Raw genomic sequence first — 121,896 nt, forward strand, 5'->3', positions numbered from 1 at the left:
ATACATCAACAGATCATCTCTTTAGAAGCGATGATTCTAAATATCAGCTTTAAAACATTTATGGGGTATACACAGAGCAAATTTTGTGCTTCGACAGATGACATTCACTATCTTTTCCTTTTGCTTCATCCTCCACATTTGCCTCCCTCAGCCATATGTACAAAAGGCACTCTTTTCCCCCAGAACAGCTAAAAAGATTGCAATGACACTGAATATGACCTGGTTTCACTAATATGGACTAGATGAAAGTGACAAAACAAAACCCCAAAACAACAGAAAAAGAGATCACAGTGTAATTAGTGCTGTAAACCAAAGGTACTTCTCTTAGTCCCAGCACAACACCACACTAGTTACTTCTGATTCCTTTTGTTAAAAAACAGTAATGTTCCTTAGCTAGAAATTTGCATTTTATTCCTGATTACATTATGTATTCTTGCTGAGAAAGTGCAGAGGAGACGAATATTTAAGTATGCAAATCAAGCAAGACTGCAACGTTGCCAATTTCTTTCAGTCTATTTCTTCATCAGTTCACCGGAGCCTCACACGTAGCTTCCTCGCCATTAATTGGAGTTATTTGCCACGTGCATCTCATGAACTCATTGTGGAAAAGCATAAGGCATTTTTGTTGGTTGTTTGTATTTACAATGTAAGAACATGCTGCTGCGCCAGTGGTTTCCGTGGATGTGGTACCACTGATGTGAGCAGAAGCTGCTGTGACAGAGGACATCCCCTCTTCTTCGTTAGACGGGGTGGCAAATCCATTTCAGACATGGCCCGTCAGGAAATGGCATGCTAATTAACAAGCACCTGATACTGGTTTTAGTAAATATTTTAGTACTCTTCTTATATATTGCCATGAAGAACTTCAAATGTGGGCTTAAAGGAATAAAAACAAAGAAGTCAGAAATACCATGTGTAGAGCAATATAGGTCCACAATTAGGACATACATCTTCCATTAGCAAACAGTAGTTATTTCTGTATCAGTTAATCAGGTAAAAATGCAGAACCATATATATGTGTCCAACACAGAGCACGTAAGAAGAGCAAGTGACTTTAGTTGACACAAAACCTGAAAAATGACAAATGCAAAGGGAAATAAAAAAAGTCTTCAGTGTGAAAATACTCATTACATCAAGTCTGCACAGAAACATCAAGATCTGGTTCCGAAACAGCCCACCTCTCACTGTCACCTTTAGTGGTTTTGAGATGAATACCTCCAGAAATGCCCCAGTGCCTACAGCCCCTCGTTCCTAGCCAAGCAGCAGCAAACAGGTGTGCTAACGCTGTGGGGTGAGCCCATGGAGACCTGTATTCTCACGTCTGCAAGAGATTGTTCTAAGCAAGGAAAAGAAATATCGTGGACATCAAGTGTCCTTGACTGTCTATCCTGAATTGCCATTACTTGCACCATTTACTGTGTTTGTATCTGTACCCTGGTGTGAAAATCTGAAGGAATGCTAAAGTCTTCAGCATAAATAACATATTAATGTGTTTTTCAGAAAGTACACATTTTTACCTGGAAAACTGATATATTTTCATCCAAGTGTATATAATAAACTTACATTTCTTTACATCCCACATTCTTCTTAAATAACCATAAAACTTTTTTTACAGAGGCCGTGCTCTAATAAGGCTGCAGATTTACATTTTGATTTAAAAACAAGCAAACAAGAATCTATACTTTCCATTGAATGAGGAAAATAAATTACTGTTTCAGCCCTCCTTTTGCCGTACTATGGGAGGAAAAAAAAGTCTTAAAAATATATCTCCAGAAAGCACAGCGAAATAACACACCATGGGGGGAGGACAGATCCCCAGCCCTGTCAACAGGAGATTACAGACCTACCTGCGAGCGCATGTGCTGCAGGGAGCAATCCTCTGTAAGGCAGGGCATGGCCCCGTTACAACAAAGGTTGCATCTGTGGTTAGGCTCTTTGGAGAAGCACAATCCAGTGGCATTAGGCTGATTTATGAGCGTGCACAGGCGTTAGCATAGACCCTGGTGTCTGCACTCTTGTGCATAGAGGTTTGGCCCAGAGCAGCCAACTCAGTGCCTGGGGAGGTGCTTCTGCAAGGCTTTTCCAGGTACCACAAGTTTTTCAATGCTGTGTTGTCTTGGGTGTTTACACAAGCAGCCTCAGCATAGCCAGCAGGGAGGGGTCTGGGGATGGCTTTTGAAGGGATGTCATTTCCATTGGCATATGCATTTGGCTTCTGTTTAAACCAATAAACATAACGAATATGTCATCATAATGCTTAAATGACTAATAATATTAAACCTAGGGAGGTTAGTAATGGTAAGCTTAATCAGAAGCATATGTTTGGAGGTCAAACGGTCCTGCTCACATCTTATCTATTCTCAGCTTTTAATCCGAAATAAGGCTGAGGTGATGGATAATTTAGACTTGAGGGAAACATATTTAAAAACCTACATGGTAATGAACAGCTTCATGAATGAATAAAAAAAAAATATGAAGAAACAGAAAAAACGGTCAAAAGTAGTGTCTTGGATCAGTCGGGGCAAGAAAATAATTTAGGTTTAAAGAAATGTAGAGCTGTGTAAGGCTGATGTGCAGAACAGGAAGCAAGCTTGGGTAGATGGTATTTATTTGGTGCAGAGCACCTTACTCAGTTATTCCACATCTGGCTTGTGGCAGACAGCTGGCGGCACCCTGATAGGATAGAGAGCAGCACAGGACTCCAGCAGAAGCCACATGTCTAAACGAGCCACTAAGATCCTGTGGAAGAATAAAGTCCTTTGGAAACCCCCAAAAGTGGAGTTCAAAAGGGTTTCCCAGTGGATTAGAGAAAAGATAGTGATAGTTTGTCTCCAGCAAGAAGCTGAATTGCTGTGCCTGGGATCCCCTCCATCGGTACCCCTCTGAGGCTTCTGGCACATCTTGCAGGGTGGGGCTTAATCACAGTTTTAACTGTTAAAAAAAAAAAATAATTGTAATCCTCTTTCTCTAGCTAGTGATCAGAATTTTAGCTTTAGGAGAAAATCCGCCACCCAACAGCCTTATTATAAAATGGGACGAAGTGCCTAGTGGGGTTTCCCTCTTGTTTTCTTCTCTCACTTCTCAGATCGTCGAGGGAGCCTAGGTGAACAGCTTGTGCAAGAGGCCTCATTTTTAGATGAAAAAGTTATTTGAAATGAATCCTGCTTTCAGCTTTTTCTTTCATTTCTGGAAACTACCACTATGTTAGATTAAGATTGACAGTTTCCCCTCCTGCAAAAGCACAGTGAAGGACTGCCTTTACTGAATCACACTTGATTTGATGTTTCTTGCGTTTCTGTGTTTGAAATAATTTCCTACATGTAATTATACACTTAAGCAATATTTATGTGCATAAAAGCTATACAGTTTTCCTGTTTTCCAAAAGAGATTGGTTTGCCCTAGGAACATTTTGCCTTACTACTGTGTTTTTGGACTAAATATTGCTACTTAGGATACAAGTGAGGGAAAGAGACTATTAATTGTGCTTTTGAATGAATTGTACAAAAATATCCCACATGAGGCCACACAGTTATGCATGACAAAAAAATGTGTACACAGAGTACAGGAGTGTAATTATATTGAACACTCACATGTAACAAAAAAATATTGGGAATTGGCACTGCTTTAATGATGTGCCAAATATATAAGCGATGCCTCTTTTATTCAGATTCACAGTAAATCTTCTGAATTTTGAACAATCTATCTACTACTGAGATGCTAGCATCTCACTCATCTGCTTCCTGACAAAAATCTGCTTCTGTCAGATTTTGAATGAATGTAACATTCCACAAAAGTTCCATGGTGGCCAAATCCTGCCGTGCTCACACAGCTCAACCCCAAAAGCAAATTGCAGGCAGAGGCTGCGTGGTAACGGTCTCCAGTCTTTGTTAAACCCTCCATCTCAGGGTTTAACAGCACAATTAATTAACAGCCCCTGGAGGCTGCAGGGAACAGTCCTACTTTAGTATGACTCATTTGATTATTTTGTCTGTGCATGTGTGTGTTTCCCACTTAATACTCAATGTGATAGAGCATACAACCCCATGACCTCCAGTGAAATTGCTAGGACGTAAATGAGAACCGGGCTTAAGCTGTAATATTTGTTGTGTAAAGGTCTTTGTGAGTTAGCCTGTAAACAGCCACAGAGTGATGCAAACTGAACAGCTTTTAGAGCCTACTTTACCATGTTATTTTAGCAGCTGAAGTAGGATTTTACTCATTACAAATTTTCAGTGGTCTCATTCCTCATGCAGCCAATGGAGGCTCATAGCACTTCCAGGCTGGAGTGCCATAATTCCTTGAAGGCAGGTCTTAAAATGTTGTCACTTTGTTTAAGCAGCAAAATGTCCTGGATCCTTAATTTTTGCATATCTGGCTCTTTGAATTGAGGCACCTGGAGGGGTGTGCATCAGGAGGCAGACATGCACCCACAAACAGCCTTTTCCTTCTGGGGTAGGACAGCGGTTGACAGCTAACCCCACAACTTGCACAGCTGGCACTAAACCTCATACAAGATACAGTGTCCCCAACCCCAAGGGGCCCCAGCACACACCCAGGAGGGAGTGCAATCCCTTTAAGAACCCAGAATTACAACTGGCCCCACCTGCTCTGGAGGGAAATGAAGTGTAGTTGCTGGGATTCAGCCCAGGGACCTTCATCAGAGCTGGCAGGTTTAAACGTGCCCCCAAAGCCAAGAAAGATGGTTTCATCCCAGCCCTGTGGGGAAGGGTGTGTTCTCCTTCTCCACAGCTAATAAACACCAAGAGGTTGCTTACAAGAGGAGGAGGCTGTTTCGTTAGAGATGTGAGGTCAATCCTATGGAGCCGAGAGGGGGCAACAGCTGCTTTTTGCTGTGAATTAAAAGGAAATTTCTCTTTTGTTTGCTAGCCTAGGGATAAAAAGTGCTCTATACTAGAGCGGTGGTGCTGTGGGCAGTCATCCTGGTGGGCTGGAAGCAAAACCTCCTGGCATGTGGTCTATTCAAGGTGAGACCCGTGCTGCTTGCTTGGGGCCTGGTGCTCTGTGCAGGTGCCCAGTATTTGGTCTTTGTGCATGCAGGAGATGAGAAGAGTTCCCCCCTGCTGACATGTGGTGGCATACAAAAGAGCCATGTGTAGAAAGCCCTAGATGTTTGTGGCCAAGGTAAGTGAAAGTAGAGGTGCTAATTTAATCACGCTGCTGCGTTTCTGATCAAAGGAGCTCAGAATCATGAGAAAATCCCTTTTACAACTTAATGTGGTTGACAAGATGTCAGGTCTTTCAAATAAGCAATTTTGTATTTAAAACACCTTCTTACCAGGCTATGCAAAGATTTACAGGAAAACTGAGCATCTCTCTGTGAGCCTGCAAGGTCCTTCAAGCAACGGAACCAAGGAGTGATGCTATCCGGTATAACTAGCTCCAGTCGCCTGGTCTTTGATTTGGAGGTGATTTTGCCAGAGCTGGCTCTAAGCCCTGTTCTGCTGGGTTTGGTCCCCTCCTCCTCCTAATTTTATCCAATGTTTAATGGAAAAGTGCATTAAAACTACTCCTGGGTGCAGTTCAGAGCACAGAGTCCCCTCCTCCATGGGGTAAGTCAGGCTCTTGCTTGAAATCTTGCTCTGGATAGTTAGTTTTGCCTTTTGCAATTGCACAGTTTCAGCTGTCAGAGATAAAGGGGCCTGCTCCCAACTTCCCTATAAACCTGTCTTCCCCTTTCTCCAGCCTTTCCCCCCTTTTCACATTGTTTTTGCTGTAATGAGTAGCACAGTCTCTTAAAAACTTGGAGCAATGGGCTTAAACTTTCCTTACACCGAAGTGGGCATCAAACCCCCATCTCTCAGTCCCTGACCAAGGGCTTCAGGCTACCAAGTGAAAGATGAGCTGCAGGTGACATAACCAGTTTGGAAGAAGAAAAGCCGCAGGTACTACTATGTTTTGTGGTGTCAGGTCTCACACTGCCAGTCAGCATTGACATTATAAATTACTGCATTTTTTTGAGACTGAAGGGGATTTTTACATAGGTCTAATACAAAGGGAGATGGATCCTATTCAGGATGAGATACAGATTTTTCTGTAGTGGATCAAGCTGCCAAGTTTGAAGGAGCAGACATTTCAAAAGGTACATGAAATGTCACAAAATGGAGTTATAGAACAGCTTTTCCAGACCCCTAGTCATTCAGCCTGGAAGTATGAGGTTTCAGGCTTCCATTCACCTACAGCATTTTGTTTGTTTACTGTTCTGAATGTATTCTGCTTCTTGCTATAAATATCTGCTCTCTGTAACATGAATGTTCACATCCTCCATGATTTCCTGCGACGCTGAATTCCACACTTTACTATGCAAAAAGGCATTTCCTTTGTGCCCAGACTCTTTCACTCAATTGAAAACATCTATAATAAATGTTTTCACCTCACATAGTATTTGTATACGTTGCTTGGTATGCGCAAAGCTTCTCAATGGGGTGGAAAACCATGGAAAATCCAATAACAAAGACACTTTGAAAGTCAAGATTGTTCGAAACTGATAGATTTCTTACCACAAATACTGTTCTGTCAGCAACCGTAGCTTTTGCCAGCTTTAATTTGTCTCAGTCTGTTGGTTGTCCTTTGCAGGATGTTCCTGCACTGCTCCTCTATGGTTACAGAAAGAGGAAGGATCGCTTCTACCTGTGGCTGCAACCCACACAACCTTGCTGAAATTAATGACATGACCTGCCATCTGAAGTCGTTAATGTGACATTACAGCTATGAAGTCTGGGCCAGCTCTGGCTTGCAGGCAGGTGTACATGCCAAAGAATTTAATTAACATCAGTTAACACTGGACCGATAGGAACAGCCTCAGCAGAAACGCTCTCCCCACAGGTGGGGCACAGGCTTGTCTTACATGTGCTCTTGTGCTTGCTTAGATAGCCAGGAGGACTTGGGTCCTCAGCCGTACTCTAGGCAGAGCTGTAGCTGCTTAGCTCTATCAGTTTTCTCACTATTTTACTAGACTCATTTACTGGACTGATCTCCCCCTCCCAACGCAGGCTTCTGCTGATGGCACATGGGGCTATCCGTTTCCCTTGGTACAGAGATATTGCACAAACCTACTCAAAACCTGCCGGCTTTCCTTTGGCTTTCTTCTGGGAAGACGATCTGTACTGGGAGCCAGAGGAAGCTATGAGTTGCAATCTGGAGCCCATCCAGGGATGGGTGTTAGGAGCTCGCTGCGTTTCAGAGCTTTTCTGAAGAAGGCTTCACACGCTCACCTTGTAAAGCAAGTATCCATTTTTTATTTCTCAGCCTGGATTGCTGAGGTGAGACTGAATAACTTCTGGCAGAGCTGGGGCTCAAATTCAGGCATATATTGCAGCAGATACAAGATTTGCACAAGCTTCAGCCATGCCTCTGAAATGGGATAATTCCTTTTGTCACAGGGGAGCCCTAAAGGTAACTTTACTGATACTTGTGAGGTGCTCTGATTTCCCAGCAACTGACGCTTCAGAAGATTGCACGAGGAAGAAGTGATTATCTCCATTTCATGCAGCATAGTGCTTAGTCAGAGTGACACAGAGCCCCTGCATGGGAGAGCTGGAAGAATAGGACTGCTGAACAGCTGCCCGTCACGGAGCATCCTATGTACCAAATGAAGCAGGAGTTAACGGGGAAAACACCGTATGTGATCATGTAATTAGCAAATGTATCATAATGCCTAGGCATAAGGGAGCTAAATTAAGCTATGGATGCATAATCTAGCCTGCACGTAATTTCTCCATAAAGACTGTAACCCTTCTATTGTTACTGGTGGATGCTCCAGGCAATAAACAATCCTGCAGTTAAATTTCCTTGCTTGTGCACATGGCTGCTAAATTCAGCATTTATTAGTGGTGCCTGAAAGAGAGACCGGTGTTACTGATGAGAGTCTGTAGAAGAAATAGTTGCAGTATCACAACTACCTCCCTGTAAAAATGGCAGGGAAAAATTTAACACTTAAAAAATGCTGTGCATGGGGAAGAATTCATAGTACTTTACATGGCACCTGAATAATTAGAAGATAGGATAGTTTTGAACAGAATAACTCCGTAGGGTGAATGAAGGCTGCTTCCCCATATTTACCTATTATGAAGCTCCGTTCAGATAGTTGTAATTGCTTGCTTGGTAATGGCATTATGAAGCTGAATTAATGGTGTGTACGACATATCTTAATGCTCAATAAAGGTGCTCCAATATTCCAGGCTCAGGGAGAATATTGAGTGCGAAAGATATATGTGAAGAGGGAAAGACTGATGCTCCCATTTTTCATTTTCATTATGGATGGACCTGATAACAGTCACCCTGTTTCACAGTCTGCCTGGGAGGAAATGATTTACATTTCTGCTTTGCAGCCTGTACCTTCCCTGGGTGAATGCCATAAAGGGTATCGTCCAGCTCACTGGTCCTTGAAGACCAGCTTCCTTGCTCTGAGCCATGACAGGTCTATGGTCCGCCAAGATAAAGCTTATTAATGTATCAAGGCACTGTGATGATAAGGGGTGCTGACAGGAGGAGGGGAACCCCCCCATGCACTGAAGGATGCTGCAATGCTGCTATACAATCAGAGCTGATTTACATTTGTATTTCTCACAGAAGTTTTAAAATGTATGCAGACTTGAGTTATCAAATAAATACGATACCTGCACCTCTATCTTTGCCGAGTCTTCATGCTATATCAGCAGTGGGGTGACAGTCCTAAGCAGGATGGTGGCCTGAGAGCCTGATCTAAATCATATTTCTCCCACCAAGGTTTCTCTTGTTAACTACAGACACACAACACTGGCTCAGTGCAGCAATATTTTGCACTACATCCTCAGAGATGAGGCTACAAGGAGCATAGGTGGGTCCAATTTTGCCATCTGTAAGTGAAAAAAGTAATTTGTTGCCTCCTGCTGTTGCTGGGAGGCTCCATTCATTGCCATTTTGTGCTTTGCATGTGGAAGGTGCTATGCAAGTGCATGTTTGATACAGATACTTGCCAGAGGCTTACAAAGCTTCCCATATGGCATCTCCACACAGTGCTCATGAACTTACATTTTCTCTGCACGGGACTGAGGCGATAAAATAATGTCTCTGTCAAACTGGAAGCCTCCAGGAACCAGCATTAATGCTTCAGAAATGTTTTAAAGGGTTTTCTTTATTTCATTTTTTTAAAAGCATCTGACAGTTTTCTGGCCTTTCAAATTCTGGTTCCAACTCTCATCCTAAACAGCCCCTGTCCCATCCCTTCAGTTTCTTTTTCTACTCAGAAAATGGGAGACAGGTTGAAATGGAAGAGCTGTGTTTTAAAAAGTGACACTTGCTGAATAACATTCCTGTTTAGAGTTGGATTTGTTACTGCATGCTGAAAGTAATGCTTTCTTTCACTTCATGTCTCAACCTTTAAAAAACCAATGCAGGCTTTTTTGCTAACTGTAGACAAGGAATGGGTTTGTCCTCTTCCTAGCTTTAGCAATTCCCTCTTTATGGAGAGCAGTGTGCAGGGGGGTGGGGGTGGTACCTAAGAAGGAGAGAATTTACCTCTTGCCACCCTGCCCCATCCCCTCTGTTGCCCTAAAACCAAAAATTGCTTGCTGATTTTTAAGAGCCATACTAAATTTGAGTCATGTTTGTTTATGACTGAGAAGGATAATTTTCAGTCAAGCTTAATGACATATTATACAGTGATACATAAGGTCCTTTTCTCACTGAGATAGGTACAAGCACTCCTCATCACACTTTCATAGCTCATTAATTAATTTTAGGACATCTCCAGAAGGCAAAATAAATGCTTGAAGCTTCAGAAGGATGTAACATATGGAGATGTAATATAATTGGTCATAGTGAGTTGGGTGACTTGACTAAACCCAGGTCTGATACCCACGGCTGACCTGAAGGTTATCTGGTACTTCAGTTTACCTCCTGCACTCACCAAAAAGGCAACTGTAATTATAGCAGAAGAGAAAGCAAACATTGTTTAAGAGAGCTGTGCATAGAGCTGTTCCTTGGTTTGCCTGTCATACTGAAAACAGGACTCGTTTGGGACAAAACATTTTACCCCAAATGAAAGCTGGAAAATAAAACCAAGCATTTTAATAAGGAGGTTTAATTCAAAACTAAGTTTTACTTCAGAAAAAACACCAAAACAAACACAAAATATTATAATTAAAGGTCACCCAATGGTTTTGTCTAAAGCCATAAAATATCTCAGTCATCTTCCCACTGCTGGTCAATCTGTGCCTTTACAACTGCTAGTTCTCAGTGCCCTGAAGTTTAAAGAATATTTGCCCCTACAACCTACCAACTTTGTGAAGCGCAGGAAGCATTTATCCCACTAACAGAAGGAATATCAAGCCAGTGGGTTGTTTAAGAGCATGAGGGCAGCATTAATTTGGGAGGAGGACAAGCTGTGAAAAAAAAGGGGAATTAAGCCCAGCTGTTCCCCTTCTTCCTCATGTGCACACCCTTCAGGGGATCAACCCCATGCATGCTGCAGAGCCTGCTGGTAGGTGGCAGGAGGCCTCTTGTTGTGGGACATCTCCAGCTTGAGGGCTGAACCCTATGTCCTCATCCCCAAGGGTGCCATGACGTGGCTGTGCCTTCCCCAAAGCCTGGTGGTGGTACTGTCAGCCCTGTTGCTGCCGCTTTGGGCCCCATCACTTACAAAATGCCAGCCAGGATTAAATTGTTTGCCCGAAGCTACAAGACAGCTCTGCAGCTGACCTGGGGTCATACTTGTGTCATGCAATGCCCAGCAAGGCATCCTCCCCTTCTTTGCATGGCTCCATTTGAGAAAGGAGCTCCATATGGTTAAATGGATGTATAACGTGGTAGAGATGTATGGATTCAGAATTTTATCCACGCTGTTGTGGTGATACAGAGTTGGGTCGGAACCAAAACTTTTGATCACACACACAGATTTGGGTGGTATTTGAAACCTTCTGAATTCTGCATCTGACTCATCTCTAGCTACAGACATGGTGGTTTATGGGTTTATTTCTATTTCTATTCCAAGGGGACATTTTCATGCATGCCTTGTAGCAGACAGAGGAGGCGGGGATCTCTATATGATTTATATTCAAGGTAATGCATACATAACTACATCTCTATTTCTCTAGCACATAGCAAGATATAAATTTAACTTTATTCATTTGCTGCACTAGGAAACAATGCAGCTCCCTTGGCAACACACCAGCCACAGACAGGAGTTAGGTAGAAGGGACATTCAAAGCCAGTCTCCTAACTGGCTTTTTGAAGTTGTAAGCCATTTGTATCTGTAGCAGTAATGGCAGTAAATAGATTGGTTTAGGGACAGTAGAGAAAAAAAAACACCCTCCAGCGTGAATCTTTATCTAAGTAAATGCTGGAACAATTCACATGCTTTCTGAAGGTGCCCAGGAAGAAGCATTTCTTGTTTTGCTTTGGTAGACTGCTTTGCTAGTGAGACTGTTGAAAGCAAATTCCCCAACTTTTGATATTTTAAAAGGTTAAGACTTCTGGGGTTTTTTTAAGCCCAGTAATTTAATCTCTGTGTAACTGAAGATTGTATTACCTCGGAAGAAAAGTCATTTATTTAGCTGGGAATAGATGACCTTGTTGAATATGATTCACTTATCTGTGGTTTAGGTGAACAGCTTCTTTTAAACTGATCAGAAGCACAAGCTGTTCAGCTGGCTCTGGAAAAAAAAAAAAAGTTATTTATTGTAAAAAGGCAATGGCTGCTTCTTTTTGTGGAAAACATGAAATCTAACAGGTGTAAGGCTGAACAAAATGAATGTGAAAGGAAGAACACATTTCCATATGCTATTTTGAGGGCTCTGGGAGGTACTGAATCAGTTACAACATGGAAAAGCAGTGGCACACACCCCCCAGTGGGATATTTCTGTTCTCCAACCCAGACACGCACCTCCCCAAGGGGCTACAGCAATACCAAACCATCCTTTGAATTCCTGGGGCAAAACACCAGGATGTAACAGGAGCTTGATGTCCGCATCATGGAGGCTGCAGTGCCAGTGTGCACAGTGACAGAGCTCCCTCTTGGCTGCTCCCTCATCTCCTTGACCTAGGAATGGTCCCTCTGCCCAGATTTGTTCTTCCTCTAGCTGCTGCTGAAGCATCCACGAGCCAGGTCAGATTTAAGGTCCTTTTGAATTGCATTCATATATTTCTCAGCTGTGCCGCAGGATTATCTACTAGCTACTAACTCTGAGACACCTAAGCAGTGGATGTAGCTTACAGAAGGACCTATGTCATATCCTGAGATGACTTTGGCAGAAAAACGTGGGAGAGCCAACCTTTAAGGACCCCAGCTCACACAGTGAAAATCACTTCTGCAGCAGAGACATACGGTTCGTTACACCATGCATGGTGAGAGCCAGGCACCCAGGAGAACAGTGCTGAGAAGTCACCATGCTGAGCAGGGAGCTGTCATATCTAGCCAGGAGGAAATAGGAGAAAAGTGGGGCTGCAAAGCTGACTAACTTTTCACACCACTCTGACAGTGATTCTCAGTGGTATATCTCCTCCTGGAGCTAAACCTTTTGGCCAGGTCAGTCACAGAGTAGTCACCAAAAGGAGACATCATCTCATGCACTTCAGATGCTTTGGTATATCCAAGAAAGGGCTGGCAAAACCCCCCAACCTGGATGTCCACATTACTCTAGAGCACTGCAAATAGCACCAGACATGTTAATTCAGGCAACTGAAGCTGACCCTTGTGCACTCCAGGAAACCAACCAAGTGTCCCTTCACCAGTCCTTCAGAAAATCCCTTGAAAGCCACAGAGCCATAGCCTCATGAGCCTCGCACACCTTTCAAGACCGCCTCAAAGGCTGGGGTGCTCCTGCTTAGCTTTGCCCTTCAACACCAAGTGAAATGCTGTTGGTCTCTGTTGATGATGGATTTCATCCCTCTGGAGACTGGGATGCACATTTTGAGCAGGTGTTACAGTAATAGCACCTTACTGCAGATAGGTTTAATTCAGGCCAACACTGAATCAAAGCAGGCTCAGAACAAACTGCAGCAATTCCCACCCTGCTCTTCTTGCACCTGCTCGTGCACAATGGTCTAAAACAGCACTGTTAGCTCGACAGGTGTGAACCTCTCATCCAAACAAGTATTACTGGACACAGAAGCTTAGGTTACTCCGTCCACACAGATGACCAAATACTGCTAGTTCCACATAATGAGAGAAACGTCACCGATGTAAGCCTGGAGCCAGAGAGTAAAATCTATCCCCTCTCCATCCAGCAATGCCCTGCACCCCAGAAATCTCTGCTGCGCAAACTGCTGGATTTACAAGGGTCAGTATGTTCCTCCAGGCCCCAAGGGTGCTGTTAACAATACAGCTAAGCAAAGACAAGAGCTAGCTGTTGCTGAAAGGCATGATCCCACTTTCACATTCTTCCTTACAGTTCCCGCTTGGCAGTAGCTCTTGACTCACTGAACTGTCTCCAGGCAGACAGGGCAGCGCCAGCTCCAGGAAAGTGGCGTGAGTGCCCGCTGAGTGCAGGGAGAGCCACGGGGATGCCACTTTCAGGGACAATTAGCTATTTAATCAAGTTATCCGCAGCATCAAATTGCACCCCCAGAAATGGCCTCGGGCCTTTTTCAGCACAACTTTCCTTTAACCAAAAGCTCTGGTGAGGTGTCTCATCTCCTTCTTTCCATCCCAGCTGCCGAACTGACAGGGGGTACTAACTTCTGCTGCCACAGGCAGAATAAACAGCAGCTTTCAAGTGTGATGTAGCTGAAGAGGGGTTGTTTGTGAAGGAGGATTCAGGTGATGTTATTTATCACAGACATTTCTCACTCTCTGCACATCTTTTTAGCTTCCTAGGCTTATTTGTGAAGGGATTTCAGAACAATCAGCAGAGAATGTAAAGCTGATAGCTTATCACCCAGGAACCATATAGACACACCATCCTGATATGTGTGAGGATAGAGGAAGGAAGTGATATAGTCTTCTGAGTGTGAGTGCTGGTGCTCTACAGCTCGCAGAAGCCAGCTCATATAAAAGACTTCCAGAGGCTGGTGAGTAATTCAGTGCTGACTTTTTCAGCTGTGTGGAAAACTACAAGCACAGCAGCTCTGCCATATTTGTGAAACGTAAAATGAAAAGATATTGATGGCTGGTATCTGCAGCTGGGTTTGTTCTGCTATTTAGGTCCTGTTTCAAATGGGAAACATTTAGAATAGTATGATAATGCTTACACTGACAGTATTCATGTGTCAAGACTTGGACTACAGGCATACAGAGCAATTCTGCCTCAATTATTGTGCTTCTGAAAATGTCTTACAGGAAAAGAGAGGTGGCAAGGCAGAATGTTCACACTGGATAGTTTATAGACACTGGGATCCATCCTGGTTTTATCAATCTAGAAAATAATAACAAAAAGTAATATCAAAGCAAAATACGGCTGTTCAGATTACCATTTTTAAGAGGATATTTGAAAAGAGATAATCTTTCTCCCTGGAGCTCCTAAATAAACATTCAGATTTCTAGGCCTTTATACTTTCATCTAATACCTCTTGTTTCTGTTTGCTCTTTTTTCCTCTCTCTCTTTAGGTTGTAGAGTTTCTTAGTGGATAAACTCAAACCGTGAACAAATATTCAGAGTGAGACCAAGTATGAAAATAATCTAGGCCCACAGCAGCCTGGAAACATCAACAAGCAATTGTACTCCTTTCCCCAAACCTTGTAATACAGCTCACATGTCAAAATAAAAATGCCTTATGCTGTGAAGGCAGAGACATAAGAGAGGGCCAAGAACCTTCATTCCTCAAATGGAATACAGTCCTCCATGCAGGGGGGCTGCCACAGGTTTCTGTTATATTTCTTCACCCAGTGCTTCCTGACTCACAACCCTATGTGCTCATACTAAGAACATCACCTCAAGGTCTTTTTTTGAAAGGTTGAGATCAGCAGTCTGGGATACAGTTCACCTTGACTTTAATTGAATTTTGTTTACATCATTTGACATGAAAACTTGACTTTAAATTTCTATTTTTTTTTACTCTGGAGACTGAAGAAGTCTGGCAAGCAAAGCATTATATTACACTGCAGACTAAAATTTGCTGTTTTCACAGCAAATGAGTATGATGAATTGATGCCTGTGACTGTGGAGCCAGCTCACAGAGACAACATGTCTTCTTGATAAAGGGTTTGCTAATACTATTTGCAAGGCAGAAGCTTGGTCATTAACCATAAGCTTGATACCTTACATAGCCTTTTAGTCTCACACCAGGATAAAAACACCAGAGGGGCTCAATTCTACCCACTAGATGGAACATTGAGACGTGCATTATAGTGATGGTCTCTTCCATCACTCTGGTCATTATAGGTAATTTTCAACACAACTACTCTGAAGTGCAATGCAACTGTTCATTAGTAATAACTAAACAAAGCTATACCTTCAAACTATGGGCAACGTGCCTTGCAGCACAACCCCAATAGCTCCCATAGGCAAAAGATGCTCTTGCCAGCTCTGGCTTGCACTCACAGGAACATTCCAGCTACCGCATTTCCTGGCCAGTGTGTGGTAACTAGCTCTATGCTATGTCATTAGGAGCACTGGACATACCAAAAGTTCCCCCACCCCCTCTTTTTTTTTTTTTTTTTTTTTTTTTTTTTTGTAAAGTGAATAGGAGATTGACTCTATGTCAGTTTTTCCTTTGCAGTTCTTCAAACTGTTTGTAATGCTGATCAAAGCAGCCGTCAGTGCAATACCTCTCTGCATGGAGGTGAGGGGCATACTGAGCATACATCAACACAACACAAGGATCCAAAATTAAATGCTAAATAAATGGTCATTCGGTGCACCAGATAGCAACTAGCAGAACTAAGTTATAAGATGAGGTATAACCAGAAACACTCGATCTAGGTTTATATTCTCCTATGGGGAATTTGAGCTGCGTTTTTAACACAATGCGCAGCTATTGCTCATTGCTCAACACAGACTGACACAGTTTAACAACCTCTGTGTAAAACTCACAGCTGAAATATTAAGAATGAAAGGGAGTGCGTAAGCCCATGAAGTACACTAGCCCTCTTTAAGGCATGTTTTTTTTTCTCTACCTTCTTAAATACACTGAATCTACCTGTCCTTTTCTCTTCTCAGAAAAGTATATCCCCTTGCCAGACTGTTGCAAAATTATCCGACTCAAGAAGACATGGAAGAAGTGGGATTTGTGAACACTCAATACTGCCAAGAAACCAGCTGAATGTAGCGCAAAATCTGTTAGGTTCCAAATATTTAATCTTCTTACAATATTATTGTGTTAGAGGCCAATACTTATTTACTGCTTCTATGATACTACAACAACAACATACACCCTACCTGAGAACCAACGCATTTTGCTTTTAATGGGGACAGCACGCTGAGAAGTGTCTGCAGGCAGACTTAAACCTCAAACCGTTGCCAGCCTAAGGGAAGATCATCACCTGCTGCTGCTGCTGCTGCCGCTGCTGCGGAGACTGCTCCTGGAGGAACTGCCTGCTGCCATCTACTGATGCGCTGAAGGAAGGCACTGGACCAGCAAGTGCCCCTGGACCAGCAAGTGCCCCCTCAGGTGCTTCAGAGAACATTGTCCTTGCTTGCGTTAGAAAACCTGTAGATCTGAGATGCGGTACTCTGAGAGGAATCCTTACTCGGTGACTTAAGAGCAGCGGAATTGTTTAACACAGCTCAAGCCAGGAGTCCGCGGCAGACAAACCTTAGCTACTCAGCCCAGCGCAGCAGAGTTGAGTGATAAACCAGACTAAAAGCAAAGAGTTCATCCTTACAGGATGGGCTAAACTCTAGAGCCATAAACACCATGAATATCCTTATTGCATCCTCTTTCCCTTCCAGTGGAATGGGAAACATTAAGATCTTGACTTTAAAGGGCCCCGCCTTATGAAGAGGTCATGGTATCTGTCCACCACTGCAGCTGCAACAAGGAATTGGATGAATTTGTGACCGTCACCTTCATCCAGCATCCCAGCACCAAGGTCACTTGGCCTGGGCAAAAGTAGGAGCCTCCTAGCCTATGCTGGCAACACACAAAGGTGAGAGCAGCAAACTCCTATGACACCTGCCCCGTGTGACACCGCTGTAGCTGCAATCCCTGCGGGGGAAAGGAAGCTTTGCTGGTAGAAGAAAGCGGCCTGCAGGTGAAGCAATCCTTCCTAAAAGGTGAATATCTTTCTGAACTGTGGTTCAGAAACAGTTTTCTTCCAGGTAAAGGAAAAATTCAGGGTCTGTTGAGCCTGGTAGTGGATGCCTCAGTCCTAAGCAGCTCACTACCCTTGAGGTGACCTACCCAGAGGCAACACCCAGTGACAGTCAGCTGTGATCCAAGCCAGTCCCCTCCTGTACCGTCCTGAGGTGTACTGGGAGAGCACAACAGGGTCACACTCAGCAACTACATGCTGCAAAAATCACTGAGGTCAGGAAAAAAAAAGAAAAAAAAAAAAAAGGAAGCAAAACCAGCCTTAAGGATGGAGGTTTAAGTATGGCTGGCACCTGGAAGGCCAGTAACCCTTGGGGTGAATGTAAATAGTGGGTACTTGTTGGAGGTAAGTGATGCATCTTTGCAAGCACAAAGCACATGAAAGAGATTTATTTGAGTTTCTTCAACGATAGGCAGCAAAGGGATGGGAAAGTTTCAGTCTGTGAACAGAGGCCAGAAAAATTATTGCAGAGCATTGTAATGAAAGAAGCAAGTTTTAAAAGAGAATCTTTACTCATGATCTGATCCTTGTTAGCCCTAGTAAGAAGAAAGATACAATGTCTATGAGTTAGTCCCTGTAGATAATGACAGGTTAGAGAGGAAGAAGACAGGCAACCGAAGATCTGTGATCCCATTGGAGTGGATATTTTATTTACTGTTGGCCTCCTGATGATTCACTGCTGCCATGATTTTCTTGAAACAAAAGAGCTCTCCTCCTTCCCTCCCCCTTTGTTCAGTTTGGTACTGCTTTTGTGTGCAGATTCAGATCCTGAAAGCAAAGAAGTATCGACCCCTGAGGTCCCCAGGGAGATAACCAGACTTGGGTGGGAGTGGAAGGAGAATGTGGACTCACACCTATTTTATTTTGTAATATTTTAGTAACCTCCTGATTTTTTATTTTTTTTTTGAAGTGGCAATTATCTCTTCCTATGGATATTGCCAGGGGATAATTTTCATGAAAGCTCTTGAATAGCTCACATAGGACAGTGGGGTATCAGCAAATGACATCCCTCTGTCCCTGTTAATCATGCTACTGTATGAAATAATCACTAGGAAATTTTCAGCCTTCTGAAACCTGGGCTTTGTCTTTTGAGGTACACATCATATATAAGGGGCAGATGAAGCAGTTGCAGCAATAATGGAACATTCATGACTCTTGACTTTTGAGCCTAGGGATAGGCTGTAAGAAAGGGACAACTGAAACTACCAAGTAACAATTATAAACCTTCACCCTCTTATTTGACAGGGAGGACTAGACTTCACGTACACGCTCTTTTTCACTTCATGCTTCACCTGTTTCTATTAGATTGCCTTTGGTATGTGACCATGGAGAAAATATGTTGGCAGTCTGGAGTCAAATAAACTTGACAGGTTACCTAAGGAGAGTCCTATACATTCTAAGCATGTGCAAGTTTAGGCTCAGTAAAAATATTTTTTTTTACAGATTAAAGGATGAATTTTGAATTGTGGAACCAACCAAGGCTTTTTTCTTGCGATTTAGGACAAAACATTCAAATACCTTATCTTATAACTTAGTTCTGCTAGTTGCTATCTGGTGCACCGAATGACCATTTATTTAGCATTTAATTTTGGATCCTTGTGTTGTGTTGATGTATGCTCAGTATGCCCCTCACCTCCATGCAGAGAGGTATTGCACTGATGGCTGCTTTGATCAGCATTACAAACAGTTTGAAGAACTGCAAAGGAAAAACCGACATAGAGTCAATCTACAGTATGTTCTACTTACCAACACTTTCAAAAGCATGACAGTGAGAAATACAGCTTTTACCTCTCCTGTTTTGTTGATTTAGGTGGTTTCAGTTTGTTGTTTGAACAGTGTATGGAAAAGTCCATCATGAATAATTTGGTAACCATTTTATTTCAAGGACAAAAGAATGGTCATGTAACTCCTAATTTGCATGGGTGCATTTAAAAACATTACAAGTACTTAGAAAAGTTAGAAGTTAAATTTCTATTCGATATTTCTTTTTTGTATGTTTTTGTGAATATTTTTGGATTCCAGTTTCATAATACAGTATTTTTCTAAGGACTTAGTGTGAAATTTTAATGGCTTATACACCAAGGCTAGTAAATCAACTTTCAGGACTCACAGCAGAAACAATTGTGGGTCCTTCAGCTCATATTTTGTCTTAACTGTCTCTTCTTGGCAAGTGCTTTCACTCACAACATTCAGAGGCAGCAACTTTTTTTTTTTTTTTTTTTTGCAGACCTGCCACAGAGACAGAGGCATAGAATAGTAAACAGCACATGATAAGGCTATTCCGGGCCCCTGGTAATCTGATCATGTTCTCTACTGCTCTGTCTATTCCCTTGTGAAGAGGTTAGGGCACATTGTGTCTGCAGGTGGATCAGCAAGGACACTTACACATAGAACAACCTTTAGCAGAGGACTACATCTCTGAATTGCTCTCCACAGTTTCCTGCAAGGACACTACATGTGCATCTATATTACAGAGTATTAGTTTGATTCACAAGGTCAAAAGGAACAAAAAGCTTATGCCAGCAGGTTTTATAAATACACCTTGTAAATGAAATTTTAATGTAAACAGAATAAGAGAGTGACTTAATTCCCCAAGATCCATCCCAGAGACCTCACTAATGTGGTTAAGAGACTTGAGCATGGTTATGTCATGCTCAAACCCAGAAAAATTAAACATGCTGTAGGTAAAGTATTGCCTGGAACAAGGAAATCTGGAAAGAAACTCTTAAAATTTCTCTAATTACAATGACATAACAGCTTCCACTAACAACTCCTTACACCTTGGGTGTATCAAAGATCCTGGGAACTACCTGTGCACTCCCACTCCCACCCAGTCACAATACCAGAGCAACACCATGATGAGACAGAAAGTAGCCAAAGCCATTTAAAAGCGATAGCTAAGATTAAATTGATTCTGAATGTTTCCACAAGAGTACCACTCGTTAAGAACTAACTATAACCGTGTCTAACAAATGTTCAGCCCATGCCCTGGCCATCTGAGTCCTGTGCATACAACAGGCACTGGTGATGTTTAGATTTAGCTTACACCCAAATAACGGTAAGGGTTTCTGGAAACCATCAGCCAAGTTTTAGACTCCATCAGGAAAACATATCTGCAACATTACGTGCACCTTGGAGACAGTGTAAGGTGGTAGACTGAACTACCTACCAGCTCAACAGCATCTGATGTTGTTTTGACTTCATTTCCCAAAAAGTGGACCTGAAACTTGCACTGGAGGGTCCATCCATTGTGCAAGAGGTAGGTCCTCACCCGCTGAAATCTCTGAACTGTAACTATTTAACTATTTTGCTGGCAACCCCCTACAGAATGGAGAACTTAACTAACTTCCATACAAGTTAAGAACAGTATGGGTGTTGATTATATTTGGGGACTATTAACAGAAAGTGGCTTATATCAGTAATCTAGAGGCTCACTAGTTCTTTAGCAATTCTCTGAACTGTTCTGTGCCTTCTCCCACAAATAACTTGCCAATGCAGAAGGCAACACCGAATGAAATACATCAGTCACAGCTGCAATGAAGGAACTTCGCCATCCTCTGGCTCGGTTGCAGTATGAAGAATAAGACAGCATAAATATACACAGCAGCTTCTGTGGTTTGATCAGAGCTGTAAGAAGGATGAAAGGCACCATGCAAGAACAAAAAAGAAAAAGGTTCTGCTATATGTGACCTTCATCATAGTCTTCCCATCACTCAAATCAACTGTAAGCACAGCATAGTTGTGTATGGGTCCTTTTTTAAAGCCAACAACACTTCTAACCACATACAGCAGGCCAGAGTCAGGAATAACACACTGATGTTGCCTCAAAATGGAAATCAGAGCATTCTCATAAATTTAAGTGAGTCAAGCCTTATGATCTGGACTTTCATCTCTAGTCTTTTTGATTGCTAATATGTGTAAGTAGTGGGAGATGACAAGGTTTGCTACAAGTAGAAAACGTGATGTCACAAGCCCCAGATCATGAAGTCCAGGGCATCAGGTAGGAACTGGCTCCTACAAGGTTAAATTTCTTCCTTCCACCCACCTCACAATAACCAAAAGAGAAGATAGAAAAAACCTTAATGTTTAAAAATATATATATTTTCCTCATGTTGTTGATCTAACCATGAGAGCAGTATTTACTTTACAGCTGTTCATTATCACAAAATACCAGGATGAACCATTCTTCAAAAAAAGAGAGAAGACAACTCAAGAGGCAACACATGACTGTTATAATGACTGTGATGAAGACTTCCAGCAGCTCTTGGGGCTCTCCTGGTTCCATTATTGAAGTAAGAAATTTTAAGGCTGTTTGTAAAAGTTTGAGTAGGAGAGGCACATTGAATATACTTTGTACAGCACTGTACTGGGTTGACCCTGGCTGGATGCCAGGTGCCCACCACAGCTGCTCCGTCACTCCCCTCCTCAGCTGGACAGGGGAGAGAAAATATAACGAAAGGCTCATGGGTCAGGATAAGGGCAGGGAGAATTGACTACTCAATTGCTGTCACAGGCAAAATAGACTCGACTTGTGGAAATTAATTTAATTTATTACCAATCAAATCAGAGTAGGACAATGAGAAAATTAAAAAAATCTTAAAACACCTTCCCCCCACCCCTCCCTTCTCCCCAGGCTCAACTTCAGTCCCCATCTCTCTCCCCGCTCCCCTCCCCGCAGCGGTGCAGAGGACGGGCAGTGGGGGCTGCGGTCGGTCCATCCCACGCTGTCTCTGCTGCTCCTTCCTCCGCAGGGGGAGGCTCCTCACACTCTGCCCCTGCCCCAGCCTGGGCTCCCTCCCACGGGGCGCAGCCCTTCAGGCACAGGCTGCTCCAGCCTGGGTCCCCCGCGGGGTCACCAGCCCGGCCAGCAAACCTGCCCCAGCCGGGGCTCCTCTGCCCACGGGGCCACAGGTCCTGCCAGGAGCCGGCTCCAGCCTGGGCTTCCCACGGGTCACAGCCCCCTCTGGGCATCCACCTGCTCCAGCGTGGGGTCCTCCGTGGGCTGCAGGTGGGGATCTGTTCTGCCATGGACCTCCGTGGGCTGCAGGTGGGGATCTGTTCTGCCACGGACCTCCATGGGCTGCAGGTGGGGATCTGCTGCACCGTGGAGCTCCATGGCTGAGGGGCACAGCCTGCCCCACCACGGGCTTCACCGTGGGCTGCAGGGGAATCTGCTCCGGCACCTGGAGCCCCTCCTGCCTCCTGCACTGACCTGGGTGTCTGCAGGGCTGTTGCTCTCACACAGTCTCACTCCTCTCTCCTGGCTGCTCTCTCACAGCAGTTTTTCCCCCTGTTCTTAAATACATATCCCAAAGGCACTACCACCTCACTGATGGGCTCAGCCTTGGCCAGCAGTGGGTCCAACTTGGAGCCAGTTAGCATTAGCTCTATCAGACATGGGGGATGCTTCTAGCAGCTTCTCACAGAAGCCACCCTTGTAGCCCCCCCCCCCCCCCCCCCAAAAAAAACCCCAAACCTTGCCACACAAACCCAATACTGGCACACAGACAAGTGCTTTATGAACAGTGTTTAAAAACATGAGTTAAAACCTGTGAATAACCAGGAGAAGCAGAGCAGCAGTAATGTGTTTATCTGTCTCTACCTGGCATAGAGACAACGTGTAAACTTGATTTAATATATCCAAACCACAGGTAACCTCCCTGTGTATATGAAAGATAATAGAAAACTGATTTTTCTTCCCAAAACAAGCACTTTTTGTAAGCGTTAGCACACACATTCTGCACAGTTTGAGCAGAATGATTATGGCACTTCTTCCACCTTGCTCATCATCAGTTTGTCCCCCTTCCTTTACAGTGAACTGCCAAAAAAAAGCAGAAAAATAAAAATAAGCAACATATTAAACCACTACAGATATTTGTCAGTCCTCTGTGTTGTAGACACATTCTCTGCTATAAACAGTGATGTTTGATTCCTTCAAGCAAATGCATTTTTTATTATATCCACAGCCCCTCTCCCCTTTTTTTTAACAACAAAAACCCCAACTTCATTCTTTTTGACAGAATCTTATTGGTTTGCCACAGACTTCATAGATAATTTCAGCCTACTTCAAGGATCAGTTTGTCCCACTTATAATCCCAGATGATGGTATGAAACCCAAGTCTTCCTACCTCAAACAATGGTAGACAACTTGATTTTGAAAAATATTGTGCTCCTTATTCTCTCCTTGCATCCCTGAACTTAAAATTGAAAGAGATGAAATAGATGAAACTAACTTTTCCATTTCTGTAAGCAAATGACCTACTGTACAGAAGAATAAATTTCGGAAAGTATTCCAGGGGAAAAAAAAAAAAATGAAATACATAGTGGGTAAACACTATCTACTTAGTATCATGGAGCTATAGCTGTGTGATTAGTAGCAAAATACTATTGTTAGGGCAAGGACCTGTTGCCTAAATGCCCTGCCATGCATGAACCTCCAGCACCTTCCACTAAAGTCATACTGTCTCCATCTCTCTGTCCTTGCCTCGTCACATATGAGGTTCAAGAAGCCCACCTCCTCTCTTACTCCAGAAGCCTGAGTCTGTTCACTCAGAGACCTTCAGGAACTTGACCTTTCCACAGGGCTTTTCAAGCACCGTCAGCCAGCTGCGGGTGAACTTCTCTGCTCACAGTTATCTCTGCTGCTAATCACACAGCTTTATTCATGATGTTAACTTTGGTAGAATAATTTCTGTTTAAAATAAAGCAGTGGCAAGCATCCCACACTGTTCCTCACTAAGTCTACTTCAAATTTCTTTGCAGACATCCATTTTGTCTTTTCTGGTTCATATATATGTATACACAGGCCCAGTTATCTGTCTGCTGAGATGATTCTGTCAAGTGCTGCTCATCCTCCTGTCTGTTTTCAAGAGCAAACAAACAAAACCTCACTTCCCCTCTCCTTCAAAAAAGATAGAATGAAAAACAATGGAATGAATAAACTGCTATATCCTAACAAAGGATTAGAGGTGTTCCATTTTTATTTTCAGAAGATAAAATGCTGTGACTTACTGGAAATTTCCTATTCTGAAGTAATTACTAAGCTAGTAATTTTTTTTCAATACTTCAGACAGGATAAAAAATAGCTCATGTAAAACATGGCAAATAGACCTTATTATACAAGGAAAGAGGAGACTTCGAATAGAATCATCTTTTGATTTAATCATTCAAAGGAGGATTAAAGCAGCCATTGCCTGCTGAAACTAACTGAATAACAAATGGCAATTAGCAAGCAATCTTTCAGTATTATTCATCAGTAAGAACTCAGTTTTGTAAGGTTCCTGGGTACCTTTTGTCTGATACTGAAAAGCTGCAATGTCAAAAAAAGCCTAGAAAATCAAAAGTTTAATCAAATTCCAATAAAAAGCTATGCCAATGACTTCAGCAGGAACTGGATTTGATCACCTGTGTGCAGAAAGCACTTGAGCCATTGTAGGACTACTGTATTATTTGTTACAGCTATCGACTGGGAAAGTAGTTGGTGCTGAGGGCAATTAACACCTTACAGAAGTGACCTATATGTGAAGAAGTATTGAAAATTGCAATAGAAACATATGGTTGGATACAAGGTTTGGTGAAGGAAAAATGCAGTGGTGATCAAGAAAAAAAAAAGTATTTAATGACATACAATTAATTGTTCAATAATCTTTTTATCAGTTTTGGAATAGCCTGTTTTATAAGGTTCTTTAAATATCTCCATTTAATGAGAGAGGATATCCATCAGCATCGTCTGAAAATATATTCTAAGATAAAATGTCTTTATATTTCTCCTCTGCTATTCACAGACTATCTCCAGTAAGAAAAAATCACTCATAACCCGTTGCTTCTTCATGATGGAGGAAGGAGCTGGCAATAAATATTGTCAGAATGAGATCATCTGTCCCTTTAAATCCAAATTTACAGCTCACTATCTGTCCGAGTGTAGGTATAACTAAAGGTAGAATAGGTGCAAATGCAGCAGCATACATGTCCAGAGGAAGAGTTTGCTAAGGGGAAAGCTGAAATGCTTATAGAGTAAATCTTTACTCAAGAGTCTTGTAGTTCATCACGGCTTCTATTTAGTCACACTGCCAATGTAACACCGCTCCTCAGAGCAGACTGGGATCTCCAGTAGCATCTGAGAAGGACATTCAGTCACCACAACACTGCCATCCTTCACGCCTCCATGAGAACTGTCAGCAAGACAGCAACTCATCTAACACAGACCAGACAGCCAGCAATTGCAGTGGCTTTATTAAAAAACCACTGGCTTTGATGGAAACTTGAGTTCTTTATTTGTTGGTCTCTAGCTCAAGTCAAGGTAAATGCTGAAGAAAACTGTGCAAACACACAAGACCCTACTGATTTGCATTTGTTAAGTCCTCCCGCCAGCCTAGATCCATAACTCTAAGACTCCTCTTCCTGCTCCCTGGAAGTAACATGTTGGCACTGATCTGGACTCTTTGCCTCTGACCCTTTCCCCCACCAGCTGCTTTTCCCTCTGGACAAACCTGGCAAAGTATTTCCTGCTTGCTTCTGGAGCTGGGGAACTTTCCTTACTGGAAAGTGGAGTGTCTGGTGCCACACTGCTGAATAACATGGCTCAGGTAAGTGCTACAGCTTCTGATAAAACTCACATCTACAGACCCTATCACTAAGAGTCCCAGTGCCTCTCCACCATCACATTCTCTTAAAGGTAATGGAAGTGTTCTGGGTTTGATTCACTTCTCTGAATGCAGGCAACTGATGTCCTAGGCTGTCCCAACCCACTTCCAGCTGTTTCTCCATTAATATGCAAGACTTCCAGATATCCTATACCACATCCTGTGGGATTTCTTTCCAGGGGTTCACCCTCTGGAACCTGCTCTCCATCATCCTCTGAGCATCTCTTACCACTCAGCTGTGCAGCACACTCTGTGAGAGGTGGGTAGGTGGGAAAGGTTCAATGCCAGTATCAGCAATAATCTGGTTTTATGAAAATGCAGCTCAGAAAGCCAGCTGCAGCTCAGCAAATATTTTCTTCCTAACAGGGCCAGTTTGGGTTTTGTTAAGTAAGGGATCCTCTTATGAGGATTGTACCAGCAGAAGCACAAGTTACATGAAGGAAGCAGATTTATCCCAGAGTCTAAATCCTGTAACAGATGGGTTGGCCATGCTTGCATTCATGGAGCTGGCTCCCCTTTCTGAGTCTGCAGGACATCATGCAGACTCAGAGAGGGGAGCCAGTTCCATGAATGCGAGCATGTTTAATACTGGATGGGTCGTTAATCCTTAAATACACTCATGACTTTTCAGGCTGACTCAGTGTCAATATAAAAATACATAAATTTGCCAGACTGAAACCCTCCCAACTCACTCAAGATTCAAGAAAGAACACGGGAATGGAAAGGATGGGATGACATGTAGGCTCTGAAGAACATTACTGGGCTGTGTTACACCCAGGTGGCAAGCATCTAGTGCCACGTACAATATTAATGTTCAGAAAATGAAAAATTAAGACTGCTGGGTTTTTCATTGTTCAGCAAGGGTACAGTCAGACTATCACAGGCAACCAAGTTAACTGCAAATGACTGAGTTACTGTGGTCTGAGAAGCTGACTCATCATCCAAAGGATTTTAACTAACCATCTGCATGCTCCTGACTCATTGCAACTGAGGAATAAAACCTACATATTTAGCTTAGCTTAATATGTCTTGCTATACTGTGGCACCAAGTTAGGAGTCTATGCACAGGCCAGGTTAAGGCAATTCAGTTTTCTGTCTGCAGATTGATTAATATTTTCAGACATTCAGCACAGCCTACTAGGAAAAGTTTATAAAATGTTTTGGTCCCTAAGCATTTTGTTTTCATTTTGTACTCTGGAAAACCCCTCTTTAAATCAAAGATATCCCCTAAGCCTCAGACTCCTAGCTGGAGCCCCAAGGAAAGCTGTTCAATTTGCAGAGAGAAGTTTGAGCTTCTACATTGTTTCCCATTGAATATTTTGTTGGCAAGATTTTGACTGCCATTTGTAAATCCTCACAAGCTTAATTAGTTTGAGTCAAGCCTCAAACTTGTCAAAGATTGCTTTGGTTCAGTAAGTGTTCTTGAATAAGCAGCAGAATCCTAGTGAACTGTGGAATTATATAGCACAGCTCTTTCTGGAAATAGATTAAAACTCCATCACTGCAGTAGGGTTACATGATACATTTTTCAAACGGCCAGATTCAGGTTTCTTGTTAAAGTTTTCTTGCTAGAAAACAACCAGATACATAGGACCTTACTACAAATTTAGATTTTCACATTTCACATTACTAAACATTCAAAGGTTAGACTCTATTTTTGTTTCCAGAACAGCTATTTTAACTGCATTCTTCCTAAAAATATGTTCAGCAATAAAATCAAAGCCAAAACACTGAAAAATACTTTGTTTCCAGGTAAAAAAGCATTTTCCTCCCAAAACAAATATGCACTCAGGCACAAAGAAAAGAAATTATTCGCTCCTCAGACAAAATGTGCAGCCTTAGGCTATTGTGCCTTTTTGTTCCATTATGTCTGCAGCAAAGCTTAAATTGACCAGTGATAAAAACATACTTTTTATTTTGTTTATGATCAAGCCAAAGTATTTGTCTACATAAGTGGATGAAAAATAGCTACCTAATGCAGTTGAAGATGTATTTGGTAGTTCTGGATTGCTTGAATATGATTGATTTTCCTGTTTTACCCTTATCTTCCCCAATAAAGTAGTAATGTGGACATATATCAGCATAATTCACGTCTGGCCATTCTCAAGGCTCTAAGGAGTTCTATAATGTTTCCCCTGAAGTCTGCGTATACTTTACCAGATCAGCCGTTTGATGTTTTTATGTATAGCTTAAGGATTCCTTTGCCCAGTAAATCCCTTGGTGCTAGCACCTATTTGATAGACTTGTGTCACTTTGGCAGGTGTCTAATTCTATTACAGAGACCAAAACCGAAGAAAGATTCCCAAACTTTACAGTGCAGGAAAAATATGGAATGGGAAAATCAGATTAAGGAGCACCTAAGTAACAAATCATGACATACCATAAAATGAAATATCTATCTTTTGAAATTTTTTAATGTATAGCTGTTGGCTGTGGATTTTTTTCTTGTGTATTAAGGAAAAGCTTAGCTTTCAGAGGCCCTCAGGAAAAACAATGACATGGAGCACAGGAAATGTATGTTTTGTGGGCAGACAGGCTTCACAGCAAGAGGGGACCGTGCGTAGTAGAACACGAGATCACCACTACCTACAAGGCAGCAGAGGACAGTCACAGCCCTGTGGCCCCCATTCTGCAAGGGATCTGATGAACAGTTTGAAATTATTGCAGGGCCTCTAATTAGCAGGCTTGGATTCAGTCTGCGCTTGAACTATTGGCTTCCTTCAGGGGTTTCCCAGAAAGAGAGCTAAATGGGAGCACCTAAGCAATTGGGAGCCCACTGTCACGGAACTCAGAGCAGAAGCGGACCATCTCGTCTGTGGATGGGTGGAGAGAAGGTCCATGTCTTAGCTGCTGTCCAAGGCCCCTTTATGTTTCACACTACTTTATATAAATGCTATGTAAAACACATTCCTCAAGTGACATGATGAACAAGCACAAATGTTTCATGGTAATTCATTCTGAGCAATAATTCCCTTAATTTGAAAGTGCTCAGCTTGCAGATCACAACCACAAGCAGGATTTGCAAAGGTCCTCTTTTCCTCAGTGGTGACAGGGGAGAAGGCCATTTTGAAGCTCCTGTGCTGAAGGCAAAGCTCAGAATGAGGAATAGATTGAAAGCCACAACACTGACATCAAAAATATATATATATCACAAGTTCTGCTTTTCCTTTGCATTTTTGCATTGGTAGTTTTAGGATTTATGGGTTTTGTTCTTTCTTTTGGAAGATGGAAGCTATCTTTAGAGATAATGAAGATAAAAGATTTCCTTGAGCACAGGCTGTCACAAAAAGTTACTCAGGACAAAGACCAAATATGATGGGACTTTATATAAAATCTGAAGGAAATGTCAAAACTCCATCACTTTCTGGAGGGCCCCTCTTGCCTGAGGGAGTCCAACAGACCAGTTGTTTGTGCTTTTGCTCCCTGACACTTCTTTTGCCAACACCTTCTTCCCAAGGACAGTGTCTTTCTGGACTTAATACACACTTGAATGGCTTCAGCCGTGCACAGTCTATGCTGAGCTGCAGATGACTGCACCAGCGTGTCAGGCAGGACCTTGAATGACCCACAGCTCCTCCTCAGTGGCTCAGCCTCCACAGACTGTTTGGGGCATCAAGCTGGAAAAGTCCTTGGGATTTTTTGTCCATACTTCAGTCTCCTGGTAGAGTCCCTGCTTAATGTTAGGAAGGAGATATTAACATTCTCTCTTTTATTTTTCAGAGCTGTCACTTCCAGTGTGGTGCCTGCAGGGGCTACTTTTCAGCATAAAATATCAGGAGGCTACAAAGTACCCTTGAAATTTTCCTCTCAGTGGCAGAAGGGACCCTGCTGGGGGAAGGCAGAGAGAGCAGGCTGCCAGGACCAGCAGGCTGTCAGCTACATAACTCCTTAAGATCCTCCAGGAAAAAAGCTTCCAATCCATGCAAACCCAGTATCTCAGCATAATCTCTTCTGCCAGATGTTAAGTAATCAGCCCAGCCAGAGCTGTACCAAGGTATTTTGGCATTTGAGATAACCCACACCCTCCTCAGTCTCTCTCCAGCTAGTGCTACAGTCTCTGTGTCCCTCTGAACAGTAGCAACAGCCAGGAACTCACAGGCAATGACTGTCCTCCCACAAACACTGGATGCTGCCCTCCTCATGCCTGTGGCTCTGAGCCCAGCTCTCTTCAGATTAAATGGTTCCTGCTACACAGCATCTATTTCCTCAGGGACCCGGTGTCTAGAAAGGGGAATACAGTAATATGATTCCTTGTGAAGAGGAAAAAGATAGTCTGGTGAACACATATGCTAGCACTGTCCCTCCAAAAGATGAGACCCATACATAGGCAAAAATGTTTTTCTGGACTTTAGAATTTGTTCAGTTAAATTATTATTATAAACACACACACACACACATGCATGCACGCACACACACACATTTCACTGTCCCTCTCCAATATGTTGCCTTTGCCTCACATTCACTACTTCCCTTCGCATGTCACATAGGTGGCCGATGGGCAGTGTGTGCTCACAGGCATATCCAGGGGTTTACAGAAGTTGCAAACAAAACCAAATATATGCATTTGCTTCCTGGTTGGACAATCAGGATCCTTACCCATACCCACCTTCCTCTACTGTAACACCTTACATGCAATTAGTAGTTTTCATAATGCTATAATATTGCGAAGATCTGTATGTGCAGAGCAAATGAAACCCACTAACTTTTGTTGTAACACAATTTTCTGTGGGTTTTAGGAATGACAAGTAACAGTAAATCTGTTTGGTTCAGGGCACCTTTTGCAATACGCCTCTAAATGGTCCACTGGAACAAAAAGATGATTATTCAGTTTACAAAGAAGAAGGTACTTTCAGGACCGTGGGTTTTATTTCTTGGAATGGTTATAACTAAAAAGAGATGAAGCACTTCTAAAAAGCTCAATAGAGAAATTAAGTTTAGCTGCTTAATTTAGCTGCTTTCCTAAAGCAGTAATCTGATAGACTTCACCCTACTTGTAGGCAGAATTTAGACTACCAGCTATGTTGTTGGGAGTCAAGCTAAAAACCAAATCTATTTAATGAGCTTGAAGAATGGCTTGTACTTGTCCAGAGAAACTTGCTCTTCTGTCTCCTTGAAGAGTTCTCAACTGCCTCAGCAGACTGATCCCTACCCCTGCTCCAGAGGAGGCTGGGTCATGTGAAATGAGCACATTTCTCCCCCATTTAACACCACTGTGCACCTGAGCAAGTGAAGCCTGATGGTGGAACTTCCTGGGCAAAGTGAACTGTGCACTGTCCTGGCAACTGCAACTGCACTGCTATTTCATTGGTTGTGTGATGCTTGCAGAGATTAAGATAGCAGCAGGTCAGCACTTTTCTGGGCTCTTCCTCAGGGATAGACCTCATTGCCTATCTCCAACTGCCACTCTTCCATATGAAAAAAAAGCACAAGTCCTTGTGAACAGGTGTGCTTTGCCTTTCAAGCGTATAACAGGACTCACTGTCCTCCTTCCATTAATCTTACTCTTTTCTTCACTTGCTCCTTTTTTATGGAACCCCCTGTTCTCCTCTCCTTTCCTCCTTAATTTTTCTCTGCCTTGTTAATTGATAATTCCTTCTTTGTCACTCCTTCCCTTCTTGCATCCTTTTTGACAGAAGGCGACATGCTGGTCATGCTGGGAGCATCTACCAGATGACTGTGAAAACAAGCTCTGGCTTGTAGACTGCTGAAGGAAATGACAGATGCCCCTTCCAAAATGACTGCCACAGAAGTGCCAAAAAATAAAGAGATGAAAATCAAGTAATTTTCAGGCAGAAAGGTATCATCTTACCAAGACCTAAACAGCTAACAGGAGCTTGTATGCAGCAGAAGTATGAGGCTTTCTGCTCAGGCTGTTCCTCTGGTCTGGTAGCTCTTCTGCAGCAGCCTTCCCAAGTGTATTTCCCCTTGACAGCCTGAAGATTTTTCTTCAAGATATCCAGATTTGACCTTCACCAGGTTGCATAAATTGGGCATTGCATAATTAAGTCCTACCGAATATCTTACTACTTTCATAAACAGATTTCTGAAATGCTTTACCAAGATCAGCATCCTCCTCCCTGCTCTGCAGAGAGAGAGACTGACACACAGCACAGTGTGGTGACCAGCTGTGTGTAGCACAACAAAGCAATGACAGAACTCATACCTCATGTGTCCTCAGCCAGGGCTCCCCAGTAATTATGATGATGATGTTTGCTTTTTAAATTTTCTCCTATAGAGGGACCCTTCAAATACTTCGTGATCTAACTAGACATCAGTTAATAGTCTAAATGGTCACCTTTCCACACAGTCACATGACAGCTACATGACACTGTCTTTCTGAAAGGGCCAAAACAAACAATTTTGCTTCAAACTGTTATTCTTTTGATGTTTAAATAACATCAGTGCTTTAGAAATACAAAGGGTCAAAGTTGAGACCTGAAATCCATTTGCTGGATATGAATTCCCATGCACCTTCCACCAGTAAGGGCTGTTTTGACACACCTGACTAGAATGACGACTAGATTGGTTTGGTTTTGAATGGCTACCTTGGGAGCCTGAATAACTGAAGGTTGATTAGAACATAAGCAGAAATTTTTAAAGCCACTAAAACTGCCAACACCTTAGTGATGATTTCAGCTTCCAAGCTTACATGCATTTTTGTTCCAGTAAGTGGTATAACATTATCTTTGTCTACAAGATATCGATATTAATATTGGATGGTTTTAATGCTGCAGTTAACTTACAACTGAAAGTTTTTGAACAACAAATAGTCAACAGGAAAACAAGACCAGTTCTGAGACCCCTTCCCCTTTTAATAAAGTTTGCTATGGTAGATAATTTGTGTATTGTAACTATAAAGGAGAATATGAAAAAAAATGAATTAATCTTTCATATACTCCAGGGGTCCTCAAACTACGGCCCATGAGCTGGATACGGCCCCCCAGGGTCCTCAATCCTGCCCCTGGTATTTACAGACCCCCCCGCCGGGGGTTGGGGGGGGAAACCAAGCAGCCGCAGATGGCTGCCTGCCACTGCATCCGCGCGCCGGCCCCCTGGTTAAAAAGTTTGAGGACCCCTGATATACTCCGAGCCCAGAAAGTACCACTCTGCTAATCTAGTTTGACCTCGTTTGTCTGAAAACAAAACAAAAATAGCAGCAAAACCCTCAGGCCATAAAATCCATCAAGATGTTGCTGAATTGAACCCGTAACTTTGACATGCTAGATAAAAAATAAATTCTGCCAAGTCTGCATTTTGCAATAGCTAAGATGTGGGGAAATGTTTTTAATAGAAATCGTCTTTAAAAGGTTTGTAATACCAATGCTCTGCCTCTTCCATTTAAGCATTCAGCCTTGTCTTTGGTCCATCACGCCGGAAAGTGTGCTGTGTTACAGCACAGCCTTACCCTCTTTTGCTACCTCAGGACTCTAACACAGAAATATCTAAAGATCCTTTTAGGCAGTTCTGTGCTTGTCTGAGCAGTACAAGAAGCTGCATGAAAAGGTCAAATCTCCTTCAGGTTTATAAAAGTTTTGCATATACCAACATAAGCTACATCAAACTAGTGAAGATACATTACATATACAGTCTGTAGTGGAGAAAAGTTGGGCTTGTATATGGTAGCAGTGCCTCTGAAGTGGTTAGGCAAGTTACAACTTCTAGACCCAACTGGTCCCTCACCCCCATGCCCCACAGGAGTCTACAGCTTCTTCAGCTGTGCCAGTTGAAGGGAGAAGGCTCTCCAAGCCAGGTCTTGCTGAAACAAAATCCTAATGCTTTTTCTCTAGGAGAAAATTTCCTAGTTTGAGCATTATTGTTTTCTCCTTTTGTTTTCTCCTTTTGCTGCAAAGCTGATTTAGAATACTTCCTCTCCTCATCCCTCCTTTCTGGACTTCAGAAATTATTTCCTTCGTCTTCTCCATTATTATGCTGAGACAACTGTTTAGTGCTCTAAACCATTATCAGTAGAATGTTCCAGATTAAAAATGGATCCTGATTAAAAACATGCCACAAATATTCATTTTTTAATGTCTGGTGTATCTTATGATCTGGCATATATGGCAGCCACAAAAAAAAGTTGTATCAGCACATTAAAAGGGTGCTGGTGAACTGCAGAATGGAGGTGGGAGGGAGAGGGAGGGCTATGGAAGGATCATCACCCCTTTGGCAGGTGGAAACAACACCCCTGGGATGCCAGCCCTATCCTTGGGCTGCCTGTGGTCCTCTGTAAGAGGTCTTCTGAAAGACCTCTGCAAGGTCGCAAGAAGTTCCTGCTTCTCTTTTCTTCCCACCTCCAGATACTTGGTCCCTCTCCACAGTGCCAAGAACCCATAGAGCTGTGCTAGAAGCTGGGACAGGCAACTGCTCAAGGTCAGAAGTAATCCTTTTGTACCCAGGGACAGGAACTCCTAAACCAGCACTTCTGCTCAAGAAAGTATGCAATTACTATAACCTGGATTTGAGAGTGTGTGTGTTTTGTCAAGCCAAATCATTCCAGAGATTTAAAGAGCAGCCAGGCAAACAGCTCAGCCAGCAGGGACCTCCAGAAAAGCAAGGAGGGAGAGAGGCCGGAATGAACAGTGAGGACAATTACTACATCTTGAGCATGGTCACATCAAGTGTTTAATAAATAATCTACCTTCCTTTCCATCTCCCTTTTCTTTTCCTGTCACTCGCTTGCCAAGCTGACAAGAAATAGCAAGTATATTTAAAGACTGAAGTCCAGGCTGAATCAAATTAGTCATATCTTTTTGCTTAATTATGGTATTGACATCCAGTTGATTAAAATCAGATGTCTGGATCTGGGCCCAAGACTAGTTATATATCGAACAACATATTGAACAGAGAAGTCCAGTTGCTCATAAAAGGCAGTTTCCGGCCACAAAAAATAACACAACACACTCCTTTCTGAGAATGTATCTTTAAGTACTCTGCAGAAACACATACTGTAATTCCATAAGAAAAGGGAATGTCTTCACTTAAAAGAGGTGTGTTGACATCATCATTCTCAATAATAACACATAGGGGGAAAAATAAATATTTCCATTATTAAAAATTTGAAAAGATGTGCTGTAGGCCTGCTACAAGTAGATTACAAGGCATTGGAAGCCCCAAGTTGGCAAGGAATTCTTGAAATGGTAAGTGTCTGGAAAAATCAGCTGGAGAACAAGACCCCATGCTGCAGTAAGGGACAAAAAATATATCGTCTTTAAACTCAAATCTGGTGACTGTACAGACCAGAGTGCATGAGCAAGATATACCAGCCAGATATAAGTGCACGCTTAAGTCCTCACAGTTCTTGTCCACAGCATGCTGAATTTATCCTCTGCCTATGTGACATACACAGTACAAGTCATAGATCTTTTTTTGTAAGAAAAGAATAGTCACAAGCTGTTTCAGGAGTCTTAAAAAGACTTAAATACAGTAGCTGAAGTCTGTCCTTCTGTCCTTCCCTCTGATTTAGAGGGCCTTTTGCACTTCAGTTTGAGTTACCTTGTTCAGTGAACAGATGGTATACCAAGGTATTTTCATTGAAATTACTTGGCAAACAGAAGGCTGCCCATTGCATTTTTTTTTGTACCACATTCTATACATCAACTGTTGTTTTCACCTCTGAACTATTAACATGCTTTTTCATTTCAGATGCAGTGTCACACCTATAAAAATGGCCAGGAAGGACAAATGAATAGCGACAGGTATACACTTAGACCTTTTATTGTGTCAAATTTGTTCCAGCAACAGTTGATTTCCAGAATCAATACTGACTGACAGCCAGTCATTCTAAACATCACCATCCTCATGAATCAAATCTTACTCCATATCACACTACATCTACACAGACAGCATAAGAAAAGCAAAACCCTGAGAGCTTCAATTAGGCACATGATGTGGCTAAGTTCACTGTACATGCACGTATACTTGCTAAATAATTTGTCCTTAGTATGCTTTCCAGTTTCCAGGGGAATGCAGAAGCTTTAGCCAATCCATCTACATATTTGCAAGACTGATAATACAAGCCTCTTTACAAGAAAAGAGGTGTTTCCTCATCTTCAGCTAGAGGACTTATCAAGCCCCAAGCAAAGGAAGGACATTTCATGCCTGTAAATGCTTTATGCTAATCTCTAGCAATGATAACAAGATTCTGACCTTGAATCACTGTCACCAGTCACCAGCCAGTGGCAGCAGACGACTTGTTCTGTGATTTGTCCAAGAAGCCATGTTTTTGTATGAGGTGAATGCTTGAGAATACCTGCTGTTCTTGGAGTAAGTGCAACCAAGATGCCCCACTGAAGGTGGCAGTGGGATGCAACCTCCTCTTCCAAATCACTCAGCATTTCCTTCCAGTGCCCTAGGAATGTAAATTCGCAACATACCCTTCTGTGCGACTCCTCCAAAGCACATAGGAGTGCCCAGAAGCAAAGTAATTGGGAAAGTTCAGCATCTGTGCCTGAACTCCAGCTGGATGTCAATTTCAGGTTGAATTTGGGAATTGCCAGGCTGTGTGTGGAATTCCTAAAGCCAAGGTCCTGCTGCAGAAAGGGCAGAATTAGGTATTCAGCACATGATGTGCTGAGCCTGGGACAAGCCTAATCCATCTGACCACAGGATGATCTGAAATCCTGCCTCTCCTCTGGGTCTGCAACCAATGTTTCAAGCATCCTTCCACGGCCCTAATCTGGTTAGAAATGCAAAACTGAAAACACCTCCTGGATATTGGATACCAAGCTGTCCTAGTGCCTGTTAATCATATTTTGCTGAAAGCCAAGGTCAGGTCTCAGGGGCAGGTTTGTCTAATCATTATTCCAGGATAACCCAATCTCCCAGGCAGGAGTGGGAGCCTCTAACTGTGGACTCCATTCAGGTGAGTTTCAAGGGCTTTAGACATCCAGGTACTTTAGTAATCTAGTAATTATTATTTGTTGTTGATGCAGCAATGAAAGGACCATCAAGCCTAATCTGGAACAAAGCCTGTTGTGAACAAGGCCACAATATATCTGCTAACATTTTTTCTTATTACTTTCTTACATATTTGTTGACTAAGAACAGGTGGTTCCTTAACCACTCTCCTGAGCACCTTTAAGTTTCTCATTTGTACCAAATATTTAAAAAAGGAAAAGAAAAAAAGAAAGTACGAACTGAAAAAAAGAGTAAAAGCAATCATTGATGTTTCTGGAAATTATTCTGATTCCTTAGTAAGGGAGAAGGGTTAAGTAAAGACGCTATATTATTAACAATTTTCACCAAGCAATGAAAGTAAGCCCCGAGCTTACATTTAGCCATCCTTGGTATTCAGCCAAAACAAGTAGCAGAAGCTTCCATTTAAGGTTTGGTGCCAACTCTTTAGGTTAGATACTGCATTCTTTCTTGATAGTGTAGGCAGTACCAGTGAAATCTGTTCTTGTTATTTCATCTAAAAAGACAGTCACTGCACTGAGCCTAATTACTTGCATTCCCAGCTACCCGGGGACATGTCAGGAGGACACTGGCTATGTTGAATAAGCAATTCATTCAATGCTTGCACTGAAAATGAGTGGCTTTTTAAAGGTATGTGATTGACTACCTGGTTTTTGCAGCTTTCCAGCCATTCAAGAGGAAAACAGTGTTGTTATCTATTTTAAGCAGTGTGTCATTTCAGACAATTGCAAACTGTTAGCAAGCTGCAGTGCAGGCATATTGAGAGGTTTCTCGTAACTACTAGAGGCCACAGAGCTTTGATAATTATTTTCACTTTTCAACTACTCAACCAGAGTAGCTTAAAGAGATTAATTTCATGCTATAACTGAATTCCCAAAGGAACCAAAAGCCTCTGATTGCACACACTGCATCTCAGGTACAGCAGCTCGTTCTAGAGGGCATTGGGGAATAAGGACAGCACTGCCACATAAATACACGGTTTACACCTGCAAGTCAACTGGTAGCATGAACACACTTGGAGATCAATACTACAGTGGGATACCACAGCAGACCTTTCACTTGTTCGTTCTTACTGTTGTAACATACAGTTTAATGTAAAGAAAACCTTTGTACTCAATCAGGCATAATGTTTCAAAGCATTTTCCATGTTGTGTAACGACAGTGTGGAACTTGTCACTCCAGAACACTCAAGGTAGCCAAAAGTGCAGATGAGTTCAAAAGGGACTTTGTGCAAGCTAAGCTCAGAGGCAGCTGCTCAGCCTGACAGTCTAGATGCAAGTGCTTTCTCAGAAAGTTCCCTAAAGTGCTGAACCTGGGAAGAATGATCAGGGAAAGGATCATTTCCTTGATATTCTGATTTTATTCTTAATAAAAGTGCTTTTTAAAAAAAATAAAATAGCTCCTTAAGTGCTGTTGCTTGTTGTGGGACACCAGCCTACTCAGGGCAGAGTTCTAACTTAATCTAACGTGGCCATTCTTATGTTCCCCTGTACTCACCGGCACTAACCATAATTACTGGGCAACATGGGTATTGTAGAGTTTTGCTCAAGGTAACCTCCCTGCATCTGGTATCCTTCCTATAACTGATAGAATGTCTGTACATAGGAGTCTTTAATAAAATGGATATCGAGTGTGTTTACCCAGTTGAATTGCAGCCAATAGGCCTGACCAGACCCAATCTAAGTGACGTCCTTCTCTGTCCTTCCTCCTGTTTCCTGCTATCATCTCCCCTATAGGGCATATGCCAGAGTTATATTTCAGACAAGGTACTGTTATCCCTGCTTCCAAGAGAAGCTTGTATGTGTTTTTCTAAAAGAATATATATATAAGTGAGTTTGAGAATCTTTCTAGTAAAGCACTGCTCATAATACACTCCAAAGGCTCTAGCTGAACATCTTATTCTCCATTTATTTCATATGAACTATATCAGGCTTAAGCACCCAGTTGTTAAGTTAAACATTTTTTAAAAAGAGTTTGCTTGGAAATTTGACTGGTTGATGACAGGATATTTTCCCCTGACTTTCCCTTTAGTATACCGAAGCAAGAAATGCAAAAAGGGAAAAACAAAGAGCAACTGTCTAGAGGTTAGGCAGCCTTTCTAGACTTGCAAATTAGATTCATAACTGATCCCTTGCACTGAGACCGACAGGTTGTTATAGTAAGTCAGGTCTTAAAATTTACCAAATTCCTAGCAGTTCCCCAGCTGATTTGTGAGGCTTGTAGGGCACGTCTTGAGCATTAGACAAATGGTACTCAGCTTTTATTTAAGAGACACTTGCAGCTCCATTCTGTATTGGCATTTGAAACCCTATTAGGCTAGTTGTTCTGGTGTTATTTTTATGGCATTGGCTGATCCCTGCCAAATCATCCACATTCATACACCAGAGAAAGAGGAAAATATTACCCTTGGCTCACAAACATCAGAGAGAGGAAAATGTATTTAGAGAAATCTTTAAGGCACTTTTTGTAATATAATATGTCCTGCAAAACTTACAGGATAACAATGTTATCCTGTTCTCTAGCCCTGACAGGATCATTACACATAGGTATTTCAGTTTATTCCACTTCCAAGAGCCTCCTTTCATATCAGGAAGGAAATTCCATTAAATCACAGCCTTCATGTGCTAACCATAAGGATCTGCTGGCTTCTATTTTCCTTGAAGAGCATTGTAAGTATAATACTAAATCCTTACAAATGCTGAGAGATTCAGGGTTTTCTCCTGGAAGGTGCTAAATGTCTTCATTTCTTTGCAGGTCAAATAAGCCTCTACCATCTATCAAATGCAATGCTGAAGCACTGCTTTCTTTTAGTGTCATTATTTTTAAAAATGCATTTGTACAGGACCAGATATATAGTCAGCTCTGCTCTGTTGCTTATTGGCAATTTATCTGGATTACAGACTAACCTCACCACAGGTGGAGACATATCATATGGCTCTGTGCAGAACCAGTTTAGTGCTATTTTATTACCCCAGGAACAGCCCTGCATGAGTGCACCTGTATTACTCCACACTACAGCCTAGAAGCAATGCTTCTGGGTGGAAGCACAACAGCTAGTAAACACTACTGTTCTGCCTGACTGCAGTTAGTCCCCTGAAGAACCATGGAGCTGCCTTTGCTCAGAACCCCAAGAAATAAAATATTGAAAAGCAGTAGAGATACCACTGCATGTAAGATGACTGATCTAGGGCAGCTCCAAGCAAACTGGATGGGGGCAAAAAGGAAGACTTGTGGCAAGGAACAAAGAAAAGTGACATAAGCAACAGTAGCTCTGACTACTACTCCACCCATGATGGAAGGAAGGAGGCTAAAAACATGACCGTAGTGACAAGCTCTTCTGCTCTCCAAAAGGGTTTATTAGCCTGGGTGCAGGGTCAGATGGCACCAGCTTGGGTTCAACATCCAGGCAACACATTTCTGAAACCAAAACCTCTAAATAATGCGACATAGTCACCAGAGATCTGTGCAACGTACACTTTCAAGTTCAAGGCTTCACCCCAAAGTTTAATTGCTTTGAAGACTGCTGTGTCAGGCTGTATCGCACAGGATAGACACTTGCAGAAACCTAGGCTTAAGGGCTCAGCCTTGTCCTCATTATCTCCTGTTGTCTGGGTGAAAAGGCCTTCCCACCAAGCGCGTGAGTTTTAGGTTTTGTTGTGGCCCCTACCTCTGCAAATGCTGAATGTGACTAGCACTGGGCTTCAGATTCCACTCTGAGGGTCAAGGACCTGTAAGTTGGCACTGACCTCTTAAATAATTTCTTAACTCTGGCTCTCACTAAATAAAGCAAATGTGTTGTGCTGTACTGGCCATGCAAATATTTTTGACAGTAGCCACAGTTGATGGTGACGGCGTAAGGTAGCCCAGCTTCAGCCTTGGGTCTAGTCTAGTATCTTACTAGGTGGCAGGAAGTGCTCAGGTGAAAACCTCAGGTCTCCTTCTTCCCCAGAAAAGCTGGCTTCTGGGGCCTGGTGGTTGATATGCAGAGGCTTTTTTGGCAACAACATTCTGCACTTAGAGGCTGAAGTTTGCCTAAGGTGCTCTTTAACTTCAAGTTTGGATTTGATCAATAGCTAAGAGCTTCTTCAGTCCTGCTGGCAGTAGAGATTTCCCCCATTTTTTCTTATTAAGAAGTGATTTTCCTTATCTGTGTTGGTAGCCCTGTCTTTAGAAGCTGGCACCAGACAGGCCAGCTTTGTTTAAGCACAGCACATGCATAAGATGAGGGACTGGTGGGAACTGCTCTCCTTTCTGCACTAGGTTGATAGGCAGTGAGTCCAGTGACAGTTTAGCTTCAAATTTACTTCTGCTGAAGGAGAATCTTTTTGCATGCAGTTTTCTAAGGGAGAATCTTTTTGCATGCAGTTTTCTAAGGCAGTGAGGATCAGCAGTGGGCAATGATTTTGCACCTGCATAAAGCATTAGTGAGACTGGTACAGTGACAACATATAAAGTCTGAATATCTGTATTTTCAAAACACGGGCAGGAAAATTGGAGAAGCTGTTAAAAAAATGGTAGTCATTTGAAAGCATCAGAATCATAGAATCATAGAATTGTTTAAGCTGGAAAAGACCTTCATGATCATCAAATCCAACCATTCACCTAGCACTGCCAGGTCTACCACTAAACCATGTCCACAAGTGCCACATCTAAATGTCTTATGAATACCTCCAGGGATGGTGATTCCAGCACTTCCCTGGGCAGCCTGTTCCAAAGCTTGACCACTCTTTCAGTGAAATTTTTTTCCCAATACCCAATCTAAACCTCCCCTGGCACAACGTTCCGTTTCCTCTTGTTCTGTCACTTGTCATCTGGGAGACCGACCCCCACCTGGCTACAACCTCCTTTCAGGCAGCTGTAGAGAGGGATAAGGTCCTAGGCCTCCTCCTCTCCAGGAGGAACAACCCCAGTTCCCTCAGCTGCTCCTCATCAGACTTGTGCTCCAGACCCCTCACCGGCCTCGCTGCCCGTCTCTGGACACGCTCCAGCACCTCGGTGTCTTTGTTGTGGTGAGGGGCCCAAACCTGAACCCAGTATTTGAGGTGCAGCCTCACTGGTGCCGAATACAGGGGGACAATCACTGCCCTTGTCCTGCTGGCCACACTGTTTCTGATACAAGCCAGGATGCTGCTGGCCTTCTTGGACACCACCCCAGCCACTGCTGGCTACATTCAGCCAGATGTCAACACCCACAGGTCCTTTCCCACTAGGCAGCTTTCCGGATGCTCTTCCCCAAGCCTGTAGCGACACACAGGGTTGTTGTAATCCAAGTGCAGGACCTGACACTTTACCTTGTTGAACCTCATACAACTGGCCTTGGCCCATTGGTCCAGCCTGTCCAGATCCCTCTGTCTTACTACCCTCAAGCAGATCAACACTCCTGCCCAACTTGGTGCCATCTACAAACATACTAAGGGTGACTCAATCCCCTCATTCAGATCTGATATAAAACAGAGCTGTCCCCAGTCCGGAGCCCTGAGGAACGCCACTTGTGACCAGCCACCAGCTGGATGTGACTCCATTCACCACCACTCTTTGGGCTCGGCCATCCAGACAGATTTTTAATCAGTGAAGAAGAGTACGCCCATCCAAGGCACGAGTAGCCAGTTTCTCCAGGAGAATGCCATGGGAAACGGTGCCAAAGGCTTTACTAAATCTAGGTAGACACATCCACAGTCTTTCCCTCATCCACTAAGTGGGTCATCTTGTCAGAGGAGATCAGGTTTGTCAGTCAGGACCTGCTTTTCATAAAGCCATGATGGCTGGGCCTGATTGCTTGGTTGTCCTGCACGTGCCACATAATGGCGCTCAAGAGGATCTGCTCCATAAACATAAAAAATAGCATTTAGTGAGAAATTAAGGCTTTTGCTCTGAGTCTGTTAAAATGAGCAAGAGGTGACTTGATTATGGTTCCAATACTGCCATGGGAAAAAGCAGTGCCTGAAAGGCCTTGCATTTCAGAGTAGAAAAGCATAACAGGAACCAATGGCTTGAAACCAAAGCCAGACAAAATCCAACTAGAAATGAGGAAAAAAAATATTAACAGGGACAATGGAATAATAGTTAAACAGATAGTAGTGGAAATGTTGGATTCGCTGTCTTTTGTTGTCTTCAGATCAATACCACATGCTTCTCTGGAACACAGGCTTTAGCCAGGCAGAGTCCTCAGAATCAATGCAAGGGTAATGAACGCAATTTAATGGCCCACAATACACAAGATGTCAGACCGAATGATCTAGTGGTCCTTCTGGATTTATAATCTAGGGACAATCATATAAGATCAAAGTGTACAGAGCAGAATAATGAAATGAGTCAGGAGTGTGTATGGCCAGAAATACTGTGCTACAAAGTTAAGAAGTATGTGACTTCCTTTTTTCTTTTGTGTCTGTCCATCTGTTGATTTTGTTCCTCTACCGGAGGATATTTTGTGGATAGTTTGCATCACTGACTGTAAATGTTCTTACAGAATTCTCTAGGTAGCACATCACTAGGGTCATATTGGGACTTCTGTTATAACATTTATCATAATTTCTAGGTAAAAGCCTGCTTTTCAAATTCATATTTTCCATGTTTGGTCTCAAGAGGATTTTTTAAATGATTGAGGGAGGCTGGTTGTCCTGGTTTTGGACTGAAATCAGGAGGAAAACCATTCATCTGTAAGAAGATACTCGGCATTCTATTTTACTGCCAATTCAAAAAGCCAAACTTTCAGGTGGCAGGTCCATAGAGGAAACTAGTGCTGCTGAACCATTCTGCACAATGAAATAGTAACAGATTATTACTAGAGAGAAGTTCTGAATATTTACAGCACAGAGTGCATCCTTTTTTGAGCTAAACTACTGACAGTTTTATGGAACAACAGATCTGTTTCTGTGAATTTTAGGCAGAAATGGTTGTGTACAGTATTTGCTTGATATTCCACAGAAGAAACAAAGAACAGAACTCTAGAATTTAACTTGAATCAATGGAGATTGCAGCTGCGTGGGAGATGTATAGTCCCATGTCTGAATAGCACCCTGTGCTGTGAGGTCCTGATTCATCTCAGGATGAGTCTAAACAAGCTAAGCAGAAGCACTTAAGCACTTTTCACAAAAAGTAACCTGACAAGACAAAAAGAGAGTGCACACTGTGTCTCTATGATATAGAAATCAGCTGAAAGATATCCATAAGCCCTTATCTTTTAGATCAAGGGCTGTCCAGGATAAAGATACTACATAGCGTGCAGGAAGACAGGGCTTCAACCAACTATCATGGTGGCCTTATGGTGTCACCATCTAATACTTTATTGTTTTAATAATTTCAAAGCTGTTTTTCACTAAACACATTGATTCTTTGTTCACTTCTTTTTACCGAAATGTTATTTACCTGAAGCCCTAGTAGAGAAGGTTTATGGTATGGGACATTTGGCAAACTATATGCAACTCAGAGAAGAGTAATGAAATTATAACCTTCTACAGAGCTGACCATTATTTTCAGTATGCGAAGAGCCATTTAATTTCAGTATGCAATAATCACTGGAGGTGTAATGCTAACTTTGTGAAGGATTTATCTTTTTGTAAAAGCAGCAGCTGGAAGTGATTTTCAGGTGCAAAGATGATTAGAGAGACTTGATTTAGTGAGCTACCTGCTTCCTCATGTGACCGTGGGCAGGTTGCTAGAGATAAGACCCATAAAAGGACTGAGGCATGGCCATGCCAATTGCTCAGTTCCCAGAAGGGATTTCTCAATCCAGCTGGCGCAGCTACCTACACTAGGCAAACAGTTGGCTGCCTCCTGTGAACCTGCAACCCTGAGCAGGGCTGCATCTGAATTAGGCAATGGGAAATACCCCAGATCTGAAGCTCTTCTACCAGCTTGTGGCCTCAGGTTAAACACCATCAGCATCATCCTTGATTTGGATCCAGGGAGATCACGTACTCTTCTACAGATAAGAGAGAGCCAAGGGACAAACCTGTGATACTGACAGAGCAGTTAAGCAACTACAGCACTCAGAAAATGGTAGACTCATTCCATGCTTTCCTCTACTGGAGTTGTTTCCAACATGTACATATTACCTGTCATTTACCTAAGCCACCCAGCTGTGGTCTACTTGTGCCCCCGCTCTGTCCCTCCTGTCAGAGCTGGGGTTCTGTGTCACAGTGAACGCAAATTCCAAAAGCACATGACCCCAAAGCACAGTGAGAGAAGGGCCTTGCTGAGTTCAGGTCCCACTCCCAGCCCTGTTTCTGTATTTTAGCCACAGCTACTGATGCCAAATGATCCATAGGATCACTTCTAACGCAACGTCCTCAGTTCTTGAATGTCGAATGGTCATGGCTACTCCCATGCCAGTGCAGAAAATGCCTAGAGCAAGGCAGCTGAGGTCATCGAAGGGTGGGAACTTCCAAGCTGCCCCATCGAGGAGATGACACCTAAACCAGGAGCAGTTTGAGTAACGATCCACAACAGAAACCAGGCATGCCAGCGCCTTCACTGGCAGAAGAGCTGGTGTCCACAGATTCCCTGATGGCTCAGCAATTGGGTTACTCAGACAGGCTTTTAAATGGAAATAGAGCCTCACAATTTGATCAGTGCAGGGGGATCTGTCTCTTCCTCACTCATAGACTCTGAGCTGAACTTTCAAATATCATCCAGACAACTTTCCATCAAAACTAAGCTCATAGGAAAAGGCAGCTGGGAAGAGGAGAGAGAAGACAGGCACTACTATGTCTTTGATCTGGCATATTTTTTGCATTACAGGAAGTCATACAGGTTTAAAGGTACTAATTTCTTAAAACCTATTTCCTATTCTATGATGGAAAGTACTGTTGGATACATTGATGTGATTTGTTTTTACCCATCTCCTCTGCCAAAGGTATTGGCTTTCTATCACAAAGTATTGGGATCTTCATCTCTACCTTGCAAGAAATACTGTATTTTCAAGTCTGGAAATAAATGGAAGGACATTAATTCTTAATAATATTCATGCTAAATAGAAAAAAAATATGTATACACTAGTCCATGTATCATTCATAGAAAAATTATGAATAATCAGACAAGTTTTTTTGGTCCTGTAACAAAATTGTATAACAAAAACATTAAAGAACAGGCACTTGTACTTAAATTCAGCAGTCAATTTGTAAATGCCTTCCTGTCAGTTGTATTAGATCACCTGTGCATATCAAGTTAGATATAAAATAATCTTGGAGCATATTACAATATATGTGTGTATGGCTGCAATAATTAATCTTAGCTGATTAATCAACAAGCTTCTTTCAGCTGCTACAGCTAGGAAAGGAATGTAGTGTCATAGTATTATTCTGATTAACTCACATGTTTACCGGTTAAGGTTTGCATTTCACCATCAGAAGAGATTTGGTTGTTGATTTCACTGAACAAAGAACTAGCTTGTTAAATGCATTACAATAATGTGTATTGATCTTATGGAAAAAATTAGCACTGATTAACAAATAAAAAATAACATATTTTTCTTATAGATGGTCCTCACATTATGTAACAACTTAAGATTAATATGTTGATTCTGAATGTTCTCACTTCCATATTACAGAAGAGTAATTACTGTATCCAGATCACTGCCAATATTTCCCACAAATGGGGCTTCTCCAGCCTAAACACACATCATTTCCTCAGACTAAACCAGCACCCAGTGTCCCTTCACACCCACTGCAGCTCCCACAGCTGCCCATCTGGTGCTATGTCTCACTTCTCCCACCTTAGTCTATATACAGCTCATACCCCTTACTGTACCCTGTGCCAGTGTAGGCTGTAGCACTCCCCTTAAGCACAGGAGGGCTGCCTCTCTCCCTCTGACACTTTTTTTTTCTTTTTCTCTGCTTCTCATCCACACCCAGTACTCCACATACACCTTCTGGGGCTGGATTTCACCTAGCAAACAGGCTGGGCTTCCAGCCTGCCAGAGACTGGACTCAGCTGTCTCATCTTCAAAAGGCAGCAGCTTGTCCAGAACACAGCCATGACATAACTTTAGCCAGGTTCCTTCAAGTAGTAAGCAAGCCAGCTGCCAAGAATACTGCACATGGAAAACACCAGCAAAATTAAATGAAGCAGTGATTCAGCAGATGTCAAACTTGATTCAAATTAATTCTCCCTTGATGACTTGTAGGGAGCACTTTTATTTCTCTTCAGAGCCACCCTTAAGCTAAAGTAAGTCACAAGACTTGAGTGTCAATTAAGGCCACAGGTCCATTCCAGCAGCAAAATAATGGCATTACAAGTCAGTAACATCTCAACTAGATATGCCTCATTCTCTGCATAGCCTGTAACTGACGTCAACGGGCAACTGGACTTAGGCCTGCTGGGTCTCATGCCAAATTACAGATACTCTGCTTAATCACTTATAAATAAAGAGATTTCTAAGGCTAGAAGCAATTGTTGTAATGATCAAATGACCTTTTGCATGCACGTTGTATTTCAGCAAGTGATTCAAATACCGAGGTCCTCACCATCAAGCTCTTAACCAGAAAGTCTCTGTGCTAGAGCTGCAAATGCAGTTAGACCTCTTAAACTTTCACGGCATGTAATACCTTATCACAGATGTTATTAGTTGGCAACGGATACTCAGTTGCCTGTGACAGATCTAAGACAAAGGTCTGAGAATCTATTTCTCCATGTCATTTTAGTTCATGTAGACAACTAAAGGGGCCAGATGGCAATTTCATGTCACTGGGGGTGCAGCACACAAGCAGGTTCTCAGCTGCTAAACTCTCTTCTCAACTTCCTTACTTTGGTCTAGAGTTCATGCCTGGGCATGTCAGTCTACGATGCAAGATTTGTGTTTAGATTTTCCATGACTCTGCATCCCTTATGATTCTCATGAGTCTGTTTTTGAGTTACTGTGAGTGGGAGAAGTAGTAACAGTTTACTCATTACAAATGACTCTATGTAACTGCTATGGATGCAAATACATACTGAGAGACATACTTTGGAATTATGGACTTTATTTTCCTCTAGACAATAAAAAGACCAAGGCTTAAAAGTGTAAAGGGCTTTTTTATAAAGGTTTGGGGTTTTTTGTGGTTTGGTTATTGTTTTTTTTAATTGAAAAGTTTCTCTTAGAGTTTATATTTCATTCTTTTCAACAAACTGTGGTGTGCTGGAACTTGCTGAAAGGAAAAAATTAGCATAGGTTGAGAGCAAATAAATTAAAGTTAGTGCAAGAGATTTAATATTTATCTATTATCTACATCCCTATAGAAAAAAAAATCACTTTTTCTGTTCTTCACAATTAACAAATGAATATTTTTATAAATTATCAGAACTGTGTATTGGAGTTTTTCTTCTGTGACAACTCATTACTAACTCATGAGCAATTTCAGAAGGAAATCTTCCTACGACGAAACAAGATGGGAATAATGGCAGTAGCATGTCCATCATTAGCATAACAAAACAAAATCTTAAGTACAAAATCAATTTTAAAAGCAAAATTAATTACACTTCTACACAGGAAATTTCTTCAGAAAGGGTCTCAAGCTTAGAGCAATCACTTTTCAAGTCTGAAGTAGTTCTGCATAGCAGAAAGTTATTACTTTGAAAACTTTTCTACCATTTTTTTGCAACATTGTGTCTCCATAGTCAATAGGACCAATTGAAAACTCATCACTGCACAGCTCACAGGCTGCCTGGACTTCAGATGTTAACTTCGGAAAAGGCTCTCTCCCTGTTCCTCCCTTATCATGGCATACTGTGAGGTGGCAAGGGAGGGAAGATCACGGAGCAGACCGGCTCAGGGCTGGTGACAAGTTTCTTGCGCCCAGGCTGCTCCCCAAAGCGAGTGCTAGCTTCGCCTCCCCGGCAGCGGGCTCGTTTCAGGGGAGGACCGTGAAGAATCACACCCTGTTCAGGATGCCCAGGGCTGCGCTGCAGACTGCCCGCACCCAGCCTGCCGAAGGGGGCTGCCGGCAGCGCAGGCCCGTACCGAGCACCCCCGGAGGGGCAGCAGCAGCAGCAGCAGCAGGAGCCGGACTCCAGCGCCCAGCCCGCCGCCTGCCCACCCCGCTGCGGGGAGCCGCGGCAGCGACCCACGGCCCGGGCAGCTGCTCTCCACCCAGCCAACCAGCGCGGCCACCCAGCCAGCCCGACGTCGCTCTCCGTGAGCCGGGGCCGAGCGACAAAGGCTGCACCCTCCCGACGCTGCCTCAGCCCTTCCTCCCCCTGCAGGGAGGTCTCAGGACTGATCCAGAAGGCACCGGGAAAGAGGGCCCCCACCCCCCCGCTTTCCCGTCAGGAACTGGCCCTCAGCGACGCGCTCGCCCCCACAGCGGCCCGGGGGGAGCCCGGCCGCCCCGGCGGGGACCTTGCGATCCCCCCGGCCTCACCTGCTGCCCCCGCCCAGCCCCCCTCGCCCTCGGGCGCCCCTTCCCGCCTGCCAACGGCTCGCCTCGCGCTGGCGGCCCGGCGGCAGGAGGGGGAGGGGAGGGCCGCCGGCGACCGCGCTAAGAAAAGGAGCGAAACGGCCCCGCGCGGGCGGGAGCTCCGTCCCGCGCGCCGCCTGCCCGCGCGCTGATTGGCCGGCCGCGCGGCCGGGGCTCCCCGGCGGGCCGCGCCTGATTGGCCGGATTGTAAAGCGATGTCTGAGGGCGCCTGGCGGGAGCGGCAGAGCCCCGCGCCCCGGGCCGCCCGCCGCCGCCGAGGTGAGGGCGCGGAGCTACCGCCGCCGCAGGGCCGGGGCGGCTGTCCCCCCTCCCCGGCAGGGTAGCCCCGCGCTGCCGCGCTCCCCTCGCGTCTCGCCGGGGATGGGAGCGGCCGCTCTTAAGGGCCGGGCTAAAAGCGCCTTCTTGTTTTGCAGATGGAGGTGAGCGTCCTGGCGCTGCGGGACCTGGCGAGCAGCCGGCCGGGGCGGCGGGGCCGCGCCGAGGCGGCCCAGAAGGTGAGCGGCGGTGGCCAAGGGTCCGGTCTGTCCCCGGCGCCGCGGCGTCCCCGCGCGCGTTACGCCGCCTCCCCCGGTGCGGAGCATCAGGCGAAGCGCCGGGGGGCGGCCGGGGCTGCGGCGGGTTGGGCCGCTCCACCGGCCGGGGCGGGTGGGGGGCGCCCCAGGCCCCTGCGTGTAGGGGCGCAGGGCCTCGACCCGGGCGGGGGCTTGGAGGCGGGTCGGGGCGGGCGAGTGGCCCTGACCGTGTCGCTCCGGCTGCCAGCGGCAGCGCTGGGGTGCTGGCCGTTGGGCCGCCGTACCTGGCCTGTCCTGGCACGTCGGTCTGTGCAGCAGCGCCTTGCCCGTCTTGGAGCATAGGGGCTTCCGACGCTACCGTTAGGATATAAAGACAATCCGGTAAGGCAACCGTGAGTCATGCCGCCGTTGTCATTCAGTGAACGAGTATGCTTTGGCTCCCAGGGAAACGGTTTTTAGCTTTTGCTTAAGTAGAACTCGCAAGGCGATCTCAAGTATCCCAGTGGCTACCCTTGGGTAAGGTGGAGGGGGCTTTTGTACAGTCTCACCGTTCAGAAGCTAACCTACACCAGGCCCGACATGAAATGGGAATAGGCTAGGCCTTCAATCTGTTATTTAGCAGCAGTTTGAGCATGCTGATGCACGTCTGATGTGCTTGCCTTCTGGTCTGTATCCATGCAGTGGTGTTCCCAGGTCAGGAGGCTAAGCAGTGCCGCTCAGCAAGGAACAAGCTCGTTGTTCCCCTCCTACCCCACCAGCCAGGAAACAGGGTATCTAGCTTCAGGCATACCTTGCTCAGTAACGTCTCTTGAGCTAGACCCAGTTAATGACTTTCTGCCTATGCTCAGTGAGTCCTCCAAAGATGCTGTAGTTCTTGTCAGACCCAGCTCCCATTATCTCAGAGATTTGTTTCAATTCCTGCTTACATACAGAATTCACTAAGCCAGACTTTCCTGTCCTCTTGTATTTGTAAGCCATGTCTGCTTGGACCAAGGTGAATTCCATACTTCTACCAATTGCCCTTGCGGTTTTGTGGAATACAGCTAGAAGCTCATAGAGCATCACAGCTACTGAAAAAGAGGGGAGAAGGGCTAAAAGCATGCCTTACCTTAGTAGGCGATTATGACATCAGGAAACGGATCTGGAAGGTTAATAACAGACATGTGCTGATCATGTAGTGCCACTACTTTTTTTCATTGTGATAGTTGCACAAACATAAATATTTGAGGTAGTGGAACAGTAGGTTGGTTCAGCAGTCCTTGATGGGAAGGTAGACTTTCTCCTAACAGATTAAGTGTTAATTCACTGCTGTATGTGAAATTACAAGAAATATACTAATTGCCAACACCGTGTGAACATGTATTCCAAGAAGTATCATGGCCTCTAAATTGACCCCTATTTATCAGTGTAGTAAGTTATAACTGGCTGTTAATTGTAACAAGAGATATGTTTATTATATCCTTTTAGGTAATTCATAGGTGAATGTATGCAGGAGCGTTCATCAGCGGTCAGAGCACGATGCTGTTGATGTGCCAAATTAGTTTCCAGTTTGAATGCTACAGAACTGTTCCTACTAAAAGCCAGCTTCAGTTGTTATTAGAACTTCTTTCTCCTTTCTAGCTAGACCATACCTAATAAGATGATATTTGGAATCACCTATTTCAAGATCTATATCAGCTTGTGATAGCTGAATTGCTCCAAATAAAATAAGCAAATTAACTTGGGAAAGTTCTTACAGCAAACCAATAGTAACTTAACATTTTCTTTCACCCTATATTCCATTTTAGAATTAGACTTCTTGCAGCACAAAAAATACATGCTAATAACATCCAGCCTTAAATTTGTCTTGTTCAATCTTTAAAACTTTTTTTGAAAAAAATGAAGTGGTGATCTTAGTCTGAGCAAGACTTGCTCAGTTTGAGACCAACACCAAAAAAGCCATAGGTAGACTGAAGAGCTAACAACTTCAAGCCTGACTTATAGTTTAAAAGCAGTTTACTGTGGTTTTAAAGGCTTCACTTCCAATTCCAGCAAGTTGTAAGCTCTGCCAGCTTTGTGATGATAACCTGACTGCTTCACTGTCTCTCTCACTTCACTCAAGGTGCATGCAGTCATTTCAAGGGACTAAATAGAGAAACCACTGAGCCATATTAGCTGGAGTTCCAAAAAAAGTGTCCTGTTTGTAACATATTAAGGAAAATTAAATGATGGCTGGACTGTCTAAAAATAGAACATTGATCTCCCTGGGCCAAAACAAACTACAGCTTTCTGCATGGGCATTTTTGGAAGTCTTGCTCTGTGCCAAATTTAGGATACCTGGACCTCATTTTTTTTTTTTTTATATCCTGCAATGAAAGCTAATATGGCAGCCTGTTTGCACTAACAGGCTACAGTGAAGTAGTGTCTCTTGTTGATCAAAAGCAGGTCTCTCAGCTCAAGGATTACTATTGATGCTTTCTTCAGCCAGTCTCTTGAAATTAGTTGATCTATAGTGATAATTCTTGCCGTAAGAAGGAGTAAAATTTGACCCAAAGGTGAAGTATGAAAAAAGTTTGATTGCAGCTAGGGACTGGAAGGAGTTGAGCTGCATTCAAAGAATGATAAAAATCAGGTGAGAAACTAGACTTTTCCTTCTAGCAATACTTAGCTGTAGTCAAGGAATAGTTACGGAGATTTTCTCCATTGTTCTGAGGAGCAGATAGTGCAAATGCAAAACTTGCTTCACTTGCACGCAGAGTTACATTCACTTCAGTTTGATGTTTTGTGACAGTCTGAGATGCAGCCCCAGCATGGCTTTTCATTAGGAACCCTTCAAGCAGAACACGTTTTCTTTTTAAGTGTAATGTGACCAACGCATTACTTCGTTTGAATCTAATTTGGTGATTTGTGTTTGTGGGAAATGCTGTCTTGTAATAACAGTCAGAGTTTAAAAGTCCGATAAGCTGTCAGTTTGACTAGTTGACCTCAGGTTCTGTAATTCAGGGCAGTATCTCATATACACTGCCTCCAGTACAGTAGCATGTAGAATATTTTACCACTTCTAACAAAGGCAGAGCTGTGCTAAATATAAGTGGGAGTGCCAAGGCATGAGTCATTACAGTTACCTTCATAAGGACAATGAAATTGATGGTTGGGACTGTTCCTTCCTGTTGTGTCTAAAGAACTTTGTTTTTAATAGGAAAACATATTTGATCGATCCAGGATGGCCCTAAGGACTCCAATTAAGAATGAACCAATTGATTTGTCAAAGCAAAAAGGCTGCACCCCGGAAAGAAATCCAATTACACCTGTTAAGCTCATTGACAGACCTCAGCCTGATCCCTGGACCCCCACTGCTAACCTGAAGATGCTTGTTAGTGCTGCTAGCCCTGACATGAGGGACAGGGAAAAGAAGAAGGAGCTTTTCAGACATGTAGAAAACAGTGAGCAGCGTGACACACCTGATCTGTTACAGGTGAGATTAAGAACACAGTTACCTTGCGTTCATTTAGGACCAGACCTTGCTTAAGGTTGTGCCTTAGTTTTCTTCCATCTGGTCCTTCGCTTTCTATGGAAAACTGCAGAATTGTAAAGCATTCCCAGCAACAGTTGCCTACGCAGCACTGACTGAGCAGGAAGGCTTTCAAAGACCAAAAGTAACTGTCTTACTAGTAACTGACCTGAGAGCCCTCGAGAGCCTGACTATTGCTTTAAAGGACAGTCAAGGAAATAGAGCTTAAACGGTCATTTTCCCCAACTTAAGTACTTCTGACACTATTTTCTGAATTGCATTAGAAAGAAAATTGCCAGATCAATTTTAAACAGGCGTTTTCAAAATAAATTAGACAATGGGAGGGCATATTTTACAACATACTTTTGAAATCCTGTACTTTGTCCATGACAGCCCCGCAGAGTGGTCACTTGAAACCTTTCTCCCCCAGCCCCTAAACTAGTAGTCAGATGGCATGCTCAAGGAAGATTTTTACTTGCCAAGACTCAGGCAATGTGGAGGCTGATCCCTGTCCTTGCTTTAGGAAGTCTGTCCATGGAGAGGATATCGGGTTGTAATAAGCATCGTTACAGTTTTCTTCCTTCATACTTATTTCTTTTGTTTCAGCCACTGCTTTCCCTCTCCTGGATTATTTATCGTAGAATATCCTTCCTTGGTGATTTCCATGAGGGGAGGTTAGTTCCAGGGTTCTCCAGCAGAGGAGAATCGTTTGATAGGTACAGATTACAAGTGTAGATTTTACTGCATCTACAGTGACAGTAGTCTGTTCCTTTATGACTACCTAAACTGGAGAATTTTTCAAACAACTCTCTAAAGATAATTCCTAATATAACTTCCAGTAATTAAAAAAGTCAGTGTTAAAAATTAGTGGTAATGATCACTCTAAGCCACCTAAGATCATATAGCATTTTTGGAGTGGCTGCTATAAAGAGTTCAAATATTTTCTAGCTAATAAAGTTACACTTAATTTTCTCAACACAGAAAGTTAACTTACAAAAGACATGAGTGGTAACCATAAGAATACTATTATTTCCATACCATATAAAACTCAAAGAATTCAATCAGAGCAACAGCCACAAGGTCACTTAATCACAACTTACAAAGGACAGTTAAGTTCTCATAAGCAAAGAAACATGGGTTTTAACAGCTGCCATCACTCTCGGCTTTCCATTGCCAGAGGGTGAGATTTATTTTTTTTTTTTGACACAAAAGCAAACCCCCAAAGTTACCAGTGCAGAAAAATCCTCCCATCATTCTCATTTTGTAATAAACATACCTCTTCATACGTTCTTGCCATCACAGTTTTGGTGGTTTGGGTTTTTTTTCCCCCCCTTCCAGGACAGAAAGACCATAGTCAGGCCATCCTACAAAGTTCACCTAAGCTAATAGCTTGACTAAGTTTAAGGTTCGGGGACTGGGTGGCACCTTTTATAGTCTCTGAACATCATACCCCCCCCACCCCCCAGCCTGGTTTCTTATAGTTGTAGAGGCATTGGAAAGAGCAGTAAAATCTCTTGAAAGTTTTGCAGGAACTCTTCAATGGCTTGTACGTCTTCTGTTTTATTAGATCCAGAGGTGCTTCAGGGAATATACATTCTCCTCTCAAAAAGAAATATTCCTTCCATGTAGGATCTTACCATCTGCTAATCTTGACTGTTTGGTCTTACTGTTTTGTTTCCTTATGCATAACCATTATTTTATAATTTTGTAGATAAGAGTTTTTCTTTAAATACCTTGTGTGATGAATTGAGAAGAGCTTGCAAGCAAAATTGTGTCACCCAAGTGCTCTGTGCTTGCAAGGAGTCCATGATCTTTTCCTTATTAGAAAGTCCAAGCTTAAATATTGCTAACATCTGAAATATGCCTCACTTGGCTATGCCTTGATTCTAAAGCTCTGCGCTAAAGGGTTAACATTTATTTTTTGACAGTATGATATGGTAGACGACAGCACAGTTGATGAATTTGAAAAGCAGAGGCCCAGCAGAAAACAGAAAAGCTTAGGACTCTTGTGCCAAAAGTTTCTAGCTCGCTATCCAAGTTATCCGTTGTCAACAGAAAAAACTACTATTTCTTTGGATGAAGTGGCTTCAATTCTTGGTATGTATACCTGCAAAAATGGGCTAACTGATCACCTGGGGTAACCCAACAGGAAGGCTCTCAAAGGATTATCCTTCTTACAGATTACATTGAAGGTCTGCCTCTCACTGGATCTGGATGCTCTTCTAATCATACTAATCAAGAGATGGCAATGCCTAATATTCCTGAGTGTCTTTACTGCTTGATAACACTACCATTTTGAAATCTGCTTTCTGACAGTACTTTTTACTAGACAGATCTATCCTCCAGCTGTTTACCAACTCTGCTTTCTTGAATTTTCTGTTTGCTGACCACTGAAGGAGTTAGGAGTTACAAACCCTCTGAAGGAGGACTTATAAACAACAGCTTTTGTCAAAATGAAATGTTTGGGGAAAGAACTGCAAACTAGTAGGTGTTAGGAAATCACCTGTGTTTACTGCCTGACTTCAGTAACGTGTAGGCGTGGTTTCTTCCAAGATCTCATGGTTCATCAGGGTTATCTTAGCTTTAAATATTGTCTTGTGAGGGGAGCTTGTCAGAAGACCTGTAAGAGTAGAATGAGAAAATGTGTTGTATTGAGGTGGCAAGAAGGTATTGAGTAGTCTATTTGCTGGGTCTGCTGTTAGGTTTGGTCTTAGTTAAAAGATTAATGAAATATCTGAGAGAAGCAATAAAACTTGGAAGAGAGAACTCAGCCAGGTCACACCAATAACAAAAAGATCTATGTCCTTGGAAAAGTTGCCTTTTAGCTAGGAAGGACTTTATAAAATCAGACTTAAACTAAATAAATACTGTATGTATGTTTAGAACTCAGGTATTTAACAGAAAGAGGTAGCAAAAATAAATGTATTTTTAGGGGAAGAAAGGGAACAGAAGAGTTATGTCCTCTGTGGCTCTTAGCAAGGACTGCTAAGAAAGTCCTTGAAATACTTATTTATTTGCCTTGGTATTTTGGTATTGGGAACTGGAAATAGGAGAGAATTTGGATGAAGTAAATAGTTAAATAAATTACTTTTAAAATGAATTGTTCTTTCAGATTTTGCAGTTACTCCTTTCTGTGTTTGCATGAGATGCCTATGCTCCAACCTTGTGTAGTGCTTTATTCTGTGTTGGGATTGGCATTACCTTGCTTTCCTAAATACTAGAAATTTTGTTTGGAAACACTGTTGGGGATTTTACCTCCCAGAAGTGAGTGTATTTGTTCTTCTCCCTTTGTTTTTCACTTCCTTCCTTGTCTGTATCCACTTGCTTCAGGGACCACAAAACTATTCACTGCTGATGTTGCTGCTTTCTCTGTAACAAATCATGGTTGTAATATAGCTTTTACTACATACGTATATTGCTTTGTTCACTGAAGATCTATGGAGAGACCACAAAGGGAGCTGTGCTGCTGGTGCCTGACGGACACCAGGATATATGTAGCACTCCTGTTTTTTTGGAGTATGTTCATTTCAAGATCTCCACACACTTGGAAATACTCATGAATTGTTTATCCTAATATCCATTTGAGGCTGGTAAGTATTATTCATATTATCCAGATGGGCAAACAGATGCCTCAAGGCCTTGCCTTCCGCAGCAATGTCTTTCAAAACATTTCCCTTTGGCTAGCTCTTGTTCTGCTCAGCTGATGTTAACTGTTCTGGGATTTCTGATGTAGCTGATGCCACCAGCGTATAGTGCACTGTGTTAACATATAACAGCCATGCTTCAAACAGTGCTGGACACAAGTATTTGGGAGCAGAGCTGCTGGCCTATTCATATTCTGTCCCCAACCTTGCTCATGTCAGTCAGGTTGAACCCAAGTTGGACTTATTTCATAGGTTTCCCATTCATGCAAATCCAGCCAGCACCAAGGGCTCATTTCTACTGCATTTGGGAACAGTGGGTCTCATTCTCCACTGCTTTGCACCTTGTGAAGCCTTTGACGCTCCTTTGCATGGTATGTGCTTAGCCATCAATTGTGCCATTGGAAATGCAAGTGGAGGACCACACTCCTACTGGTGCCTGTAGGAGCAGGCTTTTGTATCTACCCTGTGTCAGTGCCAGGCTCAGACTCTTGCCCTCAGTTACACACAGGCTTGTATACAGGTACATGTCTGAGCGCTGAAGCTCTCTGACAAAAGAAGGGCCCAAGTGCTCTGAAAAGCTCAGGGCAGTCCAGATAGGTCTGACTGAGTAGGGCTGGGCAGACTGCAATCAGTTCTTCTAAATACAGTGCTTTAAACTGAAACTATGGCTGGGCCAGTAGTTAAAAAAATAGACAAAGCATCATACCATGGGCCTAGCCATACATGTCAGTTTTTAATTGTGCAGTTATGGATGGATCTAATGTAATGTGTCCAGGTGAACAGTGAAAAATAAAGTTGTGAACACTCAGAGAACAGCCTGTTCTTTGTTTTGTTTTGCTGAAAAGCACAGCAAAAGTAGATGAGTATCTGCCTTTTTTTTTTATCTGCCCCCCTTAAAAACAGGAGTTGAGCGGAGACGAATTTATGACATAGTGAATATCCTGGAGTCATTGCAGTTGGTTAGCCGTGTGGCCAAGAACCAGTACTGTTGGCATGGCTGGCACAACCTCAGTCAAACTCTGAAAATGCTTCAGGAAGCAGGAGAGCTGCAGTATAGAGAGCTAATGACCTTCTTCCAGCATAAGGAGCAGGACTTGGACTACAGATCTGGAGTACAGAAAAAGGAAATTATTCCAGATTCTCAAGACAGACCATTACTGGACTTTTCAGAACCAGACTGCACCTCTGGTAAGAGAACTAACGTGTGTGATGTGATACACAGACACAAATCTCTTTCACCAGTTAACTATGTGACTTTAAATGAAGTAATAAAAAATTATTCTTTTTTTAAAAAGTGCTGAATTCACCATTCACATTCACACCATTCACACATAGGAGACAGAATTCTTCCTTCTATCCTGTCCCTAGCATTCTGTCCCCACCAGTACATGACAGTAAATGATTATCCAGACAGAAGTTGCCATCTTCCATCTGTCCCCTGTTTGCACATTGCCCGTATAATGCGTAGCGGTTTGAGTTACGAAGTCCATTGGAGTCACAAAATTAGAGTGGTGCAGAGGTGTGTAACATAGCATAGAATCAGCTTTGGAATCTGACTTTCTAAAAGCTATTCCTGCGTGCTTTAATTTATATTGCTTTTCAAAAGATATCTGCTTCCTGACAAGGAAATGCTTTACCCCTTTTGCGTGTGAGAAACCTACTTGCTAGTTTTCTGGCTGTGATGGATGATATATGCTAAGAGGCTTGGGTATTATTTGTAACACAGCATCTGCAAACAGCAGAAAGGACAAGTCATTGCGGATTATGAGCCAAAAGTTTGTCATGTTGCTCCTTGTCTCCAAGACCAAGATAGTAACTCTGGACATCGCAGCAAAGATACTGATAGAAGAAACCCAGGATACAGTGGACCACAGCAAATTTAAAAGTAAGCTGGCCGTTGAGAGGCAAATCAGTCTATAAGTGAGTAAAGAAAACAGGGGCATGTTTGGACTGACACCGCTAGGTAATGACAACAGCAGGTCAGGTCTTTTGCTGCAGTCTGGTTTGGGTGGTTTTTTAGTTGCAAATGCCAGTTTGTGAAAATAGGGTGGGGAAGAGTCAATTTGACAATTATGTTCAAGTTTTAGCTTCAGAATGGAGAATTTTTTTTTATTTGAATTTTTTATTGTCCTTTAACCTTGTTCCCTGTACTGTTCTGAATGACATTTCAGAACTCATGTAAATTAAATTGCATTATATTAAATAATATATTTATCTTCTTCACTGGAGAAATGTTACCTCTTCTTTTTACCCCAGAAATCTTTCACAGCTGGATGGCACAGTTTGCTTTTTAGTTAGTGGGGGTTAGTGCTTCAATCCGTTGAACAACATGGAAAATCTCAGCATTAGTAAATAATTCTTCTAAAATGCTTCTATTTTAAGTCTTTAAAGTACTTTTAAGGTAAAGTACTTGCACTTCAGTCTTAAAATTCTATCCCAAATACCAGGAGGAATGTGAGGAGTTTAGCTGGGCAACCTGTGGGTATCATACTCAGCTCAAACATGTTATTTATTGGAGTCACAGAGGTTTTTCTAAGAGTGTTACATTTTTAAGATGATAAATATGTCTTCTTATGATCAGCTCTGCACTCATGTGCCTCTTGCCCCCAAAAGCTTGTCTCTACCCGACATGGAGTTAGCTGCCTTTTTTGGGCAAGTTGGTGATGTAGTCACTCCCTAACCCATTTTCATCAAAATGAGGTAGGTGAGCTTAAATCTGAGCAACTAAGGTGGATGAGCAGCTAAGATGTGAAGAAGCAGTGACAGGCAGGTGGGAGATGGCAATGGCAGGCCTCAAAAGAGGTGGCTTAAGTCCATCCTAGTTTCATTTTACCCACCCTGTTTATGAAAGCTATGGTGATATTCTGGAATTAAGTTGCCATGTAAAATATGTACAGTGTGCATGCATTGTAAACATGACTGTCTGACATTTCTGGCCTTTCTTGTTAGCAAAGGTACGAAGACTGTATGATATCGCCAATGTTCTCACCAGCCTAGGCCTCATCAAGAAAGTTTATGTCACAGAGGAACGAGGACGCAAACCAGCCTTCAAGTGGATTGGGCCTGTAGAATTCCCTGGAAAGACTGGTAACTTGTGTACCTGCATCTCTCTTCTTTTTGGTTTGTTTTGATAATCCTTCCCAAGTGGTAAAAGGTTGTTTTCAGTGTGTAAAGAATGGCTCAGCATTCATTGTCCACCCTGTGATTATTGAGCTGGCCAGAAGCTCAATATCTGCTCGTTAGACTTTATGCTCAAGGGCTGGAACTGTAGAGGGGTGCTGAAGAATACTGTGTCTTGCTGGTATTTTTACACTAGCTTACATAATTGTGTGAATAACTGAATTGTAAAGCAATGGCAGATAACGTCTGCATGTCCAAATCTGGGTCCACAGCTTTTCTGGGTTGCCAAATCTCAACAATTCTGTCATAATTAGAGAATTCATTTATTTGTAAGGGGACTTATCAAGGTAGAGCAGGGCTGTTTCTTGCATACATCCCCTCATATAAAAGGTTTTTCTGCCAAGGAGGCCACAGTGGGCCAGAGCATTTCAGTAAGCTGCTGATTCTTGGCTAAAGCCAGAGGAAAGGGAAGCCCTTTGGTAATATATTTGGGTCATGCCAGTGCCTGGAAAAATAAAAAGTGAAGAACAGTGTTAATGCCACCCATTCTCTTCCTGGCTACACACACCAGTGTAGCTGCTGCTGCAGCTGCTGTGGAATGGAAAGGAGGGAAGCCCTTATCTTGTCTGCTGGTGCTTATTGAGCTTAGGTCTGCTTCAGGGTTATGGGGTTTGAATGGTTTAGAGTTACCTCTTCTCTCATGGCCAAGTTCAGTAACATGGCAGAAGCTTAAATGATGAGCTGTGTTCCCTAAAGGGCTGTTGTACAAAATTATGTTCCCATAGATGAGCTGAGAGGGAATAGCCCAACATCTGATCCTCTGCCAGGGACACAGAGAGAAGCCTGTGCCCTGTATCAGATGTGTGCTACTGGAAAGCAGAGGTTTACACGTCACGCTTCATTTAATGGCATGCAGCCTTGTGAAGGGAGCAGAAGGAAGGTCAAATCTGATCCCACCAGCCAGCGTCGGGAGAGGCAAGGTAACTTCTAATGAAGCATGTTCTTTTGTATCCCACTGGATCTGGCCAAATGTGGGCCTACCAATCTAAGGCACTTGATTGAGCCAATCAACCTAATTAAATATGTGAAATACCCTCGGGAGGTGCCTATGTTTCTACTGTCCATGTGATGAGACTTGTGTTGGACCCTTCAGTCAGGCAGCTAAAGTTAGGTGAGATAAACAGGCCATACTGCCTTGAATCTGCAGTTTGTTTTCTGGTAAATGTTTTTGTTCGTCGCTAACTGCAACTGTGCTATGGCTTCTTCTGTTAACATTTGGTATAGATAAAGAAAGATTTTTTTAGCCACAAAAGCTTGCTTTATTTTATGGTTCCTAATACAGTGGAATTTACTGTAACAATCTAATGGATAGCTGTTTAAAAAGATAAAGCAATTACAGGGCTTTTCACAGTTCCCTCATAGGAAATTATGATGTCGAGCACCTCTCCAGTGAGACTGAGAGTTTTGAGTGTCTTGCAGGTTCTGGCTCTAGGTGGTTAGTGGATGTTATAAAAATGTGCCAGGATAGAAAAATTATACCAATTATTTTATATGGCCAGTATCAAAATATGCTTGGTAAACCTATCTATTATTAATTGAATGCTTCTTTGTTCTTTCAGCCTGTATTGTGAATTCAGATGAATATTGCTCCAAAATGATAAATCTAGCAGCTGTCCGTAGGCAGAAAAGAGAGGAAGATGCTAGGTAGGTTGGTCTTAACTCCTGTCCAGTTTCAGCTTCATGCCTGTCAAATTTAGTTCAAGGCTAGATGCCATTGATGAGACAGAGAATGGTCAGGAAGTCTTGTTATTACTATTTTAATGCTGGTAGGTCTCAGAGTGACTTGCCTTTTTTTTTTTTTTTCCCATGATCAGTTTATTCCCACCTGTACTTGTACCACTGTTGTTGTTTAGTTTCAGTAGTTCTTCATCTCATGTGTGTTAATATAGGTCATCCCTGCCTCCTTTGACCTGTTGTTTAGGTAGGCTGAGTAAATCATAATTCCATGAAAGAGCCTCTCTGTCCTATCAATGGGTCTTCTCTACACCTATCCTAATTTGAATTTATTTGTGAATGATTGACTAGTGAAGTGCAACTGAAAGAGTTCTTTTGCCAAAAACCTGAGAAGTTTGCTTCTGTATAATTAGGAATAATAAAAAGTAACCTTCCTTGTCAACTATGTAAAAGTAGTAGGTTGCAGTGGCGGGTGGTGGTGGGATTTTTCCACATTTATGTCCCACAATGTACCTGTTTACTTTTAAGGATAAAATAGGGGTTTAATTTTGGACTAAATGTTTTTCCTTTTTTCATTACTTTTTTTTTTTAGAAATAAGGCTTGTGCCACAGAAACGATAATAAATTCAGCAGGAAACCCAAGCATCATGTCACCTCTCTCTGTTCTTCCAGTTCTTGGGGACTCTGATTTTTGTGTTAACCCTTTGCCTCAGGCAGTTTTCCCTGTGGTTCAGGCAGATGTGCCAAGCCTTTCGCTGCCAGATGGCATCAGCAGCCAAGCTCCACATCCTTCCACACAAGCAGCCTCCAAAACAGAAAATGGAAAACCTACCCTGCTCCCCCACCAATCCTTCCTGTGCTTCCCTTCTTCATCCCTTTTTATGTTGTGTGGTGGTCTTCAGGAAAATAACTTGAAGGAGACCCTGCCCACCACAGGAGACATGGGAAACAGGAGTGCAGAAGCTCAGGCTGCTATACCTCCAACTGTCTGCCAGAAACGCAGTTCCCACGAGTGCTCATCGCCCTCTGCACCTGTAGATGATGAAGAGCCAGCTGCTAAAAAGCAAACCACGGAGGAGAGTGATCTGCCCCTCTCACTTGTAGTGCCTAAGGTAAAGGAGTGAATTTCATTATCACTTAGGCTTCCTGTTAACTAGAGAAGATTTTTGCCCAAGACAGTTTTTTTAAAAGTGAAAATTCACGACACCACTCTTGTTGCAGATACAAATTCTGCTTCTCACACCTTAATAAAATTCTAAGGGGGTTGTGTCAGGAAGTGTAGGCATTAGCTGGAAGATGTTTTCACAGTACCAGAGGAAAATGGACTGTGATTGCTTTGCATATGATGCTCAGCTGTTTTGGGGAATTAGTGTCCTGATCAAACAGTCTGCCAGAGAGGAAGAAGAAATCGATGTGACTATTACTCATTTTCCCCTGTTAGCTTTGCCTTTCCCAGACAGCAGCAGTATTGCTTACTCCACTGAGCTATAGCGTATGTGATTTGTACTTCCGCCTACTCTCTAGCCTGAGTCCCCCTCTCTCTCAAGCCCAGTGTTGCCCACAAGCAGATTGGTGAGAGAAGGATGATGGTGAAGGTGAAGTGCAGCTATTTCAGGGTTCTCTTAACTACTGAAAATAGGAGTCAGGCTGAAAGTTGTATCAGTGTTTGAATATAAGCCATTGGAAACAGGTGTTTTTCCTTGTCAATAAAAAATGAATCTCCAAGTTCAGGTGTTTCTTATCTAGTATCTCCAGGTACTGAAAGTGAACTACAACACAGGGCACAGGCATCATTAATATGGCTCTTCAAACCCTCAAACAAAATCTTTAACTTGATGACTTGCTAATCAGTTTTGTGCTGCTCCTTTTTGCAGATGCACATTTTACTCTGTAGCTGAGGATGGTGCATGAGAGACATTGCACTGTTGTATTTCAGTTTGGACTCTTCATCTCCCCTTTTGTTTTTGCTTAGAAGCCTTTTGAGTCACTGAAGGCAGACTCTACCCCAGGAAGTGGCTGTACTTCTGCTGTACATCTAGAAGCTTTTCATCTTGACCTCACAAGCCCTGCTGCTCCAGAGGCTGCAAACAAGGAGTCTACTAAGCCTTTAGGTTCTGAAGAGCAAGAAGTACTGTATCAGAATAAAGACCCTGATGAACCCTCTCCAGGAAAAGAGCACATGTCTAAAGAAAATGCCAGTCAGCCTTTCCTACCACAATATCTTTATGTTCAGCCTACTGGTAAGGACAGCCATGAGATCTAGAGACACACAAATTGTGCATCTGTTCACTGAGCAAATAGGGAGACCTATGGATAGGTGAATAAGTCTGTTTGGCACAAAAGATTGCTAGCAGTTCTCTGTAGTAGTTGTATAGCTCTGCATTCTCTTGACTTCAGGTGAACTGTTGCTTCTCTGAAAATGCAGGCATTTTTCTGAGATTCCCAGACATTAACAGAGGTTAATAATGTGGGTTTTGCATGCTTGAATTACGTGCAGCAAAAAAGACGCCTATCCAGCATTTAAAACTCAGATGAGCTGAAAGTCTAGGTTTCGCAGTAAGGCAGCCAGAATAGTGCAACAGCATCCCCCTGAGTGGGTGAATTTAGTCATCTACAGACTTTGTACTGTCTTGTACATGCACCATCAGGATAACCCCACAAAATCTGAGGCACTGGGAGTGTAGCCAGGCCTGCTCATAGGACACAGTAGGGATGGAAAGGAAGCAGCTGAAAATATCACAGGAAGATTTCATGCTCACTGCTTTTTGTGCTTGTGTGGAGTGGGAGACTGCTTTGTGGGAACAGGATACATGTGGCATGTTTCCATGACTACTGCTTTAGTATTTAATTCACTTGTGGCACAGAGTGGGATCTATGGGATTTCACTTAGAGGGTGGAGATGCTCAGTTTGAAAGTGTTAATCCTGGTGGTTTAGGAGGTTGCACAAACTGGGAACCAGAGCAGCTTCGGTTTCAAAACAGTATTTCAGCTGTTCTTAGGAAAATGAGTGTCTGGGGTATATCTTTGTGGGTGTTTTCCATTTGTTGAGGGGGGGGGGGGTTGTCATTAAAAACAGTGATTACGTTTTCATATAGCAGAGGATATTATTATTGTTAGGAAAAAAAGTTTGTTTAACCACAGTGTTGCTTGAAACTGAAGTTAGAAGCAGAAAACAGGAAGGTGTGCAGTTGGTACTTAGCATGAACAAAGTAAATGGATGCACATGCAGTGAACAGGCAGTAGGGGGGGAGATGGAGGAAGGTAAGGAAACGGAGCTTGGCAGAAGAGTCATGGGTTTGTGACAGTTTTCTTCCTTTTTTTTTTTTTTCTTATTTTTGTCAGTTTACTTCCTGGGCAACCTCTTTCTTTGTTGTCGTACTTCTTCCCTGCTCTAGATGAAGTTATAATAGCTTAATTCCAATTTTTCAGCTGTATTAATGCTTTGCTTTCTCCCTTTGGTTTAGGATTAAGCAGTTTTAATTTCCTGTTCTCCGCAAACCAAGCCCCTGGTGCCATCAGCCTGACTGCAAACCAGTTGTCTTCTCTGAGCGTGCCCTGCATTGTGGTGCCATCAGCAGCCTTGACTTCCTTCCCTCTTGTCTGTTCTCCCACAATCACCAGTCCTCTTTCCCCGGTTCCTGATGGCTCCTTCTCCGCTGCTGCCTCTGTGAATTTCAGTATGCCCAGCCTGGCATCAACAACACCTGTTTTCATAGGCCCCACGGCAGTAGTCGCCCCCAAGGTCTCACCTGCACCTTTGGGGGATCTCCAGCAACCAGTTCACCCTGCTCTGCACCTGAGTCCTGTGCTTGCAAGATCTTGCAGTGGTGTTGAACTGGACTCCCCTGTGCGTATGGGGCATCCAGTGACCATTCTGAAGCTGCAGCAGGTAAGAGTGAAAGGTGGTTAAGTAACAACGAAACAGCCGCGCCAGGTCCCTGGGCCTGAAGGCAGCTTGCGCTGCAGGCTGGTGCTGGTGTGTCAGTGGTGGGTTAGCACACCGGGAGCTGGTGTCCTCCACTTTGTATGTGTGTCTGTCCGTAGTGGTGGCAGAGCTTAGGACAGTGTTAAAGATTATAGCCCAGCTTAGCACGTCTAGTCCTGAATGATGAAGTGGTGAGTTTTAAAAATCTTCCATGAATTTTAAAATTGTAAAAATCTTAATCTTGAAAAATCTTACAGGAATAGAGAAAAAGTAGGTTATGGGGTTCCCCCCCCCCCAAAAAAAAATTGAAGTCGTTATTTTTTCTCCATTTGACACTATCATTGCTTGTTATGCAGTGGCTACAGAAACACATTAGGAGGACAGGAGGATTGTTTGTCATAACTCAGGAGTCAGCTGGCTGCAACACTGCTCGGGTAGTAGTGTCCTGGGTTACCTCCTCACTCCCGTTCTGATCTCTCTTAACTAAATAATGGAAAAGTAATATCAGCATGGGGGAAAACAATGGCTCTTGTGGGTTTTGTTGATCTTTTTTTATAAAGATATTTTTTTAAATCTACCACAGAAACAGACTTTTGGAGTAAAAAAAAAATGAGAAATTCAAAGGGACTTATTTATCTGAAGTACAATGAGTGACATAAAACAATCATGTCACACTATATTACCTGGGTCTTTACAATTATTAGCAATATTAGCAGTGACGTTTTGGCCCTACTTTAGCTTACATTCTTAAGTCTGTGATTTGTTTTCCTGTTGTCTAATGTGGTGACAAATAGACTGAGCTTTTGGAAGCTTTATGAGTGTTACTTTATGTATATCTTGTTCAGATTTTAGAAAAAGGCTGTAATAGAGACTGGCAGCCAGTCTGATTACGGATACTAACATTAGAGGTTACAGTAGAGTGGCACTAAAAAGAAAAGTGGTCAGGATTTAGGAGACTAATATTATATCTGTTTTAATGCTAACAAATAACAAAATAACATCAAGGAAGGGAAAGAGCCATTTAAGCTACAGGACAAAATTGGCGTAAGAATGAATGAGTATGAACTAGGCATGAATACATTTAAGTTGGAAATGAGATAGAGGCTTTCAGCTTCCAGCAACGGTGTACTGGCAGACAGTTCCAGAACAAAAAGCAGGGGCAAAGCCCATAGCTTTTCATGTGGAGCTTTTGAAAAGATGTGTGACGTGGTTCCCTACAGTAGCAAGGCACAGGGCTTAATGTCTACGAGCTGTCTTCTGTTTGCGTGCTTGCATGTAGGCTTTGAGAGAACCCTACTGAATCACCTTGGTTTTGTTTCACAAATAGCCTTTGTCAACTCCCCTCACTCCCAAGAGCATTCGTCCTGCATGTCACGAGGCATTTTTCAAAACTCCTGGAAGTCTTGGAAACCCTGTTGCATGGAAGAAAAATGAAGGCAACCAGACCAGAATTGCCAGCTCTGTGCAGAGGAGGCTGGAAATCTCTGGTACTAGCCCTGACTAACTCCACTCGGTGCAAAGAGCGGGCAGATTGTCCTGAGACCCTGTATCAATCACAAGAGAACAAGTTCTTACCTGACATTATAATGTCATCCCTTTTGGCATGCTTCCCCACTACATTCACTCACCGGTTCTGTTAACCACCTTCACAAATCATCCCTGGTACTGAAAACGTTTTACTGAATTGTTCCTTCAGTACTGATTGGAATTCAGATGCTGTGCTTCACACGGCCTTGTAGGCATCAAATTGTATTTGTGGTTTTAATCTGGAATATTCTCCTTATTGCTATGAGGAGATGTAAACAGATTTACCCCAGGGGTTATTTATTCATGGTTTTGAGTAAGATGTCTAGCACTAACCTGGAGTAAGTATTTTTTAAGTTATTTTTTTTATTGCGTGTACTCTACTTACCCTGAGTAAATTGGTGGTAAAAATTATAAACTTTTGCAGCTGTGAAAGCAACTGCTTCCTTGGTTCCAATATGTCAAATCCTGCCTCTACAGTGCAGCTTCTTGCTATTTATTTTGTACATTGGAGTGGGATATAGTACAAAAAAAAAATTTTTGCCACTTGAGAATAACAGATTTTCTCAGGATAGGATTACTTGAATGTCAGTTGGTTGTTGTACAATTTGCCCAGCACTTGTGGTTAGAAAAACCTAATAATAAAACAAAATGATTGAATGTATACATGTGAAAAATATTAAGACCAAAATAACTGTGAATGTTAACATTTTTATAATTGTGTTAATGAACTGTATTAGTCCTTGGAGTTTGTCTTTTTTTAACTCTGAGCAAAATGTACAAGTTAGATGTAAAGAATACAAAACCTGATTCCTTAATTAAGTTTGACAAAGTAATTTGAGAGTGACAAGCCACCGAGAGAGCTGTGCTAAGATTTCATCTCCCATTTAAATATACAGTCTAGACTTTATGACCAAGGAACACTGGTAAGTCATTAACCACATGACTAGATTCAGTCTAACCTGAGTCTACTTAAGTGCCTACTTAGCGGTTTACTTAAGTCTACCTAAGGGTATGTACTTAAATGCCTGACTCTTAATTTACAGGAATTTCTTAACTAGTTAATAGTGCATGTGAGCATACTTGGAAGACAAGGGAGATCCCATCTTTTGACACATATCTATCTAAATGATAAAAAGAAGCTGAAAAGAGCAGGAGCCATGAAATTTGGAAGTGGGAAAAAAATTATTTGTATTCCTTAGAAGATGAAAAGGAAGAAAAGACTTAACACTTAACATTCAGGGTCCTCAAATGATGGTGCTATTAATAATATAGGACATAATTTTTAAGTGTTAATGCTCTTACGCTTGGGTATGTTTTTACTTGTGTAGCAATCTGCAATAAAATTTGTGCAGTTTCCTGTTTGAAAGACAGAAAGTGTTGCTGTCAATACCACATGACTCTGAATTTTTAGCAAACATAAGGCCAGAATTATCAGCTCTTCTCTCATTAGTACAGGTACTGGTTTTCCAAGAGTAGATACACTGTTCGATGTGCAACTCTTGGTCAAGGGAGGCTAGGACTTTGTGCGGGGGTTGGGGATTTGATGAGGTTTTTAATTTTTATAAGTAAATATATTATGAAAATGGAATTTAAGGAAGAATTTTAGTGAAGCTGTGAGTTTGAGTAATGTGGCCTTATCTTAGAATAGACCAATAACAGCCTTTTAAGGAGGGGTGGTTAGCCCTCGCTGAAAGAAAATCTATAGCAGAATTATCATAGGAAACTTCAGGGTTGGTAAAGAGAAATCAGACTGCTAAATTTTAAGGTGGGTTTTTTTTTCTTTTTAATTACACTACAGTTGTGAAAGTTTACAACTTTGGCTTCTGAATCATGCTTGTATGCCCATTTAAATTAATTTCACTTTGAAAAGCAATGTGTAATTGGCACGGTGCTGACCCTGCACTTCTGCTAGCATGCATTTGTTGGATGGAAACAGGCTGCTAGAGTTCAGGATGACTCAGTTCTTCAAACCTTGTCTTTTCTATTCCCCTCTAGTATGGTGCAGCCTTTTAGTGAAATGGCAGCTGGGAGCAGAGGAGGATTAGAGCTAATACTGGCTGTTCGCTCCTGTTGAAGCATCATTGCAAAAATTGCCTTTTTGTCAGTAATGTTATTCTGGGCCATAACTAACCTAACGATACTTGAAAATGCAGGGACTGAAAATGGATCTTAAGTTTTTAGTTTCTGCTTCCAGTTTTGAGTTTGTGTAAATACAGCAGGTCTGGAAATGAAGATCAACTCCCTCATGGTCAAAGCTGTTCAGTGGGTCACGGTTGTGAAAGCAGACTTGGGCCTGGGCAAAGAAGGGGATTGATAATGCTGTCTTGCTTTTGGCCATGCGAAAGCCTCACTAAAATAGGAGTGGGGCCACCAAAGTGGTCGGGTGGCAGAGGGATCAATGCTGCTTGCGGTACCCGAGCTGTTGAGCTAGACCAGTGATGGGGAAGGGGCTGGTTGTCAAGAGGGAATGAGTTTACCTTTCCTATCTTTATCTTCACGGAAAGCTAAGAATTAAAATAATAAACTAAGACCAACTTGTCAGCAAAGTAGCTTTGGAAGAGCAGAATTTGTATTTGCGCTGAGGCAAAGTGCATAATCAGGATGTTCTGCAGGGTTTGTGAAACTTCTCTGTCCCAAGACAGTTGCTGAGGAGGATGAGCATATAACTTATACTTGAATCTACCTGCCACGTTTACATTTCTGATTGTCTTTTGTAAATTGGTGCTATTTCTGTATTTAAAAAGCTGTTTTTTTAATGTAAAGCTGCTTCCAGTTTGTATCTTTGCACTGCTAGTTTAATATAGATATTAATTTTATTGCTGTTTATAACTGTTCTTCAGTGATTAGGCATCCTGCTTTTCCTGCTGTCTAGCCATCTTTTTAGCTGTCTGCATATAGCTTTGCTCCAGTCACACTGTTGGGTTTAATTTTTTTATACTATCTTTTAGCAAAATAATAAACTCTTACAGAATAAAAATGGAATTAAAAGAGCGGCTCAGGCTGTGATTTCAGTATGGAGAACGCCCTTGAAAAGAAACATCCACCCACCGCTCATCCTGATGAGCAGTCCCTGTTGGATGTGAGCACCGAGTGAGTAGCAGAGGACGACAGCTTGCCACAGCAGCTCTTGCGCCTGGCTATTTTATGCAGCATGGGCGCAATTCCCACTCCAGCTGATGCAGGCACAGGAACCAGTGCACTGCAAACTGGCACTTGAAGTCCTGGAGCTGGCCAGGGGAACACCCCATGGCCTCAGCGCAAACGCGCGGTGGCGGTCCCCAGCCCCGCCACCGTGGGGGCCCATCCCACCGCCACCGCGAGGGCTGCCGCGGGGCGGCCGTCCCTCGGCCCAGCTCCACAGGATGGCAGCAGCTGCCTGCCCGACTGCCGGCCGCAGCACCCAGGAGCAAGGCAGGCCCTGTCGCAGGGGCTGGTTTCCCACAGACAAGCTGGCATTTGCTTGTGCGTGCTTATTAACCACCAACCACTCGTAAAATCTAGAGGTGGAGAATGCAGCTGTAGCCCTGTCTCCCTTTCTCTTCCCTAATCACATACACACACACACAAGACACAACTTGACCCAAACCCGAGTTTGCTCCCGTTAAAATTAATAGCAGGTTCACTACTGATTTCAGCAGGCCCGGTATCACCCCCGTCCCTACTGCGTAATTAAAGAGACATGGGTTAATGTTCTGTGTCACAACAATGGCTGCAAAATGTCTGTGGGTTGCGACTGGCCAAGTTCCTCAGACATGTTTCTAAAATGAAAACTCAGCAGCTCCCTCATTTTGGGGATTTTTTTGACCTGTGACTCCAGCAATAATATCCTTCCCTTTCAGCTGACAGAGGAAGGATAAGGTTTATAAGATATTAATACAGTATGAGATTAATAAGGTAAATACAGTATGAGAAGCACTAACAAGGCCTAGCCCTGCTCCAGCTCCACTGGCAGGACCATGGTCGTCATTTCCTTACAGAGGAGTGGGGCTAGAGCTTATAGCAGTTCTTGTCCTCGCTGGTGCACTTAAAACTCCCCCTTTTGAAGTACAAAACAGAGGGGAGCACCAAATTCCTCCTGATTTAATTCTCTGTAAAAAGGGAAAACTGAAAGTAGTGGATTGTGGATGGATGTCTTAATGCTCCACAGCCTGGGCTGGGCAGTCCAGAGCCAAGTGGCAGACAAAAATAACCCTGTGATGCTGGAAGGTGCTGAATGCTGCCAGCAAACCTGGTCAGAGGCAGGAGCAAAAGGGAAGCCTCCAGCAGGCAGCAAACAGAGCCTGCTCCTGCCACATCCAGGGAAGTAGGTCTTCACCAGCTGTCTTGGTGAACAAGGAGGTTTTCTGAGTGGTGTTTGGGACATGGCAACACTTTCTCCTTCCAGCCCAGGGAGTTCCTGAGCAAGGCTCCTTGGCCTGCATAATAATTTAAAATTTAATAGCTCAGGATGTAAAGAGGTGAAAAGAAAGTCTTCACACACAAATCAGGCAAATTTAAGACATGCTGACTCTCATCCTCTGAGAAGATCCATGTGGGCAGTAAGCCTTAACATCCAGGTTCTTTCTAAATTAATTTATTGCGCCAGAAATGCATTGAGAATTTAGGATATTTTTTCAAGCACTTTCTCCAAGGCCTCCTGGAGCAATGAAATGAATCCTAACGGTGTCAGTCAGCACTGGCTTAAGGTCCAAAAGCTTGAAGCTTTCCCGCACTCCCCTGGGAGGCCACAGCGACTTTGCTGGTGAGTGGGCAAAAGGCTGCATTGCTTGTTTGCAAAATGCTGTGACCGCCAAGTCTGATATTGTGGGACTCTGAGGGGACACAAAGGTCTGCCTCAGTCAGAGCTGCTCCATTTTACTCCATTTTGCAAATAAACAAAGTTCTCATTTTCACCCTGAAACGCCAGACTCTACGCCTTTCTCCCATCTCCAGCTGGATTTTTCTTGCCCTGGATGTGACAGCAGTGTAATTTCATAGATGACATACCAAATATGGGTGGGAGGGGAGCGTGAAACTTGGTTTTTTTCAACAGTTGCTTTCTTGTTTCAAAACTGACAGCTGTGAACCAGCGGTTTGCAGACTTACCCTCTCGGTGTGGTGTGGTAGTGAAGGTGCTGTAGGGAAATCAAACAGATCTGCAGGGCCTGTAAAATGCTGCAGCTTGGTATGTGCTTCTAACAACAGCTAAAATAGGCCAATTTGGAACAGGTTTAATCTTTCAGGAAGAAAAGGGAAGCAATTTAAAGCCCAGAAAATAAGATGTAAGTATAAAGATTTCATTCCTCAACAATAAATTGTCCAGTAGGAAACATTTCCCTGACTTTGCTAGCCAATTCTTCAATGCTAAGAAAAAGCTTTGCCTCTTCATTGTGTCTGCACCTCACTGATAGCCAACCAACATGTGATTTAATCACCCTACACCCTTTTAAAATCTTGATTAACTGGTAACAATTAGTTCTGTGCCTGAAATACACCTGAAATTTAATGAACAGAAGGTAGAAGAAGATGTTAGGGAGGAGGTGGCTGGAATCTGCTCTAAGGCTTGCCTGGAGTCGTGACAAAACCAGTTGCTGGCACCTCACCTATGTTAGGGTTCCCATCATTACCCCGCTGAAGGTAGGACGTTTGAAAGATGTTGGTGAAAAATGTCTCTGCTGACACTCTAGGCCCAAGTGGTGAATGCTCAAACACTTGTGTTCCTGTCTTCCTTTACATTAACACAATGCCAGTGGCTCCAATGGACTCGCTTGTGATTTACATTGGCTTGAAGGGGAAGAGGACCTCTCTCCTGGTTCTGGATTTAATTCTACTCCTCATCTACTGAGCAAAGCGGGTTTTGACTTCTCTAAAAGCAGAGCAATGACAGTCAGCCAGGAATATCACCTGGCATCACAGGAGCTGAGGGGCTAGCTTGTGGAAGTAGCATGCAGGAGAAAAGGGAGATGGAGAGGGGGCAGGGGGCAGCCCTGCTGAGCAGGTGTTAAGAAACAGTTGGACAAGTACATTTACTGATTTGAAAATAATTGAGGGTTTTTCTGCTCAGCCTTGCTTGGGACTTCACATTATTTGAGGCTGCTCCTGAGGACATGTCAGAGCATGTTAGCTTGGGACAGCATCAAAACCTGCCCTTCTGCTCCTGCAATACAAGCCTGATGGTCTTGGAGTGACCTTTATCTTGCTGTATGACCGTTGATTTCTAATGTAAGATTCCTCTTCATGTGTGAGGCTGAAATCACATAGATTGGAGCCCATTATGTCTGTAAGACATTTGCAAAAATACTTCAAAAGGCATTAGATAAAAAAATATTTTAAGAGGCTGAGAGAGCAAAAGCTTTTGCAGTCCTCCCAGCATATACAATTAAAGGGGAAAGAACATTTCAGATGCAGTCAGGGAATGTATTTTGCTTTAATCAGATAACTATGCAATGCCCTGCCAGAGCATCTAGGGCTGAGCTCCAGGAGCCTCTGCAGAGGATAAAAGGATTCACTGAGGCGCCAGCCTCCCTCCTCCCCCAGTTAAGAAGTCTCTCCAGATACTTCTTCAAGCTAGTGCAAGCTGCAAAGTCCGGCACAAGCCTGGTGAATTGTTACCTCTGGGGGAAACCAGAGGACAGAAGGAAAGTACCAGCTCACCAGTTTTTTCCTAGCAAAGTCCCTGCCATTTGTTATGCCAGGTAAACATGCCTGTAGCCTCACTTTGGCTTTCTCAAGACATGGAGAGTTTAATTAAGGAGAGTAAAATGAACCTCAGAGGTTTTTAAACCTTCTAAGTCTCTTGAAGCCCAGGAAATCTTGGTCTGCATTATGACTTTGCATAGAAAAATGTTATTTCTGTAATTCTATGCAAAACCAGATCATACTTATTTCCTCTGTTTCCTTTTCAAGGAGGGATTCTGCCTGGTCAAAATTAAAAGGAAAGCCAGAGTCACCACAACAAGAAGCAGAAATCCATCCCTCCCTGAGACATCTGCCCATGCAGGGCTGTGGGGCAGCACCAAGCTGTGTTCAAGGGCAGTTTTGGAGTCAGTCCCCAGTGAGCAGCTGGTTAGGAAGGGGAGGCCCCTCCAAGCCCTACGGAAAAAAAAAAAAACAAACACCAAAACCATTTCAGTATTTTCAGCAAAACAGAGAGGAGGTGAAAAATGCCTGAGTGGATTAAAGCGAAGAGGAGAGCCAGGCCAGGCCCCTGCAGGGGTACACTGACCGCCATGGGGTTCTGAGGTGTTGAGGCACTACTGTGAATGCCTGCACAGCTCTCCGGACCATACAGATCCCAAGGTCACCTGAGGTCGAGGGGAAGGAAGGTCCCTTGACCTTTATCTCCAAAAGGCAGCTATCACTTTATAAGGTGCAGGTGGCTGGGAACAAACCAGCCCAAATCACACATCTCCTACCTGGCATGGTACAGCCTGTCCTCTGCCTTGGGCTCTGCAAGCTCTGACTGCCTGTGCTCAGCACCATTGCCTTTTCTCTGCATCATCTTACCTCCAAACTCCTCTTCAGTGAGGGTAGAGGAAACTTTCAATACTTAAGGAGGGCTTATGGGAAAGACAGGGACAGACTTTTTGGTAGGGCCTGTAGCAACAGGACAAAGAGTAATGGCTTTAAACTGAAAGAGCGTAGGTTTAGATTAGACATTAGGAAGAAATTCTTTCCTGTGAGGGTGGTGAGGCACCGGAACAGGTTGCCCAGAGGAGCTGTGGATGCCCCATCCCTGGAAGTGTTCCAGGCCAGGCTGGATGGGGCTTTGAGCAACCTGGTCTAGTGGAAGGTGTCCCTGCCCACGGCAGGGGGTTGGAACTGGATCATCTTTAAGGTCCCTTCCAACCCAAACCATTCCATGATTCTATGAAACAGAGTATCAGTCTTCCCTAGAGGAGGTCTGCATCCCAATTTCTTCTGCCGTTGCTCCTGCTACCTGCAGCTCAGGGTGCCTGCTTCTCTGGCATGCCTGATGGCATGCTATGGTCCCTCCTCGCGCAGAGCTGCTGCAAACCACCTCCAGCTCAAAGCACTCACCTGCAGCATTGGCATCTCTCTGATACCAGTCCACCCAGGGCTCAGAGGCTCAGGACCATTGGAGGGTGAGGCTACAGCCGGGCATCAAAGTATGTCTGACCCTTCTGGTATGCCCTGTCCTCCCCAGCATGGCCACCAACTTACAGTCTGGCTCTGGTCTCAAGCAGCAGTCAGAAGCAGCTCCTTACACCCCACAAGAAGTACAGGGTTCACTCCCACTTCAGGTCCCCATCTTGCTGAGCTCAGTCCCCTGCAGGGCTGTCGTAGCAGTGTATTTGTGAGGGAAGCACATAAACGTGGATGTGGGCTGCCTCTTGCACTGGTGTGCACTTTGCACCCAGCTAGTGCTACTTGCTGCTACTCGCTGCAACACCCACTCACCAATGTGGGATTCTCCGTGGCACTTAAAGTGACTCTGTACTGGGTGAAATGGAGAGGACTTCGTTATTTCTAGGCAAGATATAAATGACTGTGTACTGGGCAGCCCACAGATGATTGTTTTATGGGTTGTGGAACCTGGGTGGAGGTGAAGGTCTGTATTTTGACAGGGATTCCTCCATATCACATGGTCCCTGTGTTACCACAGCAGCCTGTTTGTGATTAAATGAGACCTGCAGGAGCCCGATATCAAAACCTAAACCACTGCAAAGGCTGAGCCCATCCCTGCTGCAGAACATAAACCACAGCAGAATTGCACAAAAGCATTGCATCACAATTGTTCTGCCTTGTGAGTAATATTAATCATGAGACCTGCTTCCCTGTGAAGTTTTGTGACATTATGGGTCCTCCTCACTGCAGTAGACCTAGGCTGTCCTTCCCATGGCTCTGCTGACCTCTGTTCCCTCCATGGGCAACTTCCCTTAACGTAACCTATTGCCCACCACAACTGACCGCACAGCACAAGTTTGGCAGGAACGGGGTAGTGGATGCCAGACACCTGCAGGGATCAACTGACATGCAGGAAGGTAGGTGCTGTGCCTCAATAAATCTTGAATTGTTGGAATGAAACACAGGGCTACCGGCGTCTTGGGCTATGTCAGATTATGACTGTCAGGGTTACCTGTCACTCAGGTGAAACTGCTTTCAGACCCATCTCAGAACTAGACCATGGAAGGAGACACGGGGAACATTTTCTGACTTAGGTGAGTCCTAAAAACTTGTGTCAGGGTGCAGCAAGGGCTGACTGCTCCCCAGGGAAGGAGAGTTGGGAGGCAGGCATGGTAGCAAAACTGGCAGAAGCAGTGGCCTCAGTGACAAGCAGCCAGGTGGCAGAGCGGCACGTGAGGGTCTGAGCTGGGCCCAGAGGCAGCGAGCAGGGCCAGGTGCAGCCCAGCAATCACCCAGCTCAGCAGCCAGGCTGCTCTGAGGCCAAGCCAGCAAGCCAAGCTAGCAGGTCTGGGTCCAGACCAAGATCACGGATGGAGGTATGAGCCCAGGCACAGCTGCCACCTGGCTGCCACCCAGCCCAGGTGGGACCAGCCATAAAGCAGCTCCCAAGGGAGAGGAGGGGCAAGCCCTCCCCTTTAGCTGTCTTCACTGTAACCCTTATGAGCAAAGGACCTGACCTTGGAGACACCCTGAGGGAGGCTGCTCTCCCAGGCAATGACTTTAACATGCTGTTCGAGTTCAGGTGATTGATGGAAAGGCTAAAATTGACTTAATACTGGAAGATCTCTGCAGAGCCACATAAACACAGATACAAAAGCTCAATCACATTTTCCAAAAGAAATTGGCTTCTGTTGAGCCAGAGTAGATTCCAAGATAAGGAGGGAGGTTAAAATGACTCTATTTAATCCAATAGTGTGATAATGAGACAAAGTGATTCATCACACCTCCATAATGAGAAAGAGATCGTGTACATGCTTGAATCAGCTTTAACATATCACCCTGTAAACTGATCCCATGTTCACGTATATCTACTGGCATTTCTTTAGTCTAATTACTAGGTTTTTTGTGTTAAACCAAAGGGTAAAGGCTGTAATTAAGAGGGAGAGACCATGTTTGTCTTGGGCCCCTGCTTGGCTAAAGGGAGCCTGGCTGAGATTAGTCATAACCAGATAGGAGTAAAAAGAACTTCCCCGTTCAGCAGTACTTCAGACAGAGGACCTTTGCATCAATGACTAGCAGCATGATGAGCTGGATTAAATATCTTTCCAACCAGAGGATCTGTATCATACCGACATAGCACCAGCTGTATCATACCACACAGCCATTCCTGGGATGACAGCAGCAGCCAGTGCTCACTGAATGATAACCCACTCTTGGGGATCAAAGGGAATTTTGCCAAACCACACCTGGCTAAATCTCCCTTCTAGCAAACAGGTTCAGAGTATATCTAGCATTTGCTAGAACTGATGTATTTTTGTTCTTAGTGGGTTATCAGAAAGCTGTATTACAAGAAGTTTGCAAATACCCTCTGAAGGTATTTGAAGCAAAAACCCTCTGAAGCCCAGCACTGAAGAGCCTGATAGCCACACCAGCAGTGCAAATACCTGCCTAACCACAACTGATGATACTCAAGCTCTGTTCTGGTGGGAATTAATTTTCTGAGGTCCTTCCTTTCCTTTCAAGCTGTTTCCTGTCTGCTCACCAGCAATACAGCTTGTTTATAGCAGCCTGAAAATGTGTATGAGATGGGGAAAAAAATGACATTGAAAACACTCTGGAGGACAAGATGCTAAATTAAAACCGATGCTATGAAGGAGGAGAATAATAAAATAAATTCAGAAACCTTTGCAGTAAGAACAGCCAGCCAGCAAGTCAACTACAGCTGAACCAGAATAGAAGCTAGGTCATTCCCATTTCAGCTTAGGAAAATGTGAAGCAACTGTAAGATGATCACAGCTTTGGAAACACTTCTGCAAAGATTGAACAATGTCAGCAAATCCAAGCAGTCAATTACTGAGTATTGCACTGTGATGCTTTTTGATGACAGTCTCCTGAAGCTGTTCACTTGGTCTTCTATGGGATTGCAAGAGCTGGACAGCTCTGTTGTTCATACAGCACTGTACAACAGCTGGAGATGGTGCTGCCTCTGCCTGTTTATATTAAGTGAGGGTGAAACCCTTCGTGTCAAACAGCCTGCATTTCCAAAAGATAGCCCCTTGTATGAACATCTGGTCTCCTCCCATGTTTTCCTGTTATATCACTGGATCATGACATATCCTGATGGGTCCCATCCTTCTCCACACTGCAAACTGGATGAACATCCTAATTAAGTTCCATAAAACGGAAAAGATGTTACAACTTGAGGCAAACCCGTAAATGTGCAGCCTGGAAGGTGGTGCAACTGTTCAGGCACAGCCCTCTGGGACACAACTGCCCTCACCCATCCACCTTGTTTCAGGGGACGATTTGCTTGAGGACTACCCATCCTGTACTAGCTTGTTGGGGCGTGGAGAAGCTTGTCTCCCATGTCCTGTTCACATCCTTTGAAACAGGACTAAAAGGGGCACACAACTATATCGCTTCTATAGGGGCAGTCCCTGCTTTCTTGTCCCAAGTTGGCATTTAGAAATCAGCAATTTGAATAAACAAGAAATATAGAGAAGCTCCTAGAATGGTGGAGAGGGAACTACCCTCATTGCAGCAGTTCTTGAAAAAAGCAATAGAGCATTCATCTGAAAATGAGAGAAGTTTTCAGAGTTTTTCAGTCCAGTCCTTCTCACAATAGAGGACTGTTCCACACAGTACTTTCTCCAGAACATTTGTATGACAGGTAGGTTTTTTTAAATGAATCAAATGAATCTGTGTCAGTCTCCTCTCAGGAGCTTTTGTGCTACATTTGAATTAAGTCCTTGATGCACTCTGCTTGAACTTCCATAAGTAAAGGGTAACAACCCTTTTCTTTTCTTTTTTTCCTGTACCATTGAGTCATTGATTCTATCGGAATTGCAGAATAAAACTTTTGCTAGTTTAGATGAAGTCATGAGTTCTGTTGATGTTTTTTTGTCTATGTCTATGAGTTTTGTCTATGCTCCATAGATCAATTTGAATCCATAAATCACATTTGTGATTTCTGTTTGAGGAGTCACATCTTTCTGTGCTTCCTCTCAAGAGAGTAAAAGTTATACCACGAGTAAATTATCTATATATATATCTGTATATAAAACATTGGAGGTAATTTTTAAACTCTCCATTTAATGAATTCATCATTCAGATTTACCACAATCACCTCCTATTTTTAAGAGTCTGTAACTCAGCCGTGCAATTTCGGTTTGTTATTCAGGGACAGATATTTTTAATTAATATCCTGTTGCATAGTGACACAATTCCAGGAGATTTTAGGGATGAGTGACTCACTTGTATGGGACATCCATCATGCCATGGTATAGACAAAAAAAATCCTACTTGGGATCTGGATTAAATATCACTTGAAAGACATCAGAATTCATATTAAGACATACTACAAGCAGCGAATTTGTTGCACAAACAGCAAAACTATAAAAGGAGCTTGCTTTGATCTTTGCTTCCTAAGGCTTTCAGTTCTGTGAGGCTATCACTTACACAACTCTGAGTGCACTTAAGCCTCTGAGAGTGCCTAAGTCACTTCATGCCATTTTTAGACTATGAAGACAGTGGATATCAAAGGAAGAATCTTACTGGTGCTGTGTGTTGACTATGACATTATATCTGATTAAATGGACGGATTTTCTCTTAGGGATTGGTGAGCAAAGCAAGTTAATCCTTCATGATACTGTGCTGAAGTTAACGAAGTTGCATCAGGAATTAATTTGGTTCAATTTGGTTAAGAAAGTGAACAGGAGTTGACTTTGTACTTCTGGAGGAAAGGTAGGGCAAAAGAAGGGAAAAGAACTGCCTTATCAAAGTAAATTCAGGACAACAGGTATATCTTGAGATGCTGAGAAGATAAACGCCTAAGTAAAATACCTTGGTACCATGCTAGTTAAGCTAAGGTGTCTCATTGCAAGATATTTTTTAATGCCTGCAGTAAATTCTTGTCACATAATATTTTTTTCTTACTGCATTTACCTCAATGAAATTCTGTTCTATCAACATTTTGGCCCCGGAGCCAAGTATGACTAGGGGTATCTACATGTTCATAGCTTCTGAATTTAAACCGTTGAAATGCACATCTGGAATGGGAGCCATACATGTTGAAAATATTTCAGTTGATATGAAACTAAGCAACATTTCTGCTTCGCAACAAAATGCTGTGAGCACATCACTACTGCCATGCCCAAACCCCTATCTGCTGTGGCCAGGAAAAACAGATTAATATCCATACCAACTATGCTGAATTTGAAGAGCTGAGAAAAGTGCTAAATGGGTTTTCTAGCTAACACAGACAGATGGAGTCCACTACCCTACAAAAATACTATTTGACTATTTGCAGGGGTCCTCAAACTACGGCCCGCAGGCTGGATACAGCCCCCCAGGATCCTCAATCCGGCCCCCGGTATTTACAGAACCCCCCCGCCCCAACCCCGCCGGGGGTTGGGGGGGAAACCAAGCAGCCGCAGATGGCTGCCTGCCACTTCATCCGCGCGCCGTCCCCCTGGTTAAAAAGTTTGAGGACCCCTGATTTAGGGCTTGATATTTTTTTCAGGAAGGGAAGCATGGGGAGGCAGAAGTGGTATGGTCTCCAGAAGACCTCTTAACAGCACAGCTAGCAGTGTTCCTCATCATCTATTCAACACCATTCTGTCATGGTTCTTAGGGCACTTCCAGCTGGTTCCTCTTCCAAACCCCTTCTTCAGACAGAACATTAAAAAGGTTTATTTTGGCCCTAAGAAACCTACAGTTCCCAGAAAGTCCTAGACATATGTGCGTCTCTATAATGGGAATCTCAGAGGACAGACAAGTGGGAGCATCCTTCACTACAGAAGTACTGACGTGCTCAAGTTCTGCCAAGCTTTTTCTGCGTGAATAGCTGTCTGATGTCTAAGCAAATAAGCAAGACTGTGAAGCTGAGCAAGGAGCTTTCTCAGCTCCACTTTAACCATCCATCCACAAGTCCTCAGCAGCAGCAAAACTATAGCCACTCAGTTTTGCATCACAAAAGGTCTCACCAGGTGACCTCAAATGGATGGGGGCCTTAGATAACCAAATCTATAATGCCACACTCTAGACCCAAATATGCTCATGACCCAAATATACTTTAACCAAAATGGGTTTCTTTACATGTGTATGTAACTTACAGCCCCGTGTAGAAGGGGTGTAGAAGGACCCTGAGCAGGTCAATGCATTGGTCTGGGGTTCTGGCAAGCACTAGCACTGTCCGACGCTGGAACAAATGCAGTATCTGCTCCTGGGAACGTAGCAAGGCTGACATTAGCTCAGCTACAAGAATGAAACAGGCCTCTGGGTCCAGTCAGCTTGCCAGTGCCTGCTCTCACCCTCCCCCTTTGTAGCCAGGTACATATATTTCTTCAGGCTATGGGCTATGATGCAGTGTATAACCTGTGTGCTGGACATTTATTCTGCTGGATGGGTATTTTAAGGTGCGTAACTGCTGCTTCTTTATGAAAAGCTAATAGCTACTAACCTGACAGTCTTTGGTCTCAGATGATGTCAAAGATACTGGCTGTGCCAAGGATCATACTATGCTGGCTGCCTCCAGGGACAGTCTCTGCCATGTAAGACCCTGTACTCTTTTCCCAACATTACAGAGTGATTATATGGCTTTCATATTCCAAAAAGCAGTGAGTAATCCTGGCTTTCCTTCTTGAGCAAGAAAATAAGTCTATGCATGATAAAAACAGAGGGTTTTTTCCAGTTTCTTAACAAGCAGCTTAAATAACTTAGATGACACTGCCTTAGCACCTCTTTCAGTTTTCCTTACATCTGTCGTGGTTCTACCCAGATAGGAGCTTTTCCAAGTCGCCACAAATGGTCTGAGAGTGGAAATATCTCAATGGCAGGGGAACAAAGACAATAATTTCTATTTCCCCTCGTGGTTTCCATCTTGGAGAGAAAGATGCCATTCCCCACATTCTCTGCAAAATTTAAAATTGTCTCTACATGTTTTCAAAAACTTTCAGCTTTTGAGAATTTTCAGAGAGCGTTTTCCTTGATAGCTCTTGACTTTCCTTCCACAAAGCTATCAGCCTGTACATGACAGAACAAATAGTGTCAGTGTGGGTTAACATCATGCTTCAAAACTGCAGCTCCTGTCGCATTGCTCCATGACTATGTCTAACTGAACTTGTAATTCACTGCTGGAAGCAAAAATTGTCCATTCAGTTATTTGCACACAAAGAGCTGTTGGTGTGAGCAAGGAAGAGAAAAGCTTATAGAAAGGACATTAAAAAAATTCATCTTTTTGTTCTCTGTGAAAACTAGACATTTTGTTAAAAAGAATGAATGAAACGCGCTGAAGAGTGAATGAATGCTAGAAATGTATGTTAAAATACATTTATAATAGAGATGGTGGTGGTTCAGGAAGGTTTGCTGTTTCCTGGGTTTGGTCACATATCAGTAGCCAATAAATCTGCTACCCAATACTGGATTTTTGTAAAACTGTATTAGCTAACTCTGTGTTGATTGGACAAACTGTCCTTTTCTGGGCAATACCGTATGCCCTCTACAAAAGGAAAGACACAAGTCTCTGCCTCCTCTAAGTAGCTGCATTTATTGCTTGTGTAAAAAGCATCCTGGGACTTTGTACTGGAAGAGAGTCCCATTACTTGATACACACATCTGAAAACACAATTCTTACCCTGAAAATTTAATTCAAGGTAAAGTCTATTCAGAGCATCACCAATAACCTACAACTCCTACAGCTAAGGAAACTGCACTGGCATAGACATGCTCCCTTCCAATCACTAGACCAACTGTAAGTAAATAATCACAAAAAGTGCTTACAGGGCCTTGAGTGATTTAATAGAGGAAGAAGCAGTAAGTCAAAATCGTATAAGGAGCACATACATAATTCTACTTTCTTTGAATCTGATTGGCACTTAGGTTTACAGACCCTTAGCTTTCAGAGGCTAGGTCTGGGTAGCAGGTATGAATCTCACTTCAAAACAACACTAATTCCACCAGTCTTGATCTGGTGAACATAAAAGAGGAATGTTCCCTAGAGTTTCTAGAAGTTCCCAGCCCATAAAGGAAATATGCATTGACGTGGACTTCAGAAAGACTGAAATGACTGTAAAGGTACCAGTAAGTTGATGCAAAAATCAATTTATTTTAATCTAATTTTAAATCATAATTGTACTGCCACAATAGTTTTGTTTTGATGGCTTAAACACACATTTCTGCAGCATGACACATTCTCATTTTCACAATATACTCTATTTGATTTAACTTTACTGAATTTGAAACAATTGTTGGGTGGCATTGACAATACGCTTTGAAAACTATTTTGATTTAAAGCTTAAGTTATTCTCTCATTTTCTTTCTGGGTTAAGGTCATTAATTTTACCTAAGCATACCTGAATGTTTCCCTTCTTAATTAGGTACAGATGCTAACCATGAAATTCTGCTAGGCTGAGCCCCACAAAGAGCATATGCAGTCCATGTCACAGCACTGGGGACCCCACAGTAGAGGGGGTGAGCTCTTCAGTGCTGGTTACTGGTGCACATCTGAGCAGAGACACCATTACCTTCTGGCCTACTGGACCTGCTGAAAAGAAATAGTTGAAGAAGTTTTGTGCAATAAAATATTTTAAGAATATCCCTACTGCAAAGTTAAAAGGAGACTAAGAGGAGGAGAACTCAGCACCCACAGTGTATAGAGCAGGGTCCCACAGCACCCAGGCTTTTCCTCCGAGCAGCCTACGCATCCTGATGGGCCATGGTGGTTTCTTGGACAGCCCACACTGCCCAGCTCCCTTCCTCCAGACCGTCATCCTGCCAGTCTGAAGTGGACATTCACATGGCGATGTCTATCCCACCCTAGCCACAGGCCCTGACAAACAACGCCCTGATGCAAGCACTCCTAGAAGAGCTGTGGCTCTGAAGGTGCTGAACACGTGAGCCAGCCCTCTCCCTTTGTGAGCTTCCCCAGGCTCTGCTGAATCTGAATATCCAGCCAACAGCTCCAGCAAGGGAGGTGAGGAGTGCCCCATGTCTTTCCTCAGCCACCTGCACCTGAGCAGGGAGGGTGGTTGGTCAACATCTCTCCCTCCGAGGTGTTTCTTAAATTACTTAACACATATTTGCATTCACATGACATCTAATGCAATTCAGAGGCCTTAGAGCACGATTTAGGGCTGAATTCATAAGCCCTAGGAAAAAGCAGCAGCCCAGAAACTCAGCTGTATGGGGGTCTCATTGCTTCTGACATACCCCTCACAGGCAAATGACCTTCGCCATATTGTGACGTCCAATAGAAAAGGAACGGTAATAAAATTTCTCACTTTATCTTTAAAAACAGTCAGTCTAATCTGATCTGGCAGGGAAAATTACTTTCAATCATATAGTGAACACTGCTACAGAGCAGACTTACTCGGGTGATTTGTCTGTGTATTCCTGTACCTTAACGTGCCTCGGTTTCTTTTAAAGCTTAACCTTCAGGCTGTGATCTGGTTAATCCTTAGTTTGAGCCTAATCGCAACATTCTCGTAATGTTTGTTAGCTTCACAAGCACATTTCAATTACCTCAGGTTTAGCAGTTTCTTTCCTTCCCTGGAAAATACGTGAGCTCAGTTGTTCCAGAACATGAAACATTTCTCTTTCTGCGAATTTTTAGCCTGTGTTACGTTAGCAATTGAACTTTCCCTCAGCAACAAAACCATAATAAACGCTGTTTCCATTGAACAAAAGGAAAATCAGAGTAGAGTCTGCTTAGCTTCCTTTGCCTGTGAACTAATGAACACAGACCGTAAATGACTGTCTGCAAGATCTGTCTCTGTGAAAGGAATATACACTGCCGGAGAAAATGAGATTGCAAGAAAGAGGGAAGCTGGAGGATTAATAATTACAGGAAAGGAAACTCATTTAGGAGCCTAATATGATCATTACGTAACTAAGCTTTGTTCAAGACCGTTCAGATGATAAAGTGGTATAAACTCAGAATCAGCTAATGACTTGCTTGAAATGCTTTAGAAGCTAAAGGTTTCTTTTAGCGTGAGCCTTGACCAAACCTAGATCAAGGTGACTGTTACTATTAACTGATTATTATTAAATGTCTTCTGTACATCAGGAGTGCTTTCCTTTCCCGAGAAAGGAAAAAGGCTCTTGTCTTGCTGAGGTAGGTAAGTGTCCTTATTTGTTCACTCCTCCAGTGACATGGGTGAGTCTCAGCTAGTTCTGCACTTCAGGGAGACTTCTCCAACTAAGGTGAGTAAAGACAAGAAGGAAGGAATAGCAGCCTCCTTACTGCTCATCCAAAACCACCTTGTAACAGTCAGCTAGCAACATGCAGAGGCCTTAGGCCAGAATGTCCAGCCCAGACCTCAGCCATAATCCACATTATCCCCCACCTACCTCAGGAATCTAATTTGCTTCTGTGTCCCAGCAGGTGGGTGGGTGTCAGGCTGCCTATCTTCTGCTAGATGGCAGCAAAGCCAAGAAACCTGTCACTTCACCGTTGGTCTTGCCATCATTGATGCTCATGGGTTTCCTGGTCTTCCTTCCTGGTAATCCTTTCTGGTAAAAGAAAGTAGCCTCATCCATCTTTTCATGGACCATTTCATGCTACGCCAGACGTACAGCTGTTCATATTTCCACATATCCTTCCTTTCTTCGTGATGGAAATGAACTCATTCAACCTCAATACAGAAGAACAGAAGAACATAGGGAAATGGAGGCATGAACAATAACCGTACGCTTATTTACCATTAGCACAGGGACGATACATCCACACATAAATCACAGCAACGTTGAACTACGCTAAGAGTTGACAGCTCTGGCTTATTTCCATGGCACTGCAGTTTCTTTTGCCGAAAAGACAGAAAAAATACATTACCAATCAACTTGGGACAAAGTCTGATTTCATTTTCATTGGTGGAAAACTGAGGTTCGGCACTATATATGATTTCTAGTCAGGCTTTTATGAGCAGTCACACTTTTTCAATAGCTGTCCTCAAGACTTCTGTTGCTTCACTGTGCTAGAGAGATCTCCTGTAGCATACTAAACTACAGCATAAGAAGCAGAGGTACATCAGTTGCGTATTTTCATCTGGAAGCTCAGAAAAGACGCTTACAACAATACCTGCCTATGTCTTCCAGAGATTCGGCTCAAAATAAACTTACAAAATTCAATCCTACTTAATTTTAACGGCACCCCCAGGTCCAGATAGGATTCTGCTGTTTGCCTGGGAAATTAGGTGCTCTAGATTATATGACTAAAGGGACGATTGAAAAAAATCACCTTATAGTTGCTTGGAGCAACAAATCCTACCAGTGCATGCAAAAAAATTTCATCTCTAGTGTAGTAGTTTTGTAAAAATGAACATAATTTATTCCTTAATTGCTATAAATGATTAGGCACTTACAGACAGTGGACAGCCAGTGACCATGTAGAATTATAAAGACATTTAGTAGCAGATAACAGCTATGTGTAAAGACTGATGTGAATGATGTATTTATTTACGGGACAGTTACTGCAGCCCCCAGCTGGTGAGTTGGATGCAAAGGGTAAGATGCCCTCTTGATCTCATAAACTTCAGAGTCGTTAAACTAATAACCATATTTAAGTCTTCAAAGCACTTTGTAAACATTAACTAATAAATCTTCACTACATATCTGTGAGGAAGACATTTCATAGATGAAGATAGGCACAAAGAGATGCGATGATTTATCCAAGGTCACAGGCACAGTCAACATTAACAGAGATTACAGTTACTGAATGTGTTCATTAGACCACATTCACATTGGGAACAGTGTCTTAAATATTTCATTAAAAAATACATTGCACACCCTTCTCAGCCAAAGCAGAACAGTGCTGCAGCTGCGACAAATGTCTCGTCCAGAAACAAAATGACCTTGTGAAGGGTCATCTCCTCCACCCCTTGTCTAATATGTCATTCTGTCTGCCTGGTTTATTCCCATAGTATCTAATATAAAGAGAAATTAAAGTACAGTGCAATTACCTCCCCAGTTTTCCACAACTTCACTTATTTTTGATGAGTGCTTTATATACTAAATAGGAGGATTGCTTGAGAAAAATTGCTTTCACAGGTGCAGCTAGTTTCTCAGGTGCCATAGGTAACCATCTTAATGCAGCTCTGGCTGAAGGATAGGTAAAAAAGATTAAAATTATATGCCTGCTCTTCAAATTCACAGTTGGAACCAGCTACACATTTACAGGGTGATAAATTCACTAGGCCAAACTCACAGGAGGGCCAGATACCAAGGACAAATGCAACTGCACCAGCCGAAGAGATGACTGCTCTTCGTTTGCTGCAAACTGCTCATCCCTGTTCTCCCCTGCTCCTCAGGGGAGCATCTCCCCAAGCACCTCTGTCAGTCTAAACAGCTCCATTCATAGGCGTTGGCTAATTCAGCTCATGTGGACTGAACCGAGGAAGGGAGTTTCATGAGTAGCCCTACTAGCACATCTGAGCAAAGAGGAATTTTTTGCAGCCCAGCAGGAAAAAAAAAAAAGGAGCAGCTAATGTCCTTTTCCACTGTTGCACCTGTTTGCAATGCACATTTTCTTGCACACTGGGACAACACATCAATGTCACTTACATGTTCAGTTACCAGGTACAAGGGGTGCTTCATTCCTACTCCTACTTCCACTCCATCATCACACCAGTTCCATTATATACTCCTGTCATTCCCCTACAAACAGGCCAGATGATGATGAGAAAGCAAGAAACATTACACAGGGTGGTGTATCAGAGCACCTCAGTCATGGCAGTCACTTCCAGGGTTAAAATACTTCATCTTAGAGGTAGGTACAGCCTGTTGGCACATTTTACTACAGCTTCAGCTCCTTGATGATCAGAGTTTGGGAAGCAGATGAAGGCCACCTGGGATGACATACAGGGGTTTAACCCACACCTCTCCTGTGAGGTGCATACTTACAGCACTGCTCAGCTTTTACTTTCCCTTGTTCAGGATCTCCATCTCAATACTGTCTTTGCAATCTGTCACTGATATATGTACCTCATCACATCTTGCCTTGTTAATTCATTCTCCCCTGAAGGAAAAGGTGGATGTCCATTCTATTTTACTTCATCCTTTCACTTCTTAAAAATTTTCCTTTCCTGTCTGTAGTGGAAACTGGTTTTGTTTCCTTGTTTCATTTTCTTACCTTGCTTTTGCTGTATGCTAGACTGTAACCTGTTTTCCTCCAACTGTAGTTAAGGTAGATAGAGCCTTGAAGGGAGAAATTAGTTTGAACGTTGGCAAAAATAGTGCAGGGATAACTCTGAAACAAAAGAGACATCTATATGCCTACTTGGAACATCTGTAAACCATAAGGTGGCTATAATAAACCTTCCTTCTCTTACCCTCCCAAACTATGTTCCAACCTGTTCACTTTTTGGTGCTCATTGAACTATAGCAGAAGTAAAACTGGAGATCTATGCCGAAAAATGAATTTTTGTTTCAGGCAAGAAGATTTTAATGTCTTTTCATAGTAAAGCAACATCAGCTCATTTCTTACCAAAGCAGACATCCGTTCTTTCCATTAACTTCTGCATGTTCTGCCTCAGGTGTATGATTTATATAGGGCCAAAGTTGGATGAGTTTATTTATCCAAATAATCCTATTAACAACAGCAGGGAGTCCAAAGGCTGGTAAGCAAAATAACCCACTTGTTGAAATGTTTGGACCAAGTAAGAGAAAATTAGTCCCATCTGTTTTTTCTGTATTCTTACAGCAGAATGAATAGCTATGCAGGAGAATACATTTCTGGTGTATTTTAAAATCATCATAGTAAAGTAAGAGGCCATTTTCAGACAATAGAAAAAAAGATTTCTGGAAATGAATACTATACCAGATGCCTAGCTTTTAGCAGTAGAGCATGGAGATTCAGTTTGACAGGACCATTACTGAGCAGTAGGTGTGCTACACTTGAAAAAATTGAGTTCTCTTTTTCTGTGCAGTTTCTAAGCGCCTGTTATTACAGATACTGGCACGGTGGCAGATTGCGTCTCTTAAATAAGTTTAATTATATTTAATGGTGCTTTATGTCAGACATTACAAGCTGGGAATGAAGGGAATGCCTGGGAATGAAGACAGTTGCCAGGCTTGGAGAAGAGAGAGTGATAGGGAGCTGAGAAGCATTTGTAATTTGGGAATTACTTCAGAATGGGATCAGTCACTGCTCATTCTAAGTGATTCTTTTTTTTTTTTTTTGTCCGGTTTGTGACCAATTACATAAAATAGAATATTATTTCCTATATATGCATTTCTACTAAGAAGAAGAATAATTGGGAAAATGCCAGAGGAAGAAGAAAACAATTGCCAAGTCACCCATCCGAACAACTGAAGCATCACAGATCCTATTACAGTTTATAGCAATTGGGATTAAAAATACCACAGGACAGCCTCCTGCCATCCTTTTACAGACAAATCTTCTGGGCTCTTCCATAGCAGTGACTGCCAGATTAGGCCTTTAGCACTGATTTCCAAGGAGACCTTTGTTAAGATGCAGTCTTGACAGGTGGGGTTCAATGCCCCCATCACCTTGAATAGGCCCTTTGACACTGTAAATATTTTGGATCAACATCATCATCTATGGGTTAAGAAGGGCTGGAGAACTTATTTCTTTTTAAGCCCAATAAGTTTCCAAACCATTTTCCAGAACCAGCCTGAGCAACCAGCATCCAAATTGTAGCTTTGCGTTACATCTTTCTGCCTTCTTTCTTTTTTGAAGTTGATAGCCTCTAAGCTATTAATCTGTTCCACCTTCCTGACAGCTACAATTTGCTAGTGTACCTTCTCCCATAAAATGTGACCCACTAATGCTGTTGGTAGGTAACTGTGAGGGAGAGGGGCTTCAAGCCACTTGCTCCCCACTGTCCCACAGATACTCTGGCTGTGTCAATGTCTCCTTGGGGACTGGAGTGTCTGAGGATGCACGGAGGTCCTGTACACCCCCATTCGTATCACACCATGTGCGGTAGTGCTGTGTGATGCGGGGGCATCACATAGAGTGTGGCTGCCAAGCTGATGCTTTCCAGGTCCTGCCAGTCCCCCTGGAAATGGCCTGCATCTGGTCAAGCTGGGCACACTTCCCAGTCTGACCAGACAGACCTGGTGTCCAGACAGGCTGCTGGCCATCACTCAGACTCAGTGCCAGTGAAGATATAGAATCATATAGAATCGTTTAGGCTGGAAAAGGCCTTTATGACCATCAAGTCCAACCATTCACCTAGCACTGCCAAGTCTACCACTAAACCATGTCCACAAGTGCCACATCTAAATGTCTTATGAATACCTCCAGGGATGGTGATTCCAGCACCTCCCTGGGCAGCCTGTTCCAACGCTTGACCACTCTTTCAGTGAAATTTTTTTCCCAATACCCAATCTAAACCTCCCCTGGCACAACGTTCCATTTCCTCTTGTTCTGTCACTTGTCATCTGGGAGACCGACCCCCACCTGGCTACAACCTCCTTTCAGGCAGCTGTAGAGAGCAATAAGGTCCTAGGCCTCCTCCTCTCCAGGAGGAACAACCCCAGTTCCCTCAGCTGCTCCTCATCAAACTTGTGCTCCAGACCCCTCACCGGCCTCGCTGCCCGTCTCTGGACACACTCCAGCACCTCAGTGTCTTTGTTGTGGTGAGGGGCCCAAACCTGAACCCAGTATTCGAGGTGCAGCCTCCCTGGTGCCGAATACAGGGGGACAATCACTGCCCTTGTCCTGCTGGCCACGCTGTTTCTGATACAAGCCAGGATGCTGCTGGCCATCTTAGCTGCCTGGGCACACTGCTGGCTCATGTCCAGCTGGCTGTCAGCCAGCACCCGAAGGTCCTTTCCTGCCGGGCAGCTTTCCAGCCACTCTGCCCCAAGCCTGTAGCATTGCATGAGGCTGTTGTGACCCAAGTGCAGGACTGACACTTTACCTTGTTGAACCTCATACAACTGGCCTTGGCCCATTGGTCCAGCCTGTCCAGATCCCTCTGTCTTACTACCCTCAAGCAGATCAACACTCCTGCCCAACTTGGTGCCATCTACAAACATACTAAGGGTGACTCAATCCCCTCATTCAGATCTGATATAAAACAGAGCTGTCCCCAGTCCGGAGCCCTGAGGAACGCCACTTGTGACCAGCCACTAGCTGGATGTGACTCCATTCACCACCACTCTTTGGGCTCGGCCATCCAGACAGATTTTTAATCAGTGAAGAAGAGTACGCCCATCCAAGGCACGAGCAGCCAGTTTCTCCAGGAGAATGCCATGGGAAACGGTGCCAAAGGCTTTACTAAATCTAGGTAGACACATCCACAGTCTTTCCCTCATCCACTAAGTGGGTCATCATGTTGTAGAAGGAGATCAGGTTCATCAAGCAGGACCTACCTTTCATAAACCCATGCTGGCTGGGCCTGATCCCCCACTTGTCCTGCACGTGCCGTGTGATGACACTGGAGATGATCTGCTCCATAACCTTCCCTGACACTGAGGTCAGGCTTCCAGGTTTGTAGGTTCCCAGATATTCCTCCCTGCCCTTCTTGTAGATGGGCATCACATTGGCTAGCCTTCAGTCTTCTGCTAAGAAAAATAGGTTTTGTGCAGGGGCCATGCTAGTCTTCTCTGCACTATTCAGATTGTAGTATGTATGCTGCCAAAGTGAGTACCTCATGCAGAACAAGCAAAAAGCAAAACAAATGGAAAATCCTAGCCCTGAAATATTCCTGAGTGCCAGGCATTAGCACACTGCTCACTTTCTAGAAAACCTCTGAGTGGCTTGTAAGAAAATCCCACAAACCAGCACAGAGCAAAAACTCCTCACCATTTCTGCTCACCTCCACAGATGTTTCCTTCTTGTGCACAGGCACATGGGTGTCCTTGGGAATTAAACCATGCTCTGTTCTTCTCTGGGAAACAAGATAGTTATCTATTTATGAAAGAGGAAAAATGCACTTCAAAGTCGTACGGAAACACTAGACTACACAGTCACTGTTGCTGCTGTAATCCCATCAGGCAGGGTCCCCTGTGCTAGCCTGGATTGGATCAGCCCTGCCCTGGCTGCTGGAAGCTATATGGCTGCTCCAGGTTTCTTGTGTTTTATGGCTGAAAGGTCAGATGCTGCACTAGGCAGCACCACCTAGGCATTTACAGCCTTCCCCATCACTCCACAGCCTGGCTGGCTATCCACATGGCTTGAGAGCACATTCCCTGCAGAGCTCTTCTGAGTACTGCAACAGTTAACTATCTCTGCACAACTTACTTCTGTCTAGATGAACCAAGAATTTTTATTTTTTTATATAATTTACATCCTCCAGACGATTTCCAATGAGATGCACTCCATTCCATGTGTGGCCAGACTTACACAGACATCTGAGTCATCCCTGATTAATCAGATGCCTTGAGCCCCTAGAAGGTTTGGATCCCTCAGGACCATGTGGAAAGTTTCAGGATTGTTACACTGCAAAATAACGTAATAACAATCTACTGAAAGGCAAAAATTGAGTTAATTCAATTAACTGATTGGGATTTTCCACTTTGTCTAAATTTGCCTTTTTGTTTACACAAATGGGTAACATGTCCAATAGACGCACAATGAAAGGAAGAAGGATTTCCTATGCTTAAAGATACTTTTATACAGACACACAGTGTACACTTTGAAACAAGGACAGAAGGAAACTAACAGCCAGCATGTGCTCGCAACTTCAAACAAGTGGGTAGCTGTACGAAACAAATGGTAAATGTGTATTCTGACATCTGAACAGGAAAGGCAGCATCTTTTATGGGTACTAACATATTTATTTCATAGGAACAACTCTTGAGGCTTGGGATGTGTTTTGCAGGCTCACAGCAGGAAAGAGGATTTCCAGGATGCAGGCAACCTTCTTTAACACTTCAGGAGCCACAGCACGGTCCAGCCCTGGCCCAGGGAAGGTGCACAGTACAGAAAGATTGGCAATTTCTGATGGTAACTGAGGCAAGCTAAAAGCAAAAGAAACAACACTCACCTGGAATCAGCACTATTGACTGGGCTTTTTGGCACCTCTTTTAAACACCTGGAGAGGCAGGAATCCAGGCTACAGTTATAAAAAACTTTTCCTGATGTTAAAGATTGTCTTTGCAGTGCCTCTTTCTGTTTCCATCCATACAACATCCATACAACAGATACTTAAAGTATGGCAGAACTAGTATGCCCAGAAAAAGTCCTGGTGAGGGCAGTAAATGGCAGGGGAGATATCACTATGTTCTTTGGAACGCGAGAAGGCAGAGGAAAAGGCAGTGCCATCTTTCAGAAGTGTTTGGGAATGTCTTACTTGGTGCCAGGAAATAACATGATTGAATCAGACCTCAAACACAGCAGCTGAGATCCGAGAGGGGTCCAGATGATCTCCCGGTAAAGAAACATTCAGCAGGAGGCAATCCAACAGGGCTAAGGAAACATTAAATGCTATCCTCAACACAGTTAACACGCAGCAGCACCTGCATGCAAAATGATGCACTGAAGAATGTTACCCTAACCATCCCATACCCCTTCTGGAAGAGCTCAGCTGACAGGAGGCACAGGGAACAGCCCATCAGCTCATGCTTGCCTGCCTCTCCAGTGGGACTGGATCATCCAGGAGTGGAGGAAAGCATAAGTAAAAGAGAGAGGTGGGGAGACAGGAAGACCGATTAAGTGTTATCAGATCTCTACAGCAGGTCTTCTTCCTAGATTTATGTTTCAGAGTTTCAAACAGCTAGCAACGGAGTAACAGTTGTTGTACATGGCTGTACAAAGAAGCTCACGGAAATCTTGGAAGTCTGTCTCCTCAATATGTGCAGACCAACACAACAAACCATACTGCTCCCACAGCAGATCTGATGCCTCCAAGAAGGAAAGAGAAGGAAGAAAATGGAGGGAGGACAGCTGCAGCATGTTGACAGTATTTAGCTGTTGTGCTGGCTCACTTGTGGAACTATTTCTCATGTTCAGACCTTGCCCTTAGCTGATCTCTTGTCTGTCCACAGCAGAGTCACCGAGGTTAATGACTCTCTTGTTTTCTCTGCAGTATCCCCTGGAATGTCTGGGCAGTGTATATCAGCAATTTGTCAGCCCCAGGCTGACACACCACACCAAATAATTCAGCCAACAGAACTAACTACTGCTTGTAAGCTTTACATAGACAAAATATCTAGATCCTGACTTTCAGGCTGATAAACAAACAGAAAGTTTTCGAGTGCCTACATTAGTCACCCAAGGCTTCCTTAGCATCCAGAGAGAGACCGGCACCCAGAAAGAGTAATTCAGGTTGTAGGAGGACTAAATTGCGTTCCCGAGTTCCTCATCTAGAGGAATAAGAGAGTTTAAGACAATGAGACTCTTAATCTAGGTGCCTCATTAAGTGCCTATGATGTGATGGAATGAATTTGGGAGAAAGTGTTCATGCCACTGCAAAAACAGAACCCTGGGAGAGTTGCTTCTGTGTTTTTATTTGGAGATAGGCTAGCTCATCATTTTCCCACGAGCCTTTGATCTCACCCCAGTGGCTCTGCTTAAGTCACTAATCCCCAAAAGCACAAAGCATTCCATTTTCAATTTAGAAAGAGTAGGTATATAGATGAGTATACCAAAAGGGTTTGGGGAAACAAGAGCAAGATGGAGAATATAATCTCAAAACCCTGTCCTCAGCAAGCAATATGCTTCTTTCTCCTCTTACATCATTCAGAGGAGAATATCAGACTTTCTGCTGTTGCTGTAAAGGTGGAGTGTTTAACAAGGCATGCTGTCCTCTTCCCTGAGGACAGCTGCAATACACAAAGTGCATTTTAAGAAATCATTTCTTTTATTAACTGCAATTATACAGGCCAGGAATGAAAACAAGAAAGAACTATTACCCAGTCCCTACCAGCTATCAAGATTCATAATAACTAGCATCATTTTACTAAGCTATGAAGAAAATACTTTTAAGCCAGGCAGAACTATCCAGGCTAAGACTGTAGCTGACCAAACTCCCAAGTTTCACACACTACGTTCATAACCTTCTGCCTCCCTTATGATTTCATAGCAAGTGTTCTTGCTTGGGGAGGGAGACGACTGTATGTAAAACTGAAGTACAGTTTCAAGTGCACATATAGAGATTAGTGCTTCTAATGGAATACATTAGGTCTTCCTAATGTAGCCTGGTGTATCGGTTGCCTTATTTGCAGTGAGAGTGCCCTGTCAGCACCCATCCACCAAAACACCCAGGGCTTTTTTAGCAGGGCTACCACTGCTGCCCAGTGACTTCCCAGCCTGTGCTGATGCACGGGGTTATTCTGTCACAGGTGCAAAAGTTTACATTTCTCCTTGTCAAACCATTCAAGCTGTTTAGGTTGGTCTAGTCCTCATCTTTAGCAAAGGTCTTTTGGATTGAAGCTGTGCCATCATCTTGTCAGTTTGTCACTTATCCTAATTAAATATCTTCTATAAATTTGGTGATGGTTGATTCTGTGTTATCAGTCAGTGTTGATGAAGATAATAATTCTGTGTTGATGGAGATGTTAAACAACCCCCACAGTACTCCTCTCATGAATGACCACCAACCAGATGTGAGCCACCCTTAGAGCCCAGAGGTTCAGCTACTCTTCAGTCCACCTAGCAGTTTGTTTCTCCAGCCCATACTTCTTCAGCTCCCAAATGAGAGTGCTGTGGGTAATGCCATCAAAATCATTAATAAAGTCATCAGTGTGTTACATTCATGGCTCTCTACTTCTCCACACAGACACACTGCTGTAGAAGGCAATCCATGTTGACTGTTTCAGATTACATTCTTACCCATCACATGTCTATGAATGGATTCCAAGAAGATATGTGCCATGATCTTTTCAGGAACTAAAGTGAAGCTGGGCTGTCCTTCACACAGTGAAGTTCCCTAGGCTGTCCCTTTTGCACTCCTTAAGGATTTACTGCTAGTCTTTTTCCTGTTGTCACAAACCTCTCCCAATCATCATGATTTGTCAGAGAGAACAGGCAATACACTATGAAATCACATAAGATCTGAATACATTCAGGTTCTCCAGGTAGTATCTACTGTGTTGTTCCCACTCTGTTGCCTGTCCCTCCACTCTCCAAATTGTGCTGATATACACAGTGGTCTGGGAGTAAATTTTGCTTCTGAAAGCCAAAGCAAAAAAGGTTATTTGAGTTTCTCAGACTTTCCCATATTGTCCAACATTAATCTGTCTTCTCCAACAGAACCTCATGCGCTTTTTCAGCTAGCAGGATACCTGTAGGATCTTTGCTGTCCTTAAGATTACCTCACTAAAACCACCTTCAGGGCTTTGACCTTCCTGATTTTGTATGTACATATGCAAGCCATAGTTTCTTATAACTCTTTTGCTGCCTGTCCTTCTTTTAGGACCTTGTATGCTCCTTTTTTGTGTTGCAGTTCATCAAGAAACTGCCCACTTCACCATGCTGGCCTTTTGCTGCAGCACCCACTCCTCCTGCACAACATGATGGTTTGTTCCTGAGCTCTTCCTATTTTGTCTTTGAAAATCAGCCTTCTTCCCATTTGTGACACTTCCCAAGGGATTCTACCTAGCAAATTCCTCACTGTGCTCTCCTAAACTCCAGTCTGAACTCACATTCCCATCTCTCCTCTGGATCCTGAACTCAACCCTCTTGTGGTCGCTGCAGCTGAAACTGCAGCCCTATTTGACCTCGATTCTTCCCTTCCCATGAACAACTCATCAAGAGAGCATCGCCCTGGTGGACAGTTTCACAATTTACATTACAAAAGAGCTAATGATGCTAATGAGCATTCTGGGATCTGCCTGAATTGCCTGAACAATATGAAGTTGGCCTTCTGACAGATGCTTGGATCATTGAAATCCCCTCTATGAGCTCACCTAGATGTTCTTCCGAAGTTCAGGAACTAGAAAGGTCTCTTAACCTTTTTCCTGGATGCTAAGGCAGGAAACCACTTTTAAAACATACCATTTTTTAATAGCATAATTTGTTTGTTATCCAAACAAACCCGTTGCACCTTCATGGGTAGGATGAATTCAGCTCTTTACCTGTCTGCTTGTGTCTTCTGATATTGTATGGAGAAATTAGATTTCCTGCTACAACTGAAAAACTAATTTTTGTGCGATGAAAACAAATGTCAAAGATGAGCCATAGCACAGTCAGGGGCTTACATGATGAAGTGGTTATTTATTTTTAGAGTAAAGCGCTAAAATACAGAAACTTACGAAGTTGTGATGTCTACATCTTATTGCACTGCAGCTTTTTGGGCATTGCACATTCTGTAGTCATTTCTATATAGAATCACATTCTTAAAAGGATACATGTAAGAATGTATGCATTTACTTGTAATGCATACAAGAAAAAAGATGTCTGATGTAAAAAGGAGCAAGAACTTATCCCCCCGTGGGAGGAGAATGTCATAATCATCTAGGCCTAGTGTGTCAAGACTTCATGTGTTCATAGACCAGACGATCAGAGACTCACCAAAACTCGCAGAACTGATTTTTACCAGTATCTGAAAGTGTAAGTGTCCTGGCAGTGTCCATGTCCTTCTGTCTAGGTAGTTCAGGCTTTCATTTCCCCATAATCTCTAAAGATACAAAATGCTTTTGGGTTTGGTTTGTGGGTTGGTTTTTTTGTCTGTGTGTGTAAGCTTCTCAGATAAAGGTCTGGCAGGACTTACTCTCTGTCCTATGATCCACCTCCTTCCCAAAAGCATATGTTTCAGCCAGAAAAAATGATTAAGCATGATAGAAATAAGAGCTCTGCCTCTGCTTCTTTCTACTCAAATGGTTACTTTTTCATTAAGAATAAACTCCTTCTGTCCTGCTTGTATCCTGCACCTCAGGTTGGGAAAATCAGGATCCCATTACCCTTGGAAGCAGGGTCTGCTGCAGCTTTAAGAGCGTTTTGGATCCTCTTCCTGTCTCTGAAATCATTCCCAGTGCCTTCAAAAGAGGTGTGTTTGTTGGCCTCCTTCCTTATCTTACACACACACAAAGTTTCTGCAACTCCTTTCAAATGGACTTTTGAGGTTTTAGTCAGCACTTTGGGTGTCAAATTATCCTGTAACAGTCTTTGCTGAGGTCTAAGTACCCAATGATTATACTTAGCACCACTTCTCCAGCCTCTCTCCCTAACCAGGATGTTTGTTTTTCGTTAAGACTCTTACAAGTTTAATCTCCTCGCTGGAATTTGTATTTGCCTAGCAAACTTAAATTCCCTCCCACTGGCACCCGCTAGCATCTAACAAGGTAAGCCATTGTTACCGGGTGTCTAATTCCCCAGCAAAGCCAAAACCTCGTCTACCCAAGACCCCTTTGGCTGTTGCAGTGTGCTGGCTCTGGGAACATACCGGTGTGGGTGCATTTTGCAGGGCCTGAGGGTGCTCAGTTTGAAGAAATTGTCAGTACCAGTTAGCTTAGCCTGCTTGAGCCAGCTGGTCATGATTTTTGCCAAGTGGCTGTTTAGCTAGATTTACCACTCTTAGCAGGATTTTTATAAGGACTTATCAATAATGGGGATTAGCCCTGATCTGAGCCCTCGGAGACCAGGTGCTGGTACAGGCACATCCACGCAATCTCCAGTGCACAGGAGGAACCAGCTCCTTTTACACCCAAAACCTGTCCCTGTTTCAAGGTGCAACCTGCTCCACCAGTGGGAACTGCTGATTTCTGGGGCTGTGCTCAGAACAGCAGCAGTAGCCACCATCCCTGGCAGGCATGCTATGCCCAGTCCAGAGAGGATAACTTCCTCTAAGGCCTCAGCTCTTCGGCTTGCACAGGAACAGCAGATGCTTCTAGTTCAATTCCCCAAGTAGATGCCAAGAGCTGGAAAGGGAGTCTCTGTTGCTGTTATACTTTGTATACGCTGTTGGCAAGAGCACTTTTTGTTAGCATGACTGCATCTATGCTACGGCTGCTGCTGGCACGGATCTTCTGTATTAAAATGCATGCCTCTACCCCAGCCAACATTCTTGTTGCAGCCAACATTTCTGGTGTAAGCCTAGCTGCAGCTCTCAGCCAGCTGTGATCGTACACAACTAGCAGTGTCTGTCTGCTCTTTGGTGAAAGGTCCATCCTGGAGCATGATGTTCTAGCAATGGCTTATCGGTAATACCCAGGCATGGAAAGGCTTCTGAGTTTTTTCATCTTTCAGCCTAAAGAAATTATCAGAGCAATGGTAGTTTTACACTCATGATATTGCTACCTTTCGTGTGATTCCTGCCTCACAGGGAACTTTTCCTGGACCTCAGAGAGAATGGAGCATTTGGAGGAAAATTGTTTTTAAAGCTAAACCACTCCAAAATACCCATCCATCCATCTTCAGCCAAACAACAGAGGTTTGGCACCACCTGCCACACTCTTAGCCATCTTCCAGCTGCATCTGAGCATGCTTACAAGAAAGAGTCATGCTGAGAGACAGCTACTAACACATACGGCTAAGGAACAAAAAATACAGGGAAAAGCTCTGCTTCTCACCTCCCACTGCTTCCACCATGATGAATTATTCCAGAAAATCAATTAAAATTTGTTGTGTCTTGAATTCTGCATTTGGATGCAATTCTTTGAGCTTACATACTCTGGAAGTGCCACAGGGAAGAAAAGCATTATAAATTGGTGCATGTTATGTTGTAGGAAAACTTTCTTCCCAAGGCAATAGAAATTACACTCATTTGAGCTTCATCAGGCTATCTCCTAGGGCTTTCATTAGCAGAAAACCTTCCTGAGGTTAAGCAAATGTTGTAACAAGATTAAATGCACGGTGCAGTGATGGTTAAGGATGATCAATGTGACAAAGTGCGGTTATTGCAAGTTCAAGGACACCCACCTGAGGGGTGTCCATCTCAGAGGGCAAGGACAAAGAGATCTACCAAAGAATGGCAACCCCTGGCACATGCAGGCAGAGGTAGGAAAGGTTGGGAACTTCATATGTTAGAAGGTCTCCAGCTGCTCCATTTGTGCTGGTGAGACCAGGCCTCAATGTAGGTCTTGTCCAAGTGAAGAGGGTAACCTTGGTGGCAAGGCTTTACATCCAGTGCAGGAGAACAGTGAAAGCTGCTGTGGGGATTCACCTGAGCTGTGATTTATGACTGTTCGACGTCATTGCCGAAGGGCTACCACCAAGCTCACAGGGGCCAGCAGACAAACTGTTGCACAAGCCTTTAGGAAGACCTTGTGTTGAAGGGGAAGCACAGGTGCTGAATGCAACAGCAGCCAGGGAAAATGGAAGGGAAGCCATCCATTTAACACTCAAGATTTAAGACAATAACCTACTTGAGGCAATTTTGCTTTACACACCCAGGAGTATCTCATATTTTTCTTTTTTGATAGCCCCTTAGTCCCTCCACAGTGATAGCATACAAAACAATATTCACCTAATTCTCACTTGGATTTAGCTTTTTTCCACAAAAACTGGACATGTGGGCTACTGTACATAGGGCAGAGCTGCCAGTAGCATCTTTTGAACAGGCAAACAGACCTAAAGCCACAGAGAGCTGTTGCAGTGGTGACCAGCTTTCAGCTGGCTGCCTCCCAGGGATGGATTTACAGTCCTTGAATACGCCAGCGTTGAATGGTAAGCGGCAGAAACCTGAGCTAGCCAAAAGGAAATGCTTAAAGGAAGGGCGTAATATAACCTAACACACACACACCCAGCTCCTCTGGAGCTTGGATGGCTTCCTGCAGGCTCCTGGAGCTGGAGTGCCAGCCTGAACCCCACCCCATGGCTCCCTGTCTGGGCAGGGGTGCTCACCCCTCTCACAGACACACTGCTTGCTGTGCATCAGGGACGTTGCCTCTTTTTCCCAAACCATGGCCAAGTAACTCATGCACTCAGCTCTGACCTCCCTTCCATTTCTTCTGCGCTTAGTGCTCACGTTTGATATCTCGTTCTTCCCTCTTTGGCACCACTCACCAGCTGTCAGCGCCACAAGGTCTCCCTAATGCTCCAGGAAATTTGGGTCTTACTCACCGTTGTCTCGATAGGTTTCATGATTTCTTTCATTGTATTGAGCATGAAGCAGATACAGTGATGCCACCCAGGCATCACTGATGCCGTCCTCCGGCATGGTTAAGGAAAGGGATAGGAGACACAGGAGTATACACAGGAGTGGGATATACCTGAAAAGAGGCAGAAGAGGCATGTGGGAGGACAGTGTTGGGGACATAGCTGGAGACGCACTCTTGGGGGGAGATGCTCTGGGCCCGAGGAGGTACCTCAGAGGGATTGCGGCCATGCCTGACCCATGCTGGGTCAGGGACACCTCTGCAGCTGGTGGACAGAGAAAAAAAAGTAAGAAGGGAGGAACAGTTAAAAGAAACCCTTATGCACAGACCTGTAGAAGAATGGAGACAGTGGGTTGATCAGCACTGATAACACGCAGCTGTGGCCTTGCCTCAGCGGCAGTGGGTTGATTGACATGGATGATGTGCAGCTGTAGCTCCTTCCTGCTAAGTGGTTAAATAGCCCTGAGGACTGGGAGAGGGGGTCAGGTGGGGGGGGGGGGGGGGGGGCGGAGAGGGGAGTAGAGTAGAGTAGAGTAGAGTAGAGTAGAGTAGAGTAGAGTAGAGTAGAGTAGAGTAGAGTAGAGTAGAGTAGAGTAGAGTAGAGTAGTGGCCTGGCCTGGCCTGGCCTGGCCTGGCCTCTGGGGGAAAGAAGATACGGTACAGACAGTAGAATCTCACCAATGGTAAAGCCTTGTTGTGGTCTACTAGTTTGACTGTGCTGCAACACAGACCCACCACCCAGTGCTGTCCATTGCCTCACTAAAGGAGCTGGAGCTGGACTGAGTTTGAGGGACTGGTGGAAACAAGGGAAGCTGAAACTTGGGAGGTGTCTGGCTTAGGTTGAGTCTGGAGAATGGGGAGGAAAGGTGTTTCCCTAAGTGTTTGTTTAATTGTTGTCTTTTCCTCAATATCCAAATCAGTAATTAAAATTTTATGTTAATTTGCCAAAAAATTAAATTAAGCACAAATCCCCAAGTCAAGACTCTTACCGGTGACACTCATGGAAAACTGCTTCTTTTATTACACAGTAGTTTATAACTAGTCCTCTTGGTCTATTTGGGATTCCCAAGTCCTCTGATGAGAGACCATGGTCTGCAAACAACACTGCCCTTGTACTAGAGACAGATTTGGAAAATAGCTACAAGCCCCTTGTATGCCTCAGTTCCTCCAAAAATCCCTTTACCCCTTTTGCCTAGTTCCGTTCTCTGCACATCTTTCCAAGTCCATAAATATTCTTCTTGAAAAGTCCAGTTCACTTTCTCTGTTACTGTATACTTAATCTCAACAGCTCGATGCACACAGACTGGAGTCAGATAAGCCAGGTTTCATTTAAGAGCAGCTTACAGTGACTGCAGTAGTTGGTCTTTTCCTATTCTTTTTTGGTTTAGTTTTGTTTTTTAAGAAAAAAGCTACCCAGCTGTTGGACAGTTCAAAATCCATCACCTCCAAAGGACATCTTCGCACGTTGAAACCTGTTCCCTTCTACATGTTCACTCCTCCCATACCCTCGCTTATTGCAGAGCAATGGAGGTACAGCTCACCATACTGGCTAGGGGGGTATTTTAGTATGTACAAAGAACTGTATCACCATGCACAGCACTGCCTCATTTTATGTAGAATGTGGGGAAATAGTTGGGCAAACCACTTATGCATATGGAAACTATCATCCCCAAACCTTGGCCAGCTTCACTGGAACACCAAAAAGCTCGTCGTCTCTCCAAGGACTATTTTCCTACAGTGTTTCAGTCTTTTCTCGCTCCCACTCATTTTGACACTGAAGCTGTTCAAAACAATCTATCACTTTCTTCTTTTTTCTTTCAGATGAAGGGAGAGTATTTTCCCTGTCTACAAGAATAGCTGCACTTTGTTACTTACACATTTAAATGGAATTAATCTGGGGCAGAAACCTGGTCTGGAAAGCTTCAGCTCAGAGGCTGAAAGTTTCAGCAGGTAATTAGCATCTGAAAATAGAGCCTTAAACAGGAACAATCTGACTGTGATATTCTAAATATATATCCCAATGAAGAATGAGGGAAGAAGCACTCTGTTCCAGGCTGAGCACAGATACCTATCCCAGTGGAGAACTGGGGGGAAAGGGAGCCTCTAGTGAAGAGTGCCACCTCGTTACAAGTCCGAGCCAGGGGAAGGACTGTGCCTGCAATAGCTCTGGTAGTCCTTAGCTGGTGTATTTTAGGTACTTTTATGCCCTTTCACTTCTATTGTTGAACCACTCCTCCCTCTTCAGCATACTTAGCATATCTGAAGTAGAAAGTACTATTTTTTCCGCTTTACAGATGGGGGGCTTTAGGACAGGGATACTGAGATAGGAGCCCTCAGAGGTATTTTGGTTCTTAATTCAAAGGAGAATCAAGAACTCAAATGCACATAAAGGTCTGGGACTAACCAACCTTCAAAGGCTGCACACCCATTCTGTGGTGCAAATCACGTTAGGTCTCCCGAGCCCTGGGCTTGTGCTTCAGCGCCTAGAGATGCTTTCTTCTGTTACAACAATTGCTCCTGAATTCAGTACGCTTTCTTGCTGCATAAGGGAGCGAGACCACTGCACTTACAACACGGACCGACAGGCGTAGGGCATCCCTCTGCTGCAGGTTTCTGCCTTTGATGCTTTGGATGTGACCCTGCATCAGCTCCTCCCTTTGTCTGGGCAACAGGCTGGGGGCAAGCACATGGCCGCACACCCTGCCTTCACCAACCCTGCTGGCAGGGTGCCATCGTTCTTGCCTGACCATACCCTCACACTGCGGGTAAAATTTGGCATCCACTCCTAAAACCTCCTCCTATCTCTCCATGAGCCCCAAGAACGGTGGGAAGAGCTGTACTTCATGGAGAGGTATTTTTTCTCCCCTCAGACTTCTACGATACTATGAATGTCTTAGAGCAGCCACAGTTAGACCCAATGGCAGCAGATCTTCAGGGAATTAGTTCAGGTGGTTTGGAGACGAGCCCTTCATAAATCTTCTTGAAACTCCACAGATTTATTCCTCATGTTGGTTCCTGAGAATCAAACCTTAACCTCCAAAGCAGAAAAATGTCTCTTTTGTTAGAGGATTTAACTACTACTTAGATTCATTAGCAAAGGTAATTTTGGCCTAATTAGCCTTCTAATTTCTATGTTATCCCTTGTAGGAATATGCCCTCAGAAATTAGTAAAATGGTTTATAATATATGCTAATCACCATAATCTGATTTGCCTTTAATTATACATGTAATGGGGAAACTAATTAGAAGATGAAGAGTATTCAGAAGGGCCAAAGTATGTAAACCAGGCAAAGAACAGAATATTATCATTAAACAACAACAATAAAATGCATTTAAGTATATGGATGATTATTTGTTTCCTATAGCAGAAATATCAGATTGCTTCATTTCTTTTATAGCTCCGTATTGTAGCAAATCTGATTCATAAATCTAATGACAACTGTGGTTTTGGCCTTACAATCTGCCTGCCTTGAAATGGAACACCTAATACTAGGACAAAAATATTTGCAGAACAGAAGACAAAGTATAAATAAAGTTGCAAATTATAATAGTGGTTTCCAAATGAGATTTTTTTAGTTTCAGAATTTCCTACTTGCAGAAATCATGTCACTGAAGTTTCCTGAAGTTTCTTCTGTGTTTAAAAAAACAGATAATGTTGGTGGATCTTTTAGGAACTTTGCTGTGTAATCTTTCCCTTTCCATGGATTTAATGAACAATAACAGAAAAAAATAGCAATTTCCTGGGCATTTATTATTTCCGTTCTTTAAAAGTACATTTTGTATGAAGTACTGTCAAGTTCTACCCACGTTTTAAATGCTGCAGTGTAATGTGACTTTGCAAAGCACAGTGAGGGAGGGAGAAAAGAAATTATAGCTCTTCTATAAAGTTGTCAGAAGGGAGTAATTTAAAAATATCTTGTTACACAAAAGGACATAAATTAGCGAAAATGAAGATATTATAGCTATCCATGCTTTTTAGCATAAATATTTGAAAGGATAAGCATTTTGGGGGTTGCTTGTGTCTGACTATAGGAGAATTCAGATGTAGTTTTGGAATTTGTCTGGATGAAAACCAGGGGTTTGTTTATTTGTGGCTTTTATAATGGGTTTTTCCTTGGTTGTTTTTTTCCCTATTAGTACACTAAACTTGACAAAAGGCAATATGTAATTGCACTTCAACCACTCCAGTAAGTACCTCAGTGAACGCTTGTTGTCAGTGGCAGAGTCTACTAACAGGCTGCAAGGTGAAAGGCGGGGGCTGATGCACACGCTTTGCCTCTCTCAGCCCGACAGATTTGCCGGAGCTTGCCTGACAGTCCTACCTGCGCTGTCTTTACTTTGTGCCTGACCCTGGAATTGCATCTATAATGGATTTTCTATTTCAAAAGACCAGTTGATAACATTTGCACCAGTTTTCAAACATTTGGTCTTTAGTTGGCTGTTCCCATGGGTAAGCTACACATCTTTGATCACGTATGTGGAAAGCATCCACACCAGATTTTCAGGTAGTTTAGGAAACAAGTTATCATTTAATTGAATGTTCAAGTACACAGTGAAACCCAGCATGTCTGTCAAGTCAGGAGCTTTCAGAAACCAGAAAGACACCCTGGCTCCTCAGCTCTAGCTTGGCAACCAGCTTCCATAACTTAATGCAGAGGGAAAACTGCTGTCCCCACAAGAGCACACCATCCTCTCTCAGTACAGCCTGCTGTTATACCTGGTCACATTCTTGGCCATAGAAAAATTAAGCCAACATGTCCCAGCAATGCATCAGTGCTCTGCTTGGGTACAAGCTGTTTTCCTCCATGCAGAAGTTCTCAAGGAGGCTTCATTGCACAACAAGCTGCAGGTTATTTTTCAGCAAAAATACATCAGTATCTGACATTGTTCAGCGTTTCAAATCAGTGTATTTAAATTACAAGACAGAGACTCAAACACTCAAAATTTCTCTTTGTTACCTTCAGTCTGACATATTGCTGGACAGGCTGGTGGCCACACACAAGTCACGAGGTGGAAAGGACACCCTGAAGCACAGCACAGAAAAAGAGCACATTACCTAAGTGATTAGTAGGTACAATGTATGAGGCAAAGAATCCGATTTCCATTATCCTTTGGCATGTAAACACAAAAAGATAATAGCTGATATTTTTATTTTGAAATAAGAATTCTTGTGCTGAAGGCCTTCCTAGATCATCAAAGTTAGTTCATTTCTTTCTGTGGCTTTATTTCAGCAATGGATTTGGCCTAATGAATATCATGTGCATCCCCCAATTTAGGCATTATCAAGACATGTCCTAATTTAGGCAACTTAAAATATCAACAATTATATTTTTTAATGACTTCTGCATATGTGAGGGGAGATCCCAGGCTTTCAGCAGCTGGCAGCAGGGATCCCAGCACAGCTAGGAACGAGATGTCATAACATCTGTTAATAATGTCTTAAGAGAACTAACCACACAGTGGGACATGCCTTAAAGCTTGTTCTTAATTTTTTAATATGTGTTATTAAATAGAGAATTGGGGAATCAGAGCATATTCATACATTTGTTACTTCCTCTGTCAATAGGACAAAACCAGGCCAGAATAAATTAAACATGAGCCAGCTGAAATATTAATTTAAAATAATATTCTGTATAGACACAGATCTTGCATGGTGGCAAAATATTCACAAGATTTTTTCTAATTGTCTGTGAATTTGGAATTTTGCTGAATAATTTGAACAATTAACTTTCCCATGAGGTATTACAATTGTTTCAACCATTCACCAGTCTTCTCTTTTGGGAGGTAACTTAAGTCATCTGGTATTGATTACTGCTATTGGAACTTTAAATGGCAACAAACTTAAGCAAAAACAACCTGTACCTTGTATAAGTGCTCACAATAATGGAACAGTATTGTTGTGATTGGGAAGCCTTCAGCACAGCCTTACAAACAGCTGGTAGCTTTCTGAACATTTGCAGCCATCAAACAACATGAGCAGCACTAGCCAAGCATGAAAAGACATTTTTATTTCCACAAGCATATCACGTTATTTAGCATGCCCTAGCACAAAGAGAAAATCTCAGTAGTCAGTGGAAGTCTCCACAGATCACAGTGGGTCTTGAATCAGGCTCCCAGCGATAACCTCCTAATGCAGCAAAGGACCTTCCCAGGGCATGGGTAGATGTCCTGCCTAATTCCAAGCCTCATAGTCAGGGGTCAGAGTTGCTTTCTCCTTCTCCAGCAGACTCACTGAGGAAGCCATGCACATGCACAGTGCTGCACACATTGCCACAAACCATCACCACACAGTTCACTGCGCAATCCAAATGCCATCGCTGCTCATGGCCTCATCCATTTCCAGAAAGGATCTACGGCACGTCTTTAAGCCTTTACATGGGAAGGGGTTTGTGTGGATGCAATCTGCTTACAAACAAAGTCACAAGCTAGAAGATAACTTTTGTACTTTTTAAAGAACAGTCAAATGGGAAAGGTAATCACCCATCCCTTCTAGGCTTCATTTGACCTTCATCTAATGTTTTTCCATGGATGTATAACTGAGCGAGCCCAAATGCAGCCACACAGCATAAATTACAAAAACATGCATAGAAAAGATGCAGCGTGGTGAAGAATTATATGAACAAATCTGGATGACATTTAACATAAGAGTTAACGGTCATATTGTTCTTGGGTTTTACTGAAAATTACTGGGCAGTCTCTGGAAAATATGCGCTGTTGTGAGTCTGTTCAGAGTTTTTATCAAAGCTTCTTTGCAATTAGTGGCAAATTATTGTTCATTCCTCTGGAATTCCTTGAAATATGAACGTCCTGATTTCAGCCTAATACCATTCATGGCCTCACAGTCTGCAGCTCTATGAGAAACGTGTTTTAATAATAAATGTAATAGCAAGTACTTGTGTGGCAAGCAGCAGTGATAAAACGTTAGCACCATTCAACAGCATTTTCACTGTCAAGGCACTTGACTTGCCAACCTTTAATCTTTACATCTCCCAGGGAGATGAGTGTGTGATCACTTTATCTCAGTAAATGTAGTGACAGAAGTGGCTACTGTCCCCATCCCCAGGCTGGTGGGTCACACCCTGATAAGCAGCAGGGTCCTGCAAGCTCACTTTGGCATCGCGGAGGTAGGCTTAGCTGGACGGAGGTACCGTTCAAATGTACTGGTCTTTTCTTGTTCAAGTACTTTACAGCCCTGTGAGTTAATTATTACTCCTTTTCTGGCCAGAGTGAAGGCACACATGTGGGAGCTGCTTGCCTGGGGCCAGGGTGCTGGAGCTGAGATGGAGCCAGAGGTCTGGGGAGCCTGTTGGCCTCGTCCTCCCAGTGCTTGCAAACATCCTGCTATAAACACGGCAGCTTCTGGGCTGCTTCTCCATTGCGCCTCAGAAAGGGGAAATCTTTGGCTTCCCAAATCCAATTTCTCCCACATCATCACTCGAAGTCCCTCATGGGACTGGAAGTATGGGGACTGGCTGATGCAGCCTGGCCAAGCTCCACAGGGTGAAGGTTGTCCCTGGAGATGTGGTGGAGCCCAACTGCAGCTCTGCTCCACCCTTGCTCCTTCCTTCCCACTGCCGTTGTTGTCAAGGATGGTAGGTAAAATTGTGGAGGAAAGAGAGCAGAGCCACCTGGCTGGTCTTCCTTCCTAAGGGAAGTTTTCCAGCTGTGTGTCATCTGTGGGCTGTGCCACTCTTTTTTCCAAGGGAACACTGCAAAGTCACTTCAGTGTGAGAGAAAATTAGAATTAAACATTCCTCTACTACAGAGTTGCTCAAAATCTTGATGCAGCAGCATCAACCCCATCTACAAACATGGTGTTGATGGGCCATTAGGGTACACTAACAGAAAAATAGATTATTATTAGCTACATCATTGAGAAAAAGGCGGCTTTAAAAGTACTACAAATTGTTGGGGTTTTTTTGTTTTTTTCACAGCTGTAAGGTATAAGGCAAAGAAGATTAACTACAAGGGAAATAGATGGAGTGGTGTCACTACTTTTATGGTTGTTCCTAACAGAATAATTGTCAGTGGCATGAACAATGGGAAAACATCGTTAAAGTGCAAAATGTTTTTAAGTAATTTATGCGGCAAAACAAACCTCTGACTTACACAACAGCCAGAGTGAAGGCATGCAATGATTTTAGAGGCAGAGCTGTTCCTAACAGTTCCTTTGAATGGATGGGATGCATACTGTTTCTTTTCCTCAAATAACAAAAAATGTTACTAATTTGATTAATGATGAACCTTCAGAAATTAAAAATGCAGCATGGAAATCTTGATTAGCCATCATTTCTACCCGAAGATAATGATTGTTAATGATTAATTAACAATTGCTTAAATGAGTTCCTGCAGCAATTGGATGAAATTATACAGGAAATTACTGTGCTATAGTACACTAGACAGATGATTCCCCTGGTGTCTATTTATAGAAGTAAATTGCACAAAGCAAGCAGCAGAACAATTATCAAAACTAATCACTCCTGGAACTTTGAATCTTCTTTACCTTTTATCTGGGGCTGTGAAATGGACAGATAATACCCATGAAAAGCCGTATCACCAGTGGCAAGGCTTAGCACCTGGGGATGGACGCTGACCACCAGTGCCAGCCTTACAACATATGCTTTTCATGCTCCCTCATAACCTAGTTTTGAAGGAAAGTATAAAAAATTGCAGAAAGACTGTTTTCTTCAGTGACCAGTGTCACGGATTGTAATGATGGCTTTATTTCTCTTCAAGGGCTTTATCCAGCAGAGAAATGCAGACAGACAACTCCATGTGCAGCTGCGTGACCAGTGGTTTCAAGGAGCACTACAGATCTACTGGCATTCATCTCACTGCAGGATCAGTTCTTGGTAATTTGTTTTACTTATGTGTGCGTGCAACAAAGTAAGGATGAGAACTGCTTTACATTATGTTGAAAAAAAATTGGGGAGTGGGGAGGTGGTTTAAGGGGAAAAATGATGCAATCATCAGAAAATTATTTGAAACAGCAATAAAATGTTAATAGTTAATCAAAAGGAGAAATGGAATACAAACCTAAAAAAATTCTCACATGCTTGTATTTTGTTTAATAAGAGAATGGATGATTCACATGGAAAAATATGTTCTGTGTTCAACGTCTGTGGGAGAGTACTGTTACAACATGCATAATGTGGTTTCGGAGAGAACAGTTTGGCTTTGTAATAAAGATGTGGGCTTCAGTGGTAAGAAAAGTCTACATTACTTTAAAAACCTGTCAATGTTCCAGAAATTAAACTTTCTTTAATGGAAAAATATAGCATCATTATTCCCAAGCTGTTATTACGACTTGGTCTTGTCATGCAGAGAAATCCATGGTCAGTTATCCATGCTACTGAATCAATTGATAGTCTCTTTGAAAGATAGCATCCTATCCATTTTATAACATTATAGTAACACAGCTACAGTGTAATCATCTTCGCTTTCACAATATATGGGGGTCATAACACTGCATTGGGGAAAAACATCCACATCCTAAAACTTTCATTGCTCCTTCTGGGCTGTAAACCCCTTACCTACATCTGCTGTTGCACTTATTTTCCCTTCCCTCCTGCATCCATTTATTCAACATGGAAATCTACTGGCAAATGAGCTTCTTATGCAAGTTTCCAAAGGCAAAACCTTGTTTCATGGATACAAAGGGAAGCCCAGGTTCATTGCCTTATTCAAAACCAGTTCTGTCAATGATTGCATCTGATGGAAATGCTTGGACCTGAATTTATTCACTGTGGGGTGTTTATACATAGCACGTGAGGAAGGTACATGTGGTCCTGGGCATATATCAACATATTAATGTGAGAGAACTCCCAGTGCTTTAGGCTGAGGTGACCTGCTGAAAAGGGTAGCAGAGACACAAGATCCAGCTTCTCCATAACTCAGAACTGAACCCAGATGAGTACTGAAGAGAAAATAAATGTATCAGTTCTTTTTTCTAATAGCCTTCTCTAAGAAAAATTGTAAATGGGTGGCACATTATTTTAGTTGCTCATTTGTTTAAAACATTGCAAATGATCTGATTATCTGTAGCAGAAGTACAGTTATTGCTCATATAGTGTAACTTGGGACAATGTAAATTTCCATTCCTAGCTATGCTAATATCTGGAAACAGAATTTTTCAGTATTTGCAATTAAATCTAGTTACAAGTACTTAGAGGAATGGATGGATATGTTTGAAACAAATAGGTGAGCTGGAGAAAGGAAAAAAAGAGAGAAGGAATCTGTTACTGAAAAACAGCCATCACCATATCCATCGTTCCTGCATTTCAGGTTGCCAGAGCCCAGGACAAGAGAAAATAACTTGTTTAATTCATTAAGAAGCAAAGCAAAGATGAAGCTTTATTTCTGCTCTTTGATCCTAACTTCCTGAGTAGTAATGTTTATAGCCAGAGCAAAGATGAAAATGTCCATACACCTCTCATCCAATCTGAAAAATGTAGTATGTTTCATTTCCCCACAAAAATAAGATGCTAGGAAATCTTCAAGTAGGAGAAAGCTTCCATTGCCAGCTACTGTAGGAGAGTAGCTATATTCCTTCAACGCTGCTTTCCTGTTAAGAGGTATAAAGAATGCACACTTGCAATTTGGCATGACTTTGACTCAGGCTGTAGCTTTGTTCAATAAACACCACTGACCACGCCATTTTTAAAATACATATGTACACACACACACAAAAGGCAACTCATTTAATGTATATTTTTTGTAAGTAACATTCAGGGGGAAAAAATGAAACTGAAAACTCCAGAGCACTAGCAGCCACACTAAAGGAGAAAAATGAACCTTTTAGTAATATTTACCTTAGTGACTTGTATCAGCAATCCTGATGCAGACTGAAGTAAAATCTCTGCAGCCAGCTCTAACACATGCTGCATATAATTTGGAAAGAGCAGTATTTTGACACCTTCCTTTTGGCTAAACCTCAAATTAAGACCCAAATCCTGTGCATTACAGAACATTCCCATGTGCTATGGAGTGCTCCCGGTTGGATGCCATTTACCCCTGCTCCCAGTAATTCAAAGCCCCCTTTATGGCAGACGTTTGTGAAGATCTATTTAAGATAAAAGAAACACAGGTTCCAGTTTCCTCTTGGGTTTCATTCTAGGCCTGGGGAAATTAGAGTCAGATAGATAGAAAATGTTTCTCCTATAGACAGGAGAAATCCCAATTCCACAAAAGGAAGCTGCCCACAAGTCCTCAGACATAGGATGGCTGCACCAGATTTGGCATGTAACTGGAGAGCGTAAACTGAACGCTGTCCCTAATGATGAAGTTCATGAAAATGGCCTTAATTGGGTCCTTTGAAAATGATGAAGAATTGAGTAAAACTGATGAGCCAGCAATGACCATGGAAACAAGCCACTACAGCCACTCTGCCAAAAACAAGCAAAGTGATGAGTTGGCCAAAACACTGAATTGAAAAGAAACTAAGCCCTCTTGTACCCGCAATGCTCTTCTGTGTTAAAACCCACTCTAGCTATAGAGCAAGAAACCTGCCTTCCTGTCCAACTCCTCCCTTCCCTTTTGTCTTTCAGATTGTTTGTTTAGAACATAACGTTTTGTAAAGCTTCACGGCTCGCTCCCTCAGTATGAGACATTCATTCCGTATATACCTCACCTTGTACAGACAAATCCTTTGATGTTAACAGCCTGTTTGAACAAATAGTATCATGAGGACTTCAGAATCTGGCCAGGAACAGCACACATGTACCTTTCAAACCTTCACCGACAGGTTGTTCACCAGCCTGTCCCCATGAGCGAACTGCCGCACTTTTTGCATGACCTCCCTTCTTCCCATCCAACACTCCCTGTCCTGTTATTCACTTGAATTAGAAACAAACCAAATGATATTTCTGAGATTTCAAAGCCTTGATTTCAGGATCAAGGAGTTATCTACCAGGATGGTGGAACATGTCTTCCTTCTTAGGCCTCCCAAAAGGGTGGGGGGCAGTCAGGAGCCTGTGTCTCAGCAGAACAGGGATGCAGGGGTGCTGCACGTACCTGTGCCACAGCACTATACACATCAGCTCCTTCAGCTGAGTTTTCAGGATATCGGATGCCTAAGCCTCAAGCAACCACTGATGAAGGACTACATAGTACAGCCCTACATTTTAAGGTAATAGCGAGCTGATATTTAGCCATACAAATTCTACAGACTGGTCACATGTTGGATAAAAATTTACCTTTTCCTGAGACATATTTAATCTGCAGCAGAAATTCAGAGCTCGCTCTCTTTCTTGTCCCTCTAAAAATCATTTAAACTTTTGTTATCAGCACGGGGCAAAGCAACACACACTTGGTGCTCGCCCAAGGGCTGGAGTGGGATGCACGTGCTGCTGGAGCAACATTTCCAAACAAATGCTGTCCAACTGTCATAAATATTTCCAACAGCAGGTCTCTGTGTTCAGACTCTTCAAACACATGCTAACGCAAGCCAAAATTGTACTCAGCAAGGCTGCATTGGGACTTAAGGTAAATTTGTGGATTTGTGTTTGCTGAGTTGGGCCTTTTGCAGTGTAACTTGGTACTCAAGATGGATGAGGAGCCACCTCCTGGAAAAAAAATATTTCTGCAGACATTTTCATATTGTTTTAAAAAGTGCTGTGAAAAAATATGGAAGTGCTTCAGCTCCAAAGGCTGAGGAGTGCAAGATATTTTATGAGCCTAAAATGCATAAATGTCCTAAGTACACCATCTCCACTGAACTCTCTAGAAAACATGCCATGGCAGGAAAGTACAGAAAGGCAGTACAGTGTAATTTCTGTGCTATACATCCAAATAGGTGGCCACATCTTCCATGGAGAGCTGCAAGACCTGAGCCATGGTGTGGCAACACCAGCCTGTTCATCCCACTGACTTTGATGCCTGTGCAGGGACAGTGAAATCAGGTCCTGAGGTCACAGCCCTGTTCTGCAAAGGTACTGAGGGTAACCTACTTAAGATTCATTCAAGATGATGGGACTTAAGGTATGTCCTTAAGTATGCATTTTACTGGGGAGATTACTTCAGCCCTGATCAAAAAAAAACCCACCTTCTTGGAAACCTCTTCAATAAAAATACTGTAGATATAGAGCCCAAACCCAGAAAACTGCTGCAGACTGTAAATCAGTGGAGCCCACTGACCTCCTGAGCTGCACAGGTCTGTCCCAGCTGTGTAACAGAATGAAACCTCCGCTGGGGTCAAGTTCACAGACCAGCGCAGATGTTAGGACCCCTATGGCTCGGCAGTTAGGCTGCATGTATATATGTTCATAGAATCATAGAATGGTTTGGGTTGGAAGGGACCTCAGAGATCATCCAGTTCCAACCCCCTGCCGTGGGCAGGGACACCTTCCACTAGACCAGGCTGCTCAAAGCCCCATCCAACCTGGCCTGGAACACTTCCAGGGATGGGGCATCCACAGCTTCTCTGGGCAACCTGTTCCGGTGCCTCACCACCCTCACAGGAAAGAATTTCTTCCTAATGTCTAATCTAAACCTACGCTCTTTCAGTTTAAAGCCATTACTCTTTGTCCTATCGCTACAGGCCCTACTAAAAAGTCTGTCACCCATCTTTCTTGTAGGCCCCCGGTAAGTGTTGAAAGGTGGCTATAAGGCCTCCCCAGAGCTATCTCCTCTCCAGGCTGAGAAACCCCAACTCTCTCAGCCTGTCTTCATAGAAGGAGTGCTCCAGCCCTCTGATCATCTTTGTGACCCTCCTCTGGACATGACAGCTCCGAGTCCTTCTTATGTTGGGGTCCCAGAGCTGAGTGCAGTACTCCAGCTGGGGTCCCACGAGAGTGGAGCAGAAGGGGAGAATCACCTCCCTCAGCCTGCTGGCCACGCTTCTTTTGATGCAGCCCAGGATATGGTTGGTTTTCTGAGCTGCAAGCGCATGTTGCCAGGCCATGTTGAGCTCCTCGTCCACCAGCAACCCCAAATCCTTCTCCTTGGGGCTGCTCTCAATCCATTCTCCACCCAGCTTGTATTTGTAGTTGCAACTGCCCTGACCCGTTTGCAGGACTTGGTTGGACTTGGCCTTGTGGAACTTCATGAGGTTCACATGGGCCTGCCTCTCAAGCTGGCTGCACCACAACGGTGCCTCATTAAACACAGAGGAGGCAGAGCCCTGCTCAGCTCACACACTTGGCGGGTTACTGCACAGATGTAGAAACCATGATGCAAAAGGCAGCCTTCAGCCTAGCCCCTTGGGACCCTGGGTGTGGGCTGGCCTCAGGGACCTCAGTTCCTTTCCACCTAACATGTGCTTTTTGAAAATGGAGCAGAGCGCCTGCTTTTCTTTCAAATCACAACTGGGAATAGATGGATGGGTAGCAGCTGAGATATTAACTGCTCAGAACCCTTGCTCAGGACTCCTAGGGCACTAAGTCCCACTTTTCTGGCCAGTATCCAAGGAAGTGGGCCAGCCCAAGCTGGGACACTCCTGGCCCTACAGAGCAAGTTCAGGGAGGGAAGTGGATGGAGGAGCAGGGAGGAGCTGTGTATTTGTACTGCCCCAGAGCTGGACACCTCTGATGGGGAAGCCCTGGGCTCCCTGTTTGCCTGGGTAACTCCTAGGGTGCTCTTACAGGGAGCAGTCCCTGAGTGATGAACCAAAGCAGCCCCAGGCATTACGAAGAGCAGGGTGGATAACCCCTCATCCCAACAGCACGGGCTCGCCCCCTCTTCTTCACCCACACCTGGAAGCCCTGCTTTCACAGGGCAGCTTGGAGCCTGGTGAGGGGGGCAGTCCTCCAGGACCACTGGCATCCTCTCTGCTGGGAAAGAGAACTAAATCTGAGTTTCTCAGGCTCTTGTCGACTGCTCTAATTGCAAGGTTATTGCACACAATAGCACCACAAGTTGCCTTCAGGGAAGCTGGCAATGGTATTCCTGCGAGAACAATCCTGCCTGTGTACTGAGCACAGCAATGGCTGTGGGCAGGAACATTTTGCTTATGATCCCAGCTGGCCTCCGGCATCCTCCACACCCCAAAGTGACATCCGTGCCAGAGCTGGGGCAGATCTCGGTCTACGTAAACACGCAGGTCCAGCAACCTTAAAATCAGGAACGAAGGAAGCTTTGCAGTCAGGTATAAACATGCTTCCCCTTTAACTGTCCAAGTCCTCTACTGTATCTGACTCCAGGTTGTACACAATGAGGTAACACATGTGGAAAAAACCCCTATGATTCAACTTCTCCAGGTGCTATGGTTTAATACAAAAATCATATCTGACATCTAGTCAACATCAGCAACAGTGACAGCTGCTGGTCTTAGACGAATGCAGGAGTGCTGACACTGCAATGTACAAATACAATATTGTATATCATCTGCACGTGTCCCCCTCCCACCCACCTGAAATTAAGCCTTCTGGGAAGGCATCCAAGAAAGAGTACACCTAATACTCAGGCCCCTTGTCTCCTGTGACAAAACCCCATAGAATGGAGCAGATTTAAGAGCAACAGAAAACCTAAAGCAAAACAAAGAAAACCCTTTTTAAGAGCTATGCTGAGTGCCAGAAGGCTAAACAAAGACTTTATCTACTCCCAAAATAACAAATTGGTCCAGTGCCATGAGTAGTCTAGCAGTTCTGGAAAGAGTATCAATGCCAACAATAACAGACACCTTCGGTCAAATATGACCCCTTTAAGGAAATTTACCATATATGACTAATTCAGACAGACAGTAGTAAATCAGAAGTCTGTTCCTCATCTATACATGAAATGATTTATAACACAGTGAAATTCTAGCATTAGAGTGGTATATTGCATAATAATTTTCTTTTGTATCTATTTATTTTTCCAACATTTCTTCTCTGAAGTATAGTTGAACTAGGGAGAAAAGAATCAAACTAAAGCACTGTATAAATTCAACTGCAAATGTGCTGTTAAGACAAACTAAAATAACACTGAAACTTGACATGAGTTTTTTTGAAAAGGTCAGGGCAATAGATGAGAGGTGAGGTAAGCCATTTTTCCTCCCAGTCCACATGAAAATAATGTGTTTGTATATACGTATGTATACATGCATGCATGTGTCTGCATGCTGTACTGACTTGTGAGCTGCTCTCAGGCAAGGAGGGCTAAAATAAGCCAGATGAAGGCCTTGGGGTGGTGGCAGCAAGAAGACTGCCGGGCAAAGGGATTAAAAAAGGATTAGGCAACATGGTACGTCCTGCATTTTCCATATGGTGAGAGCAGGAGGAGTGGAGAGGCAATGAAAGCAAAATGAGTACCAGGAAGTGTTTGTATAAGCAAGTGAATAAGCCCTAGAAACTACTTCCATATACATTTCAGAGGTGTTTAGAGTAGAAAACACCAGGGAATAATTACATTTACACAGATTTGAATATCATATGAAGTTACAATAGCTAAAATAAACAGCTCCAAGGACCACTGATTTTCCTCATTCAAGAAGGACTTTGTTTGGCTGCGCAAGCCAGAGCAACAAGAGCAGTGCCCTGATGGCAGCCAAGCTGTCAACGCTTCCCATTTGCAGGACTGGGCAGCCCACTGTTTCCCCAGTTATAAAAATTCATTTCAAACAACAAAGCCCTAATGATGTGCTGACCCCCCGCAAACATCCACACGCAAGTGCAGGGTCTCCATCCTCAATGCTGAAAGCCTCATTGGGCTGGCACAGAGTTTGCTTGAGCACATACAATCCCACTCCTGAGCTACCAGCACAGTGAACAAAAGACACGGGCAAACAGACTAGAAATTGTCTGGCTGAGTGCCTTGCCAGCCTTGCACTGATTGCCTGGCTGTGAGCTGGTGGGCTGCAAGCAAGGAAAGAAACTGGTAGAATGTCCGGCACATCCAAGCCTCCAGGCATCCTAAAGTTAACAGTTAATGGGATTTGGTGTTGAATCTGCGTTACCGAAAACTGATTTGGTGCCTAACTAACTGGCCTGCCTGTCATAGCGCCAAATGAGCTGTACTGAAGTACACCAGCACTTGGAGGACATTTTCCTGAAATACCAAATGGGTAAGAGCAACCCATGTGTGCTGAGAAAGGAGGCAATCTGTGCATGAGAAGTCTTCTGCTCTGTGCCCTGAACTTGTCAAGTCCTCCCTAAATGCAAAACAGCCACAGGCTGATGGAAAGTACCAGCATTCATTATCAGCAAGTATCTCACTCAATGGTTAAATCTTCATCTCTCAGCTGATTTCCCTATTGGTTTTGGCACCAGACTCCAAATGCACTGCAGGCAGTGGAATCGTCCCATTCCCTTCTCTAGTTTTTAGAGAAGACCGTTGCAAGTATCACCAAACAGTAAAAATGGTGCTAACTTGCAAAGCAGATTTATTTTACCTTACATCTTTTGCAATAAAAAAACAAACAATCAAACAAACAAAATCCCCTTCTATTCTGCATAAAATGACTGGGTTTTAGAAGAGCTAATTACTTCTGATTTCTGTTAACCTTTTTGCTAGGAACATAAAATGAAAATGGAAACAGTATCTGGTTGCATGACAACAATTACATGTAAATAAATAAAAACAAATATTAGTTGTGCATTTCAGGCCCATGTAATTATTCTTAGAACATTAAAAGCTGGTTATGGAAGAATGCATACAACGTCAAGGGGCCTTTTAAAGGCCTAATTCACACCAAATAACCACAGGCTGGAATCAAAACTCTTTTGTTTCTGTTGTAAAGCAAACACAAAGGTTAGAATTTGGAATGTAAAATTTATAGGAAAGCTTTTTAATGCTGGAACACCTGCTGAAATTTTTCAGTGCCTGTTATGCTTTTGCTCCATGGCTGTTCGGTGGGGTTTGGCCCGAGTTGTGCTGAGAATTTGCTGTTGGAAATACTGATGCTGTGGATCACTGCAGGAACAAGACTGAAACTGCATATGGTGAAGGACAGACGGACAGAAGGCTGCTCGCTAAATGACCAGCACCATAACAGCAACACCTAGCATTTCATTTTCAGACTAGTATGTTGACCCTTAATTAGTGACAGGATCATAGTTGCAACCAGCTATGAGGGCAATTTGGCTCTCGGGAGCTAAAACTTATTGCCACCACTCAGCTATCCCAACGTTGGCTGCTGTTATCCTCACTTTACAGGTAGGGGGAAGACGGCCAAGGAAAGGGAGCAAAAGCCTGTCCAGACCTTACTGAAATCATAGGCTTCTTTAGCTGTCATTAGTGGGTTCTTGAGCCTCAGCCCTGGCTAAGACAAGGGTCTCACCTACTCTTAGGAGGATTTTGCAGCCCAGCAACACCATCACAGCCCCACCAGCACAACGGCTGGTGGCCACAGCTGCTTTAGCACAAGGTACACCAGCCCCTGGGAGAGAGAAATGCCAAAAGACCTTTCTGCTCTCCCTTCCACTCCAAGCCACATCATGGAGCCCAAAACCAAGGCCATTATGAGCCCACAAAGCAACGTGTTAAACTGCAGGGTACAAGATGCTAATTCATGTTTTTTCTATCGAGAGTGGAAAGTTTTAGGTGATTTGCACTGAACTGGTGGCGTATACTTGCACTGAGCTCAAATGTGCAGATGAAATACTAGAGAGTAAATGATGTGTGTAACTGAGGTTCAAAAATGACAGACCACTACGGCCATGTGTATACCTACATATCCATATATACATACAGATATGTATAGCTATATATATTTCTGACTTGAAAACCAGTCTCTGAGAAAAAAAAAAGTAAAAATTATTTTGAGTTAGAGGAATAAGCCTTTTTGGTGGTAAGGAAATTTCAATTAATGTATTGCTTATTAAATCTTTTGAACATCTGGACTGCTACAGGAAAAAAATCTTAGGACAAAAAAAATAACCAAAAATAAATCTTACTGTACAAGCAGTATCATGACTTGCAAGGAACACAGAAGATACACATATTTCTGCATCTAGCAGCCAGTTTGGAGTTAATAAACTTCTGAGTTTTAAAATAATTTTTTTCAACCTAGTAATAAATCCTCTTTCATGCTGATGCCTGCCTGCCTACCTTGTTCAGTCTTCATGTCTCAAACAGCATTAAATGCTGGCTCTTTGTCCTCATGCAGAGACCTTTTCCACTGGGACCTTGCATATTATCTTCCTACTTACCTCTGTTCCAGTTTTCCCCATTACCAATCATCTTTCTTCCCCCATTGACACATTTACCTTTTTTGCTCTCTTTGCTTCCTTTTCTCACTCTGAGCTTCACACCTTCTCTTCTGCCTGTCATGGTCTCCCCATTTACCCCTAAAAGACAACCTCCAGAACAGTTTTTTTTTAAATAAATCCTTGTTTAATTCCTACCTTTTAGACAATCTCATTCACCTCCTCTTCAACCTCTGTTTGCATGTCTTCTCCCATTTTAATTTTTGGGTTAAGCAGGCTGCCCTTCTGACCCCCATACATGCTGTCTCTTTATGGTGCAATGTATCTTTTAATTAATTTTATGGAAGAATCTACATCCCAAGGAAGACCAGAAACAACCCTGTGGTAGGTGATGGCAATTTGCTGATTTTTAAAAGTTGTGCAGATATTTATCTCATCTGTGCTAGAAAAGTTTACTGCTGCCCAACATCTATACAGATAAACTGACTTTGAACACAAAGCAGAATCAATAAGAAGTGCAACAGCCTCGTTTTGTAGCCTTGCTAATGAAGCGTAAAAACCAAACTGACAGCCCAACAAAAAGAAAAGAATAATTGATTTTGAATGTATTCCAAAGGTGACATTTGTAACCCAATTAAGGAAAGTACTGTAACTTGTTTGGGCTTTTTCCTGACCATGGAATTTCACTTTTGTTAAAGCTGGATCTTCCTTTCTGAGTGATAAAATACGTGTAGGACTCTTTTCCACTGTTGCATTGCTTTTTTACATCTGCATTTCTCAGCAAAAGAGATCTGTATTTTACAGGCACTGCTCTACCTTAGCAGGACAGTGTGTATGCTGTTACAGAGTGTGCATTAGGTGATGATGGCCATCATAATTTGAATGCAGCACTAAAGATAATGAATAAGCCAAGCGCTGAAAGCTGACCATCAGCACCATACAGAAGAGGTTCTGATACCCTGTAGCCTCCTAGTGCTTCTGTATTTATGTCAAGAAAAAGGGATTACTGCCAAGACTCTGTGGTGTGCAATAGCTAGCCAATGTGATCTTCTTAGGCTCGGCTTGTTTTCACTCACTGTGTGTGGAAGGGGGTCATAAATTACTATCCAAAGTAACCACAGAAAAGCAGAGTGCCTTACAATGATTTGTTGCTGATGGTGTAGTTATATGATCAGCCAAAGCCAGCATTGCTAATAGAAATTATTTTTCCAGATAGTTTTAACTGGGAGCTGTTGCGCACCCTGATTAATGCTGTGGCCAAAGAGAGGGACAGAGCACGGACGGAGATGTGAGTAGAAAAAAGCAGTGTGGCCAAGGGACCAGGGGAGCACCCATGCTGGTGCTGGCTGATGGGTATCTCTACCAATTGTGGAAGGCAGCATCCAAGATGAGAAGTTTCTGCTGGGCAACTCACATCAGCTGCTCACTGTGCACTACGATGGCCTTTATGTTAACACAATCAGAGACATCTCCAAGCACACAGCCTTGACATCCTCTCCTTGCTGAAATCTTGGCATATAACCAGCATTTCCATGGTACTATTACCTGGTTTTACTGGTTCAAATAATTCTTTACTGATAGAGGTAATTAAAATACTCCAACCAGTGACGATAACTGCATTAATTAATAATCAGCATCAGCTGATTTAACTCATAAGGTGTTCTTTAATCCTCAGATGGCACTGAGGTGAGCAGTTCAGCTCCCCAAAACACGTTGGAAAATGCAGATGCGAGGTGTTA

The 121,896-nt window shown here is 43.2% G+C and overlaps 1 protein-coding gene and 1 long non-coding RNA gene across 4 annotated transcripts; one reads left to right on the forward strand and one right to left on the reverse strand.

Annotated features, from left to right (window-relative positions):
• The first annotated feature begins 49,350 nt into the window (after positions 1–49,350).
• Positions 49,351–70,076, forward strand: E2F7 (E2F transcription factor 7). Of its 3 annotated transcripts, none has more exons than XM_037389701.1 (13): positions 49,351–49,394; positions 49,550–49,630; positions 52,827–53,102; positions 55,067–55,235; positions 57,686–57,970; positions 58,509–58,667; positions 59,732–59,869; positions 60,688–60,882; positions 61,522–61,606; positions 62,229–62,748; positions 63,609–63,876; positions 65,101–65,525; positions 66,889–70,076. In XM_037389701.1, the coding sequence occupies exons 2-13, from the start codon at positions 49,550–49,552 to the stop codon at positions 67,063–67,065; spliced, it is 2,778 nt and encodes a 925-aa protein (XP_037245598.1). In that variant the 5' UTR covers positions 49,351–49,394; the 3' UTR covers positions 67,066–70,076. The 3 variants fall into 3 exon arrangements, with proteins under 3 accessions (XP_037245598.1, XP_037245599.1, XP_037245600.1); XM_037389702.1 differs by having other exon boundaries at positions 63,612–63,876; XM_037389703.1 differs by lacking the exon at positions 60,688–60,882.
• A 14,705-nt stretch (positions 70,077–84,781) lies between these two features.
• Positions 84,782–120,614, reverse strand: LOC119149340. Its single transcript, XR_005104660.1, has 4 exons — positions 120,356–120,614; positions 106,055–108,816; positions 87,711–87,803; positions 84,782–85,786 (listed from the first exon to the last, which is right to left on the reverse strand). It is a non-coding gene; the product is annotated as an uncharacterized LOC119149340 (long non-coding RNA).
• Between the last annotated feature and the right edge of the window lie 1,282 nt (positions 120,615–121,896).

The sequence above is a fragment of the Falco rusticolus genome, chromosome 5 (assembly GCF_015220075.1).
Source record: "Falco rusticolus isolate bFalRus1 chromosome 5, bFalRus1.pri, whole genome shotgun sequence".
Taxonomy (NCBI): Eukaryota; Metazoa; Chordata; class Aves; order Falconiformes; family Falconidae; genus Falco; species Falco rusticolus.

Excerpts from the sequence above, each read along its gene's own strand:
- E2F7 (XM_037389701.1), top strand. The coding sequence starts at position 49,550 with ATGGAGGTGAGCGTCCTGGCGCTGCGGGACCTGGCGAGCAGCCGGCCG. Across the intron at positions 53,103-55,066 it reads ACACACCTGATCTGTTACAG|TATGATATGGTAGACGACAG; the intron begins GTGAGATTAAGA and ends ATTTTTTGACAG. Across the intron at positions 57,971-58,508 it reads AGAACCAGACTGCACCTCTG|CATCTGCAAACAGCAGAAAG; the intron begins GTAAGAGAACTA and ends TTTGTAACACAG.